The sequence below is a fragment of the Pipra filicauda genome, unplaced genomic scaffold (genome assembly GCF_003945595.2).
Source record: "Pipra filicauda isolate LSUMZ 115617 unplaced genomic scaffold, ASM394559v2 scaffold217_size2002032_pilon, whole genome shotgun sequence".
In the NCBI taxonomy this organism is placed as follows: Eukaryota; Metazoa; Chordata; class Aves; order Passeriformes; family Pipridae; genus Pipra; species Pipra filicauda.
Genome location: NW_024104329.1, coordinates 1,301,397 through 1,420,574, shown reverse-complemented (window position 1 = coordinate 1,420,574; position 119,178 = coordinate 1,301,397). Strand labels below are relative to the sequence as shown.

The 119,178-nt window shown below is 46.8% G+C and overlaps 3 protein-coding genes across 12 annotated transcripts; all 3 read left to right on the top strand.

Annotated features, from left to right (window-relative positions):
* The first annotated feature begins 1,666 nt into the window (after positions 1-1,666).
* PNPLA2 (patatin like phospholipase domain containing 2) lies at positions 1,667-31,740 on the top strand. Its single transcript, XM_027727698.2, has 9 exons — positions 1,667-2,046; positions 17,725-17,957; positions 18,123-18,188; positions 21,933-22,142; positions 23,064-23,124; positions 23,937-24,104; positions 24,517-24,649; positions 25,429-25,551; positions 26,360-31,740. The coding sequence occupies exons 1-9, from the start codon at positions 1,860-1,862 to the stop codon at positions 26,622-26,624; spliced, it is 1,446 nt and encodes a 481-aa protein (XP_027583499.1). The 5' UTR covers positions 1,667-1,859; the 3' UTR covers positions 26,625-31,740.
* A 1,127-nt stretch (positions 31,741-32,867) lies between these two features.
* CRACR2B (calcium release activated channel regulator 2B) lies at positions 32,868-77,081 on the top strand. 9 transcript variants are annotated; one of them, XM_039381179.1, is made up of 19 exons: positions 32,881-32,904; positions 34,347-34,475; positions 50,902-51,157; positions 52,625-52,736; positions 55,361-55,532; positions 57,645-57,791; positions 58,090-58,180; positions 58,313-58,405; positions 61,326-61,513; positions 62,193-62,264; positions 62,679-62,736; positions 66,824-66,903; positions 69,738-70,032; positions 70,216-70,357; positions 70,588-70,669; positions 73,224-73,338; positions 75,002-75,109; positions 75,825-75,901; positions 76,918-77,002. In XM_039381179.1, exons 3-19 carry the CDS (start codon positions 50,945-50,947, stop codon positions 77,000-77,002), a joined length of 2,130 nt encoding a protein of 709 aa, XP_039237113.1. In that variant the 5' UTR covers positions 32,881-32,904; positions 34,347-34,475; positions 50,902-50,944. The 9 variants fall into 9 exon arrangements, with proteins under 9 accessions (XP_039237115.1, XP_039237113.1, XP_039237114.1 ...); XM_039381181.1 differs by lacking the exon at positions 34,347-34,475 and having other exon boundaries at positions 32,868-32,904; XM_039381180.1 differs by lacking the exon at positions 32,881-32,904 and having other exon boundaries at positions 34,328-34,475.
* A 4,892-nt stretch (positions 77,082-81,973) lies between these two features.
* Positions 81,974-116,871, top strand: CD151 (CD151 molecule (Raph blood group)). 2 transcript variants are annotated; one of them, XM_027727691.2, is made up of 9 exons: positions 81,974-81,997; positions 96,534-96,653; positions 102,314-102,417; positions 103,206-103,397; positions 107,909-107,983; positions 110,475-110,579; positions 111,449-111,604; positions 113,872-113,958; positions 114,753-116,871. In XM_027727691.2, the coding sequence occupies exons 3-9, from the start codon at positions 102,334-102,336 to the stop codon at positions 114,810-114,812; spliced, it is 759 nt and encodes a 252-aa protein (XP_027583492.1). In that variant the 5' UTR covers positions 81,974-81,997; positions 96,534-96,653; positions 102,314-102,333; the 3' UTR covers positions 114,813-116,871. The 2 variants fall into 2 exon arrangements, with proteins under 2 accessions (XP_027583492.1, XP_027583491.1); XM_027727690.2 differs by lacking the exon at positions 81,974-81,997 and adding an exon at positions 82,337-82,476.
* The last annotated feature ends 2,307 nt before the right edge of the window (positions 116,872-119,178 follow it).

Genomic DNA, 119,178 nt, shown 5'->3' with positions numbered 1-119,178 from the left:
GTGATGCCTAACTTCACCTCAAATATTAGATTTATACAAGGGTTACCTGCTGAATTTGGTAACTTCAGTCACCTGACTGTGAGGCAATAGACTGAGGCATTGAACAGCTATTCTTGCAACCTGGATGGCCTCTCTGTGAGGAGGGTATCAGCCTATGTTGTATCATTTGAAAGGATATTTGGAGTGGAAGGAACAGGAGAGGGGCTACTTGGATGACCTCCACTAACATAATTGGTGAAATTCCCGTGGGGAGGAAAGCCTGGCATTGTTTAGTCTGGGAGCTGTTAAGGACAGGTATAACAGTATCCCTAATGAGAAACTTTTGACTGGTTATAAGAAAACTAATCCAAAGATCTTTATGCCATGATGAATTAAGTAGTTTTTTAAACTTTTGTAGGAAGCCCTTTTACCCAATGTTATTTCCATTAAAAAACTATCTGTGCTTTTTATTTTGTATCCCCCAAACCTCCCTCCTGCTGTTCTTGCTTTGTCGCTCTGAGTTGAGCAGTCTGCTTCTTGTTATGCTGATGCTTTTGATATCCCTGTAAACTTTCATAATTAATTGTTTGAATGACTGTAGTCTGTATTGTTTATGACAAGGGATCTTTGCAGCTTCTGAAAGCTATTTTGATCTCCTGCTAGCACTGGCCTTTCACCCAATGGTGCTCTGTGGTGAGCTGATACACTATGGGCTTGCTTGTGCAGAAGCACTACTGAAAATTGCAGTTGCCCTGACCAAAGGTACGTGCTTTGGTGAGCTTAGATGAGCTTAGACGCATATGGAGAAAAAAGGTTGAGGGAAGGTTAGCAAAGGCAAGCAACTGTGTGTGTGTTGGTGAGTAGTATATAACAGTATACAACTTCCTCCTGAGGGGAAGTGAGTGGGGAGACACTGATCTCTTCTCTCTGATGACCAGTGGAAGAACCTGAGGGAATGGCCTGAAGTTGTGTCAGGGGAGGTTTACATTGGTACTAGAAAAAGGTTGCTCACCTGGAGGGTGGTTGGGCTCTGGAACATGGTCCCCAGGGAAGTGGTCACAACACCAAACAGAGGAGTTCAAGAAGCATTTGGACAACACTGTTGGGCATGTGGTGTGATTCTTGGGGTGTCCTGTGAAGGGTTGAGTTGGACTCAATGATCCTTGGGGGTCCCTTCCAACTCAGGATATTCTGTGATTCTAAGAGTTTTGAGGCAGAGAAAGCTGTTAAGGGGGTGCTGCCTTTTTCCCAGTTCTTACGATGTAGCTGTGCCAAGTCTTGCCTACTTCTGGCTCCTCAGCTTTTTGTGGAAGGGGAAAGCTTTTCCCTTCCTCTCACGTTTCTTACCCATCTCCCGAAAAACCAAGGAAACCCCAAGGACTTGGAGCAGAAGCCTCCAATAATTAGCTTGTTTAGTGGGGGGAGAGCAGCCTGCTGCTCCGGTACAGGGCGAAGCTTGGGATGCTGCGAGAAGCAGCTGGCTCAGCCCCTGCCGCTTCGGAGCGGCGCTAGCACGGCTTTAGTAGCTCGACGGGCGGTGACTGCCCCCAGTACCCACGGGCCGGGAACGGGGTTCACCGGAGGAAGGGTTGGGAGGAGGGGCCGGGCGATCCCGCCCCAGCCGGGGCTGCGGAGGGGCGGTGGCCGTGCCGGGGGCGGGCCCGACGGCCGGGCCGCCGCATATAAGCTCGGCCTCCGCGGCGGGTAAGCCAGCGGCAAATCTTGTCGTGTTCTAGCCTCCCTAGCCCGGCAGCAGCGCCTCCCGCATCTCCTGCCTGTCCCAAGGCGGTGCGAGAAGAGACCCGCGACTTCCCCTCCCGCCGCGGCTGCCCCCGCTGCTCCCCGCACGGCCCCCCCGCCTCCCGCGGGGCGCGGAGGCCATGTTCCCGCCGGACTCCACCTGGAATATCTCCTTCGCCGGCTGCGGCTTCCTAGGGGTGTACCACATCGGGGTGGCCAGCTGCCTGCAGGAACATGCCCCCTTCCTCGTCGCCAACGCCAAGAAGGTGTACGGCGCCTCGGCCGGGGCGCTCACCGCCACCGCCCTCGTCAGCGGCGCCTGCCTCGGTAAGCGCGGGGCGAGCCCGGCGCTCCTTCGCCTCTTCTTTCGCTGTTGCTAATTTCTTAATTACTGAGTGGCGAGGGGGGTGTGTGTGCGTGGAAATAGCTCTGCGCCCTCCTGCTCCCGAAATGCGAGCGGCGCTTTGTTTTTAAGACCTTTTACCCCTAGCACACACATTCCCCACCCCCCCCCGCACTCTTCCCCCGGTCCCTGACGGGGGGCTGAGGTCAAGGAGGCCCCGACAGTAGAAAGTCGGCGCAGGGGTCCCGGTTCTGACATACACACAAATACACCCCCACCCCTCATGTAATGTGAGCTTGTTGGGCTCGCTTCGTGGGTTTGGCTTGCTTGGGTGTAGGTCTGGCGGGGTTCTTGGTGAGAAGAGGAGCCTCTTGCCATGGGGGCACCAGTTCTTGGTGGCCGCAAACGGGAGGCAAAGCATCTGGAGGTGGAGACACCGAGCACCTGTGTACAGGTGAGAGTCGGACAGCATCTCTGAGTAGGGCATCTGCATGTTTATTTCTGGAAGAGGGTTATTCCTTAGGGTGTTGGGCACCGAGGAATTCTCTTGCCCTCTGCAAGAGCTAGGTCTCCAGTTCAGATAGATGTTATCTCTCTTTTCAAGTCACAGAATAAACCTTAAAAAGTTATCTCTTAAGCAGACACACAGTGTAGAGTGTCCCTGTGCCTGGGGAACAGCTGAAGAAAATGGTCTGTAGTGCCTCCTGGCTTTTTTTTGTTTTTTTCATGTGGGGGGAAGTCAACAAACACGTGATAGAGTCTGTACTTGGAAGCTTTTATGTTGAGAATACAAATGCAGAAAAGTATCTTAAACTTGAACGGGAAATGTGGTGTCAGAGAATCAGGTCTATATAGTCTCAGAATTCTGAGCCTCTCCTAGAGCCGAGGGAAGCCAGAGCTGTCTACTGCTTGAAGTCCTCTCACTTTGATGGCAGGTGTTTTTCCACAGCACTTTCTTTTCTTTGGAGACAGGTAGAGTTTTGAGATGTAGCCTTCATGCAGCACAAGTTAGCTTTTTCTGTGCAGTTATGTTTAAAATTTTCTTTCCTGACTACTTTGTTTACAGGCATGCCCAATGAAGCGCAACTGTAACTTCTGGAGCCTGATGGGAAGCTTTTAACAGCTGTTCAGACCCCCATCTGAGGTCTCAAAAGCTGTAATAATGCCATAGTGCCAGCTTTTATCGTGGACAAGGGAAAAGGCCTCCCCTAATCCCTTCTTGAGTAGGGATCCGTTTACAGATAGCTGCCAGGGGTTTGGTTGCTTTAATTACTGTTACCTCTATTGAAGAGGCGACTGCCCAATTAGTTCCCTAAGGGGGTGGTCCCCGTGCCACTCGAAGGTGTGGCACAAGTGTGAGACAGGCTGATGGTAGTGCCCAAATCCTTTGCCTTGCTCAAGTGCTGAGCAAGCCTGTTATCATGTCTACCTTGCCCTTGCTATTTATATGTCCAGAACATCCACAGGGTGCCAGGGATTGCCCTAAGGTACCTCGGGGAGGCACCCAGCCTGGTAGAGAGCTTTCTGTGAATTGGAATAGATTTTCCCACTCCCTATGAGGTACTGTGGGTCACCCCTCAGTTAGGGGCCACCTTCTAGGAGGCAGCACTCACCTACCTTCTGAAGGAGGGCAAACTGTGATGCTTAAAACTAGCCAGGGCTTGGATCTTGGGTGTTCAAGTTCAGTCTTCAGTCTGATGTCTCTAAAATAGTTTTCTTCTGACTCACCTACGTGACTGGCATATACCTTGGGTGGAGAGCAACTCTAAGGCCACAGAGTGGACTTCTGAAAGTAAAAGCAAATGGGGTGCGTGGCTGGCACATGGTATTCCTGCACTTTGTCCATATCATAAACTCTCTTGACAGTGCAGCTTCCAGGCAGAGGTCCAGAGGTTAGAATGAAATCATAGGGGGAAAAGGGGACAGGGCAGAAGGTACAGCCGAGCCTGTACTAGGAGAGCAGTTCAATCTAGTACAGGCTCTTGTAGGGTCCGAAGTATGTGTGTCTGCTATGCGGCTGTTTTCTGCTTGAGAGCAGGTGTTATAGCCCATGGGCTTTGAGTCTTATGGAAACTGCTACCCTGCACTGCCTGTTGCCCTGTCCATCAGACTGGAATGCTAAATAGTGTCTCTTGATGGATGATAAGCAGAAGGGAATTTTGCAGAAGCTTTGCTTATTTGGCTGTGTGTAGGTAAGGTTAGGGCCTTCATGCCTGTGTACCTGGCTGTGAACAGAATGAGACTCTACTGTGCAAAGACAAATACTTCCTGGGGAGGAGTGAAAAAACTCATTCCTTTGGGTTTTTCTTTGTTTCCAATCTTTTTGAGAACCTGATCAGAGAGAAAAGAAATTTTCCTTGACTTCAGCGTGTAAGATCCCACTTACTGGTTTCTTTTTGAGTTTTTTCCTTCTGGCCTCTGCATCTGTTCAGCTTACCTCTGAACTCATTCTGCCTTCTCCCTGAATTAAGATCACGCTGTCATCATTTGTGTAGGGCAGGAAGGCTTTGCTATGGGCTAATGTTGAACTGAAAGCCCTGACTAAAGGATCTGCAGCCTTGGGAGCACACTGTGAGCTTCAAAGGCGCATTTGAGAATGCCAAATAAAGAACGTTGGGCATGCATATTAGTTAGGCAGAGGACTTTATATTTATATAAGAGGTATTTACGGTCTGATATGACCTCGCCTAGCTCTTGATAAGCACTTTACCATTAAGTTGTAGAGATCTTGGATTTGTTGTCCGGGGCTACAGCAGTGATATTGTCCTGCATCTGAAGTGCTCTCTCCAGCTATGAGGTTCTTCTGTTTGCTGACGTGAAAAAGCATTGCTGTTTTTTCACTAGAATAATCTGTGTGGCTATCAGGGTTTATTGAGCAAAGTCTCATGTGTTTACATGTTACTTGACTGTGCATACTTCAGTGTTGTAGCTTCATACTCCAGTGAATCACTTCTTGCCTCAAGGGTTTTCTGGAAAATGGCCTCCTGTCATACCTGTGTCTTCTCTTGGGGCTGTTGGAGTGTATCACACCAGGAAATGCACCTGTGTGTGCCAGGCAAGTGAAAAGTTCTTTTGTGCTGGCTTTGCAGTCTCCTTATGCATGCCTCAAATCCTGCAGCTTTTCACAAACTAGGCCTGGAGCTCTGAGGATGGTTACCTGTCTATATAAGTCCTTAAGTCACTGGCCTGGATGAGGAAAACTGGCTTATGTGACATGATAAGACTGTTCTTCTTCAGTCACAAGGAATGCTAAAAAGCAACCACTGTTGGATTCTTAAAGCTTTAATACTGAGTAGAGGATATATTTTTGTTAAGAGTCTTGAATCATCTCATATTGGTGAGCTGTATGGGATTTGTGTGCCTGCTTTGAGAGTGTAGCAACCTGGATGAATGATGGGATATGAAGCTGTAGTCACTGAAAAGCTGTCTTTGAGCTGATGCTAAGGTCCCAGTCTGTGCTTCTGACTCATAGTTAACCAACAGCATCTCAATTGTCTGTGTGGCATGTGAACGTTGTCCTACACAGCTTTCTGTGGGTGAATTGGAACTGCTGAATTGCTTCTATTTTGGGGGGAAGAGGTGGGTTCTGCTGTCAAAGGCAAAACTGGCTTTCAAACCCCCATGTGGAAGTTAGCTGTTCTCCTAAAGCGTGACAAAGTTGGCAGAAAATGATAAAGCAAGATAAAGCTTCCAGTATTAAGAATACAGAAGGGCCATAGATCTGCTAGGCTGAGTAATGTTGTTTGAGATGTTCTGTGGAGAGCTCTTCCTGGGTTGTTTACAGGGTTTAGTTATTTAATTATTTTTAACTGGTATCTTAGGGCCAGGGCTCTATCTCAGGCTTGACCTGAGATGAAGTAACAGTTATTTGACATTAAGATTTGCTTGTCAGCTGTCACCATGTGACCACCAGGAAATACCCCAAAGAACTGTAGAGGCTTTTTCCATTGGGTAGAAGGAGAAAAAAACCCCCAACCAACTGAAAACAACAACAACAAAAACCCAACCAAAGCCTTTCACCTGTTGAAACTGAGATAATCAGCAACAGCAGCATCTTAAATGTTGTGCTTCTGCAGTTTGATTATGTGCACGCAAAGCCTTAAGGACTGGTCATGGAGATTTTGTGTGTGTTTGTGTAGTCTTAATACCAAATCCCAGATTGAGAGAGGGAAATCAACCAGTTTAAGAGTCTATGGAGTCCTCAGAGCAATGCCAGTTTATGCTCATCAAAGCATGAATCATGATGCTTAATCCTAGGGGAAGTATATGTGATGCTGTCTTGTGTGACTGTGTGAAGAGAGAATGAATCTCCCCAGGGACACAAAGCACAGCTTCGTAGCATCTGGGGCATCTCAAAACTCCAGTCCCTCCCTTGAAAGGAGATGGTCACTTGTACCTCCTGCAGAGGCCCTACCTGGGGAAAAAGTTGTGGAGCTCAGTAGCTACAGCCCAGTCAATGGAAGGAGGAATATCCTTATGTATATACATGGAGATGTGAATGTAATTCATGGGGAACCTTCTGATGCTCCCTGGAAGTGGTAAAGTTGCTTTTTGTGGTGGAAAATAGAGGTGGGTGGGGAGATGTTTTGTGCAGATGTAGTTGGAAAAGTTCCCTGCCTTGGTGGAGGAGCTGCCGAACCTGGATCAGTGCCCTCAGCGGTCACAGGGCTGCAGGATCAGGTGTCCAGAGGAGTAAGCTGGCAGCTAGAGCACCCTGCAATACCGTCTGTTGGGAGGGAAGGAGCTTGTTCCTGCTGTCTGCCTGCTCTAATAAGGAAGTTCTTGTGAGGAAAGGTGGTCTTATGGACATCTGGTTGGATGAGTGCAAGGGAAGCCAAACCGCCGCTTTTAGGGAAAATCATGGTCATAGCAATGCATGTGTTTATTCTTAGGGCACCCCACTGAGACAGCAGGTGTGCAGAGCAGCTTGGTGCCCAGCCTTGCTCTTCAGACACAAAAGCAGCTACGCAGTGTCAGTGGCAACAGCACAAGAGGTCTTTGCATGGTCGTTCTTCTCACCCACTGGTTCAGAATGTGTCTTGAACTTGTAGCATGTCTAGGCTGTTCCACTTCTTTCTGCTTCTTATCTCCCCAAACTCTTCAAGGCAACTGCAAGGCCTCCTTAGAAAATAGAAGAAGCTGTTGTATGTTCTTCAGGATCCTATGTCCACCCTATGTTCTGAAGTTTAGTCCTGATAAATCAAGAAGGCTTCCTTGCTGTGTCATCCAGTTCCAAACCCTTGCTGCTGTGGTGGTTACAGGAGCTCTGCCTACATGTCCAATAGCTGATGGTGTTTGTTTCCTGTCTGTGAGGGCCGTGCTACCCTCCAGTGCACTGAGTTTGGGATGACTGTACTCTGATGTCAGGCCTCTGCTCACTCTGGGTTTCTCCTTGTTCCGCTCTGTGCCCTCCCTGAAGCACAGATGAAATGTTCATGGACTTGGCTGGAGAGGATTTTCTCCTTTGCTGTGCTTCTGTTGTACTGTACTTGAAGGGGACCATGCAAGGACTGGAGAAATGGCAATTTGGTCAGCATTCCTTCTTTCTGAAGATGGGAATGAACAAGCCTTCTAATGCCAGGGCCTTTCCAAAGCCTTAGCAATCTCCTACTCTAAAGAGCAGTGTAAGTGGGTGACTCCTGTCTACCTTGCTCTCCACAATACAAACCCTGCTGGTGGCTGGATTCCAAACTGGTTACCACTTTTCTGTTGAATTCTCTGCACTTCTACACTTCCGTTGCCCAGGTCTAACACTTGTCCTCTTCCTTTCTGCCAAGTGTTCCTGGGACTTTCACCTCAAGTCAGGATGTGCCTTCAAGTATGTGGGAGTCAGCAGAGCCTGTGTTTGCCTTGGGTTGTGTTCCTTGTCAAGCAAGTACATTAAGAGCTGGTGAAAACGAGGGGTAGAAGAAATAATTCCATGTGGAAGGCCCTAAATAAGTCTGTGTCCTTGGGAAAAGGCAGAATGTGTCCTTGAAGTGATAAGGTCTGGGGCAGTAGAAAATCCCTTCCAAGGTGCACATAGGAAGGAGGGGATTGGTGAGCCTGGGAGTGTAGAAAAGATGCTGGAGCTTGTTGTAGCTACAAAGGCCAGAGGAAGGGAGAAGAGAGTTTGGCACTTGTGATTCAATAGCTGCTTGTGACAGTCCTGATCCTGTCCCTGGGGTTATGCTGATCTGCAGTACAGTGTGTCTGGGAGAGCTGCCCTCTGTGTTTCTGGAGACACTGTACCCCAGCTAAAAGGCTTGGAACAAGCCAAGCTCCGTGCGATCCCAGTGGTGACAAGTCTGAGTGGGTGGCATGCTCTTTGTTCTTGGTGCTTGGGATATGTCAGGTGGGGAAGCTGGTAGTTGTAGTAGAACACAGGGCTTTGTGCTGCCCTCTGGCACTTGCCCAGAACTGAAACTATTGTGCTTTCAGGTAGAGACCAAATCCACATTGGTGACTTCTCGCTGACAAGATGTCTGGAATCTGCAAGCTTCACAAAGTGCCTTCTGTAGCTGTTTCCCAGGCTTTTGGGCATGCTGACCTGGCAGATTTCTTCTGAGAATGGTTCATTCTCTTCCTCTTCATACACTGCAGTTTGTTTGGATGGATTCTGGGTTTGGAGGCCTTTTTTAGGCTTAGGATTTAAAGGATTGAATACCAATCCTTTGGAGGTTCTTGTAGTGTCTCTGAGCTGCCACTCCTGTGGATTATCTAGTTTAGCATCCTGAAATAGAGGAGGTGGCATCTGAGGGTATAAATGAATTAGGTAGCCCTTTACATATGTAAATTACAAGAGCTGCTCTTGCTGGCTTTACTGAATGCTGCTGCTGATTCAGTGCTGGGCCTGGCAAAAAAAAGCATATCATGGAGGCAGGATGTGGATTCAGGCTGCCATAGTTATAAAGTTGGAGTCCTGTTTGAGAGTGAGCTGTCAAATCAGAGGGAGTTAAACTGATTTCTCTAGCCCAGTGTTCCTACATAGTGGTGATGGTAAAATAAGGGAACAAACTAAGCATTTAACTATTAGCCGTACTTCTGCACACAGAGTTCATTCTTTGTGTGTGAACTTCAGGTGGACATGGCTGCATCTGTCTTGCTGTAAATGTCTGGGTGCTGCTCAGCTTCATAGGAAGGGTTGAGCAGAGGCTCTTCCCTTGCAGGGGTCTGTGCAACCCTCTGTGAGTAGCTCCTGTCCTGCTCACACAGTTGTTTTCAGAACCCAAGTCATCTTGTTGCCTGGGAGTTGTGGCTTGGGGACCACTGCTGATATCTGTGGAAGAAAGGTAGCAAGAGTTTCCAGGTATTCTTGTCATGGCTCCTAAGGTATGCAGCTTACCTTGGGGTCTGCCCAAAGCTGCTCCAACAAAATGAGATTACTTCTAGAGCAAAGAGTGCGTGCTCCTCTGCTTTGGGACAAAGCTTCCCATTCTCACTTCCTTGCTGGAGCCTGCCCTGCTCATGGTAGGGCTAGTGGGGAAGAGATTGGGGTGTAAGGTGACACTGACTGTGCCTGTGTGCGATGGCAGGGCAGAGCGGGCACAGCAGGCAGTGTGCTTGCAGGTGCATGGGGAGGTGCTTGGCATGGATTGGAGCAGTTGGCCGGCCGTGCAAACATGAGAGCTGGGCATGATGCAGGCTGAGAGCCAGTGGAGGACTTAGGGGCTGTTCTTTTCACTCTGTGTCGGGGTTTTAGCAGCCACGCAAGTGTACGGATAAAGGACAGGGAGAAAGACAGGCCGTTCTCTGTGTGGCAGAGGTAACCATGCCTGGTATCTCTGGACATGAAACAATTGCCACCTGGAAGCACACAGGAAAGCATTCAGTGGGGATTAGGCTGAAAGCCACCAAAAGCTGTGTGTGGGCCTTGCTTTCGTGTTGGTGAGCCAGCTGAGGGCAATGGCTGGTGTGTGATAAAGCTGAAGGGCTGCTGGAGTGGCAGCTCTTTCTTTAAAGTGGAAATAGAAATGATGACTGCTTACTTTACCTCTTGTCTTTGTGGATCTGTGGTGCCTGGCAAAGGTACTCTCAGGCCCTGATCTCTTTCCAAAACATCTTTCCTCTAGTGAAGTAGAAAAAGTGCAATTTTCTCTAGGGGGGTGTGTGTGTGGTACTATCCTGCAAACTGACCCTGAGAAGCGAATATGGAATGTGTGTGTAACATTGTGCACATGGGTGAGGCTTGATCTTTCTGCACTGGTTCCTGTTCAGAATAACAGTGACTAGAGCATTTGTGTTAGTTGTTTTCACTCAGGTGAATAAAGTTGAGAGTTGGATGTGGTTCCACTTTTGTCTCTGTGCAAGCCAGAGGAGAAATGTAATTTCTCATCGTTACAACATGTTTTTTGGTCTGTTTCTTCCCTCCACTAACTTTCTCTGGATGAGTACTTGTTTTTAAAAAAATTACCTCAAACTCAGCACTCCTGTGGTTGAAAGTGAGCAGCAAGGATCTGAGCTGCACTTTCTCTTACTCTTTTCTTGTCATGCCAAGCAATTTGAGTTGCACTATAGCGCTGATGGGATTGATGGATGGATGAGGGCGGAACACAGCTTTCAGTACAGCTTGCCTGGGGTCCTGAGCAACTTTTCCTTTTCATGCACTGTTATGCCATTTAATTTCTCTCTAATGGTATGAACAGAAATGCAGTGTTAAGCCTCGTATTAGGGAATTACAGTAGAGGAAGATTAGGCTAGTGGGGGATTGCTGTTGTGGTTGTGACAGATGATCCTGGCTATCTGCCTGAACTGAGTTGCCTCCTGGCCTTCCTATTGATTGTTTCTCAGTAGCAGCTGCTCTCTTTTCTGATTTGTGTTGCAAAAATAAGTGCTCCTGTCCTGACCACAGAAACAAAGCAAGTCTCAGCTTGCAGAACAGCAGTCGCCTGGTGAGGCTTTGGTGTGCCAACACAACAACAAGTTCAGTGCAAAGGTTTGGCTGGAGAGATAATCAAGCCTGGCAGCTCTTGAGCCTGCTCTCCCAAAGCCTGTTTGCTTCTGCACAAAGCAGAAGTGAGGTGTGAATGGTGCAGCTGCACTTTGGCTTGCATGGGGGTCCTACCCTGTAGGTACTGGTGGACGGACAGGCAGGAGACAGTCACTGTGGGCTGCCTGGTGAGCTGCTCAGTGCAAGAGGTAAAACTCTGGCAACTTAAAAGCAGATCTTCTCCTTATGCACCCCATATCCAGCATGTGGCAATAGTTCTGATTCATCTGTTAAGTGGGATCTAGAGCACATAAAATAACAATCTCTTGACTCAAAGGGGAAAAATATCTCCTTTTGGTTTGGCTTTATTTAACAGATGAAGTGACTGACAGCTTTTTTCTTTTTTCCCAAATTTTAGTTGAAATAGAAAAATGTGTTGGGAACAAACACATTAGTAAGAGGGAGGCTGCTGGTTCTGAATTAGTTGCAGGTGATCTGGGTTTACTTAGCCCTCTTGCTGCAGACTGTGTCTTGGACTAAACACAGTTTGTGTTTAGCCTTTGCAATGCTGAGCAGTAAGAATCTGAGCCAGAAAGTGTTGTGGGCTGAGCCCTTCCTTCAGCATCCGCCTCTGGCTGCGAGAGCTGGCCCTACTTGAAAAGCTGTCTCTTCCTCTCGGTTCTGATTTGCACCAGCCCCGCCCCTAAGGTCGGAATAGGCATTGCTTACCATAGTCTGATAGGGATCCCTAGGAGTTACTCCAATAGGGTATGTGTCAGTGCCCCTCACTCCTGAGCAAAGGGGAGAAGGACCATTATGTACAGCTGGTGGCCAGGCTTTCTAAGAAATCTCCTTTGCAAAAATCATTTGTTTGTACTCTGAAGTCAAATCCCTGTACGTAACCCCTGATGAGAAGGGTTACCTGCCACAGGGAACAGCTGGTCAAACAGTAGGGCTGCCTGAAGACTGCATGGGTGGGGCTGTGGGGGGAGTTGTGTTTGCCTCCTACGTATCACCAAAAGTAAAAATAAAAGCTTCCTTCCTGTGTCTCTTATCTGGAGCCAAGTGGACTGAACTGTTTCTTATCTGATGGCAAAACAGTTGGAGAGAAGGATTAAGTGAAAACCTTTAAATAAATACAAATTAAATGAATATACCTCAGAACAACAAAAATTAGGGAAGTCCCAGAAGAACAGCTTGTTCTGGTACATGGTGTGTCTCAATATTACTGCCTTACAGGAAGACGAATGCAGATGTGGAAACAATTGGTGCCCTTAAGGGCTTCACTGCCAGCTGCCACCCCCAGCCTCGAATGTTTAAAAATGAGTGGTTTGTCTTTGTGTTAATTAGTGGCAGTTTTACAACTTCTGGCGAATTCCACTCCCAATGCTTTTAGGCATTTGTCCAAGGTTTTGGACAAATTAAAGAGCTGTCTGCAGTGGTGGGGTACACCTGTCACCTGAGTATGTCTTATAAGGGCGAATTGTATGACATTGCTCTTTACTTCCTGCTGGCATGGATTTGTCTTTGGACCCTCCTTTGACATCCATTCAGCTTCTCTGATAGGCCCTCGCAGAACCTCTTGGGTTAGGTTCCCACTCAGGACAAGTTGGCCTTTGTTCAGCTCAGCTGAAATGCTGTCTGGTTCTTGCTCTCTTGGGACAATGAGTGGAAACAGGGTTGCTTCAGTGTGCATGTGGGAAGAGGAACAGAAGTCGACCCAGGCATGGGATCTTTCACAAACTGAGGTCACTGCCCACAAGAATTGGGGTTGTCCTTGGGTCACTGGCACATTGCTGTGCACTGCTCCTTGGGGTGAACAAACAGGCCCTTTCTGATTATCTGAGCTACCTGTGAGGAAACATCCAGTAAAGTTGTCTGTTAATCATTTTCCAGATGTCAGCTTGCAAACTTTTTTTTGGTGCCTCTTGTTTACAGCTTTGCATTTTTTGGGCTGGTGACAGGCCTGTGTTATAATTAAGACTATATCATCTCCTGGGAGAGGCCAGGCAGGAAAGCAGGTGTATTGCTTACTTTTGGTACTCAGAGAAGAGGCAAATGCAGGAGCTGTGCATGCTGAGTTGGAGCAGCTTGAGGATTTGTCCCCAGGAAGAATGTGGGACAGCTCTCCTGAAACCTGTGCTCACCATTAGAGACTGAGTTTTAACTCTTTCAGGGATGAGGTACAGGAACAGCTGAAATAGCAAGGGACACGCAACCAAGACGCATTAACCTTGGGGAAGATCACGCTAGTAAATTCCTACTGACTCATCCTAGTTCTAAATTCAGGTCTGGACTGGGATCTACCAATGGGAAATACAAGAACTCCAATGATGCTCAGCAACCCTCTGAGTTGAAAGCTGTGTGAAGGTTGTAGCTGGGGACTCTTACAGGGAGCATCTGTGCTGAGTATCACACAAACATCACTGGAACAGACAGCTGAGCAGAACTTAAACAGCTCTGGAATGAGGTTCCTGGTTACAGTACACAGGAGCTGACTCCTGTCCTGAAAATCTTACAGTAAAAATAGCTCATAGATCCATAGATCATGCGATCCCAAACTAACAAGGCATGGGGCTGTCAGGGTGCTGGGGGAATACCAAAACCACCTGTGCTTCCTTCTGCTGGTTGGCTTCTTTTCAAAGCTCTTGGTGTGCCTGGCCAGTCTGGAGCCTTACCTGGGTAATGGGACTGAGGAGGGTGCATCCTGTGTTCCCGATGTGTCGGAAGGAGTCCATTTGAATTCTTGTTGGTGTTGAATGAGAAGCAGGTTTAGTGAGGATCCGCACAGTTTCCTGCCTGCCCTGGCAGTCCAGACAAGTTATTGCATCTGCAGTCTGGGGTGTGACCTCTCTGTCCGAGCCTCCTGCCAGCAGGGATGGGAGATGCTGTCCCTGCATCCATCAACTGTGTGCCATCCTCTGCTCTCCATCCCCATTGGAGAACCTTTCCTTTAAGTTTGCATCCTGTTTACTGCTGCAGTAGCCAGGGAGCAGGAATGTCCCTGGTGCAGAGGGTGATCTTTGTGCTGACATGGAGCTCGCCCAGAGGGAATTGCAGTGTCATGGTTGAGCTGCTGGATAGAATATCCAGAGTGCCCCTCTCCCTCTTCAGCCTGTTTTTTCTGCTCCTATTTTTGTCGATGTCAGGCTTTTTTTTCCACTTGAAATACTTTGTGGGTCGTTTGTCATTTTGCTGGCTGGCAAGTGGATGTCAATGTGATCTAATGTCAACAGCAGACCATCATGATGCCCTTAGTGCAAAAGCCCTGCTGCTGAAGATGTGGGTCTGAAGAGGCCCTTCTTCCCCACTTGTCCCCTCTCCTGCCGTGTGGTGTTTAAGCTTTGCAATGGTCCTCATCCTTGCACACTGGACAGGCTTGAAGGAGCCTTTCTGTTTTATCCCAGAGCTTTTAGGTGCAGTTAAGGGTCTTTCCCACTGCCTGGCAAGCATCAGTTTTAGGTGATTGATCTTCAGATCTTCTGTTCTAGAGGCAAAGTAACAGTTCTTTAAGGGAACAATCTTGCTTTGTCAACAAGCTAATGTGAAGCTGGCTTGACATAGCTTAAAAATGAAATGTGAATTAGCAGCTGCCTTCAGACTTCCCATGGGTGAGAGTATCTTGCCCCTTGTAGCCACTGCAGATCACCAGCAGAGAGGGAGCTGCTGGCTTCCCTTGCCTGGCAAGGGACGTGTTGGGGTGTTTCAGGACACAACCGTGTGATGTTCCTTTGCGTCATCACAACTGAAATTCAGATAAGGACAATAGCCCTGCAATACTTGGGTTCACATATAGAGACACCCACTGGGGCAGTGATGGGGGCAAGGACAAAAAGGGATATGTTTTTTTTCTAATGAAAATGAAATATTACACATATCTAAATTTTTGAGGAATATTGCCTTAGTAAATCTGTATAGGGAGAAGTATTGAATTAATGGGTTGGTGTGAAAAGAATGAAATATTTTCTCAGCAAGCACTGCCAACTATTAGGGATTGCCTCTGCCCCTCGGTAGATACCTCAATAAGGAAATATAAATTTAGTTTTTTCCCTGTGTCCTGAATCACCAGATCCATCAAAAACCATGGGAAACTTTTCTGTGGACTGGATTGGCACTGAACTAGTCCTAGTGATAATTGACAGCTTGTGGCTGACCCCTGTAGGAATTGTTTCTCTTGACCACCTCTCATTCAGTTGTTCCTTCCAGGAGGCTGCGAGCAGAATTTGAGCTGGTTTTCCTGAAATAGTACTTAGGATCAAAACACTGTCACCTCTTCTCTTCTCCTCCCAAATGTATTTCCAAGAGGGCTTGTCATCTGTCATGGATCTTGGCTATGTAAACTTGTCTTCTTTGGCTGAACCCTCAGCTATCCTTATTTCCAGGAAAGCTGGTGGTGCCGCAGGTTACCCTGTGCCAGTCTCTTCCCACAGAACCATTCCACACTCAGCTTGGGTTCAAGTGAGCCAGCAAGTCCAACAGAATGACAGATGTCCTTAAACAGAAATACTCAAAGCTCCTGTGGGTAGGCAGGTATGCACATGTGTATAAAGGAACCCAAAACAACAAACACCCAGAAAGTATTCAAAGAATGAAATTGCTAATTAGCAGTAATTCTTACTTTGTTCTCTTGGGTGTGAAATGATGATAGAGTAGGCAGCTGCAACTGAAGCCTGCCCTCAAATGCTGAGACAGTCTGTTTCCTGGCATAGTTGGGACTTTGCTCTTTTGTTTTTCTTAAATAAAAACTTCCAGCTCACATTTTTGCTCAAACAGTCATAAGCTCAATTTAATTGCAGTTGTTTTCAGTATTGCTTTCAAGTCTTTCTGCACATTGAGATGCCAAGCCTGAAAGGATCCTTCTCTAAGCACCATCCCTTGGGTGACACCCCCCTTACTCTCCCCCCAGCATGGCCTCTGCACATAGGGTGTCTCCTCTCAGCTGCATGCTCAACACCCACCCTCACACTGAGTTTTTCAGCTAAGCCAGCAATTCCCTGCAATGCACTCAGTGCAGAGGAGTTTCCTGGGGTCATGTGGCCAAGGTGCTGGGCTGGGATTTGTTCAGGTTTTGGCTCTTTTGCAGTTTCTTTGTGTGTCTTTCCTCCCCTTGTCTGATGTGAAAGGTGTCTAAAAGGGAGCATTATGAGTGCTAATGTCATGGTGCTTATAAAGTGTGAGTTCCGTGAGGCTGACTTCCTTCATGTTGGGAAGGATGTTGAACCATGTGGCTACTAACTGGAACAGGCTGGGCTCAATGGCTTACTGCTAATTGAGTAAGTAAGAACAGAATTAGACTGCTAAACATTGCTCTAGGACTGAAGACTGGGATTATAGTGCTAAATATTGCTTCAGAGGAGGGAACTTTGGCTTTTCTGCTAAGTTGCTACCTCACAGTGCCTAAAAATCCTGACCTCAGAGTCTCTGGTCGTGGTCAAAGGTCCAGTTCTCTGCGTGCTTTAGCTACTGGTGTTGATGGGTTTCCTAAGCACAGAATCACGTTCCCAGGCTGCATTGATGGAAAACATGCTGCTGGCACACGTGTATTGCAAAAGAGTGGGATGTGTCAACATAGCATTGAGGGTGTTGCTCTTATCTTGTTGTATTTATTAACCTGGGTCTAACTTGAGTTCTTTCATTCTGCTGCCTCCCTTCTGCAATTGAAAGACTGGATGGGAGAGCGAAATGGAGGGACTTCCAGTTGGCTTGAACTGATAGTCTTTCGTCTTTCTCCAGGAACTGACCTTCAGTTTGATTGGAGAGAAATCTTCATTTGTGAAAGCATCTCTCGTTTCTCCTGGGTTTTTTTAATTATTCTCACATGTATATTCCTGACACTGCTTCGAGTGCAGCAATTAGCTGGTACTTAGAGGAACTGTTGTATCTCACCATGACCAGGAGATGTGTTTGGAAGCAGCAGTTAGTGTGTGCAAAGGGCAACATGCTGGACGTTGAGGGTTTGGCTTAGGTTGATATTTTTGTTTCCTCCCATCCCTTCTTTCCCACTGGAGAGCTCTGCACTTGCCAGATCAGGCTGCTAGTGACCATGAGATAATGGGCTTAGCAGATGCCTTCCCTTTTGTGCTGTGTTTGTCACTGTGTGAAAGGGTAAAGCAAGCGTGCTTTCATGAGTCCTGCTTCCCATCGGGGCCTATTTTAGTGCTGTGGAATTGGACACAGTAAGTCACAGAGTCCCTAAAATCCTTAATGGAGCTTTAGTCCATCTTACCTGAGATGTGGCATTTCACAGCAGAATTGGGATCACTTAGCTGGAAAGCACTCACGTTCCTGTTTACTGGCACTTTTGCTTAGCTTTGACTTTTTTTCTCCCCATCAAGAGAAAGATGGTTTCTCGAAAGGTTTTAGTGGATTTAGCCATAAGCTCAAAGCTATTAGAGTATCTGCCTTGTTTCCTTTCTTAGTCTGTTTTCACCAGCCCTGCACTGGCTAGTGAAACAGGATCTAAGAAAAGGTGTGAGGCCTTCACCAGATGCATGTCATCTTCCCTGACTTTGTAAAACATACATGAGAGAAGGGTAAGCTCTTTGTGATGGGGGAGCGTAAGGGCCAAGACAGCAAACTTCCATGACTTCTGTAATACCACCTGTAACAGCCTTTTGGTTTGAGTTGTATGTCAGCCAGTGGGGAGAAACCTCTGAGTAAAGCTGGGAATGAGGCTTTTCCATGCTTAGTTTTGTAAAGGAGAAGACTGGTTTTGCTAGGATTTCATGGTGCATTTGTCTTCCTCTTGTTGCAGGTGAGGCTGGTGCCAGCATTATTCGGGTGTCAAAAGAAGCCCGGAAGAGGTTCTTGGGCCCACTCCATCCCTCTTTCAACTTGGTGAAGACCATTCGGATCTGTCTGTCCAAGACCGTGCCAGAGAACGGGCATGAGGTTGCAGCAGGACGTTTGGGTATTTCCCTGACACGGGTCTCCGATGGAGAAAATGTGATACTTTCAGACTTCAATTCCAAGGAGGAACTGATCCAGGTGAATGAAAACTTACTGCAGAGGGCTAGGCAGAAATGCCTTGATCTTCAAATGTCCTTAGTACTGGAGTATAATTGTCAGCACATGGCAGTGTGATGTTCTGGGAAGAGTAATAGTTTCAGTAGGCTTTGTGATTCTTAAATTCTGGATCTCTTTCTCCCTCAGGCCTGTGTCTGCAGCACCTTTATCCCTGTCTACTGTGGGCTGATACCTCCAACTTTGCGTGGAGTGGTAAGTAAGACTTAGGGTGGTCCTTCATTAAATCACATAATAATGAATAAGAAGGCAGAAATGCTGATACGCAGTTTTGGCAATCTTATTGCTTGTGTGCTGGCAGCATTTAGCCTGAAGAGACATGAGAACTTCCCAAATAAGTAGTTTACAACAGTGGAAGTTTCTTTCTACTGCTGCCCACAGTTGGCTATAAACGGATTTAACATGATAGTAATATATAGCAGTGTGGGTGAGGGCTGGCTGGCTTAGCAGATGGTTCTCATGGCTGCATGGTACAGTGCTCTCCATCACTGAGGCTCCAACCATCTGCATGTGGAAAGAACTTGGGTCTCGGATAGAAGTCCCGAGCGTAGTCCCTCTAACATGTGCCTGACACTTTCTGTAGGATTTTAACTAGTGGTATGGATACCAGCCCTCTTTTCCATGGAGTTCTTCCTGTCCTGTCCCTGACAATAATGTTCTGCTGCCTGCCAGAGCTTTCTTTAAGTCCTGTCCAATGCTGTCCAAGAGCAACTTCTCCCGCTGTGTTTACATGTTAGAAATGAAGGCATTTGAAAGCTGTGCAGAGCTGGAGCATTTCTGAATATTGCAGAAAGGTCTTTAAGGGCCTCAGCTGAGCTTGCACTCCTCTGTGCTACGTAGGTTAATGTACAGGTTAAAAGGCAGGGGTTTTGTGAACTAAATAGTCAAAAGGAGAGGGAGAACTGCTGTTAAAGTATGTGTACCCTGGTTTCTCAAAAGTGGCCTGACCAAAATGCCTGTCAGAGCACAGCATCAAATCTGCTTCCACTGCTACCTGTGTCCTAAGAATGAGGTCTGTTTTGCTCCTGCATAATAGACAACTTGGCTGTTTTTTGTCTTGTGTAAACATGCTGGGCAGGGAAATGACCTGGAAGAGATGTCCAATGTCCAGCCCTTCAGAGGTGACAGAATCAGTAATGGTTTGGTATTTGCTCAGCAGCTGCAGGCAGGGCTTTTTCTCCATAGCTGGTGGGAGCATAGCAGTGGCTCTTGCCTTACACCTCTTTGAGGCTAATTGAGGTCAGTGTGGATCAGGCAAAAATCTCAGCATTCCAAAACTCTGTACAGCATTGGGATTTCTGGAATGTGCAGCTGCCCTGGCACATGGAGGGATGACTTCTCATGGGGAAAGGTGGGGAGGGAATATGAGATGAAGAAATTAATTCCTACCTCTTCCCCAGAAAAGCATGGCTCTGAAGGGGGTTGCTGACAAGGGAAAAGGTTAAATTGGGTTGGGTATGAGCTTGGGAAATGGTTTTGAAACAGGACTGCATGGTTCCTAGCTTGCCTGTAGTGACTGTATTTGGCACGAGATAAGCTGACAGGTTTGGCATAAGGACCAGTTTTCAAGGTGACAGGATTGTGTGGAAGGTACAAAATCTATATTCTGCCTTCCTCCTAATTTTTTTCTAGTGTTCACTTCTCTGAGGTCTGGTAGCCCCATGGAACGGATGATGGAGGTGGGTGGGGGAGGAAAAAAAATTCTTAAATACTGAGGAGTGGAAGGGTCAGTAACTGACCTGCCAACACATGCTGTAGCTGTGAACTGTCTGCAGCACGTGAGTGAGAACCACTACCAAGGGTCACAAAGCTGATTGTCAGATCATGTGAGTGAGGGGGCCTTGTGCATGGGAGGACACAGTAAGGGAATGGAAGTGGGCACCCCAGTACACAAACCATCTCCTTAAGCTGCTGCTCATGCCTGCAAGCAATTGGTGGTTCCAGCCTGTGGCTCTGAGCTGTTTGGGGTTTTGTGGGAGACTGGAGAGTGGTTAGGCTTGGGTTGCTGGAGGTTCAGGTAAATCCAGAGAAGTGGTAGCTGAGCTTTACTAAGGAATGGTAATCAGCATTGCTTGGGAAGTGGTGGACCAAAGAGTAGGGTGTGCATGTGTACTCCTGAATTTCTGTGGAGTGAGAAGGCTTTGCCTGTCAGCCTTACTGTAGTTGAGCCTTTTTTCTAATGGCATCCGTGCACTCATGCTGCCACCCTCAGGGAAACATGTCTTTCTGCATCCTTAGTGCAAAACTAGTGTTGTCCAAGTGGCCAAAACACTTAACCTCCTTTTTCTTTAAAGAAAGTGGAATGCTGCCTGCTTTGCTCTGTCCTCTTCCCACTCAACCTGTCATGATCTCATCCTTGCAGAGGGAGTCAGCCAGATGTCTCCAGCTCTAGCTGTGTCTAGTCTGACTTTCAGTGGAGCAGCTTTGGGGAAAGGATGACAATGACAGTTGGCTGTGGTTGCTTTTGGCTTAGGGAACACCGCTGGCCACTTTAGAAGGAGGAGAGGGTTCAACTGATTGTTGGCGCCTCTGTTGTCTGGAAAGCATCCTGTAAGCAAGCTAAGTGTTACAGTTTCTGAGAGGGTGTACTCATCCTTCAGTTTAATCTAGCCTGTCCTTCCACATTCTTCACTGTCCAAACCCAGGTGGATTCCTATAGCTGAATTTGACTGCTTTCAGACTAAGAGCCTGCAAACTGCTCCCCAGGCTCAGATGAGCTGCTTGGAGAGTTCTCTGTCTTGTCTGCCATCCAGAGCAAGAGAGAACAAATTGCAAAGCACCCTCCAGGCAACACATCTGGTGTTTTCTTAGGCACTGTGCAGCAGAAGGCTGTTGGTGGTCAGTCTGCCTGAGACAACAGGAAGCAGGATGCAGAATGGAGCACCTCCTCTCCCAGTCAGCATTTCCATGCTCTGCCTGGGTTTAGACATACCAGCTCAGCTCATCACCCATCAGAGAGCTGAAAGATGTTACAGCTCCTACCTATGGGACTGTGTAGCCACTGTATAATGATTTGTGTTTCCTGTCCTAAGGGAAGGAATCCAGGCAGTAAGTGGTAGGATCAACTCTGATACAAAACTGACAGGACTCTTCTGTAATTGAGGTTTGCAAGAGCTGGAGTTGTTGCTGTGCAAAGGTCTCAAACTTCCTGCTCTTTTGGCTTGACCAACATCCCTTTGCTTTTAGGTTTTGCATGTTGCTTACTCTGCCAAAGTCCTGTGATAGGGATTGACTTGCTCAGCTCCTTGTGCAATTATAGATTCCAACGAATATTTTGAGAACATGCTACTGGGGTTGCCCTTCCTGCAAGGGTAACACAAATGTGCTTATGGTATATAAGTACAGAACATTCTCTGATAAGAGGGTTCCTGTTAAGAGCAAAACCCAAGTCCCATGTGCTCTGTTATCACACCACAGCAAGTTGATTCCCAATGTGTATGCATGTGTTGGGATTGCTGCTTGATAAGCCTGCTACCAACAAGTCAGTTGTTTTCACTCTTAGGTAACAAGCCTTCTGCCAGTGGGGACTTGTGTCTGAGCTTATGCACTTTAAACACAAGTGAAAAATGGCACAATGTCACAGTGTGACAGCTTAGATCAGTGCTAATTTGCACTGCAGGTGGTTGTTGGTGTGTATTATTATTTAATTGGACAGTAGTCAAACCCCACAGGAGATGTAAGTCAGCAGTCACACAAGTGAATATGCTTTTCTTATTGAATACTTACAACCAACACAGTCAACCATAGGAGGAAAAGCGCATAGCAAAAGGAGATTATAGGCGACACAGCTATACTGTCGCTCATTTTGACTCCTCCAGTGCTGGTGGATGTACTCCATACTCTTCCCATATTGTTGGCGCAAATAGGAAGAGGGACACAGTAAAAAAGCTACTTGATCAGTTAGGAGAATGAAGATTGCTGCATTTGTCTTGATTTCAGAGATATGTTGACGGAGGGATTTCTGACAATTTGCCACAATATGAGCTGAAGAACACAATCACAGTGTCTCCATTCTCGGGAGAGAGTGATATCTGTCCACGGGACAGTTCCACAAACATGCATGAGCTGAGAGTCACCAATACAAGCATCCAGTTCAACCTTCGCAACCTCTACCGCCTCTCAAAGGCCTTGTTTCCTCCAGAGCCACAGGTGAGTTTCCTGGATACACTAGAAGTTGGGGAACAGGCTCTGCTTGCACTTTAGCAGAAGAACATTCCAGACACTGTTAGTTTTGTATCTTCTGTTTATCTGGTTTTTAATTTTGACATTATCAACCCAGTGCCTTGGCAAACCTTGAGTATCTGCACAAGGTCATAGAGATGGATTGATTTGCTTTTGCTACTAGAAAATCTGGAATTTAGAGGGTAGCAGTTAATTGGGAAGTATACCCATGTTGCTCTCTTTAGAGTAGAGCTGGCAAGAAATCAGGCTCACTTTAGACAAAGATGTATCAACCATCAGAACCAATGTGCACTTGAGGATGTTTTAAGGTCAGGATGGAGCTGCCAGCCTGAAGCCAGTGCCTGTCTCCTAAAAAGTGCAAGTGGAGCAGGTGGCACTGCAAACAGCTTTGTGTGCTTCTGAGGAAATGTTAATGCCAGAGAGCCCTGACATTTGGGCATAATAAGCATGTATTCATGTGCTGAATTACTTGAGCAAGTTTGTTCCCACCCCCTCTCTAGTCTTAGATGGCCTTATCTGCAAACACAGTGGCCTTTCCTGGCATCTGCAGGTATTCTGGGCTTCTTGTCGGAGTGACTGGCTGAAGGCTGCCCACAGCTGCATCAGCTCTGAGTGGGGAAATGAGGTGGTTGCAACTCTTAAGCTCATACTTAGGTAGGATTCCAGGTGTCCCTTCCAATCTAAATTATCTTGTGATTCCCATATCCAGTGTATTCATGTTATACCCCCCAGTCCTGCTCAAAGCCTGGGAAGACCTGGCAAGAATGAGACTTGTTCTTGGGATAGCTCAGGAGTCAGGAGAATTCCTCTAAAGCCAGCGTTGAGCTGGGTGTTTTCTCTGCTCAGCCAATTTCCAAATGACTTACTCTTCCCTTCCTCTGCCCACAGGTGCTGCGGGATATGTGCAAGCAGGGCTATCGGGATGCACTGCACTTCCTGAAGAAGAATGGTAAAGCACTGGGTGTTGTAGGGTGGGCTGACTTGCCTGTTCTGTGCCAGGCTTGGTGCCTTGGCTTTGAGGGTAGTCGATTGTGCATATGAAAGGCAGAAGTGCAGAACTGAACTGTGCCTCAGATACTGGGATATGGAATTTTCATTAATAAGGCTATTTTAGCTCTTCGGGAAGCAGAGGTGGAGTGGTCACCTTTGCATTTGCCAGCACAGTTGTTGGGCACCAACCAGTGCCATTTGGACCTCCTGCAAATGCCCTGCTCCTTTGCACATGCAGCTGGGCTATGTGTAACGCTGCCCTCAGCAGCCCCGACGAAGTGCTGCTGTGTCACTGCTGTCATGTGCCAGCCCTGGGCTCTTGCCTCCAGCTGCTGTAGCGGTAGGTGTGTGCTTGCTGCCACCTCGTGTCCATAGACAGTGGATCAGGCACTTTCTGCTCCCAGATTTGAACCGGAATAACTGGGATAACAACGGTCATACAGCTGTGTGTGTGGATTGTGCTGCAGGAGGGAAATCTTGCCTGCAAGATTGGTGGCTGGCAGATTTGAGCAACAAAACTCTGCCAAACAGCACTCTGCAGAATGTAAAGGGGAAATGTGAGAATTTCTGGTGGGGAAAGAGAGAATTATCTTATAACAGCAAGGTTTCTAGCTCACTGTGGTAAGCATTACAGACGACAGAAGCTAAAGAGGCTGGGTTAAGGCCTCAGCCTCAGGGGAATTAGGGTGAAGGGAGGACTAATGCTCTAAAGGCCAAGCAAGGCAGGACAGCCAGTTTGAATCCTTCTTAAGGTATGACTTCTCTTTTCAGGTCTCCTTCATCGTCCAAGTCCTGCCGGTCCTCTTCTTGCCATAGAAGCTCCCCCAGGAGAGAAGAAAGAGGAAGAAACAGAAGCTGAGGACCAACTAGAGGAAAATACTGCCCTTGCTGTTGTTGAAGAGCACATCTTCGAACACTTGCCTCCCAGACTGAACCAAGGTATAATTCAAAGGATTCAGAGGATCACTGGAATGTGTAGTTATTGCTTATGGCTGGACTTGGCCATACCCAGGGACCGGACCAGCACCTGTTTATGGTTAGATAGAATTGGGGGTCTCTTAGATGAAGTTGTAGCTTGCCCTGTCAGGGCTGGATTGGGAGAGGTTGACTCCTTTGACAGTGTTCTGCATGGTAAGGAGAGGAGGGAATCCTGTTGCTTGTTGCTCTGGAGCCTGATAGAGCTAAAAGCTGTTGTTCTCAGCTGTGCTCAGGGAATCACTAACCTGAGCAATACTTCCTTAAGATAGGGAAGGTGGTGAGGGGAGACCTCAGGCTGGGTGACCTCTGGGGTATGACAAGGAAAGAGATAGACCTACTAGGGGGATTCAGCCATATTTTCTTCTGCCTTCAGCTCTTCTGGAGGCTTGTGCTGAAAGAAGAAGTTTCTTGACTGGCCTCACCAACATGCTGCCTGTACGCGTGGCCACGGCGATGATGGTGCCCTATATGCTGCCTCTGGAGTCTGCAGTTTCCTTCACTGTCAGGTAAACCTTCAGCTGGTCCCTCAGCAGGGCTCTTCCCAGTGCAGAAAAGTGTTTGATGTAGCTGGTGGAGCATGAATGGACAAAGAGTAGGATCCTCTCTAATTCTGGAGTGCCAGAGTTCCTGGCGAAGGAGTTCCCAACAATTACCAGACATAGGGGAAAAAAAACCCCAACCCCCAAAAAAACAAACCACACAGAAAAACCAAGAACCCACAACTTTTCCTATCTTCCTGCATCATTTAGTTACAGCCAATACTTCCAGCGTGAAGGAAGATGGCTGTGTGCTGGAACTTGCCCTAGAAAATGGTGGTAAATTTTTGAACCTTGAGAGAAACTTCTGATCTGAGAGTGCAGGAATGAAATTAGGAACCACACAAGAGGTTGTTTCCCTTTGGAGTGAGGGGTAGAGTAGTCCCAACCATTTCCAGCTCTATTCATACACAGCTGGGAAGACAGATTTGTCAGACTTGTTCTTAGTATGAAGTATCCTATGAAAAGTTGCACAAAGTATCTCCTGACAGATAGAAAGGCTAGAGAAAAACACTTTCCAAATCTGAAATTGGATGAAAAATATAGAAAGTGCAGACAGAAAATGTAAAGAATAATCTTATGGGCTATTCTCAACCTTCACAGCTTCTCCCCCTTAATTCTATGAATGGTAGAGTAAATGCCTCAACACATTTGTCACTAAAAATAATTGAGCAGAGGCAAAACTGGCATTCTTTTCATCCTGTTCCTTTATGTGGTGCAGCTAACGGTTGTCTCCGGTCTCTTTACAGGCTGCTGGAATGGCTCCCAGATATTCCTGAGGATATTAGATGGATGAGAGAGCAGATTATTGAAATCTGCAACTACTTTGTGAAGAAAGCTAAGAAGAAACTGGGCAGCCATCTTTCAGCCAGGTATGGCTGCTTTCCTTCACAGCACTGTTATGGACGAGTCCTCCTTTCACCTTTGAATTCTAGATATTCAACTCCTTTGGAGCAGAGCAAGTAAGGCACAAATTGACCAGAAGGATTTACCGCCCAACCTGAAATGTAAATCTGGTCCATGGCCTCTTGGCTTCTGATAGACTCAGCACAAGGTCTCCTTCCTTCTTCCCATTATAGGGCAGACCCTGTAATGAAGCTGTCACTTTAGCAATAGGGCAGAAGATGTAAGTCTGATTAAAATAGCATTCTAATTTATTGTATGCTCCCTACAGAAGACAGAGGTGCTTGTCTTTGTGGTATTTTCTGGCCCAGGGTCCCCCAAAAGTCCCTTCCAAGAAGTACTTGTGTTCAAACGACCTCTTCTGCCTCAAGATCTCGGCCTGGTTTAGGGTGAGGAGGCAATGTGGTGGCCAGGAAACAACAGTTTCCAAACGAGACAGTGCTTTGGGTCCATGTGTGTTTCTGTGCTTATGAACTGAATGCCCTGCAACAGCCCATGGCTTGAGGCTGAGGCAAGACTGTTATGTGAGTGAAGGTAGGAAGAGATCAGAGTGGTAGGCAGAGGGTCCTGGCTGTGATTTGGATCCTAGTACAAGGGTGTGATTCTTATCCACAAGAGCTGAGTTGTGAGGAGGAAAACAGGCGCACACACACAGACTTCTGACTACAGTTATGCAGTCAGTGGTAGTACGAAATAGGGCTGTGGTTCTGGAGCTCTGGTCTGGTACCTGCTCGAGCCTTGCCATGTACTGATCCTTTGCATGTATTTGTCTTTCAGGCTTTACTATCACCTCGAGCTTGGAGGGCCCCAGAGCCTGCCAATTCCTTCCTCGCCACCTTGTGGTGAAGCACTGCCCGTGTGGATGAGAAGCACTCGTTCCGTGTCTGATGTCATGATGAAGTGGGAGGAATACCAGCGCCAGCTCATGCTGGGCTTACTCTGCATCAATGTGGACATGCAGGCCTCCCTCTTCCCTCGGGAAGGGTTGCAGATCAAGCTTCCACCTCTAGACTGTGCAAAAGAGTGCCTGCCACTCTTCTGATCCTGCTGCCGTGAGGGGATGAGGGTGGGTGGGAAGGGGAGTGGACACCGGGTGGGACCAGTCTCATCCCTCAGCAGCAGGCTGCCCTGTGCTTCTGAATATGCTGCAAAGGGGACTTCCCCAGGATAGAGACTGGTGGAATTGACTGTAGCCATTTGTTGCCCACTGGGCCAGGCAAGGGATCTCTGTGTTCAAAGGCACACACAGGCTGATACCTTGTTCTAGACTTGCATTGAGGCCTGGCCATTGCCTGTGGCCAGGCTGATGCTGACTCAGCTGGGCTCTCCCAAATAGTGCACTTTGAATTGCCGTTGGCTTTTTACCGCAAAATAATCAGGATGTAGATGACGCTCTCGAGTTCATACAGCTTTTAGCTTCCTTTGTTTTTCAGGGCATGTGTCTCGGTTCTTTTCCTTAAATCATCTGGCATCCCTTAGCTCTCTGTGCTACTGAAAGATGAAGTAGCCTCTTGCCAAACCAATTTTTCTCGTGGCTTCCAGATCTCCTCTTGAGTTTCTTCTTTGCTGAAACCATGTCCTTTCCTCTCTCTCCTAACTGCATCCACACTGGAAGCCAGAGCTGGCCCTGCTGCAGACTGCACCGGAACTGGAAAAGTGTAGAAAAGTTATGTATTTTCCATGATTCATGTTGTAATGGTCTCTCCCTTTTTGACTTTTGTACTCAAGGAACTGCTGCAACTTGAACTCTGAGTGTTAAGTAAGTCATTGAGCTTATTTAAAGAAGTAATTGACAGATTTTTATTTTTTTTTCCCCAGGGAAATGTTAAATTTGAGGCTCCATTCCTGTCAGTGTGAATGGAATTAGCGTGGGTTTGCCCTGGAAAACCTTAGCCTGACTATCTCAGGGTTAGCTTAGCAGCTGAAGCAATGTGAAGTGCTTGTAGGAAGGTGAGATTGTGCAGGGCATGTCATTTTTGAGAGGCTTGTGGTGGAGTATCACAGCAAGTGCTGGGGAAGTGGCTGCCTCTGATAGGGGTTGGTTGGGCTTTGCTCCTTAAGGGACTGTACAACTGAGGGAAATTCCAAGTGGGTGATACAGAATGGATCTCCTGCCAAACTGAGGCTTCTATCTGTTTTTTGCTCAAGAAGTTTGGTTTTTGAGGCTTTGAAGTGAGAAGGATTTAGGCTTGTAGCTACACCAGCCTCACAGCTTGCTCATCTTGTGTTGTGGCTCACAGGTACAGCTCTGCAGCTGGCAATAGCAGGAGCACAGAAGTGAAGTGACGGGACTGTTGATGCACATGCAGCCCACTTGGAACTGGCTACTCCTTGTCTTGCCCCTTAAAAGACCAGTGCTAGTGGGTCTGTAGCAGGGCAGGACTGTGCCTTGTAAGGCACTGCCTTCTCAGCGGTGGTCTGGTCGTGACTTGCTGTGTAGAATTATGAACTTCCCTGTTCTTCACAGGGTGAGACATGGCTTCCTGCAGGGATTGCATGTATTTAAGCTTAAGTCTTCACACTGTGACACAAACCCAGCTCCTGGTATCTCTTTCTGCAGCTTGTCCAGCTACACGAGGCGTCTTCTACCTCTCCCAGCAGAAACAGCGTGCAACTGGCCAAAGCAAACATATGCTGTCTTTGCTGGGGAGCAGGACAGGGTATCTGAAGCTGATTACATAGCCTATACCTGGAATAGTGATTTATAATTTATAGACTCTGGTTTGCACCTTAGATTTAGAAAGGGAAAATAACACCAGAAGCTCTACTAACAGCAGGAGAAAGTAGCAAATCTGCTCCATCATGTCTACAAGAACAGTGTGGGTGAGGTGGTGGGTGCTGTTTCCTATCAGCACAATTGTGCACTGGGCATGGGTTTTGTGTGGAGATTCTGATAAGCATTGGGACTTTTCAGTAGTGGCTGTTCCAAGCTGGGAGGCAATGGAGTGAGCAGCTGTGGTGCTGCCCAGGAGGTGCCAATGCAAGTATGAACTAGTGACCCTAGATTATTACCCCACTGCCCTTTCTGGAGATAACCTACCTATGTAACACAAGGGCCTGCATAGCCTATAAAGTGGGCCTGCATTTACGCAGTCAGATTTAGTCTTAAGCTTTGCATAGTTAAGTCAATTAGGGAACAGGGAAGTTGCTACAGGAAGAGGAAAAAATTGGAGGATTCTGAAATCAATAGGAATATTGGATTACAAAACAAGTAAATCTTGTGATTGTCCAAAGCCTGCAGAAAAAACTTACTGCTAGATCTATGTAACTAATGGAAGTGAACCAGCAACAAGCTATGTCACTTAGTGGGAGCAGATGAATTTGATGAAATTTGGAATTGAGAAAAGGTGTTCATTTTGTGGTCAGATTCCTTTTCTTCCACTGTTTTGGACTACCTTTCGGGGAACGGCTGCACAGCGGCTTAGTTTGCCAAAGGCATATCTCTTGTCCCTAATGCATACAGAGCAACTGGCAAGAACATATGGATATTTAGTGGCAAGAAATTAAGGCATTTTATCTGAAGCAAAACATCTGAGAGGGACAAAGCTGCATAAGGAAAATGCTGTGTTTATAAGCTGCTGCCCTTTTGACTCTGTCTTTTTTGTGTTAACATATGGGTGGAGAAAATGATGCAACTATTTTTCTTTTATCCCTTCTTCCTGGACTGGTAAAACCACTGAGTGATTATGTAAACCACTAAACTATGAAACAAAATATTCTTGCCAACAGAGTGTGCTAAGAAGTTGCATCTTGGCACCCTTGTCCCTTGGATTTCCTCTGTTTGCCTTTTGCATCAGAACTGACTGGTCTGGTGCCGACTGGGCTGATGCCACTTCTTCCAGTGCTTTGACCCAGAAGGCTTGCAGGTTCTGGTTCATGTATTTCAAGAGACTAAAAAGGCCTGAGTTTTGTTTTTTATTTCACCTCATCTGGAGTATAGTTTATGATAGTAACTTCTGAAAGAGAAACTTTTGTACACTTCAAACTGTAACCACAAACCAAAGCCTGGCTTTAAATATAAAGGTCTAACTTTCACAAGGAAATTCCTGTTTTTCCTATGCTAATTTGTAGGGTGTGGAGGGATACTGGGAAAGCACCACTCTGTATTAACCCTTTCTTTGCCTGTTTTTGTTGCCCAAGTGATAAAATGGCTGTCAAGCGATAGCTTGTTGGCTCTGATAAAGGAACTGCAGGCCTGTAAAAAATACCTCAAACTACCCTCATCTTTCTTTTGAGAAGTTTCACCCATTTGCTTGAAATTCTTGCTGCTTGATCATCACAGATAATAAAGATGAAGGAAGTAGGGAAGATCACCTTGTCCACTGATACAGAAAAAGAGTTATAGCAGCTTTTGAAGAAATAGCTTTTTGTTATGCAGTACTGCCTTATCTAGATGAGACCTCACTCTTTTTGAAATCTCTGGAAACCTTGTGGTAGAGTCTGGATTAGATATGGACGTGTTTATTGTGATAATGCTAACTGAAATTCTTCAAAACTTTGTTCTGTGTGTACCTCATGGCATGCAAAGTTGTCTTCTGGGCAGACACTGCTTATTAACCTACACTCACCAAGTTCACAGGAACAAGGTCATCTGTAGCAGTCAGTCCCTTCTTCAGCAAAACGTGTGGCTGGGCGGCCAATCAGGGGGTTGCCAGGGCCTATCTGCTCTCCAGTATATGGTGGGAGAGAGGTCAGGTTCCTGGACCAAAAGTTCATGCAGTCCACATCCAATTATCCTTATAGCATTCGCTGGACTCCTGCAGGAGTCCCAACCCTTGCTGTTTCCACTGTTTCACATAAAGGGTCTGTGCATTCAGGAATCCACTTTTTTTTTCTCCTTCCTGTGTTATTACTTGCTGCTTTTAACAAGGCTAATGGTGAACTTCTTGTGCATCTAACTAGCCCCTAACCTTCACAACACTGTAGAGTTGTTTTGTGTACAACAGTCCATACCTATGACATGGTCTGTAACCCAAAATTAGTGTGTAGGATGTTGGGTTTGGTTTGCTGCCTGTCCTATTGCTAATACTGTTAACAAGCTGATTTTTCAAGGGATAGGAGAAAATATTGACCACCATGTATAGCACCTAGAATTGTTTTCTCATGGTTTCTTGGAGGGCTGTGTACCTGCAACACTCAGACCAGAAAATAAGAGGATCTGCTGTCTGACAGCACTGGGGTGTTCCTAGTACTTGTATATTTCCCAGTGGTTTTGTTAATTTTTAAAAATTAATCTAGTAATTCAATACTTTCTTTGAGAGAAGAGCTCTCACTTTTGCCAAAGTGGTTTAGGAGAAATACCTGAAACTGTGTTTTTTTTCCCTTAAGAGTCCATTTCTGCTAAACGTGCTAGATGTGGTGGGTGGCAGGGCTGTGCGTTGCCAAAGTCAGAGGGCCTTCCCAACAGTTTTCTCAAGCTTAGTTTCTGTGTTTCCCTTAAATCAGTGAGAGAACGGACCATCTCACTTGGCTGCCACGTCAGCCAGCTTGTTTGTGCCAAACACACCCTGTGCCTTTACAGTGGGCTCTGGCCTGCCTGCCCTCTGTGCCCCTGTGGTGTCTGCCTTTCTGAGTGCAGCAGTACTTGCTCCCCTCTGCTCTGCCTCCTTCCCCTTGCCTACTGGTGGGATGTTGCTCCATTTCCACGCTGCAGGCAGCTCTACTGGGACAACCTCCAACTGCATCCATCTCGCTCTGTGGATCCACGTCAGCCCTCCTGCACAGAGTGGGGAGGAGACCTCTAGTTCCAAATAGAAGATTTGGAAATGTAACCTTGAGATAAATTCTTCTTTCTTCTGGGGTGTCCTCTTGCTCTTGAAAACAGCATCTAAAACAGCTGTTTGAGCTAAATGTGTCCTGGGACTCCACTGCTCCCACTGAGTTTCAGAAGACCCTTAAGCACACAATACAGGTGGAGATCCTGTGGAAATTACTGATGTCAGAGCAGCAACCAGACCTGCAATAGCATACACAAGTCACATATTTACACGGCAATGTCACTAAGTAGTGTTCACAGTCACTTTAAAAGTTCAGTATTAAATTGTTGATGCTTTTTTTTTTCTCTCCCATTTCTATTTTCTAATGTTTTGCTGAAGAAAATGTAACTATTTATTTTGGCAGAAATATATCTTCTAATAAAAACTTTCTCAATATATTTACCTGGCTGTGGTAGATTGTCTTGCTATTTAAAGGTTTATTAAATACTTTCTGAATGTGCTGTATGATGTGGGTTTGTTTTGCTAGGGCCCCCACCCTTCAAATTCATCTCAGGGTAAACATGTATCAGCATGTGATGAATGGGGCATTGACCTGGAGGTGAAAAAAATAGTGCATTTTGCTCCAGTTCTGACTTCCTCAAGCTGAAATGACCTACATGCTATTACTCTCTGTTTATTGGAGCTTCTGGGTAAACCCTGGTTTCCGGGAGGACTTAAGCACCATCTTGTGGGAATAGCAGGTGCTTGGCACCTGTGAAAGGGTCAGTAAAAAGTTATTCACAAATTTTAAAGTTCTCCACTACAAGGGCCTCTCTTGAGGAAACCGAACCTGTCTCTTACGGCTCTATTTACAAGTGGGTGAAATAGATGGTACTGCCTGTTGTGTGTCTGCCTCTTTGGGTCAGATACCAAAGTCTGCCACGGTTAATCTCCAGCTGGAGCACGTGGAAACCACCGGCTCTTGGGTTGTGGGAAAGTCGGGGCTTTCCCTGGTGTCAGCCCAGGGAGCTGAGGCCAGGCTGCACAGCTGGGATCCCCGGGAACAGGGCAAATAGCCCCACACAGCCCGCGGGTTGCCGCTGCGGGCTGTCTGCTGGACGCTGCGGGGCTCGGGCTCGTCTTGGTCCGGGCTTTTGACAGCAGTAAACTTTAGGAAGAGACTTCGTTAAGTGCTGCCACGTGACGGGAACGAGAACTGTAATTAACATTACAGCATGCAGCTGGTAAAGCGAACAGCTTTTTTTTTTTTTTTAGCCTCTAATGCCACCAAAATAACAAATACCCCAACTCGGTGAAATTGATCCTTCCTTCCTTCCTTCCTAAAGCCGCCTGGGCGATGTCCGCGGCTCCGCCGGAGGAGCAGCTGCGAGCGGGGCTGGGTGCGCGGCTTTCGCGTCTCTCGGGGGTGTTTGGGGTCGGGGCGGTGGGTGGGGGTTGTTGCCGCTTATCCCGCGGGGCAGGAGCGGGACCGGCCCCGGGCTCCCGCTCCCGCCCGCCCGCGGCCCCGCTCATTTCCGGCTCGGGGCCGCCCCCGGCGCCAGCGGCGGCTCCGCTCCCCCCGCCCGGGCGGCCGCAGGTGCCGCCCCGCTCCCCTCGCCGGGCCAGGTAAGCGCCGTGAGGGACTCCCGGGGCGGGCAGGGCCGGCAGCGGCACCGGCAGCAGCGGGGGGAGCTGAGGGCGCGGTTCCCCTCGGACGGGTCCCCTCCGCGGGGCAGCTCCGGCTCTGCCCGGCCGGGACCGGCCGCCCCTGGGAAGAGCCCCGGAGGCACCTTCGCCTGTCCGGCCTCCCGCGCACCGCCCTGCGGCTGTGGGGAGAGGCAGCGGAGGGCTGGGGGGCTCTGTGAGCTGCGGGGTTCTCGCCTGTCCAGAGCCACACACCTGCCTCGCCCCCAGCTGTCGGAGGTCCCTTGCCGGTGAGGGACAGGTATGGAGCGTCCACGTTCCTGTGCAGAGCTGCCTTCCCCACCACACGCCGCTCCTGAGGCGTAGCCGCGGCCGTGCCGTGGGATGGGGAGCGCTGACCGGGTCGGGTCCGGGCTGGGGAGCTGCCGCCCCTTTCGCCCTATCTCCTCCTCTTGCTGTGAAGTTTCCAGGCTTCTTTGATATAAGGTCACGGGGCTTTGGTCTTGCGTGTTGGACCTGAATGCAGACCTTTTACTCTCTTTTTTTTTTTTTTTTTTTACAGCATCCTCTGTTCAGGGACTGTTCTCTCTTGCCACGATTCAGGTGCAGATGACACTGCACAGTAAAGATGCTGCAGGTCCCTATGGCAGCTCTGTCGGTGCTGCTTCTCCTTCTCTTTGGAAGGAAAAAATACCAGAGCTTTCCCTCTCCTAAGGCTGCAGCGTCTTTTTAACATCCTGTGTGCATGGGATGCACTTCAGTGAACTTGTGTGTTGAACCTCAAGTCCTTCCTGTAGGACTTCCTGAAAACAGCCAAGGGGAAAAGAGGCCAGGGATCTCCAGCCTGGGACACAGGGAGATGGCGGTGCTCAGGAATATCCTGAGGAGGCAGGATAATCCAAACACAGCTTGCTTGTTTAGTTGTGACCTGCTGAGTTCTTGGTTATTCCAATGGAGACGATGGCTGTTGTGCATCAAGGGGCTCTCAGAAAATCTTAATTTCTAGCTTTGCTTTATGCAAGGTCAGGGGCAATTGCATCTTACTTCTTATGTTCTAGAGCTGTATTTATTTTGGAGGATCATATAAGCAGGTTTATGCAGATGAATATGTGTGTATATATATATATATAAAAATATTTATACATATCCTGAAGATGATGGAAATAGCTGTTCCTTGTGACTTTGCCAGGCAGCCTCAGAGAATAAACTAATGGGATGAGGACAATTGACAGTAACAGCAATCACGTGGACACAGTTCCATGCACAATGTTCTTCATGGTCAGAGAGCTTTGAGGATATCGATCCTTATGTACAATAAACTGGGCTTGGTTTCCATAATACAGCTACTCACTGTCTAGATCTGTTTGATTTCATAAGGCTGCTCTGGTGACTTAATTATCCCTCTTCTCCTTGCCTGTTTGTAGAAGCTCATCTTGGATTTAAGGATGGTGACAAGAAACTTCAGCTGCAGCAAATGTGTCCTCATCCACTGGGTGGAGCAGCCATCTTGTTCCTGCCAGATGCCTTGGCTTGCTGTCCGTATAAAATCTGAGGTGGAAATAATTGATTTACTTTGTTTGTCTGAATCTGGAATGATTCATTTTGTTGTCCTACCAGAAGAGCAGAATAGTAACAGTCAGTAAGGCTTTCTGTCCTTTGTCACTGTGCGTCCTTCGAGGTATCCATAGCCCAGCAGCTTGAAAGAGAGGTGCTGTGGATGTTCTGATTACCCCTCTTAATATTTTCTATCAGTGTTCTGTTTTCCCCATCCTGCATCTTGAACCTTTTATTTCTTGTCTGATGCCAAGAAGGATTTCCCTGTGCTTTGCCCTAATTGCTCATTTTGCTGAGCAAACCTGATCTCTGCAGCTGGGCAAGGAGCACTAGGGTGGATCTACCAAGTATTCCCATGTGCTTCTCCTATGGCGAGGAGCACCATGTGCTCTCCTTAGGCCGTATGTTCAAAAGGTTTGCCAGCCCTAAGCTTTTAAAAACCATCAACTAGGCATAAAAAAACCGCCATGGAATGATGTAACTTTTTATTTTTTTTTTTTAATTCTTAATTTGCTTTCTCATGCTCATTTCTGATTGTCTTAGAGATTTCTGCATGTCTGTATAAGCTTCCAAGAAATGCTTGAATCTCAGTATTTCACTGGACTGCAGGACCTGGGCACCTCAAGCACAATAACAAATACTGCGAGCTTTGAGAGAAAACAATGCCAAAAATACCTGGTTTGGGTTCTGTGTAGGCTGTGGACTTTCAAATGAAGTCTGGAGCCATGGTGTGCTTCATTCAGGTTGGGGTAACATGATTGGGAAGCCCTGTGGACTTTTTAACCAAGTGTTTTTCTCTTAACCATGTGTTACAGAGCACTAAAACAGGAACAAATATTGTCTTGTGCTCTTAGAGACTGTGGCTTTAATCATAAGTTTGTTTGGGAGGAAATGGGGTATGGTACGATGCTTTGGAAGGGTACAGTGTTCTCGTTTGCTTGGCATAACTGGAAGAAAATCTGTCACATAATAAGACTGAGAGCAAGGAGGCTTGTAACATCCCTGCTTTCTATTTAGTGAAGTGTGTGAGTGCAGTTAATTTAGCAGAGATGTCATCTGAAGGAGGAGTTGTTGCCTCTGCTTCTGTAGTTTTAATTTCTGTGCTGGTAGGAGACTTCGTATCACTTTTCTGCCCTAGTTACTGCCCCTGTCTATGTGGAAGGGTGTGCCTGGTTCAGAAGGAAGTTTGAGGATTACACATACCTGAAAGTCCAGCAGAAAAGGCTTGTGTTGTTCGGAGGATGGTAGGAGACCTCTAAAAATGTGTTTGGGAGCCGTGAACCTCTGGAGATCTGCTTTGGTGGTCCAGCACAGTGTGGGCTTGAGGCTGGTTTGAACTTGTGCTCTTGGTAAGATCCTGGCAGATGTAAAGTTGTCACTGCTCACAGCAGGTGATGTGTCATGGGCTGAGGCAACCTGTGTTTCCAAAGAGGAGATGAGACTATGAACAAAGCTCTTAAGACCTATCCTACAGCTCTTTTGAAAGAATTAGCCTTTAGCACATGTGCTGGATGTAGGCTAAAGCAATGCAGCAAAGGCTTGAAAAATGTCTAGTTGTTGTAGCTGTGCAATCAAGGTAACAACACCCAGCTGTTTATTGCTTCCTATCTCAAGTTCTTCCAATGAATAACAAACAAGATATCTGCAGACCTTTGAAGGAATAGAACTGGTAGGTGTGTGTTGTTTAAAATAAAATTGTGGAATGCATAAATAGGTAATTTAGGCTATGGAAAGCAAACCTTCTGGGAAAAATCCAGCTATGTTTGGATATAGCTAGGTGAGTCCAGCCTCTGGAAGAGTAGGGTTAGAAGGAGATTGCAGGCTAACTGTAAAGCCTTGGTTGAGCATGGTGGGAGCTGGGGAGAGGTGCAAGTGCAGGGAGGCGGACATGGAATAATACTGGAACTTGGTGGCCCTCACTGTTAGAGTAGATGAATCCCTCTCCATCGAATTCAAAATATCCTGTGAGTAAGAGTAATGCTTTTATCTGCCTCAGTTTCCCTTCTTCTCCCTCTGTAAAATGACAAGGAGGAAACCAAGCTCATCTCCAGCTGTGAATTGAAGCTGTAGGTGACCTGTAGGTTGACAACAGGACAGATATTGAAGTCTTCTCTCTGGACAAGTGGTCTGACTCCCTGTAAAATATTGCTTTGTCTATTGGCAAGGACTAGTGTGGCTGTACTGTTTTTAGGGAAGGTGAGCTGTATGCCTGTGCTAGCACCTGAGGTGGTGGTGAGATGAGAAGTGTAAATTTTGCTTAGCCTTATTTTCTCCACAGTTCTTGTTTGTGGACTAAGTGCCTGTTTTTTGTGGGTGGGACAGGCAGGCCAGCAGAGCCATCCTGCTCTGGGGTGCACTGCTGCAGGCTGAAGCTCCTGGGCTCTGCCCAGCTCCCCTCTTTGGCAGGTGCAGAGCTACTGAGCTTTGCCCAAGAGGCAAGAAAAGCGTCATCATTGCTTAGATAAGATAAAGCATGACCAAATCCTTGTTACCCTTGGCAGGTGTGGCTAGATGCCAACTGGAATTTGTGCGGCTCAAAGGAGTAGCCAGGCTTTGCAACTGTGGGGAGGGTTGCAAAGCCTCCTTAAAACATGGAGACTTGATGCTGGAGCACAAAAAGGAAGGTGAGTGCACCCCAAGGGATAGTGAGAGCAAGGGGCTGATGGGTGTGAATAAAGGAACCGACATCCAGTAACCCTGTGGGCAGAAGGAGTTCTGCTGTGTGTTCCTGTGCCCTGCTGTGGACTCTGGTGTTGACCTTGCTCCATGAGCAGGGCTGAGAACCTCTTCACCTCTCTGGTTTTTGAAGTTCAGAGATGCCTGTTGTCCTGAACTGTGCCCTTCTGTCTGAGATCATGGGAACTAGGAAGATAATTCAGATTTATTAGAGGTGGAAAAGGACACATGTGGATGCCCCTACAAATAGACATTTCTTCCATTGCATGCTTTGCTCCTGTGCTTGAGAGCTCCCTTTCTTCTTCCTCACCCTCTTTGCCTCTTAAAGGAGTACAGGATGTTTGCTCTGCCTTCCTTTCTCCCAAACATGTAACCAGAGAAGTAATCCTCTGCTCCAGTACAGGTGCTCAAACCCTTTTGATTTAATGTGTTTGCTATGGCACAAAGAGTCCTTCGCTTCCAATGCAAATCTGGTTGCTCAGTCAGAGCTGCTCAATGCAAATGGACCACTTGTAGCTGTTCCCTCTTGGAAGAGTGGTGCAGGCTTTATGTAAAGCATGAAGGTAAGACTTCAATAGCCTGGAGACAGAGAATACACAGATTTGTGCCAGAGGAAGGTCAGCATGGCTGTAGTTCACTCACAGTCTGTTTTCAGACTTTTGAGGTGGGATACTAGGCAGGAGGATATTTCAGGCTGTCAGTATCAAGTAAATGAGTGTTTACAGAAATGGATTAACATTTACTGGTTATGGGTGTCTGGGGCTTGGTCGGTCATTCTCTCCCCTCTCTCCTTACCACCTCCCTGCTGCATCCAAGTGCAGAATCTGCGCCGACTGCGATTTGGTGACTCAACCCATTCTGATGCCTGGATCCCTTTCCTCTATTCAGGTTGGACAAATAATGTTCAATCTGTAATCATGCTTGAGAGGTCTTGCTATTGCCCTAGATATGGGGAGCTACGGTGACGCTTAGATTGGCTTAATCCAATTCGATCTGAAAATCCACTGCTCAGAACAATAAATGTTGCGTGTGGGGGGTGGTGTTCAAGTGCCTTTACTGAATCAGAAACCTTTTAAGCATTGGTAGATGAAGGGGTTTTCTTTTCAGTGTGTACCACTAAATACACAATGATGTGCAGTATGGTTGGATTAGCATTACTATGGGAACCATAACTTTTTGTGTTTCCTGACCTTTATCCATGAGACGCTAAAGATTCTTTAATGTGGCTCCAATGTGTATATTTATTTTTTTGTGTCTTATAAGCTTTTTTGTTCTAGTCAGTACTAAGAGAACCTTTATAAAGAACCCGAAGAGGAGATTAGAGACAGGACAGGCTGCAAGGTGCAGGAAAGCAGTTTGCTTGCTTTTTTGTACTGTTCTAGCAGAATCCCAGCCAAGCCCATGGGTCAGTGTTAAGCATGACTTCTGCAGCCACTGTGAACAAAATGGTGAGTAAACTCTCCTGCTCAGAGGCAGATACTTCACTTGGTATGGGTTTGTTTGGTTTGGAATTTTTGCCACAGCTACACTGCTAAGGCTAGAGCCTTCCCCAAAGCATGTGGGGTCCTGGGGCTTAGGCAAAGCCGAGCCTCTGAGGAGGTCAGAGTAGAGCAGAGCTGCCCTCTGGCATCACAGAGCCCTCCCAGATGGCTCAGGGGAACTCTCTGGCCCTGTTAAACCTGTATTAAAGACAACTGTGATGGCTTGTAGTTGTCTTCATGCCCATTTTTTAATCTGGGTTTTGAAATATCCATCTTAAACTAATAGGGAAGGACCAGTCTTTACCTTTGCTTTCTGCAGGTCCTGCTACTGCTTGTTGCAGGTAGGATGGGGCTATTTGGAGCTCCTGTCTTTGCAGGCTGATGAGGTCTCTGCTGTTCAGCTATCAGCTGGAGTCTTCTCAGTGGAAATTGGTGGAAGAGGGTTTTTTTACTCTCTGTAGAGGCTAGGGTTGCTCACTCATGACTATGGCAAAGCTTGTTTTCTGAGCAAATATTATCCTTGAGGGCTGACAAAAGAGACATTTGGGGTAAGGGTGAAAAAAGAGGACAAAATCATACCAGGTGATGAAGAGCCAGCCTGGCCAGGGGCTCAACATGCTCTTTTTTCCCTTTTCTTTGTCACCTTTCCTGAGAAGACGTCAGGCTTAACTAGTAGGAGCTGACACAGCTGAGGACATCTTCATGCTGCCAGGGGGCTCTGGAGCTGCTGCTGAGTGACAAATCCCCATCAGCATCTCCAGCTGTCAGCAGGCAGGGGTGGCTCTTCTTCCTTTCTGGGTTGCTGTGGGATAGAGTGACACTTTGGTCAGTGGCAGGATAGAGGGTGGCATCTCTGGCTGCTTTAGTGAGATAGTCTTGGGATGTGTACTCCACCCCTGGGGTGTGTTTTACAGTGCTTTGGAAACATGCTCCTTGCCCTGTCATCTTATGCTTTGCTTTTCTTTTTTCTTACACTCTCTGTCCTTCTCTTTGTGAAAGAGGTTTCCAGCCTTGTAAAAGTGGAATTAAACTTGAGGCAGGATTCACAGGGGTAGTTTCCAGCTCTTCCCTTGTTGAAATTGGATTGGAGGTACGCAGAGAGCTACCTACAAGCACAGCTAGAGTTTCTCAGGGAAGGTAAGTTCAGCATGAGACCAGGGCTAATCTGCTTTCTTATCACTTCTTCCCGTCTCACCTAAGGCAGATCAGAAACAAGCCCTTCTCTTTCACAGCTGTGTGCAAGGCAGGATTACAACGAATTTACCTTGGAAGCTTAAGGGCAGGTTTTCCTGTGCTGCTTTCTGAACTGATGGCTACCAGCTTGTGTTGGAAAGGGGATGAGATGCGTAGGGAGCGTTGCAAACCACACCTCCCAGCTTGGACCGGCTCTGATCCTCTATTTACAGTGGCAGAGTTTGTTCTCCACTAGCTTTTTGCTGTGGAATACACTGCTGGTTCCAGGGAAGGGGAGCAATACTGTCCTGCCACTCAAGGTATTTGGGGACATCTGCAGAGAGAGAAAATGGGGTGGAGAGGAGGGAAGAAAGTCTCTCTCGTTTGGGCAAGGAGTTATTGGAGAAGAAAGTCTGAAGGAGTTTGAGAGTTGCTGTGTCTCAGCAGAGTTTCTTCTTAGGAATTTTCTGTTCTGACTTCCTGCTGTTGCTTTAAAGCAGCAGAGTAGAGCTCACTGAGTGCAGTGGCATTGTATACCACTGCAAAAACCAGTTGTTATTCCTGTGACAGAGGGAGGAAAATTTATTGATTGGTTTTTCAAGAGCTGGGAATACTTAATTAACGACAGTTAATGCATCAGTTTGGATCACTTGAGGTCTTTGGAAATGTTGAACTTAAGAAACTTGCTCTCAGTTCTGATGTGGTTCTGCAAGATGCTTAACTAATTCCAGTGACTCATTGATTTTGGAAACTGCTGATTTAGAGTAATAGCTGAATACTGGAATATTTGAGATTGTGATGTTTTCTTATGAAGTTGATGCCTTGAGCTGGTCAGATTAAAAACTGAGGATTTCCTGCTGCATGGTTTTGAAGACCACTAGGAATTTTTCGTAAAAACATTTGGCAGGAAATTTTCCTCTGTCTCTCATAAACATCCCTATCCCCCTTTGCCCCTTTCTGTAATCCTATATCATTGTTCCTGTTGTGGGCTTCTGACTCAGTGACAGCTTTTGTCAAAGAGTGGAATATCCCACCGCACAACCCCCCTACAGTAATTTTACCTTTCTCAGAACAACTGTACGTGTTGAACAAAAGCACCTTTCAAACAGCATCTGCTTCCAAGTTTACCTCTTGCACTAAACTGTGCCTGGGAGGCAGGGAACAGGTGCCCTTCAGTTGCACACTTATCCCACTTTGTGGAGGAGCAGTTCAAGGCTTGTGGCTGCTCAAAACTTTCTCTAGTTTTCTGTCTTGTAGAAATCTGAAGCTTTTAATATTTTGTGGTGATTGTCCCCCCGAATGAGAAAGGAAGAGGGTATTTCTGATATCTTGTACATTCAGACTGATCCTTTCTTCTTTTGGGAGGGGGAGGACCTGGATTCAAGATTTTACCTGTGTCCCCCTCAGTGGTCTGACAGCCAAGAGGTTTCTCTACTAAGAGCACAGATTTCATCCTTAGGTTACACTGGCATTTCAGGAAAAGTGTTTTGCATAGCACAACCAACACCTCCTTAGCTCACAGGAAGGAGTGAATTTTTACTTTTATACCTGTTGTTAGCAGGGTAGATTATGAGCTGAGAGGTAACCAAGTGTCACACACCTGTGCACATGGCAAGTTTCATCTCTGTGAGGCAGAGAATGGGTTAAATGTCTTCTTGGAAATTGGCTTCACCATCTGCCTCGGCTCTGTTTGTTGTTTTAACAACATTTGCAGAAAGGTCAAACTGTCCATGGGTCTCATACATCCCTCCTGGGCAAAACCAATACAGCACCAGCCATGGAGAGGCTTCTACAGTGAGTTGTAGTGCCTAGAAATCCTCCCCATACTCATTCCTACTTGTTAATATTTGCAGACCGTTTTTGCCCTTTAAGTGCATCTCGCAAATTCAGAATAGTGAGGAAAAGCTTTTCCCACAGGTCCCATTGCTAACATGTAGCCTGGAAGATATTGTGGGGGTGAGGTAGCCATGTGTGGTTTTTAAGATATTGGAGGTGAATTTCCTGGGATGAGGAAAAAGTGCTTGAACTTCGTGCATGCCCCCTGCAGTTGTAGCCCTCTGGATAAGGAGGTTTCAGGTACTGCAGAGAACTTACTGGCTCAGCTGGAAAAGAAATCATTGTCTGTCGCATGTATTCAGTAAGCTGTTGGAGTACCAAGTCCAGTTCATAGGACTGTCGGTGGTGAAAACACAGCAAATGCTGTGGTCCTTTTGGTCAAAGACTCTGTGTACTTTGAAGGTGGTTTTTGCAGATGACAAAGCAGCCTCTATTCATGCTGAGAAGCAGCCAGGCTGAACCAGCTCTGCATCTCCTACAGCAGCTAATGGCAGATCCCTCATCTTCCCAGCATAGATGTGTAACGATACTTTTCTAGTACACTCTTTTGGCTGTTTGTGAATCAGAAAATTTTCACCAAAATTGATACTTTATGTAATTGTCCTTCATGGACAAACTCAGGGCAGAATAAAACAGCCACTTTGCAACCTGTGACATCCTCAGCATCCTCTGTCAGCAAGTCCCACACTTAATTGTCTGTAGGATGCCAAGTGTGGTTGCATTCCTGAGGGCTGGGGAAGAGCCTCGTGTACCTGGTGCCTTTGCTGCTTGCAGGGTGTGAAAGGAGTCTCCCCAGCAGCATTTCTCCTGATGTGTCCTTGCTGAGCTGCAGAAGCTGAGGCCCTGTTTTCCTTGATGACATCTTAGCTGCTCAGTAACTAGTGGCATGAGCAGCAGAAGTGTGCTGACTTCTGGTTGTTGCCTCTAGTACAACCTGCTCTGCATGCAAGTGCTCCCTTCTCTAAAGAGGCAGGTAAGGCAGGAGGGAATTACCAGTGATGGTCAATTAAACAAGCTGAGGAGCTGCCCTGGACTTATGTAATTTCCTGAAGAGCTTTAAATGCCAGCTTAGGTTTGGAGTTGCCTTCCTTCTGGGGCGTTCCTGACTGCCTCACCAGCTCTTGGAAAAGAGGAGTAGAAGACAGCAGGGATCTCCTTTGCCTGGGAGTTCTCAGCTTTTGCTTTCAATTAAAAATGATCCAGCATGTTTGATGTCAAGCACCCAATCCTGAGTCTTTTATTCTCCTTTTCCCAGATCTGGGCTGGAAAAGAAAGTTTCTTTGCGTCCTGCCTATCTGCCTGGCCGGTAGGTATCACCAGCAGAGCAGAGCACATATTCTGTGGTCAACATACTTGGTGTTACACAGGCATAATCTACCTTCTGATTGCTGAACTCAGAGCAGCATCTATCTACAACTTCACTACACTGTTAGTGGTGTTTAGCTACTAAAAGCTGTATTATCTCTTCACAATCTAAGCTAAAGTATCCTGTCTTTCTCAATTATGTTCTTGAGCTGGTTGTTCCTGTCCTCTAACAACTGCACATTTGTGGTAGAACATGAACAGTGGTGGCATCAGTGGGAAATGATACTGGTCAGAGCCCTTTCTCCTTCACTAAGTGAAAGATGTTCGCTTCCTGCTGGCTAAGCATGTCCTCTGTGATGTGCAGCGTGATCTCTAGCCTATAAAATACAATTAATTCTTCTTCTTGAACCCAAAGGGTCCAATCTTGCTGTTCTTTCCATTACTCTGCTGCTGCGGTATAGAAGACGAATCCTTATGTTGCACTGTACATTATGTAATGTTCTGTCTCTTTAAAAAAAAGTTTCAAGAAACCTGTAAGCCTTTATAAAGTGAAGGAATTTGTGAAAATAAGTTGTTTCTAAACTAGCTGTTACTATTTGTCATGTCTTATTGCAGGCATGCTTTTTATTTTCTGAAAAATCAGCTCTGTGCTAGTTATATTGACAGATCCAAGACCATTAGCTGTTTATGGAAAAAATGTGGTTTGGGTTTTGTTTTTAATTGCTGAGAACGAACTCTTGGCCCAAATATTATTAGAGGAAAAACTGATGCTTTCTCTCTACATTCCCCAAGAAAAACAGCCCAGCAAAGCCAAAACTCCAATTAGTAGGAGAGGTTCCAGTGCCCTCAGTGTTTGCAGTGCCCATTCTGTGCCAGTGTGAGAGAGCTGCAAAGTGCCACAGAGATGGGCATAGCTGGGGAGCGGCATGAGGCTGTGATGGAGGAATTGTGGCAATTTCTGGGTGAAGAGTATTGTTTTGGTATGTTGTAATTACCTATCTGTGTTGCAGACTTCTCATACTGGTAGTACACATTGGTACTTTTCTGTTGTGCCGTTGAATCAGGAAGCATAACTGAGTGCAGTTTTAAGAAGTTTATTTGTTCACCTCTCAAAATGGAAAAAGAGAGGTGTTACCACTCTCAAGTTGCTGGGAGATAGGAGCAGAGAGTCTGCATCAAACAGTTTCCCCATGGAAATTTTTTTAGATCAAGAAGTTGATATGGTAAATTCCCCTTTGAGGAGCTTTGGTGAGGGAAATGGTTAATCTCAGCAGAGCTCCTCTTTAAGTTGCTCTTCAGAAAGATGAAGCCCCTTGCAGCTGTCCCTGTTTCTGGGATATACCTCTGTATCCTACTGGCATATCGAATGATGAAGTCATCCATCCATCCTGCAGCAGGGGTTAGCTCAGGGCTATCAAGCTGGGCTAATCCCCTGCTGAATAAACAACACAAAGGTTCCTGGATTTGTTCCTGTTTTCTTAAAGAGATACAGTCAAGTGCAGGCAATTAAAACAGAGAGTAAAGTGTAGCTCTAGATATGAACACCTGATTTCAGGCTCTCTGCCCAGGGCGTGTATGGGTTTCTTAGGTTTTTCTAAAGAAAAAACCCTCACAAAACAATTGATGTTTTTCTCATTTTTTAGTGTATTTCTTTTCCTGCCTTTCCCTTTGGGAAGGGAGAACCCAACAACCACCCAAACACATTCCAAACAATGGAAACAAATTTCCTAGAGAAAGGAAAGAGGAAAATTAATTTTGAACAAAGTGCACTAGAGACATAACTATTTTCTTTTTGCTCTCCTCCCAGCCTTTTCAGGCACCATGGCAGAGCCTTTTAAAAAAATTTCCACCAAGTGGGTACCCAATTCCTTTAAGCATCTTTTGGAAATTAAGCCTGTGTGGCAGTCAGTTTGACACACAGGTCAGTGTCTTTCCCTGGCAAGAGCTCTGCTATGCCTTCATCTTTTCAGTTTTGCACACCTGTGATTTTGTCAATGCATTTAGAATATGTGCTTTTTGCATGCAGCTAGGATAATAATTGTAAATATGTATATTTGATCCCTGAATTTCACAGTACTATAAAATACAGGATGTGTAGATGTGACTGTGACCTACAGCATGCAGTTTTTATAGTAATTATTAGCTTTCAAAACATTGGGACCAAAAAGAAGGTAGAACAAACAGAACAAGTGGCATGTGTTTGATATCAAATGGTATAAGAACCTGTGAAATTTTTATTGCCCTTTTCTTTTAAAACTTACCTGTTACTCATCTGCTCTTGAGTGATGCTCCAATTCCACGAAAAAGTAACAAGTGCTTTGTACTACTGCATATTGGCATGTGTTTGCTGTGCATTTGTAATTTGCTGAAGCAACAGGCTCATGCTGCAGGGATCTGTTACCAAACCCTTCTCTTCTTTGTGTAATATCTTCTCATATAAGGGATCAAACCTGTCTCATCCAGTGTATGTGCCAGGAGTGTGATCAATGTGTACTTAAACACTTGGTGGATTCCTTCCTTCGAAGCTGTAAGACTATTTTTCTGCATCAGGAGCTGAAAGGAAAGGGTGTGTGTTCCCCTGATTTGTTTAAATAAACGTCTTAAATATTTAGCTTTAGTATGGGGGTGGTTTTGTTGTTTCTAATAATATTGTCTTAGGCGGAGATACAGGAGGATGTCTTTTGGGAAACTTCCCAGCAAGTATCTGAGCACTTTTGTTTGTGGGACACCTTGGACACCTGTAACGATTATTATTTAATATTCCCCTCTACAACTGTGTCACCAAAAATTCAGTGGTACAGGAAAGCAAAAACCTGCTTTCCCTTATAGTTCTCCAGGGCCCAAACACTGGACTTGTTCTGTAATCCTGGGTAAGCCACTTAAGCCAGTTATGCTTAGGTTTTTCCTCCTTATTAACTGTTGATTCATTGTCTTGCACTGGGGAGGACTGCTAGGAATTCAGCGCATGTACAATACCCTGTGGTGAATAGGGTCATCTAAGGACCAGCTGTAGAAAATTTGGCTGTGCTCCCCACTTTCCTTTTCTCCTTGTCATTGGGCTGTGGAAAAAAAAACCTCCCCCAAAGTTGTCATGTGCTCATGGTGGTCACGGTCACATAGATAAGGGCTTGGCTGTCAATAGTATTTTAGCCATGACTTTCCTTTACCTGTTTAAAACTACTTGTGGCTACAACGAGAAGCTTTCCGAGACAATAAATTGGAAACTGTGACCCTGTAGTGCTGCCTTCAAATAAGTATTTCCCCTTTCCAGGAAAAGTACCTTGGGTCTGTTCTTCTGTTTGCTGAAATTTGCAGTTTCTGTGTTCAGATTTTTCATTCTTCAGTTTCGAGTCTTTGAAACTATTTTGGTGCTTGAGTTTCACATGTAATTATCAGTCTCCAGGAACTGAGTCTTAAAATAAAGTACCAGCTGCCACAAGCATCAGGAACCAAATTGGAGGGGCTAACAGTCTATAGACATAGGCAGGTGACATGACTTACCCTGGACCATATGGCCAGCTGAGTCAGGATTAAAATTCAGGTCTCGTGATTTCCCCAAAGAATGCCAAGCCTCTGGGATTCAGTTGACTTTCTGCAACAGTTTTGCACAGGACAAACCTCTGTTTATGCCTCAGGTGGTTAAGAATATTCATGTAAGATTGCTCTGGGTTACTTCAGTGCAGAAATAGAAAATCTGGTGTTAGCTGTCTTTATGGCAGTCCATTTCCCGTTCTGTGCTGTGTCTGAGAGGACCAATGTTTGCTTTCTAGGCCGTGGGAAAGTTGTGTTGCAGGAGCAGGTGAATTTTTGCTTGCTGAGCCCCGGCACACACCATGGTGGGAGACACCCAGTGTAATCCATGGGACCTGAAGCCTGGCTTTCTCTCAAGCTGTGTATCAGGTTGTTCAGGTGTTGGGCACTGCCCAAATCTGGATTGTGCAATATCAGAGCTGACCTTGAGCACAAGCAGCCAAACCTGTGGGGTGGGAGAAGATGGGGCTGCAGAAGAACATTACACACTGGGGCTGACCAGGGTGATTGGAGCCCATTGGTGCCCCCAGTGTCCCTGGGGCTTCCATCTTCCAGGCCCTGGGAGAGGACTTTTTGGTCTCTAACACAGTTCCCAGATGTGAAGGTGGCAGAGGAGTCTTGTTTGAGCTGACACTGGGACTCCATCTTGTGGAGTTGGTGCTGGTCAAACCATGTACCCAGAAAACTCTAATAGTCCCATAAGCTTTGTCAGCACCCGCTGTCTGTAGCAGGCACAGCATTTCTATCAGCATGTTCCTGTGAACAGTGAATGTTTCGATACAGTTTCAAAGGGAGGCTGGGCAAGTGTCTTGGAAGATAAGGAAGGAACAAGGTAGCTCGGGAATTGCCCCAGGCTGACAGTGGCTAGTAGCTGACAGATGTCTTCAGGAAAGTCTTCTCTTTGCTTGCCCTGCTGTTATTCTTCCCTCACCAGTCATTCATGGCCACTGTCGAGGGCAAGATGCGGGGCTAGACAAACTCTGCCATGACCCACCGTGGACATTTTGTGATGGAAATCAACAGCCCAAGATGCAGAGGTTGTCCTGACTCCAGACTAGGTGTGGAAATTAATTCTTAGCTGGTGGCGACTCAATATAACTGCATTTTCCCGCCAGAAGGGACCTGGGAAAATTAATTCTGTCAGGAAACTTGTGTTACAACCTCTGGCTTTGTCACTGGAGGTGGTTTGACGTCATCTTGCTGGCAGAGCCTGGCAGGTTTGCCTGACCAAAAGCATTATCTGCCTGTACCTGTCTTCTCTGCCTTCACCACTTGTGTCAGGCAAGTGTGGCTCTTCCCAAGCTGATCCTTCTGCACCCAAGCCAGCTCTGCTTGCCTCACTTTTGGATACCAGTCCACAGTTTTGGCACTCTACTGACCTCAGCCTCTTTCAAAGAGGTCTTTCAGTGATGCTCTGCATCTTGCTGATGAAGCTGCTTCCACAGTACTTTGCAGTGATGATCGTAACTGGAGAAGGTATGACAGCACTTATTAGACTGAGATCTGCTTTGTGCCTCATCTGCACTTACATCATGCAGTGCCTTACAAACAGGGATAGAGAGGAAGAGCTTCTCAGTCACAGGCTTCTGGGAAAGAAGTCCATCAGAGTTGCGATGTATTTTGCTTACTGGGGCTCTCTCTTAGTCGTTGCTTTGTTCCTCTACAAGTGCTGTCTCACAATTGAAAAAGCCACATCTGGCTTGAAGCCACTTGAAACAGCTTGGATAAGAGACTGTCTGCTCTGAACAACGAATTAATGGGCTTGGTCTTTTACATGAGTAAAGTCCTTTCAGACTTTTGTCCATGTCAGGCTCCCAGCTCTTCTAATTAAGGGGCTTTTAGCTCAGCCAATGTTTGGGAGCTACAGTACAGCTGGGCTTTTGATAAAGTGAGGAAATGCTAGAGGTAGAGATGTAATGGGTTGGATTTCAGCTTCAAAAAAATGTCTTGGAGAGAGAACAGAACATCCTCCTTGTACCACCTTTTGTTTGCTGTAGCAAAGCTGGGGAGACATCAACTGCGTGGGCTGTTCTGGCTTTTGAAATAGAAATGATGAAGCTGATAATAGGAAAGTAAGGTCATCTTGACTTCTGGGGGCCTCTGTCTCTTAGGCAGCTAGAGGGATATTTCAGAAAACATATTTTTTTTACTCGTGCCTTTTCTTATTCTGCCTGTTTTCGGCAATCCTGCCGTGGCTCTTGCTTTGAACTCCCTTTTTCTTTCCTCCTCTGCTGCCGCCTGTGCTCCCTGTCTGGTACAGGGTGCTGCTTGTGCTGAGGCTGTATCTTTGCAAAAGGAATGGGTCTGGCAATAAACTTCAGGAAGGTGGCCCGTAGCAGCCATTAATTATCGTTCCTCAATGTGGCTGTTATTCCTCACCATAATCACCTGTAAAATCTAGGCAGCATAAGATACTTGGGTCTTTTTTTCCCCCCTTTTTTCTTTCAAAGCCAGCTTTGCATCTTTCACTTGAATGTGAAAAGTAAGCTGGTGTTCTTCCTGACCTCTTTACTACTTACACATACAGACTTGCCATCAGAAGCAAGCTAACTGTCCAGCTAATAGATAGAATCAAACTTTAATCTCTAGATTTTGCTATTTTGGCTCCATAACACAAAAAATGCCTGGTATGAGGGTTGGTTTGAAAAAGAGCAAGAGAGAAAGACACCATCTGCCTCCTTACTTTTCCTCCTGCTTTCTTCCCTCCTTCTGCTGTATTCCCCAAAGGGTGAGTCCAGCTCTGTGTCCATTGCTTGCCAGGAACGTCTACTTGATTAGAAACATACAATAGTACCCATTTATAGGTAGTCTTCTGCAGAGTTTCATAAATATCTTCTCAAGTGACACTAAACAGAGGTGTCCTGGAAAAACACTGATGTGAAAGGGGGAGCGAAGCGTTCTGCTTGTTCTTTGAAGCAGAACCACCCGCTGGCTCACGAACCAGCAGTAATAAACAGAGTCAAATAGCGTGGTACATAATTGCCTTCTCCTTTTGTGTCAGCTTCATATCGTTCTCCCATGTGACATTCTTCCTGGCCATCGTGCTCTTTATCCTCCCATTGTACCAGAAGTGCAAACAGAATTTGTTTGTTATCATGGCATCTGTATGTGGCTTTTAATTTCTTCGAGATTAAAAAAAAAAAAAAAAAAAAAAACAACGAAGCCAACCCGCAAGCCCTCTTTGTCCAGCACTGTTTAAATCTGCTCTCAGCCTGTTTGCACAGCTCACTTCAGCCCTGCAATGCAGAATACAGATCTGCAGAAGGAGAAATCTAGAGCAATTCATGCAAAAAGGCTTTAAAAATGTGGTGGTGTTGCTGAAGAAAAGCTGTCTGGAGGGTGTTAACGTGGCATCAGTAAGCTGGAAGGTGGGTTGGGATGCATTGTATAAATCTTTACAATCACAGTGCTGTGCTTAAATAGGTGCTCTCATTCCTCCCCTTTTTGCTTTGGGTACTTGTAACTAATGGGAATTATTTTCTTTGGCCTCTGAAATGTCTCTATAGTTGTGTGGTTTCCTTCCTATAAAGGTGAACATTTCAGATTAAAATTCTGTTTGGCAGCTTATGAGCTCCCAAAACAGAGGCTTGAAGGCAATGGGTCAGGAGTTCCCAGTGTAGGAATTGTCTGACCTTTCTTTGTGCTGTAATAGCATAAAAAAAGTTGGAGTTATTATTTGGAAAGCGTTAACAAGAAGATGTCAGCGGTGGAAGGCCAGAAAGAGGAGAGGGCTGGGAGAAACATTCCTTCTTCTCTTTCCTCTGTAACTTGCACAGATCTTACTCCTTCCTGTCTGCTCTTATCGTGCTCTGGGTTCTTGCAGTTTTGATGTGCAGGTTTGGTCTTCAAAGGTGGTGCAGAAAAGTAACAAAAGGAGCAAAAGTACATGTTGTTAGCAAAGGAACTAAGACCAGACAAAAGCAGCTTGCAGCGTTTGAGCCTCCTGTCTCAGCTGATGTGGGACTATCACTGTGTTCCTACACAGATTTACCTTCCCAGTCTTTCCTCTCTGCTGAAACCTTCCTTTGGCAGCTGGCTTTCACCAGCAAAGAGCTCACACTGCCCTGAAGGTCTGACCCAGAGGAGGAGAGATAGCAAAAGAGTATCCCTGCTCAGTGCAGGGTTTGGAGCCCATCCCAAGTGGAGGGTTACTGCGTGTGGAAGGCTTAGTTACACCCATGTTGTGTACAGTGTGTACCTACGTGTGGTGTGTATCTCTGACACAAACCCCCTTTCGCCCCCTCCGCTCAGTTCATATGAGCATGGAATGTTTTGGGTTGGAAGGGTCTTCTAAAGGTTATCTAATCCAGATATGGATGCTCAATATTGCTCTTTCAACTAACAAAGGATGTAACTAGATCATGTGTGGGTTGGAATTGGAGGGTCATGTTTGACAGGGTTTTCTCTGTTTCCTGTCCCACAGCTCTTCTGTTTGCCCATGCCCTGAGGGAAAAGACTTTGAGAAGATGGAGAACCAGAGGGGAGTGCTCTTGGGATATGTCCGCTGGGAAGGAGAAGAGGAAGGGGATGAGGAGGATCAGGTGGCTTCTTGTGTTTCTCCTTCCAGCCAAACAAGTAGACTGCAAGATGTGGAGGTGGAGATGCTTGAGAAGGCAAGGGAGCTCTTCCAGCTGTGTGACAAGGATGAGAAGGGTTTTATCACTAAGGTGGACATGCAGGTGAGAGAAAAAAAATCCTTCCCCTGTTCTGGGAGGATCTGTAAAGTCATGGGTGGCAGAAGTGGGGAGAATGTGCCATGTCTTTACTTTTGGTGAGTGTGGGTGTGCCCGTAGACTCTGTCTCATTCAGATATCCGGGAGCCAAACTGTGCCACAGCCAGCTGCTAGGAACCAAAAATCCCAAGAGGGCCTTGCACCTCGAGGGACTTCCTGAGACAAGTTGGACTGCAATTCCAAATTTTTAAGGAATGCATAAAATAAAAAAAATTGTGACAGTTCTTACAAATAACAAGCATGCAGTGGATGGAAAATATGGGGGAAAAGAATCTTGGTTTAATTAAAAAAAACCCAAACAACAACCCCCCAAAAGTACACACAATGAACAATGCACCAACCTATTAACAAAAAAAGTTGTATAACTTTTTTGTCTCAGTCATGGCTAAAGCCTCATCTCAAAAACTCACTTTAGGCCTGAACTATAATTTTGCTCTAGAATGTGTTTTGCTCCTTTTTGTTAAAAGCAGTATTTGTTAACACAATCTCTGTAGTTCTTAGTGAGGGTTTTTTTAAAGGTTTATAAGGAAGGTTACATGTGGATTGTCTTTCTCTTGTCCCATCTCTCCTTACATCTGTAATTAACACTGACAGGTTCATGCTGCTTGAAATATTGACTCACTTTGTTTGGGGTTGTGTGAAGCTTACTTTTTTGTAGTTATATTAATACATTTTTATTAAGCTTTTATCTAAAGCTGCACATTTAACAGACAGTTATGAGGTTTTAGCCTACACCTCTCTGTTATTTGGAAGTTTCTTTGGGTCCCCTTCCTCCACAGTAGGTGCACATGTATTATGAAGGGAAATTACTCTGCTCCTTGCCCATGTTGTGGGAGTCATACTACAGCCCCAGCAGACACAATATGACAGAAGAAAACTAACTTGCTGTTATGGACTGAACATTTAATTTATGATCTGCAAGATTTCCTGCAAGACCTGGGAACTGAATCCAGATACCCACCAGTCTGACCTCTCTCTCTGGCCAATGGGATGGAGCTGGTACCTGATGTGCCCACAGAGAGCTCTCTTGGGAGCAGCAGTGGTTGTGGGAGGCTGGCAGTGCCCTGGGGGCAGCCACCTCTGGGCAGGGGTGTAGGGAGGCAGACAGCAAACTAGAGGCAGTGGTTCTAAAGTGGGGGAGGAGGAGGGCTGAGCTCACTCCAAACAAAATAACCTGAAATTCCCTCTCTGCGGTTCTGGTTGAATCATCCAGCGGTGGAAAGTGTCGCCATATCAATGGCTCCAGACAGGTGTTTGTGTCATCACTCAGCTGTACTGGCAGACTATCACATCCTGGACAAGATGCAGTGCTGAAAGGGCATATTGCTGTGAGCCAAAGCTGAGGATGGCAGGGACAGTCACAGGGAAGACTTGAGTCATGCCCACAGTCTGTTCATTCTTATGTCTTTGCAGCGGCTCCAGAGTGAACTGCCCCTAACCCTTCAGCAGCTGGAGACTGTTTTTGACAGCTTGGAACAGAACAATAAGGGATACCTGACACCTGTGGAGTTCAGCATGGGACTAGGTAAGGACTGCACAGAGGCAGAGGAAGGCAAAAGCCCACCTGTGACATGATGTTTTATGTTGGTAAGAAAGAAAGTGCGGTGGTTCTGCTGAAGCTGCACCAGCTATGCAGAACAATGCCCCATGCTCGGGTGAGTATCACTGGAGAAGGTGGGTGTGCTATACAGCTATCCCCCTTCCCGAGGCTTTGTGTTGCCTTCTTCCACAACTATTACCTGCCTACCTGGTAGAGCCAGCTTCTGAACACCTGCTGGAGATGGTACATATTCCAGCCTGTATCTGGCTATCTGATCCACAGTTATTCATCTGGATAAGGACCCTCATTGAATAAAGGAACAGAAATATGCCCCTTGGCAACTGTCTCCAGCTGGTAGCAGTGCTGTTCAAGAGCATCAGTAGGAGTCCTGTTAGTAGGCTAGAACACTGCCAAATGAGCTTTTATATTTTCCTTACTTTTGTCTTTTCCAAACACTAGGAGAATGCTGCTCCTATACCAGAGTCCTCACCCAGCAGCACAGGTGCTTATTTGCCTTAGCTGGTTTTAAGCCCTCAGAAAATCTGTACCTGTTACCACCTTCCTTGGACATGTAAGGTGCTAAGTGTACCAGGTCAAAGCAAGTGAACACAGATGGTCTAGGGTTTCGGAAGTGATTTTGCTGTCCTGATTGCTCAGATTGTGGCTGCTCCTGGCTTTCTCACAACTTGGGAGGGAGGGCTTTTGATGCTTGAATTTGAATGGTCAGAAACAGCCACTGTGAATGGAGAAGTTGCAAATATCTCCTCTGAATAAACCCAGAAAGCTGTATCTTGGGACAGTCTGTTCCAGGACTGTTTTAAACCACTGAGTGGCTGCTGACTGTACCTGTTTCTGCCTGTGCCCCTCTCGGCTGTTTCTGCTGCCTTTGCTAGAAACAAGAGTAATCTTGTTTGTAATCACAAAAAAAGTGTAATCACAAGACTGTGGGCTTTCTTGTATAGCACTATGTAGAAGGTGAACAGGCAACATTTGGGCACCTTGGCATCCACAGTACCCTCTGTGTTATGACTTGGTTATTCCCAAGTCTTGTTGTTTGAGGCATTTGTTCCAGCCACGGCCACAGATTGGCATCATGAGGGCACCTGCCTCAGTGCCATTGCTAGTAGAGGTAGGCAAGTTTTCCCTTTGTGTAAGGTACCACCCTGTGTTGGCAGCCTGACTCCATGGCAATTACTCCAGTCTAGGCAAAACACTTAATTTCTGCATTTCTTTTCTTTACAATCATTTTTTGTGTCTGGAATAATTGAAATCCTTTTCAGACTTCGCCCCTAAATCAAGAGTTTGGCCTGGCATATTGCTGTATTCCTTATGGAGTGTACAGAGGGGAATCAAAGAAAGCTGTTCAAGCTGCAATCAAGTCTGCTTCTTGAGAGGGCTCCTTGCTCCTTCTAGGATGACAAAACAATCTTCAGATCATTCTCTACCTCAATTTTCCCATCTGTAAAAGAAAGATAATGACATAATGACTCTGTCTTTAAAGCAGTCATCAAAAGTGCCTAATCTAACCCCTTCTGCTTAATTAACTGTCTCAGCATCAGGCTTTAAACTGAGTAGGGCCTGTATCTCCACACTGCAAGTTTTTTTACATCACATTTTAAGAGTGTGAGAGAAGCAACTCGATTCTGGATGCATGGAGCTAAGAAGTGGTAGAGTTAAGTCCCTTGAGGTACAATACTGATGGATATTTTTCCCCTTAGAGCAGCTTCGTGTTCTCATCTGTGCTCTGAACATCCTTGACTCCTGGTCTTGTAGTTGGGATGTCACTTCTGCCTTTTGAGCCAAGCAGATATATTTTGGAAAGGAAGAGTAACTGCTGATGGAGATATGACCTCTGTATACAGGATGGGGGCCTCTGTTTTGGATAGGACTGCTTGATTTGTTTCTTGAGAAGAAGTTGTTCCCAGCACCAGTGTTTGTCACATGCCTTGCATAGCATGAGATTCTCGTGGCATTAGTGTCACAGCATGAAACAGAATCCAGAGAGCTGGAAGCCCTCCATACGTGGGATGGGGCAGGAGGAGGTGCTCAGAGGGATAAGTTCATTCTGTTCAGACAGTCTACACAATCCTAGCAAGAGGCTCTCCTTGTCCTGTAGCACTTGAATCAGAATAGATGTAGCACATGAGAAGGGAGGGATAATGAGCTCCTCCTCATTTTTAAGCTGAGGAACTGAGGCATGGTACTACTCAGGGCCGGGTGTGCAGTCCAGAGGGAACACGTGGGATCATTGGCAACTGGAACTCACAGCGCTGCTCCGTGGGAGTGAAGTGACCTCGTGCCGCGTGCTTTCCGTGCTGAGAATCCAAGGCCGCGGGTGATAGATCATCTTCGCACAGATGTGAGCAGAGCCCTGACAGCCTGTTGTTGGGCTGGGAGCCAGCTTCAGTCCCAGCATTGCAGACTGGACGCTGACATCACTGAGGACGTCAGAACGGAGGCTCTTTACTGACCAGGAGCTGTATTCTGCCCCAGCAGAGTGTGGGCAGCTGCTCCTGGAGCTCTGTCAGGCTGCCATGTAAGTAGCGGCTTATTAAATGACACCCAGTTTGACTTTTTTCATTCTCCTTCTCTCCTTCTCCTTCCACCAGGGAAGTTAATAGGGATTGAATTGTGTCAAGGGGCTGGGAGAATGGATCACTCCAGGCACGAGGAGACCTTTGAGTCAGGCTGGTCAGATGACTTGGACCCAGCAGAGGACGATGAAGAGAAACGATTCTGTTCCATGATGGAGCAGCTTGGAGCAGCCCAGTTGTTTGAAGAGTAAGTAGGGGAGTCGCGTGGCATTACTGTTGCCCTGTTTTGATCTTGCAGTACCAAAACTTCAAAGTACCAGAACAGACCAAAGAGGTGAACCGAGCTGCTTGCTCTCTGAAGCAGTGCTTGGATTTTCATATGCTTGGTAGCAAATGCAGTGAGGTCTGGCTTTTCTCATCAGTTACCAATTACTTTTAGCTCAGTGCTTTTCACAAAGCGTTTCCCAAACTCCAGTTCATACCACAGCTGTAAAAGATAACACTTGGTGGCATGGAAGTTCAGCAAGCGAAAAGAAGCATGCGAGGGTTAGACAAGATAAGGAGGATGAGTGTGCTGTCTGTTCCAGAATGATGTGTGACTGTTTATGTGTTTTCAGACAATCAGTTCTGAGAGTCTCCATGTTTAATCTATGCTCAAGTTGTTGCTTGGGACTGGGCTGATCTTGAAGAGTGTGAAAGGCTAAGCTGGGCAAGGGATGCTTACCTGAGCCTTGAAACTTGATATTAATGCTGTGGTCATGTTGCCCCAATAGAGTGTCCTGGCCCCAGTGTCATCCAACCTGTGTTTAGGCTTTCCAAAGAGAAGTACTGTGCATAACTGGTTCTTACTGATGCACAGCTGCAGGGGCTGAGGTGCCAATTGCATCTGTGGCAGTTATTTTTTTCAGGCATTGTAGTCCAGCAGTGTTGCCAGTTTGCAGGGAGCAGCCCAGGTTAGGGAAGGAGGTGGACAGGCTTGGAGACCGAAGCTGAGAGTGAAGGAATTTGCTGCTTTCAGAGTTGCATCTGTCACAAAACACTTTTTTTGTCCCATTTGTACTGTGATGCAAAGCACCTGCACGTTTTTAATGCTAAACAACTTTTCCCGTTCTGGAAACCTGTTATGCCTCAAATAATTGGATGACACTGTGAAAGGAAAACTGTTCTGGAAAAACAGTCTCTACTGTTTATAACTCTGCTTTGAGAAGCATCAGGTCTTAAAGTGGAATTATCCTGTGTTTTATTTTGACTACTTACTTGCAATTTTATGCAGTGAGTTCAGTAGCTACTTCATGTCATGCTTTTGTAGCAAACCAGCTGTTGTAAAGAAGTAATATAAAACAGAAGCTAATGGGGGTCAGAGCAGAAATCTGAATTATTTTCACTGTTTTCTCAGGAAAGAAATGGTTTTATTTACCAACAGGACTCAGTATGGTTTTTTTATCTAAAACACGAAGTTTTGATGAAGTGCTACAGCTTTTTCAGCTTGGGAAAGAAAAAGGAGGCTGACATGCAATGGTGGCAGAGGAAATCAAGAGCTTTTTGGTTGTTTATTTTGTTTGCTTTTTTCACAAAGGATATTAAGGGAGGCAAATACATATAAAAAAAAATCTATTTGGATAATATCTATAGGTGTAATTATTCTGTATATTTCAGAGCAGTTCCCCCAAAGTACTTCATAGATTTTGGAAAACCAAAATATTTCTTCCCTAAAAAGAAGCATGAAATGATGTCTGCAGGCTTATAAGACTCTTGGGGAAAGAGTAAGTTTATAAGTGCTGCGTTGAAGGTGCAAGAAATTAAATGTCAAAACAGTGTAATCGTTACTGCAGGTTTAGAAAAAGGAGACTTCTTCTAGGGCTTTTCTCCATTATTATTCTGATTAAGCACCTAAGCAAATTTGCATCTTTTTTGTGCCTCAGTTTCCAAACCCATTTAAAAAAATAAGCACAGTAGCAGGACCAGTACAGTCCTGGTGTAAGAAAAACACCTGCGATGTGTGCTAAAATCCCTGAGCTATAACAGTTTGTTGCTTGACCGTAACTCACAGGAAATTTGCTGAATATTCATCTCTTCAAGTCTTGGTTTAGACACAAAATGTCTTATTGCTGAATACTTGGGAAAAATAACTCCAGGATGAACTTTCTAGATGACTCCCTTTATTTTAATCTCACAGCAGATCCCACTCCACATGCGTGCTCTGTCACTGTCCAACTTCCCTCTTTGCTCTGATGGTGTAATGGAGGTCATCATAGGAGAACAGCAGTTTGTCCTGAGTGCATGTTGGAGTTGGGATAACAGTTCGTAAGATGACACAGAAACTCATTTGCTTTCCTTCTCTCCTGTATGGTTGATCCAGTCCACATGAGATTCGGGAGCTCTGGGCTCGGCTACGAAAGGAGCGTCCGGAGCTCTTATCCAATTTTGAAGAATTTCTGTTGCGAGTTTCATCATACATAAAGGAGGTGAATCATGAGAAGGAGTCCATGGAACAGGCACTGAAGCGGTAAGGAGAACATCATGGCCATTTGCTGTCAAGAACCAGCTGATGCTTGGGTCCTGCCTCAAATGCAAGGAGAGACTGGGTTACAGGATGTAGAGATTTTTCTTGCTATAATAAAATGACCCTTTATCTTGATCTGATCCCCATGAGTTTGTTTGGCATCAGTGCCCACCCGTAACACATGGTCTGGTTAAAATCCCACTCAAGGCCACACAGATGTTAGTAGGAATCCATTTCCACCCTCCTCTTTGCTTTCTGTGTTCTTTTTCTCTCCTGACCTGTGTGCACCTGCCTTTTGTAGGAAGGAGTCAGACCATGACCGAGAAGTCAGGTGCCTTTATGAAGAAATGGAACAACAGATCAAAGCAGAAAGGGAGAGGCTGGTCTGCCAGGTACCTCATCTATTTCTTGGCTAAAGGCAAACCTCCTTTGGTCTAAAGCAGAGGTGGTGGCTCATCTGGCCACCAAACAGCTCTTACTGTGCTGGGTGTTGTATGCACAGCTTTGTATCTTTACCTTTGCAGGAAGCACTGAGACATGACAGGAGTAACCTGCTCCAAAAGGAACTGCACAACAAAGAACAGGAGCTGGAGAAAATCCTCTACCGCCAGAAGAAGGTAACATGACCCAAACCCTTCTTAAACAAGCACATCCCCTTCTGCTGTCTTTCTGCTAAGGCTTTTTCTGACCAAAAATGGTGTTAATCTACTCAGGGTTAGTACTAGCTAATTTGGCACTAGCTGGTGTAGTTCTCTCCTGTTTCTAAAGGTGTTGAAATGGTTTGTCAAATAATTGGTTTGTCTTCAACTGTAATGCCATTCTGTGAATGTATTGTTCATGCATTTTCTTATCTGCTTTGTATTCTTTTGGCACAATCTATCAGTTGTACAATACTGGCAAGAAAGACAGGGTAAAAATTTGAAAGTTGTGAGTTTGGAGTCTTTTGTGGTGTATAAGGAAGATGGGTATGGACATACAAGAGCCAGATTTCTCTAGTTTTTGTTTTCTGACTGCTCCAAAACGACCTGTAGTGAGCAGTTCTGTGACACTTTAAAGAGGTACATATTGTGGATTTGCATTTGGGCACTTGATATACTGATTAATCAGTCACATAAAAGATCTAAGCACAGACTTTCCTTTAGCCTGCCATCCGTGGCATGGACATTTGTATGTGATGGGCCATTCTGAATGCCTTCTTCCTTGGTGTCTGAAGAATTGCTCCGCGGCCCCCACAGAAACAAGTCATGGCAGGCACCTGTAAGATGCTGGTGACTGGGGGTATCCAAGTTGGGTACATATCTGTGATGTGGATGAAACAGCACTTCTCTGAAAACATCAGCTCACTGTACAGCAGCTGGAAAAGCCAGCAAAACTGAGCTGCCATCAGGAAGGATATCAAGAATAAGATAATGTGCGTGTATTTTTCTTGCTGCCCACATCTTTGAGTGCCTCATTTGGTGAGTGCAGTTCTGGTCTTTTCTAATTCCACTGTGTCCCTGGGTATGAAGATACAGAGAACTAACATTACTACAGAAATGGAGCATCTGCCTTAGGAAGGGAAACTGGGAAAGCTTAGACTTGATTTTAGAGAGAAAGGGACTAAGGGAAGATACAAGTGAGCTTTATGAACTCGGGAAAGTGACAGATAAGGTCCACATAAAACTGCTATTCTCCAAGTCCTGCAACAGAAGAGAGGAGGGACACTCAGTGAGACCAGTATGAATTTGATTTAGAAGACTATACTTCCTTACACAGAGATTAGTGCTGGACTTTTGGCCATAGGGGGCAGGGAGTATTGGCAGTTCAAAAATTAATTGGACAAACAATTGTACGATAGGCTTGTAAATGTTTGGTAAAAGGAGGAATAGTCAGAGATGTGGCCTCTAACATCCCTAGTCCAGGGACCATGGATGCTGGGGGCATATGAGGGGAATGGACCATAGTTAGGAGCCCGGACGTGCTCTTCCTAGGTAGCATCTCGTCTTGCTGTGGGTCAAGGCAGAATACTTGGGCTGCATAGACATTGTTACTCAAATTGTCATTTCTGATGCCCTTAACTCTGAGCTGTGTGGATAATCGGGTCCCTCTTGTGGTGTAAGACCAGTAGTGTGATTGTGCTATTCTACAGTATCACCTCCAGGTACAGGCAACATAAACAGGAGAGTTTTATGTGATGGAGATTTCCTAGGGAGGGGCAGTTGTGCTTTACTTAAAGCCTGTCCCTTGGCTTATTGAAAGTTCGAAAGGCTGTAAGCAGGGGTTTCTTAGTCTAAACTCCACTGCTCAGCATATATATGGTCATGCTGAAATTTTCCCCAATGTCCAAAGACTAGAGGTCTCCAGGCAAAGCTGGGTGTGACTTGCCCTTGTAGCCTCAGTGGGAAGAGATGTAGGTTCAGGGAACCTAGGAAAGGTCCCTGTGTTTCAGGGAACCTAGGAAAGGTCAGCTCTGTTCATTCCTGCTCATGACTGTTGTTCACATGTGCTGGCAGAGAGCAGGGTAGCAAGGAAAAAAGCACTTTACCTTGTGCCACACTGTGCTGCTTTATTTTTCCTTTGAGAGGGGGAGAAAGTAGGCTGAGAGAAAAGGCAAGCTGAAGGTGTAAATGTGGAGGCTGACTCTGCCACCTGCTACCCTGATCAGACCTGATTCCTGGCGCTTCTCTCTGTTTGTAAGCATGGACTGTATGCTTTTATTTTGGGCTGTAAGCTCTCAGATGGTGCCGCAGTTTCTGTGTAGCACCAGCTTCAGCAGAGGGCCCTGGTTATCTGGTCTGGCTGGCCAGATACTGAAGTGTCTTTATGATCTTTCTTGCAGTGCCCTACTTGTCATCTGAGATGGGCAGGTTTGACTGCTGCATCTGTCTGTGACTCCTTCCCAGACTATGCCAGCCATGTGTGAGGAATTGAGTCACTGAGTATGCTTGAGTATGTGACAGCAGGCTTTCAGCTTCCCAAATCAGGCTTGTTAGTTGTGCTGGGGGCTTGTGCTGTCTCGAGTGCAGCTGTGTCCCAGTGGCATTTAAACAGTATATCTGTCTCCAGCAGTAGTAAAGGCCACCTGATCACTTGACTTTCCAGGTGTAGTGTGAGATGCCCCCTGCACCTCGATATATCCCCCTTTTGGCTGCCATGGGCTCAGGAAGCCCCTAAAGTAGAAGATGCATTTCAACAACTGTGCTTAATAGGTCCCAACAGACACATTCCTGCTTCCGCCCAAATTTTTCCAGTCCTCCTTTGACCCTCATTTGTGCTCTGATTTCTACAGTGCCTGACAGCAGCAGGCTCCTCACGCTGTCTGAAGCACTTCCTCAGCTGTGCCTAATTGTATTGCTTGCTCCCCTGTGCTGGCATAATGAGAAAGAATTCCTTCCAGTTCACCTTCTCGATGCCACTAGTGGTCCTGCAGACCTAAGTTGTGTTTACCCCCTTCTGCCTTGTTTACATCTGCTTTTTCAGGTTGTTTTTACAGGCATCACTGTAGCACAAGACCCTTCTTCTCTGTGTTTAATCCCTCCTCCTCCTCTCACATTGCAGCTGGAACATCAGCTGCAGTCACTGAACTCGGAGCAGCTGGAGACCCGGGTGCAGAATGAAAGGCTCCGGCACCTGAATGAAAACCTGCTGGAAGAGCTGGAGAAAAGCAAATGGGAGCTGGAGGCGGTGAAGGGGCAATTACAGAAGCTTCAGAAAGAGGCTCAGCTTGAGCAAGAGCAGAAGGACAGGTGGGAAAGGACAGGAAAGGGGGTGTCAGGGCAAGGACACAGGCAGAGAAGGAAGGGTGGGCAAGCAGTTAAAGAATAATGATCTCTAATTAGGAGCCTTGGTCTTATTAGAGGATTGCCTGTCTCTTCTTGAGGAAAAGAAGAAACATCCCAATGGTCTTATGGGCCTAAATGGGGAGTGATACTGCTACCTCATGCCTACCTTTAGTGGGAAATGAATATATTCATTGATATTTGGCTAGAAAATCAGTGCAAAAGTACAGCCTCAGCCTAAAGAGGTCGTCTTCTCCATGTATTTTCCAGTTCACCATCACCTCTATAGTGCTCTCTTTAAAGATACTCTTCTAATCACTTCTGTTCCCATTTCTGGGTTAAATCTAATAATACATAGATAAAACATTGGGATGTTTCAAATCCAGATGGCAGTGATCATCCTCCCCATCTCTAGCAGCTGAGGAAATGGAGAAGATGGGTTGCCTACCCTCAGGCTAGAGGAGAGCAGGAGAGCTGTGGTTCAACTCAGCCATCCCAGCTCCCACAGCAGTGCTGCTTCCTCTGAATCCTCCTAGCATAAGGCAGGCCTTTATCTTTGAGAATACCATGAGTGCCCCTGAGAAAGGGATCTTTGTATTTTCTCTCCCGTTAATTTATTTCCCCTTTTAAAATCCCTTTCACCCAGGGATGTGTTTAGAGTCTCCAAGAACATGCAGAAAGAGAAACAAAGCCTCCTTCGCCAGCTGGAGCTCCTCAGGTAAGAGCAAGGCTGGAGGGAAATGCTGAGCTCTTACGTATGTAAGGGGCTGCAGTTTCAGAACTGTGCTCATTTCTCCCATGGAAAGCTACAGGATTGTATTTAAGCAGTGCTCAGACTCTGCTTGTTTTTCTAGGTCCAGACAGAGTTGTGCAATCTGGCCAGCTCTGGCAGATTACAGACTCTGTTATTTCACGAGGTAATCCCTCCTCTGCAGGAATTTAGTCTTTCCCGCTGGTTAAAAGAAACATGTGGAGCCCATTACCTGAGCTGGGATACACGGAAATCCCAACATGTCTGGCCTTAAATAGCATCTTTGCCTCAAGCTGCCTTTCTGTTCTCACTTTCAAATGTTCTCTTTACCCTATTTTGGACAAGTGCCTCATTATGTCTTTCCTATGTCTTCCTTTGGAGCAGAGAGATGAACAAGAAACTTCGAGATGAGCGAGACGCTTTTGAAGCCAAGAAGCTGGTTAGTCTAAGAAAGAAAATCCCAATTCCCAACCACCCTCCTTTCATCTGCTGCTGTTGCTGTCATCACTTGGGGGCCCATCACTTCCACGGGGGACAATGACCTGAGCTCACAGGGCCTGGTGTACTGCCTAATACAGACTTCACAGCACCTCTGTGTCCGTGCTGGAGACAAGCACTGCTGGTTGCTGTTGCCAAGTGCCCGAGTTTAACCCCAGGCACGTTGGCTTGTGACTGTCACACAGCCCTGTGCAGGGCTGCAGTGGGTGCTGCCTGCTGCACACGTGGGGTCTGTGTGTTGTGACAGGCAAGGAGGGGAGTAAAGCTGGATGCGTCCCTGGAGCTGGGTGGTGAGGAAGAAGATGGATTCCCAGATGTGCTGCTGGCTGACTGGGTGTGGAGGGGCACACAGGAAGGTTTTGGAGTTTTTCTGACCCCTTGAGTTTGTAGCAGATGTTTTCAGATGTTCCTCTGGGGCAGCTCCCCATTCCTGTGAACTCTGCAGGGTGGAGGTGCAGCAGTGAGCCTTGTGTCAGAAGGCTAGGATAAAGTAGGGCCTCTGACATCTGGAACAGTCAATCTCTGGCCTTTCCCCGATAAGCACAAATATGGGGTCTATTTTTAATTCTTACTGTTTTTTCATGAAACCGTCTTTGCGTTCCCTAATGTCCCTGGCAAGGCTGCTATGTCCTCTTAAACCCATCCTTGCCACCATGTGTCTTTGCCTGCTCTGCCACCATGCCCCATTTGAAGATCTGGATGTAGATGCCTTGCAGTGAGGACAGGCAGTGGTAGGCTGCGAGAGCCTTTCTGTCTGATTTGTAAGGGAATGTGGAAGGAAGCATAGAGATTGTGCTCAGATAGGGAGTGGAATGCCCTGCTGGGAGAGAGGCTCGAATTCTTCTCCAGGTGGAGAGCTGTATAAAATAATGTCAGTAACTCTTTTGGATGGAGACAAGATGTGTGTGCATATGCCTTTGTGTGTGTGTGTGTGTGTGTTTCTGAAAGCTGAAAGATTTTTTTTAATCTCCATTTTTAAAGCTGCTAGCTTTGTGTATGTGCACCAGAGCTTCCTGCTCCCTCTTGGAGAAGCAATAAACAATGTCACTCTGTAGCAGAGTCCAGGGCAAGCAGGCAAAGAAAATGGTTTCATCTCCTCTTTCCATGTGTTGTGCCTCATCAGCTTCTGGGTTCCTGTGGGTGGGATGGGTGGCCTGTGGAGACCACGGCTCAGGTATGTACCTCTGTGTGTATAAAGCTTGTCTGCTTCTCCTCTGTTCTCTTCTCCCGTTCCCCTGCTAGGTCCTGCTGGGGGCTGCTCTGAAACATGGCAGTTGCAGGCAGAGCCAAGAGAGAACCTAGCAGAGAGAGTCATAGCACAGAGGAGCCGCTCTCTCCCTTCTCCTGCCACTGGCAGTAGGGAATGAGGCAGCAGGGTGAACTCCTCCTACCACCATTGCTTATCTGTCAAGTCTATGTCATGCTGGGCAGTTGAAGCCTGTACTGGAGTAAGGTTTTCTTCCTCTGGCCACTCTCGTTTCAGTCCGCAGGAAAGCAGGGCTCCAAGGGATTGCAGAGGTGCTGCTGTCATCACACACCTGCAGAAGATCTGCTGTCCAGCCTGTCACACTGTAAGGGAGAGAGAAAATATCAATACTGCCCTACAGCAGCAAAAAGGAGAGTTCTGATGGGGATCCCTACTGTGCAACACGCTCTCTGCCAGAGACTACCATTGCTTTTACAGGCCGAAAAGAAACCCAAGGCCTTAATACCCTCTGTTAGTGCTGGGAAGAGTTGTGTTATTTCCATGAAGTGAAGGTGTGATGAACAGAGTTTCTTTCATAGCAAAAATTTTGAAGTGGTTGGAAGGAGGGATCAGGCTGTTCATGGGTAATAGCAACCCAGTCACTGCTCCTTTGCTCTTCTCAGTGCCCAGCTTAATACCTTGCTCTTCATAAGAGTTTCTGGCCTTGCCAGGGTGGGCAGGGCCTGGCCCCACGTCACTGTGGGGCGCTCTCTTGTCCCAGTGTCTGGGTCACAAACAGTGATGTCTGGCTGTTTCTGCCTATGTGCAAACCACTGATGGATATTTTTAAGACCCAGGGATTGCAGGTTTAGTTTCACACCCATGACCCATCTGGCTGTGGAGTTATGCTTGCACGCTGCGTGTTGACAGAGCAAATTTCATGTCTGCTCATCATGACGAGTGTTTTGGTACTTAAACTACATTGGACATGTGTTTGTATTTCACTGATAAACCAGAATCTTTCCCATCCAAAATGCTTGTACATGTGCTGTTGTGAAATCCTTGCCATCGTGTGTTATACAGCTGTGATGTTGTCTTGTCCCTTTACCATCCTGGTGAAAAGTCAAATGTTGCACAAACCTGGCAGGCCAATAAAGCATGGCAGAACCAATGGCAGAACATGCCCCATTGTTTCTCCTTTCTTACCCAAGTATGTGCTTTGCAAGCTGTTTCTCTCCAGGTAGGGTTGTGTCATAGCACATTGTGTGAGAGTCCTTTTGCCCCATAGGTGACTTGAAGATTGCAGCTGCTCCACTGGCCTGCAACACAGTGTTGTCCTTTCTGTGTAGCTAGAGGGTGCCCTTGAGGGAACCTGCTCAAACACTGAAAACTTCCTCCTCCATCCCTGCTGGAGAACCACTGGCTGTCTGAAACACAGTCTGGCTGTGATGACTGAAGCGATGCTATGCTTTTGGGGGTCCTTTGCCTTGGAAGATTTGTGCTCCACAGTTGTTAGCCTCTCAGTGCTGGATTGTTTCTGTGGCTGGAGCTTTTCTTGAACACGTTTTACATGTAAAAAATGTTTTGTTCCCCTCCCTTCCCCCTAAAGTTCCTAGTTGGGTGAGGCCCTCTGTGGAGTCCAGAGTGTCTGCTTTTGTTCAACTGCGTTGCAGTAAAGGTGTTCTGGGAGTTCTGGCCAACAGAACAGCTTCTTAATTTTTTTGCCTCTTAAAATAACCCTTCAGTAAGGGTTACTGAAGAAATAATCTTCATAGTCCTCCCCCAGGGCTGTGGGCAGTACAAAGGAAGGCCTGTCCAGAGCTGCCTGCAGGTGTTTGGTCAGTTCAAAACTGCTGTGAGAGGCAGATCTGGCAGGCTGCAAACCCTTCTTTCTACACCTTTACTCCCAGAAATAATTTGTGAGGGTGCATTAGAGATCTCCAGACTTGCAGACTGGATACATCTCCCTTTCTTCCAGTGCCGATGCAATGGGCACCTTGCTGTGCTGTTTCAGTGTTTTATGTGTGTGGCCAGAGCAGTGAGCTAGTCTGTTTGGGGTGGGGTGAGGACTAGGCTTTAGCATGGCATTTGGAAGATTTGCAGGTCAATCCTCTCTGCCACAGGCTTTGCTGTGTGATTGCAAGCAAGCTCCTCATCTTTGACTCCACTGGGAATGCAGAGCTGCTGTATGGGGGGAAGAGGGTTGTGAGAGAAGTGGTCCTCCTTTCTCCTTCTCTGGGGAGCTATTGAATACTGGCTGTAGGAAGTGTACAGTCTGAGGTAAGTTGGAGGAAAGCATGGAGAGGGATATTCATGTAAGGAAAAGCATGTGTATTGCCCTTTGCAACGTGGTCTCCTTCCTTTCCTGTGGTTCCCTTGCAGCTTTGGGTGAGCACTGGTGGAGGAGGGGTATTAGTGTCTTCTCAGGAGGGGGCAATTGGCCTGTCCCACAAAACATCACCATAATAAAGAGGGAGGTGGGGGAAGAGAGATTCAACTGTGAGACCAAGTGGAGAACAACCGCAGAAATAAAAACTCTGGCTAGAGAAAGAATTCAGTTTGGAACATTACTACTTTTGATGAATTATGTTGTGAAGGAGAAAGCAGCAACAGTGATGGCTTCTTGCACGAATTAAATTATCTGAACTAAAGAAAGCACACCCAGTGCTCACCTCTGTTTGAACCTTCCAGTGGGGCACTACCATTGCATGGTGTGGGGCTGCGAGGGCTCCAGCCTTGCCTCCCCAAAGTGCTCTGCAGAGGTGGTGAGTGGTTGAACGGGGGCTGATCAGGTTCCTGGCTCGTAATCACATTCTTCATTCCTTCTCTTTTCAACTTCCAGGTGCCTCAGAACAAAAAGCCCCTGTTGAAGAAAGGCTCAGTGCTAGGCAGTTACCTGCTGGACGACAAGCCAGTCAAACGGTTAGATGGGTGTCTGTGTTGTGTTCATGGTGTCAGTCTATGCCCACTGGAGTAGCCTGTCAGTCAAACTGTGCCCTGTGTCTAGTTCTCCCACCTTGGTGCTGGCTGGTTTTGGGAGCACGGAGGGATGCAGCTTTTCTATGGCTCGAGCTGCCTCTTGGCATCAGGTAGTGTTGGCTCAGCATGAAGCTAAGATACCATTAGCTAACTTCCATGGGGAGGTAGCTGCCCTGCTGCTTTTAACTGCAGCAATGGGGGAGCAAACCTAAGTGCCATCAGAAGGTTTGGGACTGTTCATGGGAAGGGAATCACAAAGGCTGCCTTTAACCAAGTCAGGCAGCTCTGTTGAAATGACTGGATCAACTTCCAAGTGTGCCAGTTCCTCCTCAGGCAGAAATCCTGTCCACTGGTGCCTCATGCCAGAGCCCATATCCCTGGGGCATGGGAGAGGGCAGGACTTTCACTAGGCTTGGATTCTTTCTGGCAGGTGAAGGCCCCAAGGTGAGGGCCCAGTTCCAGGTGTGTTCATCTTGCCCATCTCCCTGTACACCTATGCAGGAGCTCAGCTGGCACACCAGTCCTCCCTTCAGGCAGGGCAGGCAACATGTCTGTGTGGCCAAGGCCTTTTCTTCCCCCCCATACAAGCAGACTATATAGTTCCTTCAATACCCACGTATGCTTGCCTCTGAACCATGCTGGCGTTTAGCATCAGCCCTTGTGAACTAGTTGTGTGACCAGCACACTGGTATTGGCCAAAAGCCTGGTTCCTCTGGGAGGCAGGGGAGGCCAGCCCAGCCCTGACTTGGCTTGGAGCTGGATCTCACCTGCAGCTGCTGGCCCCAAACAAGTTTTAAAGGCAGCACACTTCCCTGTCTCTTACCAGGTCTCTGCAGGGGGTTCCATTGCTCCCCGGTTCCTCCTAGTGCCAACCAGAGACATGGGTTTAGGCTCAGAGTTTCTTCCGGCTTCAACCCACACTTAATGTCTGCAATTCTGGTAGTGGCATTGAGCTCCAGGCTCCTTAGCTCATGGACTGGTGGAAAACCAGGTGGATCGTGGAGCAGGGCTGACTCTTGAGCCCAGGAAGGGAGATTGCTTGGACAGGTTTGAGGCAGAGCTCTTTCGTGGCTGCGTGACTGGCACACATGCTATCCATCAAATCAGACTACCAAGTTCCCCCGTCTTCCTCCCCGAGTATTTCTTGCAGAGATCCTTCTATCTGCTGCTGGCATAAACCCACTGAAAAGGCTTAACAGGTGGAGAAGTCTGGCAGTAAGGGTGATGTGAGAAGGGGAGAAGTAGTTGCTGGCCCTGTGTCTGTCCCAGTGCTGTGTCACACCACATTGCTTGAGAAACATGAATAAAACCAGTGAGATCTGGAGTCACTATTCAGAAAGTTTTGTGTTTGTCCCTTACCGTCCTGTCCTTACCCACCCCACTCCCCCCGCAAAGAGGCTCTTGAATCTCTGCCCCTCATTTCGTGACTTGTGCCAGCCTTGGGAGATGGGGGCTGTTCCTCAGAGCCTGAGTCTGGGAGTATGTGTTGATTTTCAGGGGGAGAGGTTCCAGCTGGCCTGGCTCTAGACTGGCATTCAGGGCAGATGTAGGGAGGACAACCAGGAATGTGAGCTCCCTTTCATAGAAGTGTAGGCATGGCAGCAGGGGAATTTTTCAACCCAGATAAGGTGTACTTGTAGGAGTGAGAAAGGAGAGTTGTCTTGATTCCTGCACTAGTAGCAAGAGAAAAATGTTGCAAAGTGAGGTGGAATGTACTGCCTCTGAAGAGACTGACTGTAGTAAGCTCTAATTTGCTTCCAAATGCAATCTGCTGGCCAGCGAAGGCAATGGAGATGTCTGTGGTGGATAAAGCCCTTCAGTTGAGTTTTAAGTGTTCTCACTCCCTTTGGCTTTTTGTTCCTCCACTTACCATGTCAGTTCTGCCCCCTGCAGAGCAAAGTGCATCACCCCGCTCTTGTGTGGGCGCAGTCTGTGCAACACCTATTCCCAAGTACCACAGCTTGGACAGGGTTCCTGGGCATTTGTTGCTCATTCAGAGCCAGTGTGGCTGGTTGGAAGCTTTAAAAAGAAACATCTTTCAGGTCCCAGCTCCCATACCTTGGCCAGATATAGATACAGGCCAGAGCAGAGCCAACACCAGACAAAGTGACTCTCACCTGTGTGAGAATGTTCGCTGCAATTTGCACACCTGTGGCAGGTTTCTGCTGCCTGAACTCAGTAAGACTCTGGGACAGCAGTGTTCGGGAGTGCTGGGCAGGTTCCCTGGAGCAGGACTGTGTGCCTGCAGCAGAGGGCACACTGCATGCAGCCTCCCTGGGATATCAGACAGCCCTCGCACCGCTGCCTGCAGGCAAAACCCTCTTCACTAACCTCAAAACCTTTGTTACTTCTTTGTATTGTGTTTCGTAAGAAAAATAGTGAGGTATCTTTTGCCACCTTTTTTTTTTTAAGGTTCTCTTTTTGCCACCTTTGTATGTTTTGCCTCATTTTTCAGTACTGGGGGAAATGGGAAGCAAAGAATTCTTCAAAAAATCCAGAAGCTGGCAATTTTTATTAAAACCAATGAAAAATTTGTTGGCACACATGAGTGCAGCACAGCTCAGGTGAGCTGTCTCTTTTTCCTTAGGGGTGCCTCTGATGACTTAGTCACGGGGAGTGTGGGGAGTGTATGTATGAAGTAGAGTTCCTGCAAGCACTGCATATGCACTAATTGGATTGTGCTGGTTGTTTTGGGAATTTGCAACCTCCTCCCCTTCCCTGTCTCCTCACTCCCTACCCTCCCACCCTGCCTGTGATACTTGTGAGCTTTAATACAGACAACTGGCCTCTGCGGACCTTCCCTTCACCTTCCCAGCGGATGTGGCAATGGAAGAACCCAACAGAAAGAACTGTAAATACTTCCCAGGCAACGGGACATGGATGAAGACAGGAGAAGGAGAAAGCACAAACTTTGGAGACAACCCTAGAGACAAGGAGAGATGGCCCTTGGCAGCAGATACTGAGTGGTTTAAGATGACTTTGAAGGGTGGCACTGACTGCAGAAAAAAAGCAGATGGCTTAGATGCTGCTCCGCTGCCTCCTAGAGCACAGCCTGTTGGCACTGAAACCTGGGTGAGTGTAGTCACTTGGGGTTCTTCCTCAAACACCTGCTACCAGGGACTTGAGGGTTTCTGACTCTCTTCCCATCTAACTCCAGCTCCATAGGTTTATAGTGCAGGGGCCCAATGCCTGCACAAATGAAAGCACAGCCTGCAGCTAGGCTTTTCAAAACTGAGTCCCTTTCTTCCATTGTAGCTCCAGGCACTGGAACCAGCCAGCTGTTCCCCAGATCGCATCTTTAAAGTGGTGTTTGTAGGGAACTCTGGTGTTGGGAAGAGTTCCTTCATCCACCGCTTCTGCTATGACAGGTTCTTGGCTGAGCTCAATGCAACCATCGGTAAGTAATAGGGTCCCTGACTCATCTGGATAAGAAGGGTGGGAAAGTCAGCCTGGACAAATCCTTTTTTGCCTGTATTATAGCCCAACTAAAGGTCAAGATGGTCCCTCTCCCAGTATTGAATCAATCTTGCAATTTCCCTGAACTAAACAGAGTTAATCCCTGGCCATTGTAATGGCAAGCGGCTTTCTCCCTCTCCTACCTTGTGATCATTGTTACTTTCCTGACAGGTATTGATTACCAGGTGAAGAGTCTAATGGTGGATAACACCCAGGTTGCCTTGCAGCTGTGGGATACAGCTGGACAAGAAAGGTGAGTAATTTCTGTGAGGGTGCCCTACTGCCAGACTCATTGTAGGAAAGGGAAAGTGCATGCAACTGGTTTCTACCCCTGGGAAAACTATTAGCTTCAGAAGGACCAGAGAGGTCACAGCAGCTATTCCAGTGCTGAACCTGCAGCAAAGGCCTCTTTCAAGAGATTTCTAGAAGCTTTGGCTGTGAAGCAGAGCCTGGGGAGGTCTCTCTCAGGATTGACAGAAAAGTAGTTTTCCATGTCTGATGTGCATGCTTGTGGCTCCAGGTAGTCTGGAGATCACTGTATGGTGTGAGGTTCAAAGCTCCTCCAACCCTCAAAGCTCTCCTGCATCAGCCTACTTCTGGGAAAAGCTGCAGGACAGGGCTGCAGGTTAGGATAGAAACTAAGGCTCTGGATAGACATTCTGTTCTCAGATTCGGTTGTGCTACTCCTGTCCCCAGCTGCTCACCACCACCTGCTATTCAGGGGGTGGGAAGGACTGTGTGAACCTTTCCAGGTCGGAGTCAGTTGTCAAAGCCAGCTGCATTAGTCTGACCTGTGGGGAAGGTGATTTGAACTACCCTGCTGGACTCTGTCAGTGAGGTTATTGGCCCCTCCCACTGTCCCTTTTTGCTGATAGACTTGTGGAAGCGATAATCCTTGGTGGAGGGACTGTGCAGCTTTTTGTGACAGTGAACACAGGTTCCCATTTGAAGGCCTCTAGTTTCGAAAGCATGGGCCATCTCTAGATGTTATCAGCGCTGTTGGTGAGGATCAGAGTAGTAGAGGACACACTTGACCCTCATCTGCTACTAGAGATGACAGCCCATCACTACCTTCACGTAAATCACATTTTACTTGGGATACACTTTGAAGCTTAAGATGCAAAGCTATTTCAAGGGGACCATGAACCTCAAGGGCCAGACAAAAATAAGTACTGGATATTTAGGGCTAAATATGTTATGGGGGCAGGCCTTCAGGAGGCAGCTGAGATCATGGGAATATTATAATCCTAAACTATGCCAAGGACGCTGTCTGCTCAGTCAGCTAGACCATGCAGACCTGGTGGGAATGTACTAAGTAGGAGTATCTTATCGAAAAGCAACTATCTCTTCCAAAATCAAGCTTCATGCTAAAGAAATAATGATTTCTGAAAGGACTCCTGTGGATATTTCAGTGCTGAAACTCAGCAGTAAGGGGAGTTATGACATAAAATGTGACATTTTACTGGGGCCAGATTGCATCAAATTCAAGAGACTGTCTGCAGAAGGATCTTTAGCATTAGCAGGTCTTAGATGTGTGCTTGAAAGAGAGAACTTGGCTCAGTGCTGATACCAATTAGAAGACATGGGAAGAAGCAAAAGCTTTTACTGCTTCTGGAGAAAGGTGCATGCTACCTTTTGATGTTTTTTCTGGAGGATCTGGTCTGTCTGGCAGTTCCAGAGATGCACCTTGACTGCCAAAGACACAGTCTGTGCTTTCTCAGTTGGGTAGTTGCCAGAATGTCCTGCCCTTATTGCAGTGAGAAAGAACAGGCTCCAGGCAATCATCTGAAGAGTTCAGGAGGGTCACATCTTGCTGTAGGTTTTCTTGGCTCGTAATAGAATAGTAGAGTTTGCTATCCTGTGCAGGGCTGAAATACACAGCTTTCCAGTGAGATCTCAGTACTTGTGTTACATTTAATTACATCAGTTTGCAATCAGTGTGGTTATATCATGACTCTGTCACAAACTGCTTACAGATTTTTAAGGTTTGAGTTTGGTTTTTGGTTTTTTTTGTTTGGTTGGTTTGGTTGTTGGTTTTGGTGGTTTTTTTGGGTTGTTTTTTTTTCATTTTTTTTTGTTTTGTTTTGGTTTTTTGTTTTTGTGGGGTTTTTTGTTTTGGTTTTGTTTGTTTGTTTTAGTTTTTTGGGGTTTGGGGTTTGGTTTTTTTTTTTTTTTTTTTTTTTTTTTTTTTTTTAATTTATTAAAAAAATACAAGCCTGTGGTTTTAATTGGTACAGAGAGGACACAGTAGATGTCTGGTGGGAGTTTTTCCTGGAAATTATGTCTAACTCCTGATTTTTTATTTATGATGGCATTGATTTATAGATTCAAGACTGTAAACAGACTCTATTGATGCTGAGATCTTAATTGCTGTTTTGGCAGCACTGGGGCAGACATTATGCATGCCTAATTTGTACTGTGGTACAGCTTAGTCTGCAGATTCTTACAGACTCTAGAGAAAAATCATGTTTTGTCCAGCACTTTCCCTTTTCATAGGCAATTTCCTTTTCCTATCCCTCCTAAGCAGATTCTTGTTTCTTTCTTCCTCACCTGCAAAGGTCTTCCTTCCTGCTTTCTCAGCACCATGCATTTGGAAAGACTCCTGGTTACCCTTGGCTGCCTGGCCTGCCTCAGGAGTGCAAGGATCTGACCTGTCACCAGGGTGTACACATCAGCCCCAGGGGACACGCACGGGGGGCTGCCAGGCCTTGCAAAGGGCCTGCACTAAAAGACAGATAATCCCGCTCTGTTTCTTGTCATTACACGGCCGTGGTTCTGAGAGTGCCTTTGGTTTTGTTTGGGCTCAGGTTTCGGAGTATTACCAAGCAGTATTTCCGGAAGGCAGATGGGATTCTGGTGATGTACGACATGACGGCCGAGTGCTCCTTCATGGCCGTGCGGAACTGGATGAGCAGCATCCAGGTGAGAGCGGGACCGCAGCTATCCAAGCTCGTGGTGCTGCCACTGCCTTGCTCCAGACCAGTTCCAACAGTCTGGGAGCGACATTCCCCAGCGCCCCAGGAGGTCCTACTGACCCTGTGGAGTTGAATTATCAAAGCAGATGCTGTGGGTACTGCCTGTGGGAGTCAGGCTGGGACCAGGGGCTTTGTGCTGAAGATACCAAAGCCAGTGTAGGCCATTGAGTGAAGGAGGGCTGTTTCTGTGGCAGAATGTGGTGGGACCTGCCACAACAGTAGTCTGTGTTTGTAAGCAGCCCATGTGCATTGGCAACATCTCCTAAACACGGTCACATCACACCTGTGCTCAGGTAAGGAGATGTCCTGGTGTCCAGCCTATGCACAGGAAAGGGAGACAGCCCTGATACATTTAGGCTCAGACCTGCAGCACAGCACTTTGTATGGCCACATCCTGACTCTGTTTGGATATTTCTAGATGGGACTGCATTATTAGTAATAGCTTTTTTTGTTTCCCTCATTTGCTCCAACTTTAACAATTGGTAATTTTTTCCTTTTCTATTTTTTTCTTTATTTGGTAACTGTGTATTAATATTGTAACTTGCCCTCCTGCCTTTTATTTCCAAACTCTCAAAAAAAGCATTCATCTGTGGCTTGTATCTCCTTGGGGAGACAAAAATACCCATCTATATGATTTAAATAAGTTGGGTGTAGATGATCAAGATGTTGAATGGGAATTGTGAAAGGTGGTTTTGGTGTGATTATGCTGAGTCTCAAAATAAAACAAGATGCTTGTGAAATGAATAAGCATAGGATGGAGATTTCTAATATTGTTAACTTCCACAGGCTTGTTGGGAAAAACAAACAAACAACCACTCAGCTATTTCTTTGGACTCTAAAAGATCAAAGGTTAAGACTTTCAAAACTAAACCAGCCTCTGAAAATCAGGCTTCTTTCAGGAAGGTTAAACTGAGCACAGAAAATCAAAGCAGGCAAAATATGTAACTTTTAATATCTCTCTTCTTCTCCTCTGCCCATCTGTGTACTTATCTTGTTTTGAAGCTGTTCAGGTACTGTATTATGTCATCCAGGGCACTCAAGTTTGGAAATAACTTTGAGCCCTATTCTTAGTCTGGCAATGTTCTAGTGAGCCAGTGGAACCTGAGGGAGTTTTACCAGATGTAAAGGGTTCCAAGAATAAACAGTCCCTACAGAGACAGTGTTCGAGTTGAAAGTTGCTTATCTGGCTTGGCCAGTGAATTTTTAGCAAGGGATCACTGAGTTGAGGACAGCACATCAGAGGAATAGTACCACACATACACACAAAAGTTACTGAACTTATTAAGAAGCTCTGCCTGATCTCAAATTCCCAGCAGCCTATGGGGCAAGCTGCTTTTCCTTAGGCTTGTTATTTCCCTGAGAGGAACTTATGTCCTGTCTCCCCTCTCTCAGCATCCCAGCTGAACATGACAAAGATTTGGAATACATTCCAGTAGCTTAAGCTTTCTTCCATAAATCCCTGGGGCTACTGAAGGAATGGCCCTTTATTGAGCTAAAGGGCCCAATCGTGCTGCTGAAGGTCTTGTTTGCATGAACTGGAAGGATCTGCTCTGAGTTACTTCCCTCCTTCAGATGAGTTTCCAGGGTCCTTTACTCTGTTTCCTTTGCAGGAAGGTATCGAGGATGGAGCTGTGGTCTTTCTGCTTGGAAATAAAATGGATGCTGTGCAGAGAGAGACCCGGAATGTGCCCAAGGTGGAGGGGGAAAGGCTGGCAAAGGTGTGACTCTCTGTTCTGCTGCTTGACCTGCTCTGCAGCCTCCCTTCAGCTGTTAGCAGGGCAGCCTGGCTGGCAGAAAGCCCTTCTTGGAGCCATTTTCCAGTATGGTACCTTGCCGCTCTCCCTCACCCCCTGTTTCTCCAATATAAACATGTACCAAGGTCCCTCTGGTACCAGGCAGGATGAGATGGTGGCTCTTATGTGGCACACAATGGCCCTTGAGGCAGGCTCATTTATTTCTCTTGAGGCTTAATGCCTCCTTATAGTCTTTCTGAGGAAAACTTGCATGGCTGTTTTCCCATCTGAGGACTCCTTACTGTAATATCATCCTGCCTTTTCCCTCAATCCCTTGTCTGCATGCTTGCTGGGACTTTGGCCCCTGGGTGGGGGGAGGCTGAAAGTGGTTTCAAAGGTGTTCCCTATCTTCTGAACTCTGCAACAAAAAGGTAAGGGAATTAAAGTACCCTGAGCAGATATATTCTCTTCCCGAACAACTTCTCCAATGCTCCCTTTTGGATGCTCTGTCTGGGCCCCCAATGCTGGAAAAGCATCTCCTTTTTCTGGGCTGGTGAGGGGGTGATAACAGCCACTCTCCTGGCCCCAAATGATCTTGGAAGAGTTCCTGGTGGTGGGGGTGGACTAGCTCCCAAGGATGTGAATGAATGGTGGTGGAAAGGTGGCAGCCAACATGGGTGCTTGCTGTGCTCTCTGGCAGGAATACAAGGCTGTCTTCTATGAGTGCAGTGCGATGACTGGCTATAACATCATGGAGCCCATGCTGCACATGGCCAGGTCAGTGAACAGGAAGTCACCCTGGGATATTTTCCCCACTATAGGTGACTGGTGTGGGCTCTCCTGGGGAATGGCCAAGAAGAGGGGTGTGTCAGAGACTGACTTTCTGCCATGTCACAAAAAAGACCTGACTTCCTGACTCCGGGTCATTGTCTTCTGTGCCTGGAGAACACCAATTGTAGACTGGACACTTTCACACACAAAATTTCATCTGGCAGAGCTGGCTGTTGCAAGATTGGGAGTTTAATTTGAATATTTCACCACAAAAACCTTGTGTACTATTATAGATTTTAAGTTGGTGTTTTGGAAGTCTGCATGCAGCTCTAAGGGTTTTTTCTTCCCTATCTTACTAAGCATTGTATTGACTGTGCTATTTTGGTGGCAATAGTTTTAAAGGGAGATAAGACACTTTGTTAGGCTGAAAGAAGTTTGCTCTAAGATTTTTAGTTTTTTACAAAAAGATAGTTTTGGGAAAAAAAGTATTTGAAATCTTGCAAGGAAATTATCCTTTTGTCTTCTTTTATCCCTTCACCTCCTCCTGCACATCATCTCTGTTAAATCCACAGCAGGATCTAATTGTTCATTAACTGGGATGATTTACTTATCAGCTAGGTAAATTGTGTCTCCCATAGCACATGCCTTCAGCGTGCTTTATTACCATGCTGCTGCCCAAGATGGCCCAGAAAGGTGAAGCAAACAGCCCAAGAGTCTGAAATCAGTGTGGGAGCTTGGGAATAAGGCACAGACCACTCACACCCCAGTCTGGTGCTCTGACTACTGAGCCATGGGGTCCCCTCTTGTATATGTCCAGTTTCTTTCCCTGTTCCCTGGAAATTCATGCTTATTTTCTGTGTGTGGTGGTTTATCTAGCCCAACTTCCAGAGAAGTCCGGTCTCTTGGCCAGTCATTTCTTACAATCCTGAATGGCTGGTGGGAAGCAAAGGGCAGAGGCAAATGCCTTGGCAGGAAGAGCTCAGTAACCAGGTTGTGTTCTTGGTCTGTGCTGCTCTTTCCAGGTTGCTGACAGCACAAGAAGACAGACAGAGGGAGAATGCCCTGCAGCTGGAAGATATCGGCAGGAGGAAAGGGTGCTGCACATAAGGCACATCAATGTGTCAGCAAGAGGCATGTGCCAGCACTGTATCATGAAGCTGGGGGTTCCTTTCAAGCAAGCTGAATCTGATGGTATCAGCTCTCCAGAGATTTGGGGAAGCTGAAGCTTTTCCCAGTCTGTGAATTTCGAGGCACTAAATCAGGCCAAAATGTGCATATTATCTGCACTGTTTCATTTCCCAACTCTGCATGCAGCCCTGGTCTCTGGAGGCCTCTGCTTCTTTGGGGGAATTTGGCTGGTCTTTGCTAATAGGACAAAGTGGGCCTTCTGTCTAGAGAGTTTGCTTCCCTGTAAAGGGATGAAGTCTTGTTCCTTTTCTCTCTGGTAAAAAACTGGCCTAGCAGCAGAGAGTGGAGGACACAATGGTTGCTGTCTTAAGTAGAATTTTAGTGTAAGAGATGGAGCTAGCCCAAATTTAAGTTTCTTTAAGTAGTGATCCATCCATCTCAGAGAACAGCATCTCCTCTTGGCTCTGTGACAGTAGCGCCCAGCTGAGATCCTGCTGTGGTGAGAACGCTTCCACCACTTCCTGTAAGATCTGGATAAGGCCCTATATTTACTCCAAAATTAAGTTGGACTTGTCAATATTGTAGTCAACTGATTCCATGTGTGAATATAGTATGAACTGATAGAATGAGTCACCCCAGTGGCTTTCATCTCATTGTTACCCTAATGGACCTTGTCACTGTCCCTCTCCTACTGTTTACTGAACGCAGAGCAGTTGCCCTGGGACTCACAGGTGCTGACATGTGTTGCTGATTCATAACCCATTGCCAGAGCTGTGCTGTACAAAGTAGGGGAGCCATATATAGCCTGTTTTAAGGTTGAACGCTGCCTGTTTCCTCCCATTCTCCTATTTTTTCCTGAAGAATATCCGGCAACTTGGAACTGCCTTTCCCGCAGTGCTTTCAAATGTACCTGGGCTGGAAGCACAAGGCAGCTGCTTGTGTCAAATGCAGCTTTTTCTCTTGCAGTGACCTTGTGCAACAACCTCACTTTCCTGGTGAAGGGCCTGAGAAAGAGCTGGACTGAACCTGTTTCCATTGGGAAGGGGCCTTCTTGTTGCTCAGGAGTGGGGCAAAGTAGAGCGAGGGGAGGGGAGGGCTGAGGTAGAAACTGGCCCCAGCCATGTGCCTGTTGGCAGAGCTGCAGCTGTGCCTGGGCATGGAGCACCTGGTGTGCTCTGGGGTGTGATGCTTTCTGCTTTGTAGCTCGGTTGCTCTTAAAGCCTTGTAGGACTAAGTGACCTTTTTGGTAATGCTCTGTTCCCTTTCACCTTTGAGCCTGTTTATGCGACTGACATTTTAGGCACAAGATGTGTTCCTGCAGCCTTGAAGCAGTCCCCCCAACCTTGCAGCATGGGAAGGCCTGTATTTGTCCACTGTCTTTCCTCCCTTGGGATAAGGTGGTTACTCTGAATGTCTATTTATTGCACAAATTTCTTTGGGAATATCCCATGCAGGAAAAGTGCTCTGAGTCACTTACAGGCCTCCAGTGTTACAAAGAATTTCCATGGTTCCTCCGGGTGCCCTTTACTCCAGATAGGAAAGGAAGTTTTTCTCTGCAAGAGCAGGATTTCTGAGTAAAACGAATACCCAAAAGTAATAAGCTCCTGCTCAGTCCTTACTGTTGGCTGGCTGTGGCTCACATTGTGTTTAACTGCAGTAATGCCTTCCAGAAACTAGGAAGCAGAAAGCTAGAAAAGGTCCAAAACCAGGGTAGCTAGTGTGGAGCCTAGACTAACACCAGCAGTGCTGCCAGTGGGACTCCTTGTGTTTGCAAGAAAGAATGTGTGGGAAGGGAAATCATCTCTGTTTTCAGAAAACACCTCTAATCTGGACATAGATGTGTCTTTCTAACCAGTGCAGGCGTGAAGGAGCACAGGCATTATCACCTGTTGAACAGGTCGAACCCACCACCTGTGTTAGGGGAGCTCCAGGTGCCGGTTAACATGGAGTGGCTGGCCAAGAATTGGTGTCTTTGGTCGTGGCACATCCGTAATGCTAAGTTACTTACCTGCAGCAGCAGGATTTGGGAAGCTGCTGCAGAAGGAAGAGAGCAGTAGCTAATGTTCTGAACCTGCGCCTCCTACACTCTGTACAGAGCACATCAAAGACAAAGGCATGAAATTACAGCTGACACACAAATACAGGCAGTCTGTGTAGTACCTTGATCAGTGCTGTCATATTGCAATGGCAAGAACTACCAGGTTCTTTTAATGTACAACCTTAAGCGTGTTTTCTTAGTGTGCAAACAGTACAGATAATAAAGAAATGCTGTCTTACAAACCATTGTGTTGAGAGATTTTTTTCAGATGCTGCAAGAGATTCAGCCTCCCATCTTCAGTGATTGTAGTGACTTCTCACTGCTCAGGATGTTGCCTGTCCCCCATGATGGTACACAGGGGGTCTTGTAAGTAGGGAGAGAGTCGATCAAGAGCCCATGTCTTGGAGGCAGCAGAGGAGAAATTAATCTCCAGTCTTTTTTTACCTCTTTCAAGCAGCCAGAGTCCAGCTGATCAGGGAAGGCAGAGCAAGGATGAGAAAAAGGTGGAGATGCTTCCGCAATGTCTGGGTGTGTAGTGCTTTCAGAGAGGGCACGTTCTGACCTTGTTACCTATATCTGTAGAACTAAACCTTTATTTTATTAATGTACCATGCATCCTTTTCACTAGAGTTATGAATTTGGTTGCTTTTAATCGTTGTGCCTTGGCATGGCTCCAGCTGGATGTTCGTGCATTACAGAATTAATCACTCTGCAGTTTTGACCAAACAAATTATTACTCATTTCCCCTGCTGTAAATTGATAACACAAGTAGTTCATTGTAACTTCATCTTTTTTTTTTTAGCAGGAAAAGGTGGATTTTTGTTTCAAGCATGACAAAATGGCACAGAGTTTGAGTGGGTTGTGCTTGGACAACAGTAAGCACCAGGATGGGGTTTATTACTGGAAGGTCTCTTGTTGCCTTTTTTGTCTCTCAGCACAATAATTCCTGTTGGAAGACCCAGATGCAGTCTGAAGGTGCATGTTGTTAGTTTTTAAACCTGTCTGATATGAGACCCAAACTAGAGCAGAGTTTCCACAAAATTCTTAATTTTACTACATCCTCCTGTTGTGTCAGAATCTCTCCTGCCTCTAAATGGAAGACCAGGAGCAGTCACCCTTTGCAAGTGACTGCTGGAAACTGCAGCAGAAATAAAAAGCAAATAATGGAGACATCCTGAGGTGGCACGAGATGAGTGAGGATGCAAAATAAGACTGCCCAGGGCCTTATTCCTTCACCATATTGGCTGCAGTCTCTTAGGAAACAAGTGACATTTTGCACACACCCTGTAAGGTATTTTGGAATCCTGTCACAAGAAAGTACTCTTTTTATAGCCCAGGACGCCTTATCCTGGCACAGGCAACAGTGCAGCTGTGTATACAATCAGATTTAGGGGCAAAAGCAAAAAAAACCCAGCAGTTGCTCTAATAAGCAGCCATGGTGCCACCAATCTCTGCATGCTGGCAAAGGGACCTCACTCTGCTTTGGGTTTCACTTGTCTCTTTCATGTTAATATGCTAAGGGTAAGCATAAGAGGATTAGCCTGACAGCATCTCTTTGAAAAGCCAAAACAGGGCTGAAAAGAGAGCATTAAGCCACGGTGTTAAGTTTAAAGCTTTCCCATAGGACAAATGTGGGAATTGCAAAGGTTTGAGATGTTGTTTTCCTCTACCTTCTTTATTCCAGCAGTGTGAACTCCAAGGGACAGTTTCCATTTAGACACATTTAATGAGTTCTGGCTATGGGGATCATGCAGCCTGTCATGTCACCTTCTTCTGTTTGTTTCTTTTCATGCTCTTTTTACTTGTTAATTGCTTAGTGTCTGTATATATATATATAGAGAGAGAGAGAGACCAAGTACTTAATCTCCAAGTATTAACATATCTCACAGCCCATGCTATCACCTTTAAAGCTCTGTTTGGGAATCTCCCACTCAATTCCAATAGACCCATAGTCCTGCAATTCAGAGCTTTGTTAGCAGATGTTCGTTACTTATCTGGCTGTTTATGAGTCACACGGAAATTTCTGTTGGTGTGGCTACAATATCTGTTGGTGTGGCTACAATAATCTGTCTCCGGACTCTCCAGCCTGCAAGGCATGTTTTATCTATGCATCAAGCCATGTGGTTTGGTAAGGCCCTGTTCTGCAAACACAAGTGTAGCTGTGTGCTTCTTCTGAAATTACTAGTCCACAGGACACCTGACCAGGTAAAATTAGTCTTTTTGAGGCAAACAGGTATCTCCAGTAAATATCTATTACTCCGGCAGCAAGCTGAGAACTGGGAGTGGGGGGTCCTGTGGTGTATCTCACCTTTAGCCACATGATTTCTGTGCAGACAACACTTGTGCCTGGTCGTGCCCGTTTGCTGACCCAAATCTGCTGGGGCAGGGGGTTATGTTTTCTCCTGTTTGTGCATGAAATCCCTGGACATGGCAAGAAGGTAGCAGCCCAGTGGAGCGGGGTACCTGAGGCTCCTCCAAGGAGGGCTGGGTCCTGGGGTAGGGGCTTCCAGGAGTTTGGGGCTTCCAGGAGTTTGTGGCTTCCAGGCTCTGCCACACACTCCCTGCAAAAAACCTACCAGTGTGTAAGCATGACCTGGTCCCCCAGGGCTCTGCTCTATCACTTGGCCCTCCAGCAGCTCCAAGGCAAAGCTTAGGCAGGATTCCCATCAGCTGAGGAAGAGAGGATTGAGTTTACTTCTTGGGAAGGATGATGTGATTTTTGAGTTGGGCGCATGGAGAGGTTAAATGTCACACTTGGGGCAAGCACCCAGGAGATCCTAAACTGGCATTTTCCCTCGCTCCCTGCCCATACCTCCTCCCTCCCTGACCAGATCTCCTCCCTTCACCCCATCCCTGAAAAACCATGTGAGGCTACTCAGCCATGGAGGGGAGCAGGCAAGGGCCTTTCTCGCAGCTCAGGGCTGCTCCGCACAGAGGTATGTGGGCTGCGGCTGAAAGTGAGGTAATGGAAGGATGAGGCAATGTGCCAGTCAGGGCTTGATCTTGATTTACAGGGTGTTTCATGGAAAACTCTTTAACAACCAAGTTTGACGCCTTAAAAAAAAAAAAAAAAAAAAAAAGCCGCTTCAGTTGGGAGTTCGCTGTAACGCGTTGCCTGCGGCAAAGGAGATGGCAGCGTGAGGCCCGGGAGCCCAGAGCCGCGTTCAGCGCTGCCGGGGCCGCGGTGGCACCGCCATGCTCGGCCCGCTGCTCCCACGGGCAGGGGCAGCAGCGGCCCCGGGGCGAATCGGGGCCGGGCCCGGAGCGAGCGCCGGGGCGACGGGGGGAGGCGGCCCGGGCTAGGGTGGGCTGGGCCGGCCGCGCCTCCCTCCCGCCCTCCTCAGGGGGTGCCTTCCCTCCCTCCGAGGCAGCGCGGCAGGTCGGGGCGTGCGGCGGCGCGGAGCGGCTGCGGAGGGTGAGGCGGGGCGCCCCCGAAATGGCGGCACCGGCGGCAGGGAGGGGAGGCGGGGGGCGCGGCGGCCTCGGGGGAGCGGGGCCGGAGAAGGGGCTGGGGGCGGCGGTGCCGGGGCAGCGGGGACAAAGCGGTGCCCTTGGGCCCCTGTGCGGCAGCGGGGCCCCGGCGCGCCCTCCCGGCACCCCGGGTCCCTTGAGCACCTGGCCGCGGTCACCCGAGCCCGGCTCTATCGCAGCTCTGCTGTGCCTCCCCTCTAGCGCCCCGTGCCATTGCACAGCTTCGCAGGGGCTTGACCCTTGCATGCTTTTTGTTGTTTTGGTTTTGTGTTTTTGTTTTTTTTTTTTTTTTCCTTAGAAAACTGTTTTAACCTGTTGCGGGTGGTGTCAGAAGCTTTGCATAGCCGGTGCATTAGTAAAGGTGTTCTGAATCTTGCCATAATCTTGTGAAACGATTATTATTCCCCTCTGTCTTTTGTTCACTTAAGTCTCCCTGTTGTACAATTAAAGACTTGGCCTTTATGCTGGGCTTGCAGGACCCTTGGAGGCGGAGGAGAGAGAGAGAGAGAGGGAGCCCTTGTTTACCACACGGTCCAGGCGATGTTCTGTTTCCTTCATTCTCTGGAAGCTGGATCAGGGGGAGCAGGTGTTGATGGTTGATGATGTACCGCAGTATTGCTTTCCATGAGGAGTCTTTCCCAGTAGCCTTTGCCCCATGTCATCTCATAAGGAACATAAACTGATGTAAATTTTAAAAAAAGTCTGACTTTTACTGAATGCTTTTGTAATCAACATGTTGCAGTATCCTGTTGAATTTTAGCAATGACATATCTTTATTTCAAGTTACTCTGTAGCATCCCTTAAATGATGCTGCTTCACTTCCTTTGTCCCCCTACAGCTCTTCCTGGCTTGCTTTGAGAGTTCACATAGTGCCTTCTAGAACAAGGGTTGATTAACATAACTCATCAGAGGTGGCCCAGTAGTGGCCATTTTGTTGAAACAGTTTTGGAATAAGTCCCTTTTACCAAAATGTGTTTCCTTTGCCACCTAGGAGGCCACTGCCAACATTCTTAGGGAAGTTTTTGCTGGGATGGATGTCTGCCGCCTGGTACTGTTGAGGCTGAAGAGTCTCTTAGCGTGTCACCAGTCAAAGGTCCATCCCAGTCTTCCTGGGTGACTCTCGCTGCTGCCAAAGAGGACTGCCTGTGATGGAGGGAGCAGAGTGCCTCTCTCTGCTGAGCTGTTGCTGAGCTCACAGAAACTAGAAAAGTTGATGCGAAAGTTTTAGTGCATTTATCCTCTCTGAAGCTGTTTGTGTGCCTAGGACAGGCAGTTCCCAGTCTGCAGATTGTTATGAGCTGGGCAACGAGGAATTGGATTGTTGGAAGCTGGGGCAGCATCACTTATGTTTTATGTGAGGCATCTGGTGACAGGTCCCTGTCGAAGGCGTAATGCTGCCTTGCACAGGTGGGCCTGGGCTCTGGTTTGCTGCTGTTACGTGCCAGTAATTTGAGTCAGATGCCCTTGCTGAAAGCTTGAGTTGTGAGCTGGAGGAGATGTCAGCTTTTGAGCTCCTCTGTGTAACTCTCCTTGGATCACATCCTTGCTCTATAGTGTGCTGATGATGTCTTTGGGTTCCTGATCTGTATGTCCTTCTGTCCTTATGCTGTATTTCTGTAAAAAGCACGTTTCATTCCAAACTGTTGCACATGTTCATTGGCCTGTGGCTTTTTTAAAATAATGGCTTACCTTCTCAGTGGAGTCTTTCTGCAGTGGAGGAGAATGACTCCCCCAGTTGCCTGGTATAAGAAGTCCTGGCGATCCCTGCACTATTTTGGCTCCAGGAAACACTAAGAACACACCTCTGAGTGCTTGAAACAATGTCCCATGTGTGACACCTCATTTTACGCTGGAGTCTAACGTGGTTAGTCTGTCCTGTGGTACATTTTGTGGGAGTTTAATAGTCAAGTTTTCTTTCACCTGCCTCAAAGCAGGTGTGTTAAAGGTGGATTGTTCTTAGTGCAGAGACCAGAGTGCAGAGTAATGGGAGCTACTACAGTCCTGTTGGCATTGTGGTTCTCCTCTTGGATTTGATACAAAAGTAATGAATTTTCTGAGTAAGCAGGGAATACCAACCCAAGAAGATTTTTCTGCAAAGCTTTAGTTTCCCAGCCCCCTTCTGCAGAGGGAAGTCTTATGCCAGTTTGGAAGTGGGCAGGGTTCTGAGGCTTCTCTTCAAATACAGTAAGGCACACACTGCCAAAATGCTGGATGTGCAAAGGCTACTTTCAGTGCAGCCTCCAGAAGTTTGTGTCTTTGAGATTCTTCAACAAGGGGGTGGAAGAAAGCTGCTTGTATTCCCTTGTCAAGGGAAAATGCTAGGTGGGAGTGGCTGGTGAAGTGCTCTCTTTACCCTTAGGAAGCTTCCAACAGGCGTATTATATTATTCCCGGCTAATAAAAGTTGTATCACAACTCTAGCTGTTTGCATTGCACATACATAGAAGGCAACAACTCCCTTGCTCTTGAAACAGCCCTGAAGAGGTTGACTGGTGAGCTGTGTCTCTTCTAGCCAGGTCATCCCACAGGTAAACTCACTTGTTGCTTCTGCGTAGTTTGGATTCTGCTCTAAGGAGCACATTTGAGCTACTTCTTATGCATAGAAGGAAAATACGTATTTACGTGTATTTGTACCTGTAACATCTCTGTCACCACATGTACCTGTATGTGGCAGACTGTCCTGTCTGGTGTTCCCAGGTGATGTGGTCATTTATAAAGCAATCATACTGTTTCTCTGTTTAAAACAAAAGCTTAGAAAGAAAAAAATAAGTGACTCTGATAAGCAAAAACAGGTAGCTTTGCTTTCTCCTGTCCCAGTCTACCATTACTATCCCCAGTGGCCTCATCAGTCTTGCTCTTGAAACCTCCTGAGAGGATGTTCTCCTACTCCTCTACTCTACTCTCTGCTCTGAGTTTGACATTGGATTATGTCTCCTCTCCTGACAGCTGAGGTCATGGAAAGCCTGAGGGAGGGGCACTCCTGGAAATGACAGCTCATCTCAGCTTCCCTCAAGGAAGGAGGCTTCCTTCTGTTCTGCAAGGAACAGAAACCTAAGCCTCCCTGGTTGTTTAAAAACCTTCAAGATTGTACAGGTCTCACCCACTCATCCTGTCTTTCAGACCCTGAGTGTGATTTTTTCTTTTGCCACAGCAAAGCCGAAATAAAATGAACAGTGTCACTGTAAAATCGCCCCATTTCCCCATTCTTTTTTGCATGTGCATTTTGATAGAGCTTTCCCCCAGGATGGTGACCATCTTCCCAGTCTCTAAGAAACATGCTTTTCCCTACCACCCCATGTCTGAAGCCAAGATGTGGAGAGAGAAATGAGGAATGACAGACCTGCAGAGTGGAGATGAGGTGTTCGGTCAGTTCTGGGGAGAGCATCTCATTCCATCTCTCCCCACAGCTCAAAAACTGTTGGCTGCCAGGCCCTCTTGGCAAGGATCTGCACTGTAATAGCAGCACTGCTGATGGGCATCTCTCTCGTCCGTGCTCCTCTCTGTCCTGCCTGCCAGACTCCTCTGCTTGTGATCTCAACAGCCTGGGATCCTGGGGAATGAATTCAGGCAGTCCTATTAGTCCTGTGTCGTGGATGCTGACAGTAATACAACTCCAGCAAAATGAGCAGGAGGGTGATGACTGTTTTGCACTCCTGGCATTGCATGGCAGAGTAAGAGGTGTGTTTTGTGGCCTGGGCATTTGGGTATGACCAGCTTGGTCTGTGTTTCTAACCTAAGTTCCTTGTGCTGGTTGGGTGGTTATGACTCTCCAGTCTGAGCCGGAAAAGTGCTGTGCAGCTGCGTGGGTGCATTTCGGGCAGGAGTGCAGTAAGGTCAACAGTGGGACTAAAACAGTATCCGGCTGTGTAGAAGGATGCAAGCATGAATAGAGGCCATGACATGTCAGCTGGGCTTTTCATGCAGTTATTGATACATATGTATTTGTGTGTGTATTTCATGCATAGTTTTGATGCCAGCAGTGTTGGACACTATTGGAGGCAGGATACTGGCTTAGTGGGATAAGGGAGGACATCAGGAATTATGTTCTGAGGTGGTTAATGAAGTGTCCTTGGCAGCTGTTTAAATTCATTTGGATGCTGACCCACAGGCACTGTCCACAGGGTGCAGCCAACCAAATACACACCGTGCAACTCGCTCGTGATTAACGCTGCATCCGTGTAGGCTGCTGAGGAGTTGCCTTTCCTGCCTGCTGAGGTGAGTGCATCCAAGAGAGGGAGCGTGCAGGATGTGGGGTGTGGCACAGCCTCTTGAGAGAGGCGGAAATGAGATGTGGGAGTTGCAAGAGAGGATGTTGCTCAGACCTACAGGTTGTTCCTGGCGGCGGTAATGAGGCTGATGAAAGAAAAACCGAGGCAGAAGTAGATGACATAAAATGTTTGGCATTGACCATTGTTTCTTATCTGTGGCTGGTACTGGAGCTGAATGCAAAAGGAGCAAAGTTCACTTGTTCAACCCAGGTTCTTTTTACTTTTATAGGAAAGGAAACAGCAGTGGGGATCTGGGGCAGTGGAAGGAGTTGTAAGGCAAAGTGCCTGTGGTTTGGTGAAATTTGTCCCTGTAGCTGCAGCATGGAAGTTGTACATTCCTAAGAAGCTGTGGAGTTGTGCTGAAATCTGCAGCATGTTTCACAGATGTCTTTGCTACTGTAGGAGAGGGACAGGTTGAGAGAAAGAAACACCTTTTGGAGATGCTGTGGGAGAAAGATCTGCCGCACAGTACAAATGGGCAAGGTGAAAATGTGTCTGGTACCTCACCCTGGAACGCTTCTGCTCCTATGGGGAAGAAGTTGACAGGAGAAGGTTCAAGCAGATAGTTGCTGTTTTGCACTATTGAAAAAAGTCCTTGGCAGCTCTTTAAATTCCAGTGTATGACTTACCAACATAGCTGGAGTATGAACAACATATTCTTTGACTCCTTCACTAATGAGATCCAGTTAAAACTGGGACTAAGAGTGGTTTGAGGTAGGAATTACTGGGGGAGAGGTTTCTATTTTGTCTGAAGTGCATTGCTGACCTGTTACCTGCCACAATAGGAGCTGTAGTGCCTGCATGGTTATGTTTTCAGGGAGTGCTCTGATCCTCAGTGACCACCATGCTGCAACAATAAAGAAAATACAGGGGAAGGATGGTTTTGGTCTAATTTATATATCTAACAGAGCCAGCTGGCAGATGCCAGCCATGCTGACATTTCTGGCATGCCAGCCAGTGAGCGGGACTTCTGTAGTGCCTGACAAGGCAGGCGTGAGTCATGGCCTGTGAATGTCAGTATCTCTTAATAGCTTTGGTGGAATCCAGAAGGAAGAAATTCATATCCCATATCTCACCCCCACATTGCTCTGGAAACAGAGATGATTTTTCTGTTCTCCTCCGTGGTCACTGTGAGCTCCATGCAGAGCTCCTGGGAGGTGTTGGGGAGCTGTGTGTGCCATCACAGCGGTGTACGGTGAGCACAGAAGCCAGGCACACGGACACATGTGGCAAGCACTGCCTTGGAGCAGCCAGTGCTGGAGCAGGAAGGGCTCTTGGGGCTGTGTGTCAAGTGCTGTGTGCAAGGAATGTGTGTACAGGAAAGCTTTGTTCTTCTGGGTTTGGCTGTTGTAGCACAGAAGGGATGAGTTGAGTCCTTTGTGGAAGTACACCTTGCTGAGGAGTTGAGCTGTGGTTAGTTGCAGGTCCCTCCTTGCTATATGGAGTAGCCTTCTTTCATCTTTGCTGAGAGACTTGGCTTAGGCAAGAGGTCTGCCAGAGGTGAGGAGAGATTTGATGTGGTGTCCGGTGTACTTTGTCCACTTGGAGGGCTTTTGGGAGGACAACTTTCCTGTTACTGGGAGGACCTCTTTCTGTATTTGGGGAGGAAGAACTGTCAGGCTGATTTCTGCATCTTTGAGTGTCAGTTGTCTGTTTTTTTTCCTCCTGCTGAGCTCCTGTGTTCATTCATGGGGAATGAGGCTGTGCTCATGTCAGAGATGGGCTCTGGAGAGCTTAACAAAGGCCTGCTCTGTCCATTGTGCTCTCCCCAGGGCTTCCCTTCGGTGTGTGCAGTGTGTCCTGAGACAGGGGAAAAAAAAGGGAATTTAAACCACATGCTTACACCAGGACAAAATCCTGGTTGCTGATGTCACTGGACTGTTCGCCCTCAGGCACTGGAGAAGTGTGGATCCTGGCTCACAGGTGTGCTGCAAGAAGGGAGAGGGAAAAGCAGACAGTTGCAGAGGGAAACTTCTGCTTTTGTTGGTGTCACAAGCTTTACTTGGGCTACAGGTATGCATGTGGAAGAAAACCTTCTTGGGGGAAAAAAGTTTTTAGGGAAAAAAGGAGGGGGCGGGAAGCCAACTTAGATGAGAGCAGTGAAAGTATCCAAATTAAATCATTGTAGTTACATAATTCTTATCAACAGTATATTTAGTAGTGTGTAAGTGGGAAATTGGTTTCCCTGGATCAGCAGTGTCCTCACAGATTTTTACGTTGATAACCCTGTGTGGTTAGCTCGGGTCTGCTTTCCCTGCATCAGCCTGACCAAATAGCCTTTTTTGTTTCCCTGAGTCTGGGCACAGGTTACCGAGTCCAATGCTGCTGCTGTGTGCCCATCTACCCCTGCAGTGAGAGGTGTCTCTGAGCAGTCAGTGCTGGAATACTCTGTCATCTGAGATCAATAAAAGGAGGATATTTTCAGTGCCAGAATTGACGTGGTTACTTCCAGCATGAATTTTAGAGTTTAATCTAAATTCTTCAAAAAGTAAGAGGTGAGTTTTGTTTTCTGGGTTCCTCTATCCCTTTGTATCCTAGAGGGACCTCACTTTCACAGTGGGCATTTAGTACTGAAGGTAGTTACTCAGTTTCTTTAGAAACTTTTGACTTGTGTTGTTCCTGGATTTTCTCTTGGGTATGTTTTGCTTTTAATATTTAAGGACTTACTCAGTGTCTTAAATAACCTACAAGCGAGCCATGCTGTGGATTGCTTTTCCCCTCCTGCTCACTAATGGCATTGGATGAATTGAAAAATGGATAATAAGTCTGCCCAGTACCAGATGTTTGCCATGCTCCTCTTACATGCAGAGCAAAATGCTCTGCTGCTTTCTGCTGAGCTCAAAGAAGTAATCTGAATGCTGGGTATGTGCCAGCTCCATTTTGAGAGACTCCTGAGGGAACAAAGTACGTGGTTTCTCCCATCTCCTGAAGCCTTTTTGAATCTTCATGGTATTTGATGGGTAATCCAGGGTAAAATGTACTATAATAGAATGTAGAGTGGACTACTTTTAGCCTTTAAAATTTTAACCTTTAAAATAACAGATCAGATGAGACTTGAAAATTGACCTCCAAGGGGTGGGTGTGGGGAGGATTAAGTTTCAAAGTAAGTTAGACTTTCCTTTATTGAAACTTGCTCATAGAGTGCTAAGGTAACATGAAGGTGGGTACTGGAGAAATCCCCTGCAGGATTTTCCTCCTTTGTTTGAAGTCCAGCTAGTTTGTGCTGGCATCTGTTAGAGGAACCCTTTTGCAGTTTCTTTTTCCTGGCAGCTCTAAATGCAATGGATGATACACTGTTGTGGTTTAATCCCAGCCAGCAATTGCATACCATGCAGCCAGTCACTCCTCCCTCATCCCCCTACCGTCGTGGGATGGGGAGGAGAATCAGTCAAAAAAATATAAATAACATTTATAGGTTGAGATAAGAACAGTTATCAATTGAAATAAAGTAAAATATAACAATAATAACAATAGCAATAAAAAGATGAGTGAGAAATAAACCCCAAGAGAAACAAATGGTGCACAGTACAATTTCTCAGCCCTTGCTGACTGATGCCCAGCCCATCCCCCAGCAGTTATCAGCGGCTCCAGGCCAACTCCCCTCAGTTTCCCTATTGAGCCTGATGTTCTGTGGTATGGAACATCCCTTTGCCCTGTTTGGATCAGCTGTCCTGGCCATGCTTCCTCCGCTCTTGTGCACCTCCTCACTGGCAGAGCGTGGGAAACTGAACAGTCCTTGATCTGGAGTAAGCACTACTTAGCAACAACGAAAACATGGGTTTGTTATCAACATTGTTGTCATACTGAATCCAAACCACAGCACTGCACCAGCTGCTAAGAAGAAAACGGACTCTCTCCCAGCCAAAACCAGGACATACACTGAGACAGACTTGCCAAAGTTTCTGTACTGGCTGTTGCTCTGTACCCTTCACGAAGAGCTGCCCTTTGTGTGTTTATTTGAAGGAGCAGAGAGGACCCGAGCAAGCCCAGCTCCCGGGCCTCTGCCTGGAACCGGTGGAGTGAGGTGTTTCAGGGAGGTAGTTGATGACTTGGGGCTGGGGGATTTCTGCAGAGCTTATTGGTGTGTCCTCTGGGGTGAGGGACTTTTTTTATCTTTTCTCCTGCCCCCAGGAGGGGTGAAGGGCCAGCAAGCAATTGCCTTGAGGGCAGCCCTTGCCTCCCGGTTGTTTATTCACTTGCTGGTGCCTCCCTGTCAAGTTTGCAGGCTGGTCCAAAAAAAGCTGCATAAATGGTTTGGTGGAGTTACTAAAATGTGCTACACAAGAGCAAGGCGGAAGGGGAGGAATCTTTTATTTTTGGCTGGGAGTTGTTTAATTTTACTGGAAGAACGGCCCTTTTCAAGGCAGCCTTATGCAGCGTGGAATGAGCGTTGTTTCCAGCACTGCTCCTACAGCAACAGGAGAGAGACAGCTCCTATGAACTTGGACTTACAGCTCCTGGAAATGAAATGTCATTTAATTTGTCCGTGACTGTGCTTGATATTTGATCTCACTCCAATAAAGTGTTTTTAGCTGTGGAGAGGAATATAGCTCCTCAAAGCATTCAGTGATTGCTTGAAAACACTTCCTGAGACAAGGATATTGGGGATATATATAAGGACTGATGGTCAGAAGAGACTTCTTGGCCATTCCTGGTGCTGCTGTTAGTGAAGTGGGTATTTCCAGGTGTGAGAGTGTTCCCACATGAGTAGGCTGTCCTTGGTAGGAAGGGAGGCTTCTGAAGGTGTCACCGGTATCTCCAGCTGCCATGATGAGGTGAGAGCTGCTGTTGCCCTCTTCTGTGGCTGCGTGATGTGGCTGATGACACTTTTCTGTCAGTGTGCTAGGGCACTGCAAAGTGCACTGCCCCTTTCCTGGGACTGCAGGTACCTGCTCCGTTGCTGACATGCTCAGAGGTTTTCTCTGGCATGGCTGATGCCAGACCCGAGCTAATCATCAACATATCTGAAACAGTAAGAACATTAACCTTAGTTTCCACTGTCAGATCCCTTGTCAGCTACTTTTAATATATGATCTTTGCAGAGCTGAAATTGAGGCAAGCCTGGGAGATATCTGTGGGATGATTCCAGAGACTTTTACTTTGCTCATTTGTACCACAGAAAGTGAGAAGGGGAACAGCCTACTCAAAGCAAAACAAGTTTTGTACATAAGCTAAAGCTGGTGTGGGTTTTTATGCACCTCTTGCTTTATGCTTTCTGTGCTCAGGTGTCTCGGGCACAGGCAAGGCAGTGCTAACAAGTAGCTTGAAAACTTTGCATCTTACAGCTTTGTGTTCTGCATTGGTCTTCCAGAGGACAGAACAGCTTGGCAGATGATTTGTAGGAAACAAAAATGCAATGACCCTGAAGCCAAATTTTGAGTGACTGTGCACTAGCTAAAATGCAGCACATGTTCTTTGGTTAGTCTTTGCCCTTAGTTCAAACCACTGTGTAAAATCCCAGCTCTTTGTACAGAGTGAAAAAATTGTTATCATTGCTGCATTATTTGCAGAGCGCTTTGAGTTCATGTACAGAGTTGCCTGAATAGGCTTTTCGGAGGCTGGGAGGATTTTTGTCCTCCCAGGACTTTTAGTGCTTGTTGACTTGGTCCTAGTACTGGCATAGCTACAGGGAAGGGAGGTTTTGTGAGCACTCCCTGAAAACACTGAGGACCCAGTGGCTTCACTTCTGAGAGCTGAGCTGGAAATGAATGTGATGAATAGAAAGATAATGAATAGGAAGGGATCAGGCAGAAAGCTGATTCTGCACAAACTGTTTTATTTAGAATTGTGGTTTAATGCTACTGGTAAGTTCTCCAGCACAGACAAAGCCCTGCTTAAAAAAGAAAAGAAAAAAAAAAAGGAAAAAAAAACCCAAACAAAGAGAACCCCACAATGCCCATGAGCAGAGTTGGGAAAATAGAATTTAAAATACCAATAGCAGGCTGCACTGAAGAGTTTGTCTTGTCTGTTGGCTAACCCTGACCTATCTGAACTATTGCTCCTTGTTGTGTCAAACTCTCATTGCTATGAGCTCTCTGCAAACACAGCCAGGCTCTGATTTCTGGTGTTTCGAGTGAGAGAAAAGAGACGGTTATTGTTCCTCTCCTCAGTTCAATGACTAGTGAAGTGGTTCCTGTGTATAAATAGCATAAAGTGCTTTGGGATCCTTCAGGATAAAGGAGGCCTTATGAAATACAAGAGGATGTTGTTTGACGCAGAAGGAGTTCCCCTTGGTCGCGCAGTGTGTGCTGGTCTCTGGCCTGCCTTCCAGCTCCTCCTGAGGACTGGGTGCTTGGAGGGTCTGTTCGCTTCCCTGCTTATCCACTTCTGGGAGCAGAAAACATGGGCTTTCTGCTCTCAGGATGTGGCTGGCTGCAGGTTTTGTCAGGACCAGAAAGGCCTATGAAGAGTTTTTTGTTTGCTTTGTAGTGCAATGGTGCTTGAGTACAGACACATGCAGTCCCAGGCACACTTGATCACTCTTGTCTTTCTCTCTCATGCCTTTTTTTCCTTAATGGTTGTAAAATTGGTTTTATGCCAAGGTCCCTTTTATCCTCAAGGATCTCGAAGCCAGGCATTGCCTCACCCAGGTTTGGATAACCCCCTCATAAAACACTTAATTCACAGGTATGTGGGTGGTGCTGAACATGTAAATCCTTGTTGAATTTGAAATTTACGCTTATTGTTATTTATGCTTCAGTAAGCCCCTCCCCTGGGGAATAAATAGTCTTGAAAATATGAGTGGAGGGGCTGAGTGCTCTTATCCTGAGAGATAGCTCTTATCTCAAAGAGCAGGCAGCTCTTTGCAGGTGCATTAGGCATGCAGTTCCTCTCTGGATACCTGGCTCTCATCAAACTTAGCAGGAGTTAAGGGTCTCTGCATCTCTCTTGAGGGGTCTATTCAAAACACAGCAGCTTGATCCACAGTAGAAGAAAGGAGGGATTTGGCAAGGATCCCGAGGGGTGACAGCAGGACCGTGATGTATCTGTGGAGATGTTGCCTAGACCGAGAGAGTGTTGAGATGAGATCCTCCAAAACTCCCAACATGGAGACTCATCCTCTCTCAGTTCTTCAGAAAAGTGCTCTCCCAGTCAAGAGGTCAAGATGTCAGGGAGAAGGGGTTTTGACCAAAATCCATTCTGTGTGTCTGCCCCCACAAGCTTAAATGATAATTCCTTAGAAGGAGCTTTGCCTCACTGGATGTCTGACTTGTGTTTTGCATTCTCTCCAGCCCTAGAGGCACAAGTACATTGACTTTGCAGCATGTTCCAACATGCTGAGAGAGGAAGCAAAGCGATTAGCTCTGCATCCTTCTGGAAGGCCAGGAGTGTGGGAGCAGTATGAAGCAGATGGATAAATGGTAGGGCACAAGGGCCTCACGAGGAGAGTTTGTGCTCAGCCTCAGGAGGATGCTTCAGAGCTATTGCTTGCCTTGCAGGTGACTGTGCTGCTTGTGCTTTCCCTCTTCTCCCCAGTTCCTTGGAAAGTTCCCTTGTCCGATCTTTAGTTAATGATTCCAGGAACTTTGTTTGGCATGCTTCTCAATGGCTCAAGTGCTGAGATTTTCACAGTTTCTCTCAAGAGATGTTTTTGTGGTCTAGAAGCTTTTTTATAATGTGAATCAACAGGTTTCGGTCTCTTATTGGCATCATTTTTCATGGGGAAAATCAGCAGGGGTAATCCAAGCTGATTATAAATGAAGGTGTGTAGCCCATACTGTGCTAGGTGAAGGCCTGCAGGAACCCCTCCTTGAAAATAATAGGAAGTTAAAATGGTTATGAATTATTAAATTTGATCTGTTAATAAAAAGTACCTACTTTCTCTTCCCGGGTGGTTTTCAAAAACTCCATTATCGCACTCAGGCAAGTCAAGAAGTATTACTGCTTCCATATCTCAGTATGGGCAGCAGATAAGAGCTTAAGCCTTAGGCTGTGAAGTTAGTTAGTGTCAGGGTGTAGATCAAAGGATCATTAATTCAGTATCCAAAAAGACAGGCTAGGGAGGAATAATTGCTATTCTCTTCCCCTCATGATATTGCTACCTGCAGTGCCAATGGAAACAGACTGCAGGGAGCCTGCCTGCTGTAGGATGAAGGTGAGATGGATGAGGTTGGGGCACTACAAACAACTGCAGAAAGTTTGGGACCCTCTATTTCTAAAGCAGGGGAAAGAGAGCATACTAGAGGCCATTTTCCAGTACAGCAGCCTTATGCAGCCTGGCTGCCTCCACAGAAATGACAAGCCATGGGATGACACACCAAGGTTAGAGGGATGGAATGCTAGCAAGGGCCCTCAGCCTGTTGGTTTGCAATGTGCTGGGTACACTGGAGCACACTTGAAGTCTTAGAGAGAGGAGCCAGGGGCTCCTGAGGTAATAGGAGCCAACAGGAAAACACCAGTGAAAGACCTCAAAGGAATTAAGGTGTGTTCCTCTGAAAAGGTGACATGTCCAACAGCCCAAGTAAAGTGTGTCTGCTCCAATGCACTCAGCATGGGCAACAAACAGGAAGAGGTGGAAGCCACTGTGCTGCTAGAAGGCTACCATCTACTTGCCATTGCTGAAACTTGGCGGGATGAATCCCATGACTGGAGTATGGCTATCGATGGCTGCAGGCTGTGAGGAAGGAGAGGCAGCAGGTTGCCCTGTACCCCAAGAAATGGACAGTGTGTGAAGAGCTGGCTCTGAGCAGGTGAATAGCCGTGAGCAGGTCAAAAGCCTGTGGGGAAGAACTAGAGACAGAGGCAACAAAGGAGACCTTGTGGTTGGTGTTCACTACCGGCCACCCGAACAAGGGGAGCCTGTTGGTGGGGCCTTCTTCCTCCAGCCACAGGAGGCATCACACTCACAGGCTCCTGTCCTGCTGCGGGACTTCAACCACCCCGGTGTCTGCTGGGAAAGTGGCACAGCGAGCTGTCCATGATTCTATGACAAGTGTAGTAAGGTTGTAGAGAAATAACTCCTGTTCAGACTGAAGGCACCTTTGTGTGGCTTCTTGTTTATCTGAAGGAGATGCTCTGCATTGACGCTGTGAGAGTGAGGCCTTGCTCTAGGATGAATGGCAGTGATAGATGAACTCAGGATAGCCGTTTCCAGCAGAGCCTGCCATGATGCTTGGGAACTGTGTCTTGATTGTACTTGGGCAGGGATAGAGGCTGAAGAAGACTGATTTCCTAGCACATTTTTGCTTTGCAGGGACCCTGCTCTGCCTTGTGCTCTATATTTTAGGGCCTGTAGGCCCTTGGAGCAGGGGATGGATGTGTACAATGAGCTCTGGTACCATCTGCCCACCACTTTTCTCTTCCTGGGCAGTTCCCATGGGAGGGGTAGGAGCAGTGATCACTTCAAGGCACTAACACCAGCTAGGGCTTCACACTGCACAGAAGGGTCATCTTCCTAAGTTTTCTCATGGAGTTGCATTCAGGCCTTTTGCACTAGAATGAGCTGTCATTGTGTGTACACAGCCTTGACAGGATGCAGCAGTAGATATAAACCTGTTCTGACAGCTTTCTACCAGCAGAAGATTTTCATATTCTCCACTGCTGCAGTCTGGCTCTTTGCTGTTATCCAGTGCATGCTTTGCAGTTTAATCAAATGCATTCACAGGGTGTATTCTGAAATCACGTGGTCTCTATTTAAAGGACTTGATGGCAAAGCGTATAATCAAATATTGATTCCCTGAATATTCTTCGACATAGTTCATGATTCTCTGCATCTCTCTTCTTTTCTTCTCCAGCTTTTTGCTTTCCTGAATCCACAGCAGACCAGAGCCAGCAAGAAGAGAGGAGGTGGAAGAAAGCACTTGGAGAGAACTGAACATTTGCACTGGTGCTGTAAGCTGCTTTGGTGGTAAAAGGTCAGTGTCAAGACTGTTGATCCATGAGGGCTCTCACTTTAGGGTGAATAATGCCACATGGCATAAATTTGAGCTCTTCACCTGCAAACTTTAGAATTCCTGCCCTGGGAAGGCTTTGCTTAAATGACGTGTAGCTGCTTTCTGGGCTGGTGAGTTGATACGCTGCCGGAGGCCCTTTCTGAGGATGTTCAGAGGGTTAAGTAAAGTAGCAATGGTAATGTTTTCATCTTACAGAGAGGGAACTTAAGAGAGCTCATGCTTTCGAAGGCTGGACTTTAACCTTGCTGGAGAATGAGATCTTCGGTCAGTTTGCTGAAGATTAAAGTTATTGGCCCACACCTGCACTGCACATACCAAGGGGAGGACAACTACATTGCTAATGCCGGCCAGAGTTGTCAGCCCAGCTCAGACAGGCTCCAGTGGAACGTTTCCCTCCAGGCCAGCAGCATACCCAGTGGGTGTATTAGGGGGCTGTACTGGTGGGGGGCTGCGCCCCTTGGGGTGCTACTTTTGTAGCAGCATGGGTGCAGTGGGATTTCCTGCAGCCAGTCTTTCTTGTGTGCACGGGCAAGGAGGTTAGAAGTTCTCCAACTTCTGGCATGTGAGTTATCTGCGAAATAGATGTCACTGATGTGTTGGATACCAATTTTCTTGCTATCACTCAAAAATCAATACTTAAAAATAATGATGCTCCTAATGGCCTGGAAGCTATTTCATTTGCTTTGGCATTGTTTCTTCCCCATCTGTCAGATGCTGCTTTAGGGCAGGTTGTGCAGAAAATGCCTGCAGGCCTGGCTTTCTTTGCTGTTTAATTAAGTACTGTTACTGTGCAAGTTGAGGCAAATGCACCAAGCAATGTCTGGGATGACTAAATGAATGTCTAGCCAGCAGGAGAGTGTGTGTGTGTGTCACGTGCTTTCTGCACTGGGATGTGGGTGTGTGCCTGTATGTACCTTTGGGCCTGCAAATAAAAATACAATGGGGTGGTGTGGGACACCCAGTGCAAGGCCTGCCACTGAAATTTTACGTGGCTCAGCACAATGAAACAGCTGTTTGTGCAGTGCTTGTGTTCCCAGGTGCTCAGCACCCAGAACTGGAGCCAAACTGCTCAACTTCTGATGAGCTCCCTGTTGTCCAGTTTGTCCTAAGGGTTCAATCACAGTAGGATGAGAGCCCAAGAAAACCAGACCATGGAATGGTTTCACTTTTGAAGTGATCCCGGCCTTGCCTGGCACTCATGCACTGTATATTCCTACCCAGCTAGGAGGTTGTGCCCGGCAGTCAGACAGGGCAGGATGAGCTCACTCTTTGTCTTTTTTTGAGATGTTTATGTAGGTGGATCATCCTTTGCTCCTTGCTCCTCATGTAGATGCTTCAGTGGTACCCCATTCTCTTGTACTTCATTACTAACATCTCTCAATCTCTGATGTATTTGAACTAGCAAGCCTCATAAATGATTGTCAAAATGGCTTTGCCAGACAGTCCTCTCATAAGTATGGATTTTGCTAAGCCCAGAAGAGTTCGCTTTCTTTCAGCCAGTTTACTGGCTGAAGTAGTCTGTTGGCAAAAGCACTTCTGAGTCAGTGAAATTGTGTTGGTGTAGGGCTTTTGCCAATTTGCCAGGCACCTGGAGCCTGTCATGCCTCACAGATGGCATTCCTCTGTCAGCAGGGCTTCTCCGTGCAGATCCTTATAACATCACTGGATTTAGAGGAAGATGAAGGTCCTGCACTGGGGAGGAAGAGCAGAGGCAAAGATCAGACTAAGGGGCTTGCCCAAGTCCATGCACAAAGTATGTGTCAGAGTGGAAAATTGGATTCAAGCTGTTCAACTCCCAGTTTCTTGAATTAATCTTCCAATTGTTACCCCTCCCTTTCATCTGTAGGTTCTGTCACATTGAGTTTGTCCTTATTTTTTCTTCCCAGCTTTGTGTATTTTGTTTTCCTTAGAGGATTATTTCTCCTTATCACTTACATTGAAGTGTGTGTGAGCATAGCAGGAACCTGTTGTTGTTTCTAGTGAATTCACTTTCACAGCTTGTATACTGCAATTGCTTGCTTAAATTTAGCTTGCTGATGAAGCTACTGTCTGTCAGACTGGACCAAGTGAACTTCATTATGGAAGTGCTTTTAGTCTTCTAACCACTTTTTCAGTTAGCAAAGTGCTTCCCATTATGAAGCTCATGTTTAAGTAATATGTTTTTATGTGTTTGTAAATACACCCCTGTGGCAGAGCTTGCCACTTTCTGTTCCTTGGAGAGCTCATTCATAATTACCGATGTGATTCAGAGTAGATCTTTGCCTCGGTGTTTTAAAATAGAATGTGTTAATTACTGTTACTGCTTCTTGTCTGGTTTCAAGAGTGATTCATATCACTTCTGAGGGTCTGTTACAAGGTGACGGAAGGCAAGAGACCGTGATTACTTCATTGAAGTCAGGATGAGGCCTCCCCGTATTCACCCCGGTGCTGTGGCGCAGATCAACACCTCTGTGCTTTTTGGGACCATGAGGTTCAGAGCCTGTAGTTACCATAAGCCTGGGAGGGAGATTGTGGCTCCCCTCTCCATTGCCTGGGTTCTTTGGGAAAGGTATTTCACTGTAGTTTCCTGCCCTCACTCGCTTTCTCTGAAGACCAGGATATCTCCCTAAAGCCTATCTTGGTAGGTGATGGGAGGCAGCAGGCACTCTGAGGCAAGGAGTACAAAAACATGACTTCCAAAAAGAGGGTCTAGAGAGAGCTGTTTCCCTGAATAGCTTACTGGGTGAGTCATATAGCAAGCAGAGGCAGCCAGTGCCATCAGCTCTGCTCCTGGCTCGGAAGGATAGATTATACAGGAGACAGCCCTGATTGCTTTCTGATTCATGGCCTGCCATCCCTGGTGAATCACCCTGCTTTATAAACCTGCTGTTCTCTGCCAGCCCTCTGGAAAGAGGCAGATTCTCTGACAGCAGCAAAGCCAAGCTGCCTGAAAGATCTGTATGCAGCCCTGGGTGGAGCAGGACCTGCAGTCCTGGGGGGATTTCAGACTCTCGTCTGAGTGCAGGTGCAGTCTCAGCTGTGTGTTTGCTCAGTCCTCACCAAGAAAAGGATGCAGTTGTGACTGGGATTTCTGCACTCTTGGATCAGAAGGAGGGACAAGTTGGTGTCCTTTGCTAGGGCACAGCATCTGCTCTATGGCAATATGTGGAAATACCTGTAGTTGCTTTTTTTAGCGGGGGATGTACTTTGAGGGGAAGGAAGGAAGGAAGGTTTCTAAAATCCTTGGGAGCAAGAGGGTAACTGGGTCAAGGAGCCAGCCCAAGGACAGTAAGCCTTGTTACTATCCCCTTGCTATCACTGATAGGAATCAGGGTTGGTCTCTGCGGACCTGCAGTGCATATTCCTCTATATATAGCCCTGATGTTAGAAGGGGTAGGCAAAAGACTTGCTACTAGAGGGCATCTCTCAGGTCTGGGCTGAGGTACCCTTTGGGTTGTGCTGGCATGTGTGGCTGTGGGAGCCTGCCTTGCTGCTGCCATTCTTGTTCTGTGGCTAAATGAAGCCTCTGGGAGCTGTAAATCTGTCACCTTCCATGAATGTTGTGTTCCCGAGGTGTCTTGGCATCAAGAATTTGCAAGTCTGTTCAGTACATGAAGTACCAGCAGCATCCATTCCTTCCCATGGCCCCGGGCCCTTTTGTGCTGCAACATGGTAATTAATCTGAGCATTGCTGGAGGTTCTGATCTCTTCTGAAGATAACTCTGCAGAGTTGTTCTTCTTGATCTGTGCCACCATCTCAGAGCTGCTCCCTTTGCTGGTGAAACGGCCTTCTGCTGCCAACTGCTGTTGCCAGATGTTATTCTAGAGAAAAATGTTTTGTTGTGAAATGGTGATGGGGGGGACAGGCATGGGTGGGACTGCTGGCATGTTCTCACCCTTGCCTTCCCTGTTAGCTTCATTTGTTAGTTTCTAAAGCAGAGGCCTGGCTGAGGTTTAGGAGTGGGCTGGCATACAGCAAAAGGAAATGATTTCCTGCAAATAAAATACAATGATCCTGCAGAATGGGCAGCTGCAGTTCCCAGCCTAGGTTCTGGCTCTAAAGCCAAAGCTTAGCAGTGTGGTGGCAGAGATAATACTGACAATCACCTGATGTGCAGCCTGGCTGTGCATACAGATTGCTTACTTTCTTTGCTGTCAGGTGTTTTACCAATGTAGATAAGTGTCTGTACTGCATGGCTGGGTTGCAGCTGCAGTGGGTCCCTGGAGGGAGCTTACATCACTTGTGGAAAGAAGTTTTGTAATCTAAGTAAGCGTGAACTCGGTTACCTCTGGAAAAATGGAGAGGCTGTTTGCCTGCCTGCTTCCAGGGAAACTACTGTTTTAGGAAAACATTTTGCTCTGATATGGGTGCACAATTTTTGCATCATTCCCTGATGGCTGCTGGGGAAGGAAAGGGATGATTTTTTAATTGAATGCAAGTGGTGTGAATTTGGTTGCACTTCTGTATCCTGCCTCACACAGATGATGCCACCGGTGATAGTCTAGGCAGTGCCTTTGTCCTGTCTGCCTGGTTAGGCAGTGGTGAGAATTTTTTTTTTTTTTGAGAGGTTTAGACCTTCTGAGGTCTGAACAACAGGCAGTGAAGTGACATGGAGCTGCACTTGCTGCAGACCTGCTTCTGAGAAACCTGCTCAAGAGCAGCAGATCTGTAACACTGGGACTGACTCACAATGAACTCCCATTTGTTGTGTATCTGCAGGGGTGTTTTATACTGTCAGATCAGCTGAAGCCAGTAGTTATGTTTCTTACTCTTAGGAGCTGGGACAGCTGCCCTGGGAAGCAGCTAGCCAGTGAGAAGGGCCATGAGGAGTAAGCAGTGAAGAAGAGAATTAATTACTCCAACATACTGCTGGGGTTCAAAGAGGATAGGACATTTGAACTTACAACACGTACGTTCCCAGTTACAGTTGTAAAGTTTAAAAATAGCCCAAACTTAGAGAAGGATCTATTTAAGGGAGTCGTAACTAATACCAGTAAGAAAATAATATTCTTTGGAGACAGGTTATTCTGTAGATATCAAAGACAGAGGTTTCTGTTGCCGCCTTCAGAACAGCAGTTACAGGTGATAGTCAGGAGCCAGATTGGATTTTCTGGAGAACAGGTCTGGGATTTTATTTATTTCAGTTCAAATAGGAAGAAGTGAATGTGGCCTCTACTGAAGTTTCCACAGTGTAATGTTGATCACAGTTCATGGTTTTGGCATGACCACTCAGTGGTGGGTCTGATCATTCCACTGGAGGTATCGATCTAAAGAAAAATTATTCTCCAGAAGTGACAGCAGGATGGAGAGAGAAGAGGAGGATGAAGGCAGTACAGGGAGGCCACATGCTGGTACTGTCTGCCTCCCTTTCACACTGTACAAGGTCTTATGTGTTGTAGGTCACCCAAATGGATATGGGAGCTCTTTATTTAAACAAGCACTGTCCTGCATCCCTGAAGTCAGTTGAATGGCTTTCTTTAGCAGAAGATTGGAGGTGTTAGTTCTTGCAGGAGGGGAGTAATAACAATCGCCTTTTGGCAGAAGCAATGTGACGAATGACTGATTCAAGATCTTATCTCTTTTATTACTATTATTAACAACAACAACAACAACAATAATAATAATAATTTTCCCCCCACAGGACCCCTCTGAGCCAGAAAGATGCGTGAGTATACAGAAAAGAAGGAAACATGTGGGACCATCTGTCTGAAGTACTTGCTCTTCATCTTCAACTTCTTTTTCTGGGTAAGAAACTTCAGTCTGTTTCAGAGGCACTGAGACGGCACTGCAGTTTTGGTGTCAGGGGCACAGAAATCTTGGCCTTGATGAAGTCTTTGTCAAGAAGTGCTGATGTCAGTAGGACACAGCTTTTGTCCTGTGGGTTGAAGTCGTGTCCCTTAGGATTGCTTGCCCATGCTATAGAAGCTGTGGTTTGATGCTCTCTGTGGTTGTTTGTAGGTCATGTTATCAAATACAGAAAATAACAGGAAGCCTGAAAATAATCTTCATTTTTTCACCTGGTTTACTTTTTCTAGGATCCTGAGGGCTCCACTACCTTGCCATTCCTCCTCTCAAAATGGCAGAGAGAGTCCTGGCAGTGAAGTGGGACAGCTAGAGCATGAATAACACACACCTTCTTGCAGCTGGTCCACACTACAGCTTCTTACAGTTATGCTTTCCACCAGAAAAGTTACTGATGCCAAAGGGTTGTATTTTACTTTGGTGCGTGGGACAGAGCATTAGAGTGTCCAACTCAGATGTTTAAGAAAAACTGTCTGAGCTTACTAGAAGCTGCATAAAACCGTCTGGAAACACAAGGCTTGCAAAGAGAGAGGGGGCTGCTAGGAGTGTGGTTGGTTTCTCTGTGTTCATTTTCTGCAAAGTTTAGAGTTTAACCATCCTTTAACGTAGATCATCTTTGGCTCAGCTTATGGAGCTGAGACTCATTTTGGTGTCCCTGTCCAATTGCTCTGGGAGGTGAGGAAGTTCATGCTTCAGAAACCCTTCATGTGCTTGCTTCTCTCCCTTCCCAGCTGGCTGGTGGGGCCGTGATGGCAGTGGGCACCTGGACCCTTGCTGAGAAGAGTGACTACATCAGCCTGCTCTCCTCCAGCACATATTCCGCAACTGCTTATATTCTGGTGGTGGCTGGGGTGGTGGTCATGGTTACTGGCATCCTTGGTTGCTGTGCCACCTTCAAAGAGCGTCGGAATTTGCTGAGAGTGGTAAGTTTCGTTTGGTAGTTTTGTCTGGGGGAACAGCTTGGTTGTGTTGTGCACCAACCTTATTTGTTTGTCCTGGACCAAAAACCACTGAGGCCTCCAGCTCCTGACAGCAGTGCTGTCCTTGTCCCAGGGGGCAGGTTTTGCTGCAGAGCATTTCCTTTCATCCACACAAAGAATGTGCTGCATGGTTCAAAAGTACAAAGTATAGCTGTAAAACCTGTGCTTTGTGTAAGAATGTCTATTTGAAACTATTCAAAATCTTGTGGCTTTTGTCTCCTCCTTCTTTCCTGCCCATCCTGTATTCTCTTTTGGAAAATGGGAAGGAAGAGGAAAATATGAGAGACCTGTAGCAAAACTAGCTTTTAATGACAGTAGGTTCAAGCCAGATTAACACACTTCTTCACTTGGCTGTCAAAAATAAGAACGTTTCCAATATTTTCTTTAGTTGCAAAAATATTATTTTAGTTTTACTTCCACAAAAAAAAAAGCCATACTGTTTTGATAATCTGCTGCTTCTTTTACACCTTTCTCTGTGTTACTTCCTGAGCTCCCTGCTCACCCATCGACACTGAAGTTTTTGACCAGCCCTGAGATTTCTATTTTGCTCCCTCCCTCTCAAATATCCCCTTCAGTCTGGAGTGCAGCACAGTCATTTTAGTGTCTGGGCTACAGTACTGAGAGCAGTGACTGAAATAACAATCGGTGGCTCTTGGCTTTCACAAGTACAGAAAAAGATACTTCAGCAGCTCTTCACCAGCTCCCTCCTTTGCAAATGCTCGTTCACCCGACTGTCTCATTTCTCCTCTTTTGTTTGGATAGAGGAGCAGAAATAGAAGCTGTGAGCAAGCCTTATGCTTGTACCACTGCTGTGAAGACCTGATAATCCCTGTGAGAGGCAGAGTAGGGCCAGGAAGGGAGAATAAAATTTAGAGGGGACACAGTGAGTGCATTGCTGATGCTGTTCATTAGCCTCCTGGTCTGCAGCAGACTGTTTTGGCCTTGCTTCACTTGCTCTCGATGCCAAAGAGATCTCCCTTTGTCTTTTTCCCTCAGCCAGAAGCTAAGTATGAAAATCCAGTGGGGTTTTCTTTGTCATTTGCCATAGAAAACTAATAATTGTCTCTTGGGAACAACAGGTCACTCTGTCTCCTTACACCACGGGTCCTTTCAGAGTGGCGGGTCGTGACAGGCCTATTGTCTCTTCTTGCTTGTGCTCTGCTTTGGTTGCTGTGAGTAATCTGAGATAGGGCTGTACTTGCCAGGGCTGGGTGAGCCTGGCTGGGGGCCTTTGCCAGCTCTGAGCTCAGACAGTAATCCTGACAGCTTCACTGTCACCCCAGGGTCTGTGCCAGTCGGTCCCAATTTCTCTCTGTACAAGAGACCCCTGTAAATATGGGAGGGAGCGGCACTCTGCTCTCCCCAGTGCTTTCTTTTTGCTTTTAAAAATGGATTTTTGACAGCTTTGGGTACTGTTTGTAAAATACATATCTGGTATTTAGTTTGTTTTTCTGTTGAAGACTTGGGAAGCTGTGAATTTTTTTGCTGCCTTCTATGTCGCTATGAGTTTTATGGGCCCACTTCAAGGCTTTTCATAATATTTCATTGCTCATCACCCACAGCTGTACTGCTGTTTTTATGACATTGCTTATTTGCCTTTGTTAATTAAGTGCTCTGCTGAGGCTTGGGCAGCAGATGTGGAGTTTCTCTGGCTCCATGAGCAGGCACGGCAGTGGAACTGCGGCCTGACTGGCTGTGATGCTGCATTCCAGCTCTTTATAAGCAGACCACTACTATGTTACATATCAGTCAAGATGCAAACAGGAGTCTCATCAAATAGACCCATCAAATAGAAGACCTTGCATATAAAGAGGGAAGGTGGCTTTCTTCTGGATTGTCCCCTCACACTGCCTCTTCTAGTCAGCTACCTTGGACAGGGAGAAGGGAACACACAGAGGTTATGATTCCTGTTCCTGCTGCATTTCAGCTTGAAGCCCTCCCACTGAAGTGAGGTTGCTGATTTAGGACTATAGTTGCTATATATATCTTCTTCAGGTAGTAGAAAGATGCCTCCAGATAATTACTTGGATCGTTGGTGGGTTGAACTATTTTTTTGGGTTATTCAGAGAAAACATGCTAATGTTTGGTACTTCATTCAAACACTTGAAGCTGGATGGAAGCAATTTGGACCCTGTAATCTTGAGACACCAGATAGCCCTGACTCTGGCTTAGAGCCAGGGTAAGAGTAAATTTTGCCCAGAGCCCACCCAGGTCTGGGCATGTGTCTGCTACAAGCCTTTGGGTGATCACACATTTCTGACTTGAGAAGCAAGTAGGGCATGTCCCTACAATTCCATGCCAGAGCTGGCCTACTCCTCCCACAGCAGACCTCTAAGAAAGCCCTGCAGCTATGGATGAAGAGCAGGGAGAGCAGCCCTGTGCTCTGCATGTGTCCATAGTGAAAGCTGCTGCTCCCCTATATCAACATGATACTTGGAGGTGGCCTTCAGGGAACAGTGAGACTGAGATAAGGATAATGGTGGAGTGTATCAGTAGAGACAGGTTGAATTCATGGGTGGTAGGTGCACTAACCTCCCTGACAAGGTTTTACAAGGGCCTTGTGACTCAAACTTTTCAAGGTCTGCTGTGTGGTGACACAGCTTCAGCTCTACCTGAATGTCTCTGACATTACACAGAACAGGGAGAAATAAAAAAGCTTTCCTGTTCATTGGTTGTTCTCAGCATCCTGCCATGCTCCTGCCTCCTTCTCAGCAGAGAGATGATGTCAGAGCAGTTAAGCATAACTAGGTCCCAGCAAAAGAGAGTCAGTGTTCCGTCAAGGCATGCCAACCCTTTCTTGCCTCCTTTCAGTCTCCTGTGAATGTTGGAACCAGCCTTTAGCTATCCTGCTCCCCACTGGGTGACTCATTCCCCTGGTATGAATGAGTACCTTGTACAGGCTGCAGAGATGGTCAGTGATCATCGATCCGATCCGGCTGGGGAGTGAAAGACTGAGATTGTGTGCTCAGATTAAAGCTGGGTCTGCAGATAAAACCCAGCTGTCAGTCCTTTGCAGCTGATGAATCCCAACAGGGTGAAAGAGGAAGCCTGAGTGTTTGTGTAATTCAAATCCTGAAAAATGGGCTTGGAAACACCTGGGGAAAAGAGTGCACAGTGGGAGTCTAAACCTCATGCAACTGAAGGCATCTTTGCTGTGTAGGTCACCTTGCTCTGCCCAGGTCTTCACAGTCCTTTGAGAAGGGAGAGGTGGCTTGATGTCTAGTGACATTTTTAGAGAGCCCTTCACTTCATGTCTTGACAACAGACCTTTCAGGGGTAAAACAGAAAATAGGTGATACTGTCCTTGTTCTGTCCTGGGGAGGTCAGCTCTTTCAGGGACTTAGCGTGAAGTTCTTGTTACAGCTGGAACTGATGTCTGTTCAGCTTTATCTACAGAAAGATGAATTTAGTAGCAGTCATAGAACAGCCTGGATCCTTAAAGAGGCTGTTCACTGCTGACCAGAGGCAAGGCAGGGGCTGTTTATTAAGATAGGGGGTCTCCCTGAAAATCTGTCTTTGACCCTAAGGAGGTAGTGGCCACATCACCCTGTGTCTTCAGGGCTGCTTTGTCCTTTTAATCTAGTATACATATTCCTCATGAGTTTGGCTTCCCTACTTGTGTATAGGAATAGGCCTCCCAAATAGTTTTTGGTATTGTCCATATAATTCTCCTTCTGGTAAGTAGGGCATGTCCGTTTCCATGTCACTGCCATTAAGCCCTTTTAAGAAATAGTCATGTTCTCCTTTTAGTCTTCCAGGAGTTCTTCTCGCTTTGGTTTTGAGATATTGAGCTTTTCCCTCTAGATCCCGGTTCAGCAGAACATGTAGTCACAGTCATGACTGTGAGGCAGTGCTGAAGTCCATCTGCTTCAGCAGTGCCCCTCAGCCTGTGGCTGAGTCCCACAGGAGTCACGGGGAACAATAATCTGTGGTCTATGCTTAGCTGCTCTGCTGTATCTTTGGCAAAATGATTCCTTTGTGGCTTTACTGAATCATCATTATAATATAGATTGCACCTTAGTAACTTGGTAAAATGCCCCAAACAATATCAAAACAAGCAAAAGTTGTTTTTTTTTTGTATTGATGTCAGAATCAGATGTTTTCTATGATACTGAGTGCAGTCATCAGGTTATCCAGCAACCACTTTCTTTTGTACAGTGATCTTATCTCAGTTGCCTGCAGTTTTTCACTCTCTATATCCCTCTGGCTCTTTGAATTAAACTCACGCTTGCCGGTGCTTGTTTTCAACTATCCTGTGGTTTGGTGGTTTTCTTAACCTGTGGGATTGTTCCTTTCCTACCCTGTCAAGGTCTGAATCCCAACCCCTGCCTTTGAACACTGCTGAGGAAAGGATCGATGAAGACAGTCAGGCATTTTACCAGCTAATGAAAAGCTGGCTCACAGCATCTCCTTACATTCTGTTCTAATGTCCTGCTTTTCCCATTATTTTACAGTACTTCATATTGCTGCTGTGCATCTTTCTCCTGGAGATCATTGCTGGAATCCTGGCCTATATCTACTACCAGCAGGTGAGTGGACAGTAGACCTTAGGGACTCAAATGAGGGAGGGAGAACAGCTCATTATCATCCCATTTCTCCAGCCAAAATTGGCCTTGGAGGCTTGGAACCTAGGTCTGGTTGTGGTTCTCCTTTTCACATGTCAGTGCTCACTCCCCTCCCCATACAGAAGACCTTGGATTATTTACTGGTTTAGACAAAGCAGTGGTGGTTACTCTAGGGAGGCTGCTTAGCCTTGTTGCTCATCTCCTTCCTGTGGTGCACCTTTGTCTGGTGCTTTTCTGCAGACACTTTTAGAAGACAATTTTTGGTGCTATGTAGATCTAGGAACTCTCCTGACACCATTCAAGGCATAGTGCAAGCAACTGAAATCACATTAGTGCCACTTGGTATGTTCAGGACATAGCTTGCTGCATCCAGCAAGCTACCTGCCATGCTTTGAACTGGCAAAGACAAAGCATTGTCCAGCTGAGAGGTCCTTTCAGGTCAAGAAGTTTTTGAGAGCTTTACTTAACCCAGCTTAAGCCCAGCTGAGGGGCTGGAGAAAGAGCACAGGCTCCCAACAGCTGCAGGTCTAGCCTGGCACTTTTTGCAGTTGCTGAGAGCAGAGGCTGAAGTAATCGCTTTGTTTTTAAAGGGCATTTAACCACCAAGGCACAAACAGCCTGTGAAGTTGCTCTCATGTCTGGAAATTGATTGGAAATGGCAAATTAGGATTGTTATCAAGTGGCTGTCTGAAAAGCAGCTGAATTTCCCATCTTGTTGACTTCACTGCCAGGATTCCTTGCCATTCCTTTTTCTCTTGGGCCTTCTGTGCTTCGCCTTGCTAAGATGGGCCCTGGTGGTTTGTGAGGAGCCAAAGAACTGTGCTAGCTCCTGCCCAGAAGGGATCTGGGGTATGAGTGTGCATATTTAACGGGAAAAGATCAATCCTGGTAGGCATGGCAGGAAGCCAGGGTCTGTCCATCCATCTGTGCATAGGCGTGAGGTTCATATGTGACAGTGGATGAAGAGGAGCTGATCCCTAGGTTGAAATAAGGGACAGCATATTTGGAACTGTACCCTTGAGTGCTTTAGGTCGCTTGAGTGTGTCTTTGATCAATAACTGCACTTCACCTTTCCCTCTGGCTGATAAATCCCCCTTCTCTCTTGGTTGCAGGATGCTTGCTCTGTTTGCCACTGTTTTTATTTCAGCCCTCGCTTTGTGTCTAAGGCTTCTTGCGTGTGTCTGTCTAAACTGGTTCTTTTGTTATCTCTGTTCCATGCTGCAGTTCTGTCCCGTGAGCCTGCAGGTAACTGCTTTTCTTCCAAGCAATAATTCTGCTAATGGACTGTCCCCTTTATTTGCCTTTGCCTTCCAGTTGCTGAACCTTTTTCTTTCTTTCTTTTACGCTAAGTCCTTTGCGTTTCCACAGATCTCCCCGGCCCAGGATCTCCAAGAATTTTGCAAATATTAGTGAACAGGGCCTCATATCAGCTCTGTGAGATAGGTGTTGTCGCCATCTGACACGTGGGGTTGGAAGAAACAGCGTTTCAAAGGGAGAATAAACTCCAGACTGTATTTTGCACAGATTGGCATAAATGGATGTTTGACCTTTCATCTACTACTTACTGTGTGGAATAAAAGGTGCTGCTCACCTGTTTCATTCATTGACTCCATCTAAAAATCACGTTGAGGTTTTTTGGTCTAGGAAAGTTGCTGCATGAACCAGGATGACAAAAAGAAAAAAATCTGCTAGGATGATAAAAAAAAGATGCAGCTCTTTGGTACTTTTTCGCTGACGTCTGGATGAGTGAGAAGAATTCAAAGAATTCATCTAGCTTAAAGAGTCTCCACATGAATAAATGTTTGAATCCAATCACCTGAACATGCCAGTGGTTTTATGATGATGCTTTCAGAAATTCTGCTCTTGCAAAATCAGACTTCATCTCTCTATTACCAAGAAAGGCCTTGCAGTACTTATGCAGTCACACACTTAATTCCCTCCTGTGGCATCCTTTTTGAAGCTAATACAAGAGGTATTCAAACTATATGGCTTCAGTCCAGGATGCCAAGGACACTGATTTCTTCCTGCTCCTGGACAGAGTGACTTGGGTTTTAGTATTTTGTCACAGGCTTAGAGGGAGAAGACTGCACATGGTGTCACAGGCATATTCATGTTTAAGCAGGCACAGTTTTATATTCCCTTTTCTTGCAGGCATGTCTTGGCAATCTTACATATTCAGGGTGAGGAGCCATATGGTGATGTGCAACAGGGTTTGAAATTTGGTCCCAAAACACCTCCTTCCAGTTATTAAAACAGAGGCAAGATCTGTAATCATTTGAAAATAAGCCTGTCCAGTCCAACCTTGGAGGATTATCTTGAAGGAAGCTATAGCTTCCACTGGGCTCTCTGCTCTGCTCTCCTCTTGGAGCAAAGGCAATAAAACATGCAGAGCTCTGGGTCACTCCAAGGAGTGAGTTTGCCTAGTGATTTTATCCCATTTGTCTCTTCCATTCAGCTGAGCATGGAGCTGAAACAAAATCTGAAGAACACCATGACCCAGAAGTACCGGAAGGAGGGAGAAGAGAGTGTTACCAGTGCCGTAGACAAACTGCAGCAGGAGGTAAGGATCTCTGCAGGCAAAAAGAACTCATGCAATTGCAGGGCTTAAAACGAAGCATACAAAAGGCATCTCTTGGCATCCAACCTCCAGGTATTTCTTCTGTATGCTGAGCGCATGTTCTTGTCCTGATTCAAGGCAAAGTTGGGTGAGGTGCAGGGCCTGAGCCATGCAACTGGCAGAATTGCATGGTCTGATCACTGAATAGCAGCAGCAGCACTTGGGAAACAACATCTGAGGTGCTCCCAGTGAACTGGAGCTGCCAGGTCACTCTGACAGCTGTGTCTACTTCCCAGTTCAAAGCTTTGGAGAAATTGCTGACATTTTTCATTAAATTTCTCAGTACTCTAGAGAGCAAGATATAATGAAAGAAGAGCTCTCCCACCACTGCTGCTCACTGTGCCTGGCTCAGAAGTGGTTCAGGTTGGGGCTGCCACAGTTCTGACAGGTTTTCCCACAGAAAGGACCCTTGTGCATAGGCACTTTAAAAGCAGCGGGGTTGCTATGCACGTACTGCCAAAGCAGGTGCATTTGTGATAGTAACTGGTAATTAAACTTGCCCTGTTACCATCATTAACACTCTCCAGTGATTAAGAGCTGAGGCAGCTGCAGGTGCACTCTGGTTACAGCTCATCCCAGCAGTAACCAACAGTCACAGCTGCTGAAGGATAGATGAACCTGATATTTAATGACCATCTGGGGGATGCTTAACACAAAAGTCACTAATAATTATAGTAGCCTAAAAAACCCAAACCCATGAGATAGCTGGAGTCCCTGCAAAGGAGGGTGAAGTCCAGATCTTGATGTGGGAGGCTGGAGGGAGAAGGAGGTTGTGGTGCTAAAGGCTCAGGCTTTGCTCTCTGTGTGTACAGTTCAAGTGCTGTGGGAGCAATAACCACACGGACTGGGCTGACAGCCTGTGGATCAAATCTTCAGAGGCCAACGGGCGGAAAGTCCCAGACAGCTGCTGTAAGACGATAACTGACCTGTGTGGGCGAAGAGACCATCCTTCCAACATCTACAAGGAGGTACAGAGAAAAGGGCTTCAGAACCACCTGTCACAAAGTATCTAAAGGAGGTGGGCAGGGAGTGAGGGTGTTGGGTTATTAATGCAAGGTATAGCAGTAGGCTTGAAAGTCAGTAGCATGCCTTAGAAAGCAGAATTCATTTATTTAGCTGAGCATTCAGCCATCTAGGCTATTAATTTATATGTAGGTATAGGGAAAAATACTGAATTATATTTGTTACCACTGAGTACATTAGTAATGGGGAAAGTGGGAGAGGTTGTTGGTTCTGGCAGGAGACTTGGGATGCAAGTCCTACATGTGACCCAGCTTCCCGTGGTTGGAATTACCTGGTGAGGTGCAAGTGGAGATACTTTTAGTTCTTGATTGACATGGGATTTGATCTACAGCATATGGGGAAGAAAGAGAGCCCAGTATCAGAGAAATTAGGGCATTTCCAGTGGGCTGCAGTTTGTCCTGAAAAATAGCTGGAGTCAAGATATAGGGGCTTATCTTGAAGCAAATTGAATCCTAATCTAGCTGAGTAAGTAAACAAGTGCCTCTCAGATGATTTATTCATCCAGTTTGCATAAGATTGGTGAAAATTCTTGCATCTATTTCGACACCCTCCAGTCCTGTTGCCTGGCTCTAACTTGCTCACTGTGATGCTCTCTATGGGGCAGCATAGACCTGTTTCTCATCAGTGAAGCCAGCACCTTGGCTGGCTTTATCAGCCTAGGGAGCAGCAACTGGAGCTTTTTCCTTTTCCTGTCCCCCTGACAGTTAAGGAGGGCTGCTGGTGAAGAGGTGGCCCCTTCAGAGCAGGTATTTCTTTCTCACAGTCTGTGTTTTGAGCAGGACTTGGAAAAGGAACATGAATAACATCTGCATTAAGCCAAGAAACTCAAGCAGCTCAAAGGAAGCCAACCATCTATTTTTGTAGAATAAATAGGGAGATGAAGTCCAGTCTTTGTGATCTACCAAACCCCTTCATATGTCCAGCTGCTTGGCTGGGTTTTGCACTTCAGGAAGAAGGCTTTCCCATAAGGTTTGCCTTTTGGGCAAGACCCAATGAGAAGTAGTGCAAGAAGCATCCACGAGCTGATGAGGTGTTTCTGAGAGTGGAAACCCACAACCATTTGAGGGGCAGGGCTGGCAATTCCCATCCTCTCTCTGTGCTGGGTGAAGCTGGAGGCAGCTGCACAGCTGCATTAAGAGAGGCCCTGTAGGCTACCAGATGTTTTGGCCTACCTGAAGAGGAGAACAAGCTGAAAGGGCAAGTTTGGATCCACAGTCAGATGCTGCATATCATGATGTGAAGTCTTAGAGTTCACAAAATATTTAAGTGGCTTTGGGGAAGGAAAACCTAGAAAAGGGTCAGATAGGGAACAGGAGTATCTACTTCATATCAGGGCAGCTGGGTCTGACTATAAAATCTAATGCTGGTGTTGGAAAAATGAGGCATTTGCCAACCCTCCATGGAGGGCTGTGTGCTCACTCCTTCCTTCTGCCTGCATGTAAGTGTGTTCACTGTAAACTCCTGGGGCAAGAGGGCCCCCAGCATCCTTGGGGCACTGCTGTAGCCTACACAATAAATCCCCCTGATGTTTCCAGTGAAAACCTATCTCAAGAGTTAAACAGTTTAATTATTTAAAGGAAAAAAAAAACCAGAGCAACAGAGAATGCTCTTGCTGATTTAATTTTGCCTTCTGACGATAAAAACTTGGGCCTGAAACAGGGAGGGAAAGGTCATGATGCCAGCCAAGGATGCAGTTGCAAGGCAGAGGCAGCCAGAGCCTGGTGTTCCAGGTTCAAACTGAAACTCGCTGCTGTCATAAATGAAGAATTTCCTCTTAAAAGGTTCCTGTTATTTTAGTGTTTTTGTACTGCATCCACTCAGCAGCATTTCCTTGGCCTTTTGGCCTGACAGGAGTAAATATCCTCCCCAGACGTGTGCTAGGCAGTGAGTGAGGGAATCTTTCTCCATGTATCTGAGAGAAGAGTGGCATGCTCTGTGGCAGGTTTTTCTGCATTTCTCCTGCCCAGTCAGCAGCCACCTCGGGTTTGTTCAGTGGTTCTTGAGCCAGCTGGTCCAGAGCAATACAAAACGTGATGCAGTTCACATCATCTGGGTCGCTTTTCCAGTGGTACTGGGGGAAGAGGTTGCTCACAGACACCACCTTCAAAAATGTTGCTTTCACGTGTGCTTTCACGTGTCACAACCATGGAACTAAATTAAACAAGAGGTTAAAATGAAGCTGACTTTCCATGTCCCTCCTTTCACCCTGCAGAGCGGTTGCATTACCAAGCTGGAAAACTTCATTCAAGAGCATCTGAAAATTATTGGGGCAGTGGGGATCAGCATTGCTTGTGTGCAGGTAAAAGGGCTGGGTGGAGTTTTGGGGTTGCTGGACAGAAGTTAAAGGAACCCCTGAGCCAGGGGGTGGAAAAAACATCTGGTGTTGTATTGCCCTTCCTTGCCTGGCAAGAAGTTGCCAGGTACTCCGGGGACCCGAGGATTCACCAGCTCCAAAGCAGAAGCCTTTCAGCCGGTGTGGTCAATTCCCTGCAGGTATCCAGCAGGGCCAGGGGGACAGTTCTGCCCGGGCCATGGGAAGGGCCGTGCCGGCCATGGCGGCGGCTCGGCAGCCCGAGGGAGCCCTCGTGTGGCCGTGTGCCGTCACTGCCCGCCCAGCGGGGGAGCCGCTCCACCGGAGGGGCCTTCCTACCCCGACTCCTCAGGATTATCCTAAATCATCCAGAGTTTCTCCCTCACCTGTGTCATATTGAATGGCAGCCCTGTGGGTCTGCCATTATTTTGGAGAGGGTGATGAATAAAAGGGTAGGATATGGGTGTCCCATATCTATAAATAGAGGGGAGAGCACAGCATATTTTTTTTCCTGATGCAGATGTGTCTGGGAGTTCGTCGTCTTCCCCTTTGTTCTGGAAAGCAGCCAAATTACACCCCAGGAAGCTACTGGTGGTTAATTACAAGGATTAGCACAGATTATGTTCTCTCCTGCTGCTTATTGCAAGCTGGAGTGTGGTACCGCCAGGCGGGAGCTGGCTGCCTCACCAGCCGGAGTCCAGACTGCTAGTTTGCAAGTGGCTGCCTCCGCCGCATCCATTCTCTTTTTTCATATATTTCTCTCTTCTCTTTTCACTCTGTAGATCTTTGGGATGATTTTCACCTGCTGCTTGTACAAGAGTTTAAAGTCAGAACCATATTAACAGCTGTGGGAACATTGTTGCTTCCCTTCTGCCACTTCCCTTAGCACCTGCCAACCTGACCACTCTCCATCACCACCACCAAAGTGTCTGTAACCTGAGGACTTGGCTCTATAATTAAATGCCTTCAGAACCACGCACCGCCTTACCTGCCCTCTGGGGGAAAGTCACCCTCCTTGTTGTGTACAAGGCAGCCGGGAGCTCAGCGGGTCCTCTTCCATGTCAAGAAACAAAAGAGCTGTGGATCTTCTGCTAGAAGCTTTAGCGAAACAGTCCCTTGTTATAACTATGAAGCAAGATTTATCCAAGGCCACTTCTCTTGAGGCTTCTCCTGAGCCAACATGAAGCTATCAGAATGCTGTACAAGAATCATGGTTTGCTTTCTGAGAAGTGGCTCAGCAGCACTGGGCACTGACACTGAGGACAGATGATGTTTCTGTGCTGAGCTGGAGTCAGAGCTGAGTTTCTCATACATGGAAGATTTCTCTCCCTCCTCCCAAGAGTGCACCAACATCCTAACACAGTTGTTTTCACCTGAGAGGATACCTGCCTGGCTGACTGGGGCAGGAGCTACTTGTCCTGCTAACTGGGAGCACAACTTGGTGCAGCTGAAATCTGGTGGTGACTCTCATGTTGCCAAGATGCGAGTGCCTTAGGATTTCTCAGCACTTCCTCCTCTTCCTTGAAGCTTCCCCCAACACAGTGCCATTAGGAGCTACAAGAGGCCTTTTTCTTCCTACCAATTCCGATGCAAAGATGATGGACTACTTTCTAATTCTGTCTGTCTTATTGAGTGGCTTCTAGCACACTTCCTCCTACCTATCCCCTGCTGAGGTTTGGTGAAGAGCTGGTCTGTTTGTGGGGCTGGCATATCTTGCTTCCCTTTGGCCTGTTCAGTTAGGGGAAATACCTTCTTCATCTGTTACCATACATGTAGGGACATGCCCTTGGCTTGATTTTTCTAGTTAAACCCTCCAGGCTTGCCTCCCTTGGGCAGGAAATGCATATATACAAATGTTTTATCAGCCTCCAAAGACCTCATTAATCAGCTGAGGGTTTTCTGGCTTTATCTGGAAGCCCACTGTACTGGTTACTGCTGAGAAAGTCAGGAGAGTCAGTTTGAACCAGCTGGCCCAGTATACTTGGTAAATTGGTAGTGTTGGGTTAACTGTTTGCTGCAGTGGAATAGATTTTAATTAAATATTGTTTATGCATTGGGATACTGTATACATACAGGACACAGACATCACTGCTGCCATGGACTTGGTGCCAGCAGGTTCTCAGCCTGAATTCATGGTATCTTGTGTGCCTCTCAGCCCTCATTCCTGGTGTGTCTACTATAATCATGAAGCAGCAAGGGCCATGGGATTTTGGTGTTTCTGAGCAGTGAAGACAGGCTCAGACTTCTGTAAACAAATTTATTTCCTCTCTTGGGCTTTTAGCGATGCTGGCTGAGCCCTGTCCCTGGCAGCAGACAGCCAACACAAGCAAAATCATCCAGACCACTAAAGGGTCTTGCAGCATTGTGGGGTTTTTGGTTCACAGAGCAGAAATCTTGGACTGGCACTAAAGGGTGACATGCTAAAATTCAGAGCAGGTCAATCTGAAACTCCCTCATCATCAGCCCCAAGAAATAATCCTTGACTAATGCTGAAAAGAGAGTGGAGGAACTGAGGTGTATCCTTGGTTCCACAGCAGTAGGAAAGAAATCTAAATTATTGTGTAATGATCTAAAGGAGAAATCTCTAAATTATTTCTTGTTTTATAGTAAAGTTCCTTAACAAGTATTGACTACTAACTAAGAGGAAAATATTGAGCATGTTGCTTGAAGCAATATTTCTAGTTTCTTAAGCATATCTTCATAGCTGCCTTTGCCCATTCCCTTCAAAGACATTGTACAGGGTTGGGAGAGGCCAGGAAGAATGAGATATGAACAGTAAGTTGGCTTTTGTACACTGAGTTGTTTTATACTTTTTCTCTGTGTAACAATATTCATTGCTTTTGGATTTTTTTTAACCCAGTTTAAGTTGCTGGCCAATAGAAAAATAAAGCTTAAGGTTCTGTACTGACTCTGTGCAGCAAAATTGAACGGGTACCATATGCCAGGTGGGTTCTGTGGATGGCTCAGATCCTGATGCTGAGGAGCCAGCTTCTAGAGAAGAAGCCAGTCTGAGGGACCAGCCTGGGAAGGAAGCTGGGAGAGAATCTGCTCCACATCCCTGCCTCGCCAGCCTGGTTATGACGTGCTGCCATGGGGTGCTGCAGGCTGCTCCCTGTGGCACCAGAGGCTGAAGCTGCAGAACCTCAGGGCACGAGGTAGTGCATATCAGCTGTGGTGTGTGCACTCAGGCACTGCTCCAGGGTCTGTGCTCTCACCCTTGTCGCACAGGCTACACCTCCTTGTCGCAGGCCGAGCTCTGAGGCAGGCGCGACAGGGCCTTTTCCATTAGGTAACATCCAAATTAACCGTGATGGCCCTACTGCCACCTGGGGTTATCAGTCAGGTCTGCTTCAGAAGACCACTTGAGGCTCTCAATTGGCTCAGGGCTCTGCTGTTTCCACTTACCACAAAGACAGTGGAAATCTTTCCCCTTTTCCACCTTGGCTACAAAGGACAAGGACTACTGCAATGGGGCAGCCTGTTCCTACCACAGTGGGTAGTAGGGCGTGTGTGGGTGCTGGGTCCTGTGTACAGTTTGCTTAGGAATAAAAGGGGAAACAGTGCTGCGTGTCCACCTAGACGCATTCCTGTGTAGCCTGCTCTAGGTGACCCTGTCTCCAGAGGGGGCTTGGATTGGATGATCTCCAGAGGTCCCTTCCAGCGCTAACGATTCTGTGACTCTGAGTGTTTGCTCTGTGCTCTGTAGAGTAGCTTGTGGCCACCTTGCACCTCGAAAAGAGGGAGCAGGCGTGTGCCCTCTGTTATTGCCGTTTGGGATTTAGGGTTGGGAACGTCCCGCTGCGGGTCCCGGCCGTGCCGCTGTCCCGGCCGCAGGTGCGGGGCGCGGCCGCGCGATGGCGCTCGCGGCTCGGCGCCGTCTCCAGCCCCAGGGGCGGCCGCAGGTCCCGGCGCTGCTCCCGCAGCCGGAACGGAGGGGTCGCTCCTGCCGGGTCCAGCAACGTGCCTGATTTCCATGCCTACAGCAAGGCACTGGTCTCGCAAGACTGAGGCTGACAGCTTGACCTGGCCAGCACTCGGCTCGGAGCCGGGATTTCTGCCAAACCCCCCCCCCCCAAGTGTGTTTGCCTGTGCGGAGGAGGCAGGCCTGGGTGCCTCAGGAGTGGCGAGGTGAGACAGTGCCCCTGCTGTGGTACTGCTGAGGGGAGGGAGCTGCATTCCTGGGGCGCGTTGGGTAAGACAGGAAGGTGGTCCTGACCCATTTATAAGACCTTGTCCCAAGCCCTGTTTTCAGGAGAGGTGAGTTTAAAGTGGAGCACGACGAATAAGGGAGGGCTTGCGCTGGAGGGCTGTTTGCCCAAGTGGGGCTGGAGGAGCAGACAGGCTGGTTCCTGCCTGCATGATAGCAGTGGAGGTGCAAAAGGTGGCATGGATGGCTCTGTGCTGTGTCCAAACAGTTCTGCTGCACAGAGAGAGAAATGTCCACAGCACTCTTCCTTACGCTTTGTCCTGTTCCCCTCTGTGTCCTTAGGGGTGCAGAGTGGCCACCCTTTGCCACCCCCAATGGGAAATTAGCACCCCTTCTACAAGACTGTCGCAGGGTGGTGTCTGTGAAGTCTGTAGCACAGTGTCTTTAAGCATGAAGCAATTGCTTAAAAGGGATTTCTCTTTTTGTTTGAAATGTTGCCTAAAATCAGCTCTTAAAAAAACCTCTAAGACTCAATTTGCGAGTTTTAGCAGGCAGGCATTGTCTTATTACGACACTCTGCATGATCACAGCAGGCTGGGTTCTGCAGTGTCTGTGATCAGGGTGCAATTACCATCTCACAGCATCCCTGCGGGCCCACAGCCTCAGGTCTCTTGCATGCTGCCACATCTCTCGAGGCAGGAGCACAGTCTTCTCCCCTTTGGAGATTTGGAGTGTGCTAATTGCCCTTTTCAGCAGTTAGCTCAGCCGGGGGTCTGCTCTCCTGGGGGGCCCGAGTGGTCAGTACAATTTGCTCGGGAATGAAAGGGAAAACAGATGTAGCAGTAAATAGTTTCTGCGAGGGTCCAGCTGTGAGCAGTCACCCTGTTCCTGCAGCTTCAAAGAAGACACAGGTATTTTATGAAGCTCCCCTGACGGGCTGCTTCTAACCCCAAACCAGTTCACAGACCTGCCTTTTCTTCTCCTACCGTTTAATCGACAGGAATTTTCCCTGCAGGGAGGCCTTGGTGCCCTTTCTTTCGCCATTTGTGAATCCTCTGTTC

Coding starts and splice junctions, on each gene's coding strand:
- PNPLA2 (XM_027727698.2), top strand. CDS start 1,860: ATGTTCCCGCCGGACTCCACCTGGAATATCTCCTTCGCCGGCTGCGGC. Junction 18,189..21,932: donor CTCCAACTTTGCGTGGAGTG/GTAAGTAAGACT, acceptor TCTTGATTTCAG/AGATATGTTGACGGAGGGAT. Junction 23,125..23,936: donor GCACTTCCTGAAGAAGAATG/GTAAAGCACTGG, acceptor TTCTCTTTTCAG/GTCTCCTTCATCGTCCAAGT.
- CRACR2B (XM_039381177.1), top strand. CDS start 36,988: ATGCCAACTGGAATTTGTGCGGCTCAAAGGAGTAGCCAGGCTTTGCAA. Junction 51,158..52,624: donor TCACTAAGGTGGACATGCAG/GTGAGAGAAAAA, acceptor ATGTCTTTGCAG/CGGCTCCAGAGTGAACTGCC. Junction 70,358..70,587: donor TGAGCTCAATGCAACCATCG/GTAAGTAATAGG, acceptor CTTTCCTGACAG/GTATTGATTACCAGGTGAAG.
- CD151 (XM_027727691.2), top strand. CDS start 102,334: ATGCGTGAGTATACAGAAAAGAAGGAAACATGTGGGACCATCTGTCTG. Junction 103,398..107,908: donor GTCGGAATTTGCTGAGAGTG/GTAAGTTTCGTT, acceptor ATTATTTTACAG/TACTTCATATTGCTGCTGTG. Junction 111,605..113,871: donor CTTCCAACATCTACAAGGAG/GTACAGAGAAAA, acceptor TTCACCCTGCAG/AGCGGTTGCATTACCAAGCT.